Raw genomic sequence first — 123,552 nt, 5'->3', positions numbered from 1 at the left:
AAATCTTCCTTCTTGCAATCTAAAGCTGTTACTTCTTGTGCCAAACACTATGAACACTGAAGGCACACATTTGTTTTGACGTCTCAGGGACCTGCTTTGGCCCCTCCCTGAGGCCCTGGTGTGGCCATACTCATGCTGCCTCTGGTATCTGCTTCAATCCCTCTCTGGGTCACTAGAATGGCCTTCCTTGCAACACCTTGAGGACATGTGTAAGTCCCTATACAGGGCCCCAGGATGACCATTCTTGTGCCACCTCGGGTACTTGCTTACGTCCCTCTGTGGGACGCTGGCAAGGCCATTCTCATGCCACATTAGCAACTCACTTGAAACCTAGAGCCCTGACTTGACCATCCTCATGCCACCTTGGGGGAACTGCATTGGTACCCCTGTAGCGGCCTGGCATTGCCATCCACGTGCCAACTCTAATGACTGTTTTGGTCCCTTCCAGGAGCACTGCTGTGGCCATCAGTACTCTCCACAGGGACTTGCTTTGCTCTCTCTAGGGCCCAGGCGTGGCCAATCTCATGACACAACAGGGACATGCTTCAGTCCACCTCTAGGGCCCTGACGTGACCATCCTGGTGCCTCCTTAGGGAACTCACATGACGATCTTAGTTCTCCAGCATATTCCTCTTTCAGACCCTCTCTGGGGACCTGCTGCGGCCATCCTCACCCTACCTTAGGGACCTGCTTTGGTCTGTCTGGACACCATTCATGGCCAACCTCATGATGCCATCTAGACATGCTTTGGTCCCTCTTGAGCGCCCTGGTGTCACCATCCTCACAATGCCACAAAGACCTGTGTCTGTCCTCACCTGGAGCTCTATCACTGCTGTCCTCGTGCTGCATCTGATACCTGCTCAGGTCCTTTCTGTAGCCCTGGTGCGAGAATCCTTGTTCTAGCCTGGGGACTCTCTTAGGTCATTTCTAGGGCCATGCTGTAGCCGGCTTTGTGCCACTGTTGGGACCTACACTGGTTAATTACCTGAGACTCTGGTGGGGCCATGCTCCTGCCACTCCGGCGACCTGCTTCCATCCTTCTCTTGGGCCCTCTTGCAGCCAGCCTCATGCCACTGTTGGGACCTACATTGCATACTTACCCCAGACTCTGCCAGTTTCATGCTTGTGCTGCCCTGGAGTCCTGCTGCGATCCACCCCTAGAGCCCTGACTTGACCATCCTCATGTCACCATGGGGAAACTGCTCTGGTCCCCCCGCTTGGGCCCTGGCATTGCCATCCACGTGCCAACTCTGATCACTGCTTTGGTCCCTTCCAGGAGCACTGCTGTGGCCATCAACGCTCTACCACAGGGACTTGCTTTGTTCTGCCTGGGGCCCTGACGTGACCATCCTCGTGCGCCCTTAGAGACCTGCCTTGGCCCTTCCCTGGTGCCCCAGCGAGGCCATCCTCATGCCACCCCTGATACCTGCTTCTGTCTCATTCTGGAGCCCTGGCCAGGACATCCACGTGCATCTCGGCGACCTACTTCGATCTGACTCTAGGGCCCTCACGCGACCGTCCCAGTGCCACACCTGGCGGGGCCGTGCTCCTGCCACTCTGGGGACCTGCTTCCACCCTTCTCTTGGGCCCTCTTGCAGCCAGCCTCATGCCACCTTTGGGACCTACATCGCCTACTTAGCCCAGACTCTGCCAGTTTCATGCCCGTGCCACCCTGAGGACCTGCTTCCATCCCTTTCTAGGGCCCTGACATCACCATCCTCATGCTGCCATAGAGACCTGCATCTGTCCTCATCTGGGGACCTAGCTTGGCCGGCATTGTGCCTCCTCTTGTACCTGCTTTGGACCCTCCCTGGGACCCTGGCTTGGCCATCCACACTCTGCCCTGAGGAATTCCTTCAGTCCTTCTCTCGGGGCCCTGGCATGACCATCACTGTTCCGCCTCGGGTACCTGTTTACATCTCTACCTTGAACCCTGGCTTGGCTTTCTTCATGCCGTCTGAGGTACCTGCTTGGGTCCTTCCTTTGGTGGCCTGGTGCAAACATCCTCGTGCCACCTTAGGAGCTGTCTAAGGTGACTGACTAACTAACTAACCAAACTCCTTCTCAGGAGCCCTGGATTTGCCCTCCTCATGCCTCTTGGACTTGCTTCAGGCCCTATCTGGGGCCCTGATACACTCATGCTCATGCTGACTTGTGGACCTGCTGCAATTCCATCCTTGCACCCTGGCACAACCCACCAGCCTGCTGACGCTTGGAGTACCTGCTTTGGTCCCTCCTTTGGGCCCTGGTGTAGCCATCCTTGTGCCAACTCACAGACCACCTCCGGTCCTTCTCTGGGGCCCTGACGTGACCATCCTCATGCCTCCTTAGGGACCTGCCTTGGCCCTTCCCTGGTGCCCCAGCGAGGCCATCCTCATGCCACCCCTGATACCACAGCCTGGGGCAGCTGGCTGGTGCTGGCAGCAGGGGAAGATGTGCCCTGTTCTGCCCAGTCCTCCTCTGTCGTGAGCAGTTTCCCCCATTTAACGCCATCTCGTCCTGCGAACAGGAGAGATAAAAAGCTCATCACCTGCCCTGGAGACACAACCTGCAGGAAGCAGCAAAGCTGATGAAGTGAAGCACTCCACACACAAGGACAGCACTGTGGCCCTTCAGGCTGCTCCAAGCCTTAAGAGGAGTGATGCCGTGGGCGTGTCATTGTGACATCACAAAGCCTTTGGGCACCATAGCAACAAGTCACAAACCTTGGAGGGGAGGCAAAAACCCTATTTGGCAAACATAGTGTGCCCAGTGCTGGGCTCCCCGGTACAAGAGAGATGTGGACATACTGGAGACAGCTCAAGACAGGGCCACAAGGGTGCTGAAGGGACCGGAGCATCTCTCCTATGCTGAAAGGCTGAGAGTGCTGCTGATCAAGGGAGCCTACATGCTCGGAGCACACACAGGCTCCAGCCAACCTTCCGGTGGTTTTCCTGAAGTCTCTTAATTGCCAGGCAAAGAGAAGAGGACAGGAGAAGGAAAAGGGAGTGCAGCTGGAAGGAACCTAAAACAATGACCTAGTCCAGCTACCTGACCATTTCAGGGCTAACAAAAAGTTAAAGCAAATTACTCGTTCTAGCCTGGGGACTCTCTTAGGTCATTTCTAGGGCCATGCTGTAGCCGGCTTTGTGCCACTGTTGGGACCTACACTGGTTAATTACCTGAGACTCTGGTGGGGCCATGCTCCTGCCACTCCGGCGACCTGCTTCCATCCTTCTCTTGGGCCCTCTTGCAGCCAGCCTCATGCCACTGTTGGGACCTACATTGCATACTTACCCCAGACTCTGCCAGTTTCATGCTTGTGCTGCCCTGGAGTCCTGCTGCGATCCACCCCTAGAGCCCTGACTTGACCATCCTCATGTCACCATGGGGAAACTGCTCTGGTCCCCCCGCTTGGGCCCTGGCATTGCCATCCACATGCCAACTCTGATCACTGCTTTGGTCCCTTCCAGGAGCACTGCTGTGGCCATCAACGCTCTACCACAGGGACTTGCTTTGTTCTGCCTGGGGCCCTGACGTGACCATCCTCGTGCGCCCTTAGAGACCTGCCTTGGCCCTTCCCTGGTGCCCCAGCGAGGCCATCCTCATGCCACCCCTGATACCTGCTTCTGTCTCATTCTGGAGCCCTGGCCAGGACATCCACGTGCATCTCGGCGACCTACTTCGATCTGACTCTAGGGCCCTCACGCGACCGTCCCAGTGCCACACCTGGCGGGGCCGTGCTCCTGCCACTCTGGGGACCTGCTTCCACCCTTCTCTTGGGCCCTCTTGCAGCCAGCCTCATGCCACCTTTGGGACCTACATCGCCTACTTAGCCCAGACTCTGCCAGTTTCATGCCCGTGCCACCCTGAGGACCTGCTTCCATCCCTTTCTAGGGCCCTGACATCACCATCCTCATGCTGCCATAGAGACCTGCATCTGTCCTCATCTGGGGACCTAGCTTGGCCGGCATTGTGCCTCCTCTTGTACCTGCTTTGGACCCTCCCTGGGACCCTGGCTTGGCCATCCACACTCTGCCCTGAGGAATTCCTTCAGTCCTTCTCTCGGGGCCCTGGCATGACCATCACTGTTCCGCCTCGGGTACCTGTTTACATCTCTACCTTGAACCCTGGCTTGGCTTTCTTCATGCCGTCTGAGGTACCTGCTTGGGTCCTTCCTTTGGTGGCCTGGTGCAAACATCCTCGTGCCACCTTAGGAGCTGTCTAAGGTGACTGACTAACTAACTAACCAAACTCCTTCTCAGGAGCCCTGGATTTGCCCTCCTCATGCCTCTTGGACTTGCTTCAGGCCCTATCTGGGGCCCTGATACACTCATGCTCATGCTGACTTGTGGACCTGCTGCAATTCCATCCTTGCACCCTGGCACAACCCACCAGCCTGCTGACGCTTGGAGTACCTGCTTTGGTCCCTCCTTTGGGCCCTGGTGTAGCCATCCTTGTGCCAACTCACAGACCACCTCCGGTCCTTCTCTGGGGCCCTGACGTGACCATCCTCATGCCTCCTTAGGGACCTGCCTTGGCCCTTCCCTGGTGCCCCAGCGAGGCCATCCTCATGCCACCCCTGATACCACAGCCTGGGGCAGCTGGCTGGTGCTGGCAGCAGGGGAAGATGTGCCCTGTTCTGCCCAGTCCTCCTCTGTCGTGAGCAGTTTCCCCCATTTAACGCCATCTCGTCCTGCGAACAGGAGAGATAAAAAGCTCATCACCTGCCCTGGAGACACAACCTGCAGGAAGCAGCAAAGCTGATGAAGTGAAGCACTCCACACACAAGGACAGCACTGTGGCCCTTCAGGCTGCTCCAAGCCTTAAGAGGAGTGATGCCGTGGGCGTGTCATTGTGACATCACAAAGCCTTTGGGCACCATAGCAACAAGTCACAAACCTTGGAGGGGAGGCAAAAACCCTATTTGGCAAACATAGTGTGCCCAGTGCTGGGCTCCCCGGTACAAGAGAGATGTGGACATACTGGAGACAGCTCAAGACAGGGCCACAAGGGTGCTGAAGGGACCGGAGCATCTCTCCTATGCTGAAAGGCTGAGAGTGCTGCTGATCAAGGGAGCCTACATGCTCGGAGCACACACAGGCTCCAGCCAACCTTCCGGTGGTTTTCCTGAAGTCTCTTAATTGCCAGGCAAAGAGAAGAGGACAGGAGAAGGAAAAGGGAGTGCAGCTGGAAGGAACCTAAAACAATGACCTAGTCCAGCTACCTGACCATTTCAGGGCTAACAAAAAGTTAAAGCAAATTACTCGTTCTAGCCTGGGGACTCTCTTAGGTCATTTCTAGGGCCATGCTGTAGCCGGCTTTGTGCCACTGTTGGGACCTACACTGGTTAATTACCTGAGACTCTGGTGGGGCCATGCTCCTGCCACTCCGGCGACCTGCTTCCATCCTTCTCTTGGGCCCTCTTGCAGCCAGCCTCATGCCACTGTTGGGACCTACATTGCATACTTACCCCAGACTCTGCCAGTTTCATGCTTGTGCTGCCCTGGAGTCCTGCTGCGATCCACCCCTAGAGCCCTGACTTGACCATCCTCATGTCACCATGGGGAAACTGCTCTGGTCCCCCCGCTTGGGCCCTGGCATTGCCATCCACATGCCAACTCTGATCACTGCTTTGGTCCCTTCCAGGAGCACTGCTGTGGCCATCAACGCTCTACCACAGGGACTTGCTTTGTTCTGCCTGGGGCCCTGACGTGACCATCCTCGTGCGCCCTTAGAGACCTGCCTTGGCCCTTCCCTGGTGCCCCAGCGAGGCCATCCTCATGCCACCCCTGATACCTGCTTCTGTCTCATTCTGGAGCCCTGGCCAGGACATCCACGTGCATCTCGGCGACCTACTTCGATCTGACTCTAGGGCCCTCACGCGACCGTCCCAGTGCCACACCTGGCGGGGCCGTGCTCCTGCCACTCTGGGGACCTGCTTCCACCCTTCTCTTGGGCCCTCTTGCAGCCAGCCTCATGCCACCTTTGGGACCTACATCGCCTACTTAGCCCAGACTCTGCCAGTTTCATGCCCGTGCCACCCTGAGGACCTGCTTCCATCCCTTTCTAGGGCCCTGACATCACCATCCTCATGCTGCCATAGAGACCTGCATCTGTCCTCATCTGGGGACCTAGCTTGGCCGGCATTGTGCCTCCTCTTGTACCTGCTTTGGACCCTCCCTGGGACCCTGGCTTGGCCATCCACACTCTGCCCTGAGGAATTCCTTCAGTCCTTCTCTCGGGGCCCTGGCATGACCATCACTGTTCCGCCTCGGGTACCTGTTTACATCTCTACCTTGAACCCTGGCTTGGCTTTCTTCATGCCGTCTGAGGTACCTGCTTGGGTCCTTCCTTTGGTGGCCTGGTGCAAACATCCTCGTGCCACCTTAGGAGCTGTCTAAGGTGACTGACTAACTAACTAACCAAACTCCTTCTCAGGAGCCCTGGATTTGCCCTCCTCATGCCTCTTGGACTTGCTTCAGGCCCTATCTGGGGCCCTGATACACTCATGCTCATGCTGACTTGTGGACCTGCTGCAATTCCATCCTTGCACCCTGGCACAACCCACCAGCCTGCTGACGCTTGGAGTACCTGCTTTGGTCCCTCCTTTGGGCCCTGGTGTAGCCATCCTTGTGCCAACTCACAGACCACCTCCGGTCCTTCTCTGGGGCCCTGACGTGACCATCCTCATGCCTCCTTAGGGACCTGCCTTGGCCCTTCCCTGGTGCCCCAGCGAGGCCATCCTCATGCCACCCCTGATACCACAGCCTGGGGCAGCTGGCTGGTGCTGGCAGCAGGGGAAGATGTGCCCTGTTCTGCCCAGTCCTCCTCTGTCATGAGCAGTTTCCCCCATTTAACGCCATCTCGTCCTGCGAACAGGAGAGATAAAAAGCTCATCACCTGCCCTGGAGACACAACCTGCAGGAAGCAGCAAAGCTGATGAAGTGAAGCACTCCACACACAAGGACAGCACTGTGGCCCTTCAGGCTGCTCCAAGCCTTAAGAGGAGTGATGCCGTGGGCGTGTCATTGTGACATCACAAAGCCTTTGGGCACCATAGCAACAAGTCACAAACCTTGGAGGGGAGGCAAAAACCCTATTTGGCAAACATAGTGTGCCCAGTGCTGGGCTCCCCGGTACAAGAGAGATGTGGACATACTGGAGACAGCTCAAGACAGGGCCACAAGGGTGCTGAAGGGACCGGAGCATCTCTCCTATGCTGAAAGGCTGAGAGTGCTGCTGATCAAGGGAGCCTACATGCTCGGAGCACACACAGGCTCCAGCCAACCTTCCGGTGGTTTTCCTGAAGTCTCTTAATTGCCAGGCAAAGAGAAGAGGACAGGAGAAGGAAAAGGGAGTGCAGCTGGAAGGAACCTAAAACAATGACCTAGTCCAGCTACCTGACCATTTCAGGGCTAACAAAAAGTTAAAGCAAATTACTCGTTCTAGCCTGGGGACTCTCTTAGGTCATTTCTAGGGCCATGCTGTAGCCGGCTTTGTGCCACTGTTGGGACCTACACTGGTTAATTACCTGAGACTCTGGTGGGGCCATGCTCCTGCCACTCCGGCGACCTGCTTCCATCCTTCTCTTGGGCCCTCTTGCAGCCAGCCTCATGCCACTGTTGGGACCTACATTGCATACTTACCCCAGACTCTGCCAGTTTCATGCTTGTGCTGCCCTGGAGTCCTGCTGCGATCCACCCCTAGAGCCCTGACTTGACCATCCTCATGTCACCATGGGGAAACTGCTCTGGTCCCCCCGCTTGGGCCCTGGCATTGCCATCCACATGCCAACTCTGATCACTGCTTTGGTCCCTTCCAGGAGCACTGCTGTGGCCATCAACGCTCTACCACAGGGACTTGCTTTGTTCTGCCTGGGGCCCTGACGTGACCATCCTCGTGCGCCCTTAGAGACCTGCCTTGGCCCTTCCCTGGTGCCCCAGCGAGGCCATCCTCATGCCACCCCTGATACCTGCTTCTGTCTCATTCTGGAGCCCTGGCCAGGACATCCACGTGCATCTCGGCGACCTACTTCGATCTGACTCTAGGGCCCTCACGCGACCGTCCCAGTGCCACACCTGGCGGGGCCGTGCTCCTGCCACTCTGGGGACCTGCTTCCACCCTTCTCTTGGGCCCTCTTGCAGCCAGCCTCATGCCACCTTTGGGACCTACATCGCCTACTTAGCCCAGACTCTGCCAGTTTCATGCCCGTGCCACCCTGAGGACCTGCTTCCATCCCTTTCTAGGGCCCTGACATCACCATCCTCATGCTGCCATAGAGACCTGCATCTGTCCTCATCTGGGGACCTAGCTTGGCCGGCATTGTGCCTCCTCTTGTACCTGCTTTGGACCCTCCCTGGGACCCTGGCTTGGCCATCCACACTCTGCCCTGAGGAATTCCTTCAGTCCTTCTCTCGGGGCCCTGGCATGACCATCACTGTTCCGCCTCGGGTACCTGTTTACATCTCTACCTTGAACCCTGGCTTGGCTTTCTTCATGCCGTCTGAGGTACCTGCTTGGGTCCTTCCTTTGGTGGCCTGGTGCAAACATCCTCGTGCCACCTTAGGAGCTGTCTAAGGTGACTGACTAACTAACTAACCAAACTCCTTCTCAGGAGCCCTGGATTTGCCCTCCTCATGCCTCTTGGACTTGCTTCAGGCCCTATCTGGGGCCCTGATACACTCATGCTCATGCTGACTTGTGGACCTGCTGCAATTCCATCCTTGCACCCTGGCACAACCCACCAGCCTGCTGACGCTTGGAGTACCTGCTTTGGTCCCTCCTTTGGGCCCTGGTGTAGCCATCCTTGTGCCAACTCACAGACCACCTCCGGTCCTTCTCTGGGGCCCTGACGTGACCATCCTCATGCCTCCTTAGGGACCTGCCTTGGCCCTTCCCTGGTGCCCCAGCGAGGCCATCCTCATGCCACCCCTGATACCACAGCCTGGGGCAGCTGGCTGGTGCTGGCAGCAGGGGAAGATGTGCCCTGTTCTGCCCAGTCCTCCTCTGTCGTGAGCAGTTTCCCCCATTTAACGCCATCTCGTCCTGCGAACAGGAGAGATAAAAAGCTCATCACCTGCCCTGGAGACACAACCTGCAGGAAGCAGCAAAGCTGATGAAGTGAAGCACTCCACACACAAGGACAGCACTGTGGCCCTTCAGGCTGCTCCAAGCCTTAAGAGGAGTGATGCCGTGGGCGTGTCATTGTGACATCACAAAGCCTTTGGGCACCATAGCAACAAGTCACAAACCTTGGAGGGGAGGCAAAAACCCTATTTGGCAAACATAGTGTGCCCAGTGCTGGGCTCCCCGGTACAAGAGAGATGTGGACATACTGGAGACAGCTCAAGACAGGGCCACAAGGGTGCTGAAGGGACCGGAGCATCTCTCCTATGCTGAAAGGCTGAGAGTGCTGCTGATCAAGGGAGCCTACATGCTCGGAGCACACACAGGCTCCAGCCAACCTTCCGGTGGTTTTCCTGAAGTCTCTTAATTGCCAGGCAAAGAGAAGAGGACAGGAGAAGGAAAAGGGAGTGCAGCTGGAAGGAACCTAAAACAATGACCTAGTCCAGCTACCTGACCATTTCAGGGCTAACAAAAAGTTAAAGCAAATTACTCGTTCTAGCCTGGGGACTCTCTTAGGTCATTTCTAGGGCCATGCTGTAGCCGGCTTTGTGCCACTGTTGGGACCTACACTGGTTAATTACCTGAGACTCTGGTGGGGCCATGCTCCTGCCACTCCGGCGACCTGCTTCCATCCTTCTCTTGGGCCCTCTTGCAGCCAGCCTCATGCCACTGTTGGGACCTACATTGCATACTTACCCCAGACTCTGCCGGTTTCATGCTTGTGCTGCCCTGGAGTCCTGCTGCGATCCACCCCTAGAGCCCTGACTTGACCATCCTCATGTCACCATGGGGAAACTGCTCTGGTCCCCCCGCTTGGGCCCTGGCATTGCCATCCACATGCCAACTCTGATCACTGCTTTGGTCCCTTCCAGGAGCACTGCTGTGGCCATCAACGCTCTACCACAGGGACTTGCTTTGTTCTGCCTGGGGCCCTGACGTGACCATCCTCGTGCGCCCTTAGAGACCTGCCTTGGCCCTTCCCTGGTGCCCCAGCGAGGCCATCCTCATGCCACCCCTGATACCTGCTTCTGTCTCATTCTGGAGCCCTGGCCAGGACATCCACGTGCATCTCGGCGACCTACTTCGATCTGACTCTAGGGCCCTCACGCGACCGTCCCAGTGCCACACCTGGCGGGGCCGTGCTCCTGCCACTCTGGGGACCTGCTTCCACCCTTCTCTTGGGCCCTCTTGCAGCCAGCCTCATGCCACCTTTGGGACCTACATCGCCTACTTAGCCCAGACTCTGCCAGTTTCATGCCCGTGCCACCCTGAGGACCTGCTTCCATCCCTTTCTAGGGCCCTGACATCACCATCCTCATGCTGCCATAGAGACCTGCATCTGTCCTCATCTGGGGACCTAGCTTGGCCGGCATTGTGCCTCCTCTTGTACCTGCTTTGGACCCTCCCTGGGACCCTGGCTTGGCCATCCACACTCTGCCCTGAGGAATTCCTTCAGTCCTTCTCTCGGGGCCCTGGCATGACCATCACTGTTCCGCCTCGGGTACCTGTTTACATCTCTACCTTGAACCCTGGCTTGGCTTTCTTCATGCCGTCTGAGGTACCTGCTTGGGTCCTTCCTTTGGTGGCCTGGTGCAAACATCCTCGTGCCACCTTAGGAGCTGTCTAAGGTGACTGACTAACTAACTAACCAAACTCCTTCTCAGGAGCCCTGGATTTGCCCTCCTCATGCCTCTTGGACTTGCTTCAGGCCCTATCTGGGGCCCTGATACACTCATGCTCATGCTGACTTGTGGACCTGCTGCAATTCCATCCTTGCACCCTGGCACAACCCACCAGCCTGCTGACGCTTGGAGTACCTGCTTTGGTCCCTCCTTTGGGCCCTGGTGTAGCCATCCTTGTGCCAACTCACAGACCACCTCCGGTCCTTCTCTGGGGCCCTGACGTGACCATCCTCATGCCTCCTTAGGGACCTGCCTTGGCCCTTCCCTGGTGCCCCAGCGAGGCCATCCTCATGCCACCCCTGATACCACAGCCTGGGGCAGCTGGCTGGTGCTGGCAGCAGGGGAAGATGTGCCCTGTTCTGCCCAGTCCTCCTCTGTCGTGAGCAGTTTCCCCCATTTAACGCCATCTCGTCCTGCGAACAGGAGAGATAAAAAGCTCATCACCTGCCCTGGAGACACAACCTGCAGGAAGCAGCAAAGCTGATGAAGTGAAGCACTCCACACACAAGGACAGCACTGTGGCCCTTCAGGCTGCTCCAAGCCTTAAGAGGAGTGATGCCGTGGGCGTGTCATTGTGACATCACAAAGCCTTTGGGCACCATAGCAACAAGTCACAAACCTTGGAGGGGAGGCAAAAACCCTATTTGGCAAACATAGTGTGCCCAGTGCTGGGCTCCCCGGTACAAGAGAGATGTGGACATACTGGAGACAGCTCAAGACAGGGCCACAAGGGTGCTGAAGGGACCGGAGCATCTCTCCTATGCTGAAAGGCTGAGAGTGCTGCTGATCAAGGGAGCCTACATGCTCGGAGCACACACAGGCTCCAGCCAACCTTCCGGTGGTTTTCCTGAAGTCTCTTAATTGCCAGGCAAAGAGAAGAGGACAGGAGAAGGAAAAGGGAGTGCAGCTGGAAGGAACCTAAAACAATGACCTAGTCCAGCTACCTGACCATTTCAGGGCTAACAAAAAGTTAAAGCAAATTACTCGTTCTAGCCTGGGGACTCTCTTAGGTCATTTCTAGGGCCATGCTGTAGCCGGCTTTGTGCCACTGTTGGGACCTACACTGGTTAATTACCTGAGACTCTGGTGGGGCCATGCTCCTGCCACTCCGGCGACCTGCTTCCATCCTTCTCTTGGGCCCTCTTGCAGCCAGCCTCATGCCACTGTTGGGACCTACATTGCATACTTACCCCAGACTCTGCCGGTTTCATGCTTGTGCTGCCCTGGAGTCCTGCTGCGATCCACCCCTAGAGCCCTGACTTGACCATCCTCATGTCACCATGGGGAAACTGCTCTGGTCCCCCCGCTTGGGCCCTGGCATTGCCATCCACATGCCAACTCTGATCACTGCTTTGGTCCCTTCCAGGAGCACTGCTGTGGCCATCAACGCTCTACCACAGGGACTTGCTTTGTTCTGCCTGGGGCCCTGACGTGACCATCCTCGTGCGCCCTTAGAGACCTGCCTTGGCCCTTCCCTGGTGCCCCAGCGAGGCCATCCTCATGCCACCCCTGATACCTGCTTCTGTCTCATTCTGGAGCCCTGGCCAGGACATCCACGTGCATCTCGGCGACCTACTTCGATCTGACTCTAGGGCCCTCACGCGACCGTCCCAGTGCCACACCTGGCGGGGCCGTGCTCCTGCCACTCTGGGGACCTGCTTCCACCCTTCTCTTGGGCCCTCTTGCAGCCAGCCTCATGCCACCTTTGGGACCTACATCGCCTACTTAGCCCAGACTCTGCCAGTTTCATGCCCGTGCCACCCTGAGGACCTGCTTCCATCCCTTTCTAGGGCCCTGACATCACCATCCTCATGCTGCCATAGAGACCTGCATCTGTCCTCATCTGGGGACCTAGCTTGGCCGGCATTGTGCCTCCTCTTGTACCTGCTTTGGACCCTCCCTGGGACCCTGGCTTGGCCATCCACACTCTGCCCTGAGGAATTCCTTCAGTCCTTCTCTCGGGGCCCTGGCATGACCATCACTGTTCCGCCTCGGGTACCTGTTTACATCTCTACCTTGAACCCTGGCTTGGCTTTCTTCATGCCGTCTGAGGTACCTGCTTGGGTCCTTCCTTTGGTGGCCTGGTGCAAACATCCTCGTGCCACCTTAGGAGCTGTCTAAGGTGACTGACTAACTAACTAACCAAACTCCTTCTCAGGAGCCCTGGATTTGCCCTCCTCATGCCTCTTGGACTTGCTTCAGGCCCTATCTGGGGCCCTGATACACTCATGCTCATGCTGACTTGTGGACCTGCTGCAATTCCATCCTTGCACCCTGGCACAACCCACCAGCCTGCTGACGCTTGGAGTACCTGCTTTGGTCCCTCCTTTGGGCCCTGGTGTAGCCATCCTTGTGCCAACTCACAGACCACCTCCGGTCCTTCTCTGGGGCCCTGACGTGACCATCCTCATGCCTCCTTAGGGACCTGCCTTGGCCCTTCCCTGGTGCCCCAGCGAGGCCATCCTCATGCCACCCCTGATACCACAGCCTGGGGCAGCTGGCTGGTGCTGGCAGCAGGGGAAGATGTGCCCTGTTCTGCCCAGTCCTCCTCTGTCGTGAGCAGTTTCCCCCATTTAACGCCATCTCGTCCTGCGAACAGGAGAGATAAAAAGCTCATCACCTGCCCTGGAGACACAACCTGCAGGAAGCAGCAAAGCTGATGAAGTGAAGCACTCCACACACAAGGACAGCACTGTGGCCCTTCAGGCTGCTCCAAGCCTTAAGAGGAGTGATGCCGTGGGCGTGTCATTGTGACATCACAAAGCCTTTGGGCACCATAGCAACAAGTCACAAACCTTGGAGGGGAGGCAAAAACCCTATTTGGCAAACATAGTGTGCCCAGTGCTGGGCTCCCCGGTACAAGAGAGATGTGGACATACTGGAGACAGCTCAAGACAGGGCCACAAGGGTGCTGAAGGGACCGGAGCATCTCTCCTATGCTGAAAGGCTGAGAGTGCTGCTGATCAAGGGAGCCTACATGCTCGGAGCACACACAGGCTCCAGCCAACCTTCCGGTGGTTTTCCTGAAGTCTCTTAATTGCCAGGCAAAGAGAAGAGGACAGGAGAAGGAAAAGGGAGTGCAGCTGGAAGGAACCTAAAACAATGACCTAGTCCAGCTACCTGACCATTTCAGGGCTAACAAAAAGTTAAAGCAAATTACTCGTTCTAGCCTGGGGACTCTCTTAGGTCATTTCTAGGGCCATGCTGTAGCCGGCTTTGTGCCACTGTTGGGACCTACACTGGTTAATTACCTGAGACTCTGGTGGGGCCATGCTCCTGCCACTCCGGCGACCTGCTTCCATCCTTCTCTTGGGCCCTCTTGCAGCCAGCCTCATGCCACTGTTGGGACCTACATTGCATACTTACCCCAGACTCTGCCAGTTTCATGCTTGTGCTGCCCTGGAGTCCTGCTGCGATCCACCCCTAGAGCCCTGACTTGACCATCCTCATGTCACCATGGGGAAACTGCTCTGGTCCCCCCGCTTGGGCCCTGGCATTGCCATCCACATGCCAACTCTGATCACTGCTTTGGTCCCTTCCAGGAGCACTGCTGTGGCCATCAACGCTCTACCACAGGGACTTGCTTTGTTCTGCCTGGGGCCCTGACGTGACCATCCTCGTGCGCCCTTAGAGACCTGCCTTGGCCCTTCCCTGGTGCCCCAGCGAGGCCATCCTCATGCCACCCCTGATACCTGCTTCTGTCTCATTCTGGAGCCCTGGCCAGGACATCCACGTGCATCTCGGCGACCTACTTCGATCTGACTCTAGGGCCCTCACGCGACCGTCCCAGTGCCACACCTGGCGGGGCCGTGCTCCTGCCACTCTGGGGACCTGCTTCCACCCTTCTCTTGGGCCCTCTTGCAGCCAGCCTCATGCCACCTTTGGGACCTACATCGCCTACTTAGCCCAGACTCTGCCAGTTTCATGCCCGTGCCACCCTGAGGACCTGCTTCCATCCCTTTCTAGGGCCCTGACATCACCATCCTCATGCTGCCATAGAGACCTGCATCTGTCCTCATCTGGGGACCTAGCTTGGCCGGCATTGTGCCTCCTCTTGTACCTGCTTTGGACCCTCCCTGGGACCCTGGCTTGGCCATCCACACTCTGCCCTGAGGAATTCCTTCAGTCCTTCTCTCGGGGCCCTGGCATGACCATCACTGTTCCGCCTCGGGTACCTGTTTACATCTCTACCTTGAACCCTGGCTTGGCTTTCTTCATGCCGTCTGAGGTACCTGCTTGGGTCCTTCCTTTGGTGGCCTGGTGCAAACATCCTCGTGCCACCTTAGGAGCTGTCTAAGGTGACTGACTAACTAACTAACCAAACTCCTTCTCAGGAGCCCTGGATTTGCCCTCCTCATGCCTCTTGGACTTGCTTCAGGCCCTATCTGGGGCCCTGATACACTCATGCTCATGCTGACTTGTGGACCTGCTGCAATTCCATCCTTGCACCCTGGCACAACCCACCAGCCTGCTGACGCTTGGAGTACCTGCTTTGGTCCCTCCTTTGGGCCCTGGTGTAGCCATCCTTGTGCCAACTCACAGACCACCTCCGGTCCTTCTCTGGGGCCCTGACGTGACCATCCTCATGCCTCCTTAGGGACCTGCCTTGGCCCTTCCCTGGTGCCCCAGCGAGGCCATCCTCATGCCACCCCTGATACCACAGCCTGGGGCAGCTGGCTGGTGCTGGCAGCAGGGGAAGATGTGCCCTGTTCTGCCCAGTCCTCCTCTGTCGTGAGCAGTTTCCCCCATTTAACGCCATCTCGTCCTGCGAACAGGAGAGATAAAAAGCTCATCACCTGCCCTGGAGACACAACCTGCAGGAAGCAGCAAAGCTGATGAAGTGAAGCACTCCACACACAAGGACAGCACTGTGGCCCTTCAGGCTGCTCCAAGCCTTAAGAGGAGTGATGCCGTGGGCGTGTCATTGTGACATCACAAAGCCTTTGGGCACCATAGCAACAAGTCACAAACCTTGGAGGGGAGGCAAAAACCCTATTTGGCAAACATAGTGTGCCCAGTGCTGGGCTCCCCGGTACAAGAGAGATGTGGACATACTGGAGACAGCTCAAGACAGGGCCACAAGGGTGCTGAAGGGACCGGAGCATCTCTCCTATGCTGAAAGGCTGAGAGTGCTGCTGATCAAGGGAGCCTACATGCTCGGAGCACACACAGGCTCCAGCCAACCTTCCGGTGGTTTTCCTGAAGTCTCTTAATTGCCAGGCAAAGAGAAGAGGACAGGAGAAGGAAAAGGGAGTGCAGCTGGAAGGAACCTAAAACAATGACCTAGTCCAGCTACCTGACCATTTCAGGGCTAACAAAAAGTTAAAGCAAATTACTCGTTCTAGCCTGGGGACTCTCTTAGGTCATTTCTAGGGCCATGCTGTAGCCGGCTTTGTGCCACTGTTGGGACCTACACTGGTTAATTACCTGAGACTCTGGTGGGGCCATGCTCCTGCCACTCCGGCGACCTGCTTCCATCCTTCTCTTGGGCCCTCTTGCAGCCAGCCTCATGCCACTGTTGGGACCTACATTGCATACTTACCCCAGACTCTGCCAGTTTCATGCTTGTGCTGCCCTGGAGTCCTGCTGCGATCCACCCCTAGAGCCCTGACTTGACCATCCTCATGTCACCATGGGGAAACTGCTCTGGTCCCCCCGCTTGGGCCCTGGCATTGCCATCCACATGCCAACTCTGATCACTGCTTTGGTCCCTTCCAGGAGCACTGCTGTGGCCATCAACGCTCTACCACAGGGACTTGCTTTGTTCTGCCTGGGGCCCTGACGTGACCATCCTCGTGCGCCCTTAGAGACCTGCCTTGGCCCTTCCCTGGTGCCCCAGCGAGGCCATCCTCATGCCACCCCTGATACCTGCTTCTGTCTCATTCTGGAGCCCTGGCCAGGACATCCACGTGCATCTCGGCGACCTACTTCGATCTGACTCTAGGGCCCTCACGCGACCGTCCCAGTGCCACACCTGGCGGGGCCGTGCTCCTGCCACTCTGGGGACCTGCTTCCACCCTTCTCTTGGGCCCTCTTGCAGCCAGCCTCATGCCACCTTTGGGACCTACATCGCCTACTTAGCCCAGACTCTGCCAGTTTCATGCCCGTGCCACCCTGAGGACCTGCTTCCATCCCTTTCTAGGGCCCTGACATCACCATCCTCATGCTGCCATAGAGACCTGCATCTGTCCTCATCTGGGGACCTAGCTTGGCCGGCATTGTGCCTCCTCTTGTACCTGCTTTGGACCCTCCCTGGGACCCTGGCTTGGCCATCCACACTCTGCCCTGAGGAATTCCTTCAGTCCTTCTCTCGGGGCCCTGGCATGACCATCACTGTTCCGCCTCGGGTACCTGTTTACATCTCTACCTTGAACCCTGGCTTGGCTTTCTTCATGCCGTCTGAGGTACCTGCTTGGGTCCTTCCTTTGGTGGCCTGGTGCAAACATCCTCGTGCCACCTTAGGAGCTGTCTAAGGTGACTGACTAACTAACTAACCAAACTCCTTCTCAGGAGCCCTGGATTTGCCCTCCTCATGCCTCTTGGACTTGCTTCAGGCCCTATCTGGGGCCCTGATACACTCATGCTCATGCTGACTTGTGGACCTGCTGCAATTCCATCCTTGCACCCTGGCACAACCCACCAGCCTGCTGACGCTTGGAGTACCTGCTTTGGTCCCTCCTTTGGGCCCTGGTGTAGCCATCCTTGTGCCAACTCACAGACCACCTCCGGTCCTTCTCTGGGGCCCTGACGTGACCATCCTCATGCCTCCTTAGGGACCTGCCTTGGCCCTTCCCTGGTGCCCCAGCGAGGCCATCCTCATGCCACCCCTGATACCACAGCCTGGGGCAGCTGGCTGGTGCTGGCAGCAGGGGAAGATGTGCCCTGTTCTGCCCAGTCCTCCTCTGTCGTGAGCAGTTTCCCCCATTTAACGCCATCTCGTCCTGCAAACAGGAGAGATAAAAAGCTCATCACCTGCCCTGGAGACACAACCTGCAGGAAGCAGCAAAGCTGATGAAGTGAAGCACTCCACACACAAGGACAGCACTGTGGCCCTTCAGGCTGCTCCAAGCCTTAAGAGGAGTGATGCCGTGGGTGTGTCATTGTGACATCACAAAGCCTTTGGGCACCATAGCAACAAGTCACAAACCTTGGAGGGGAGGCAAAAACCCTATTTGGCAAACATAGTGTGCCCAGTGCTGGGCTCCCCGGTACAAGAGAGATGTGGACATACTGGAGACAGCTCAAGACAGGGCCACAAGGGTGCTGAAGGGACCGGAGCATCTCTCCTATGCTGAAAGGCTGAGAGTGCTGCTGATCAAGGGAGCCTACATGCTCGGAGCACACACAGGCTCCAGCCAACCTTCCGGTGGTTTTCCTGAAGTCTCTTAATTGCCAGGCAAAGAGAAGAGGACAGGAGAAGGAAAAGGGAGTGCAGCTGGAAGGAACCTAAAACAATGACCTAGTCCAGCTACCTGACCATTTCAGGGCTAACAAAAAGTTAAAGCAAATTACTTTGCACCGAAGGCTATGGGGAGACCTTACAGTGGCCTTCCAATACCAGAAAGGTGCCCACAGGAAAGCTGGGAAGGGGCTTTTTATAAGGTCATGGAGTGATAGGACAAGAGGTAATGGATTTAAACTAGAAGAGGCAAGATTTAGGTTAGACAGTAGTAAAAAATTCTTTAGTGTGGGGGTGGTGAGACACTGGAACAGGTTGTCCAGATGAGTTGTGGCTGCCCTCTCCCTGGAAGTGTTCAAGGGCAGGTTGGACGGAGCTTTGGGCAACCTGGTCTAGTGGGAGGTGTCCCTGCCCATGCAGGGAATTTGGCACTAGATGATCTTTAAGGTTCTTTCCAGCTCACACCATTCTGACTCTGTGATCTGAAATTAGAAATAGTATTTAGGTAATGCCTTATGATTAACAAAACAAAATTATTACAAATCCATTCTCAAAGATAAATAGAAGGGCTTCTTCATTCAATTCTCTGACTGAGAGAAAGCTTAGTTAATGTATGAGTCAGATAAATTGGCAACACCACAGAGATTAATAAATTCTAATAGGATGAATGTCATGATAAAAAGAGGGGTATACTAAGTCCATTTGAATGACCACACATAGGAGAAGCTTTCACATCGAACTGGTACAGGTGAAAAAGTGTGCAGTCTGCTTCCCATGTGTAATAAGTAGTGTCAAGATTACCCTTTGCATTTTTGGTGTGATACTTAAAATTTAAGCTAAGCATTAGTGATTGTCTTATATGCAAGAAAAATGAAAAGACTTTGATCTCATTCAAGGTGCAAAGGGTACTGCTGATCTGGAGAGATGAGTCAGACGTGACTCATGACCTGTTTTTTTGGCAAGATACTTAGAACATGGACAAATTACAAGGTGAGTGATAGCAATAATTTGAAACACTATGCTGTCTCACCGTTATTTAAAGCCTCTACTGGTTGAATGTTCACATTTCTATTTTTCTGAAACCTCACAGATAAACCAAAAGGTATAAAGCTTCTCCTCTCTATAAGATTTTTACTGTCTTCAGATTTCACAGATTGTAACATTCTTCCACATGATACTGCTTGCAATGTAGAACCTATCATGGACACCTGTTGCTATCACTTGTGATCTCTAAGTACAGAAAACAAAAGATGACTCACAGTGTACAGATTCCAAAAGAAATCTTCTGGTCAAATATTTATGATTGTGCTGTGCCCTTTTTAAAGGGTGTCTGTAGTGCCACACTGAACCAAATGAGTGTCAATAACTTAAATACATTAAGCATCCCAGACTCAGTATCCTGACTGTATCAAAACAGCATCTCTAGTCAATTTCTGGACAGATCTTTCACTCTCAATACCAAAGGAAAAGAGTTTTGTCTTTACTGAAACCACTTTCTATTATAAACAAACAAAGCAATTGCTAGTTACTCTATTTTTAAATACTATTGCAGATAACAGAAATGAGACTAACCAAAACCAGTATTTTAAGTCTAAGCCAGAAATATCTTAGAGAAATGAGAGTAACAAATAGACAACAAAACTGATAAGACAAATTGTTCCATTAAGAATTAGGTATCTATTAGCTGGACTCATAAGGATGTGGGGGAGCTACACTATGCCAGGAGGGTCCCTGCCAACTAGAAACTCAAGGACACTAGGAAGTTCATTCAACAGCATCTTAGTTCATAAGTTTTATTTCCTGTGTACTCTGAAATTTCAGACATTATTTTTCCTCATTCAGCAGAGGACAAAATTAGTAATTGCTTATGGCCCTGTGAAATTAAAATCAGATAGGGACCAGTTAGCAGTCGTTTCTGAGTATCTGCAGTGTGATTCTATGGCAAGTTATAGGCTTCAGAAGATAACAAAAGGAAATTTCTTCAATGCAAAAAATGGAAGTGATTCATTAGCTCAATTTGCCTTAACACACACATGAAGAACAAAGTTGTCCAGAAACACAATTCTGAAGAAAGTCAGAAGGGACAAAAAGCAAATTGAAACGGTACCTTGATCATACTTTTTGTACACCCTTTAGTCAACTTTGTATATTTATCTCCTTTCATCTAATATTTATTTCGCCATAGGAAAATCTAGTTTCTTAAACTTGCATCACAACATAAGTTATTATAATTGTATCATTATTAGTAGTACAATTTCATTTTGGTTTTTATTTCATTTCTACCAATCCAGATATTCTGACTTACCAAAGATGTCCTGTTTCCATATTCTTTTGAAGATGACAAACTGGCTTGAAGCAATAAAAAGTGTCTCTCTTCTGCATAAGGACATACATTTTTTGTGTCTGTGAATGCCATTCCTAATTGTTCTAATTCTCATCATCTAAATTTTACCCTTCTACTCCAAAACACACCTCACAGACTGAGATTCCTGATCTCACATTCACCAGCATGAGACCCTTCCAAATCTGCACCTCTCAAAACTCAATTATTTCTTGGACCAAAGGGAAAGTACTGCCCTGCAAACGTCGGTGCCACACACTAGATCACCTCAAATTCTGTGTATACTTTTAGAAGGACAAGAAGCCCAGCCTCAGCTATGCCTCCCCAAGAGGAACCACCAGAGTTAAAAGTGAGCTCTTAAATTCTCATAACTCCCTTTGTTGATTAGCCTGCCACTGTTTGTGGTTAAAATTGACCTCAAGAAGCACAGAGAAGAAATGGTTCTATGCACAGAGAAAATCAGGTCTTGCACAAACTTGGACTTACCTTAAGTAATGTTACACCAGTCCTTTCATTTTGAATCTTAGGCTCACCATCTAACTTTGTCATGAAGGGCAAACTCACAGAAAGAGTGAGTAGTTCCTGTTGACTAGTTTAGCACCACCACAACATCCAGAGGTCTCCAGAGGCATAGAGGGAATTGGATCTTTACAGGAAACTTTTTGGTCTAGTTCTGTATGCATAGGAACAGGTCATTCAACATACATTATAAAAGAAGGCAATGAGGAGATGGGAGAGTCTGGATAGGAAAGGGGCTGAAGACTTTACTTAAACCTGAGAATTTACCCATAAAAGGTGTATCTACTGTAGCAGCACAAATTTCAATGTAGTCCAACTTGGCCTACTTCTGGACCAAAAAAAAAAGTGGAAGTGTTTCTTTAGAAGCATTTTAAGCATGTTCTTCTGTGTGCTTTTCTGTGCTCCTTGGTAGCTGTCCATTGGAGTATGATCACAGATTTAAATTGGTTGTAATTTCTCCGTAGGTTGTTACCAGAATAAGAGTGATGTGCCTTATATGGAGTTACACTAATGGTGACATCAGCTTTAACACTCAAATGACCCTCCATCGCCATTTTTGAAAGACTGACACCTTCAGTTACAATTGCATCCACTTCTGCAAACATGCTCTGAACTAACCTTTGATGGCATTTGTGCATCCTTTTACCCTTGCTCTTAAAGTGTCACATATCATGTATACATAACAGACATTTTAAGCTGGATTTTTAATACATTCATAATTAACCATAGCTTTGAAGCAAGCTATTGTAACTTGAAAATGTCTAATAGGAAATACAAGTTAGCATTATAGTTTATTAAACACTGAGGTATGTTACTTGTTTCTGAATTCAAAAATTACTTCAGTATTTCTAAAGTTTAAAGGAAACCTGACATGAGAAAATTGCTGGCAATGTTTTCACCAGATATAAATGCTGTCAATGCTTTAGCAAAAGATAAAATGTTGGTTTTACCTTCTTATTCTTTCTTTGTATTAGTTTTTAATTATAGTTTTTGAAGGAAACTAAATGGAAAACTGGTATGTAAAATAACAGTAACTTTGGACAAGCTCATTTGCACCTGTTTTCAGTCAAAGCAAAAATGAAACTGAACAGTATTAAAGTGAAGTGACTTTTTTTTATGTACAAACACATAGGCTAAACACAAAAAGCTGTGACAGCATACTAAAACAAGCATAATTTCTGTAGTCTTCAAATTATCTGGTAGGAAAATATATGAACAAGAAATGTAAAATAGAAGTGAATGATCAGTAAGTGCCAGCTTCAACAGTGCAACATTTATTAATGACAGAAATATCTCACTGCTCATGTTACAAAAATTGCAGTGATAGTAATAATGGCAGCAAATTGGGATTTGGCACTGAATATATATAAAATAGCAAAAGCACTTCTCAGTGGTTATCTAAATGGATCAACAAATAGCTTCTAAGAAGGAAAATAAAAAAAAGAAATCCTCTCAGTTATTTAAACTGGCCAATCAAAGAGCAGAATAAAAATTTGTTTGTGTAAAATAGTGCAATACAATTTACACAAGGTTGTCTTAGGAATGTTACCTTTTTTCAAGTCAACTGATGTAAATGTAAACACAAATATGCTACATTTAGCAACTTGCACAAGTGTGCATTTGTTTCTATTTAATTCAACTGCACCACATAAAAATATTTAGCACTGAAAGGTGCACTTTTAAAATTGGTTTTATTTGTGGCCTGCTTAGATACCTGTGGCCTAATTTATGCTCCTTTTACTTTTTTTCTATTAGACCTACAATGGTAGTGTTCCTAAAAATACGTTTGTGTCTAATGTCTAAGCTTCTTACTTAAAAACTCAACAATCTAAAATGTGTAATAGTACAGTGATGTTTATCTTATTATTAGGCTTTACATGAAGTCTTCACTTTCTGCTTTCCATATGTATATTTCTGGATGTACATCAAACTTGAAGCCAATATGTTATGTCTACGATGGGAGAGAAGATCAGGGGCATAGTAAAATACACTAGCCGTTTTGAAACAGTATTTTGTGTCTTTTTTTTGTAAACAAACAAAAAATATTTTTAATTCTCCTAAATTTTTACATACAAAGAATAAAGGAAATACAAACTTATTTTCTTAAAATTTAATACCGGAAATTGGTGTAAGATAAAAATCTATGATGTGGTTGACTTGTTTTTAAACAGGAACCTGAGTAAGGGCAGGAAATATAGCATTATAACTAAAAGAATAAAATTCCTTAATAATTTAAGTAGCTGAACAGTTTTTTTAATGTTCTACCACAAAACAGCAAGGCAACAGATGATAATGGCCTTGTACTCAATTATTTATCATGAACACCCACTGCAAACCTGAATATTTTCTGCAAAAATAAAACATCAGATTATGCATAATAATAAAAAATAGATGCACCTGGATCTTTTTTTCTTTTTTAAACCACAAATATCAGGATTCAGCATTTATGTCACAGTCCTTGAACAGTTGCTCTGAGATGACTACATTAAGCACACTACTGCACTAAGTAGACACCCCACAACAGGCTTGCACTGCAACAGTAACGTAGTTTTCATATAGGCACAGACTTTTTCTCATTCATGTTCAAAAACAACATGAAATAAACGACTCAAGACAATATTAGGATTCATCCCATATTTCCTTGTTAGCAAAAGTTCTTGCCACTTTGGTAATTGAAGTTACTGGATGTTTTTAAAAACTGCAGGTACCTCAAAGAAAACAAGAGTCCCATATTCAGCAAGGCAGCATTGTATCAGGGTATTTTATATCAACTGAGGCATAAAGAATTTTGCATCAGGTTATACAATACTCAATCTTTGAATAAAGTTTCATATTCTGTGTGGCGAAAGTGCATAGGAGTGGGATTCCACTAGAGTAGAAAGAATCCTCTCACAGTATTAAGGCCTTTCAACTTCACGTGAACTGTGTCAGGCTAAAGTCAGCACAGTGAGAAAAAAATAGGCTATCATCACACTGGACACCACTGAAGTCTTCTTAGCATGTCTTGTCTTCTCCCAGTTGTCGTTCATCTTCTTCATCAGCTTCCTCAATAACCTGAATTTCGTCTGCTTGAGGTAAAGATGAGATTTCAGTCAGCAGTTTAGCTCCTTCAGCTTTGTTTTTTTCTTCTTCTTCAATCACTTTCTTCCATATTTTGTGATTTTCACTGAGATGGTGTATTAGCTGGCAAAATATTCGTCTACCTTTTTTTCTTTGAGCTTCTGTAAAATTACAAGCATATTTGAGTTTTTGAGATTCAAAGTAATCATATTTTACACATATAAATTCAATGGCACGTTATAGGAGATATGTAAACTCAGGAAAAAACATGAATGCTTATTCAGAATATTTAAGTAGTGACATAGCAAAGGATAACAATTAGCTTCTGTTTCAAACTGCAAGTCTCCTAGTATTAGGAAAAAATTTATTAAAATAAGAAAATTTATGAAGCAGCATAATTGCTAATTCTGTAATATTTGTACTCTGCAATCTCAACCGTTGTTGCTATGTCTGAATCTATCAAATGTCAACAATAAGCGCCAACTAAAATACAGACACTTACTTAGAATGAGATCATCTTCCATTTCTTCATCATCACTTTCTAACTGTGCTCCATCATCATCATCAGTACTTTCTGCATCCTCCTCTTCTGCATCAACCCATCGTCCTGGAAGCAACCCAGCTGCATTATAGGAATTACAAAGGGGGCCAACTATGTGAGTGATGAAAGATTCTTGCAGTTTTGCAAGCTGTGGAGAAGAACGATCCATGAAGGGGCTTATAGGTAATCCAAGACTTGCTTCTTCATCACCCTGGAAAAGCAATGCAAAAAATTATCATAACTTCTCACCAAATTAATTTTTTATTCTAAAGATTACATTTAAGGAACCAAGTGAATATCACATGGATTGTATTTTTTTACTCAAGGCAATAATAGTATAGTCTAAGTGAATTAAAATGTAAAGACCCTTTATGGCTCAGACTTGCACAGCCCATAAGCCCCACTTCAGCTTTGATGCCAGCTACCCTCATGCATGGATGGAGACCTAATTCTACTGGAGATCCTATTCCTCTGCCTTCACAGGATGGCTTGAGGGTAGACAGAGCTTTGACTTCAATTGCTGCTGCTGAACAGAGAAAATGTAATCAGGTACAGTAAGGCATTCTGGTAAGCAGTTTCCCCCATAAGCTGTAGAATCAACTGATCATCCATAATAAGGTGGTTTTGTTTTAGCTTTTTCCACTTTTAAAAACTGCAGAAGAAAAAACCGAGCAGTTGCTCATACACAACTCTCATACACACTCACCTAGCAATTCTGCAGACATAATTCTCTTATTAAAAGTTTTTCCTAAAGGAGCAATTTAGAATATTAAGGTCTTACAGTAAGTGCAAACACTTCCGATTTATATCGCTTAAATCTCCCAAGTAATTTTGTTGTTTACTTTTACCTTCCTAGTTTGAAAAATATTTTTCAATCTTTGTTTGCTTCCTCATAAATAGCTACCTCCTCAGAAAGCTGACGACAGAAAAAGAAAATATTAGAAATGTAGAATATATTTTTTGGCTCTTACAGAAGCTGTAAATGGAAAAATGAACAATAATTTTTCAGACTTTTTTCCAGTTTATCTTGATAGGATTATTTATCAAAGTTCTACTGTAAAAATTGTTATTTACATTTTCATTTATACTGTAAGATACTAATGTTTATTTTTAATATTTAATTTTGAAAGTTTGGAAATATTTTCTGTCTTTGCACTATAAGTTAGCCAAATACACATTTCCAGCCTTGTGGATTCTACAGATATTCTTTGACCTGGGAATATTCCAATGAACTTAACTTCCTAAGGTAGAAGAAGTTATTTTGGTTTATCAGCATTATGCTAAGGGGAAAAATAATTAAATAAAAAAACCTGTCTGAATAAAGGACAACATGGCAGTGAGTTTGTTTTCAAGCTTCTAATACAATTGTTAAGAACCAAAAGATAGTATCAGCATGCAGCCTATAAAATTAAGTGTTCCATGTTCAGAAAGAGAAGACAGAAATTCCTTAGCTGAAGATTTAGCACAAAGAATAATGTTTAATTTACTTATACATTTCAGAATGGAAAGAACTGATCATCTGGCTGTCATTAAAAGTGAGTAAATTATACTGTCCATACCCACCTGTTCATAAAATTCATTAACAATGCCTTCTGTCCATTTCAGATGCAGCTCTCTAACTTTTGCTGGGCCATTAATATCTGCCAGTTTGATGCATATTTGACAGGCCAGTAGGCGATCATTTTCATTGCTCCACTCTATACCATGACTGTTGATATCATTGACCTGGGTTGAGCACATACATTTTTAAAAATTATGTTAAAACTATTCATCAGTGTTATTTTTTCAGGCTCTGCACAACAGAAACTTGCATTGTTTTTTCTATGTAATTTTTTGTCTTACATAGTAAAAAAAGTCATTCACTATCTTTCAGAAGATGGAAAAATGAGATATGATCAAGGTCTCCAGTGGGTTCCTGTGTCACCTCTGTATGGCTTATTAAGCAATCTACAATTGGTTTGTACAAAGGAAATACTCTATTGCATTTTTAAGTGACTTACATTTAAACAACAGAAAACTTTAAATGCACGTTATTGATCCCAACAACTACTACACAGCAACACTAACATCAGTACATCATGACCAGCTCACTGTAGACACTTAAGTGTAACAAACCTTGGCATTGAATTCTGCAAGGAAATCAAAATGCTTCTTGAGATCTGTGGCAAGGATTGCTTCAATCACTAAGAAACGAAAACGTTTGAATTCTACATGATCAAGATTTGATAAAAAGTTGTATTCTGGTCGTGATAAGAACAGATTCCAGGCAGAGGCAGCATGATGATTTTCTAAGACTGATCTGTCATTGTAGAGAACAGCCTAAACAAAACAAAACAACAAACACCAAAAAATGAGAATCATAAATGACAGAGAAAATTTATAATTAAATATTCTGAAGCTTAAGGGCTAGTCAGAAACTAGTCTTAATTCATTAAAAAAAAAAACACAACAAAAACAAACAAATAAAAACCCCAAACCAAAGCAACTGTTGGAAACTATGCTTTGACTTCTAATTTTGGGGGTTATAAACAAAAATAGCAGATGACAAAAAAACCTCCAAAGAATAAGCAAAGCTTTTTCTTCACTTAAAAGTCCTTAACAATGTCTCAGTGATATCTGCATTCACTCTGTAGGCACATGTACACAAACCACTTAAAATACAGACTTTGTACTCTTGCCAGTATGTGTGGAGTACACACGCTGACTTAAAACACCCAAGCAAAACAAACAAAAAACCCCAAACCAGAAACCAGATCTAAGTGTATTTTTTTAATTCCTCTTAATTCCACTATTGTTTAAAAACAAAACAAAACATGAAAAGTACTCCAAAGCATCTAAGAACCATGGTTAACACAAAATGGTGTGAAGTGCCACTAATTTTCACTGATGTGCTACGCTTAATACTGATTAATACGTTTTAAATGCAAATCAGTTAATTAAAATATTAAAACAGTGGTAGATTTTACTCACAACCCCCGTTTTTATACAAAACATCCTAGAAAATAATTAATTGAACAGATTTAAAAGGACCTGAAAAAAATTATTTGGAAAACTGCAAAAAAATCATTATGCTTTGAGGAAGATATTATTAACAAAATTAATGTATTTTTGAAAACAGTGGAGATGAATGTCTTCACTCTTTGTTTTTACTCTTCCTTGTATGCTGCTTTCAGCAGAAATATCTGTCTACAGCCTAAACTTTCTTTTGCAATAAGGAATTTTTGAAAACTGATTAGGGAAGTGCACTCTTAAAGTCCCCTCCTCAAAAGTTGTATATGTTTCTGATTTACTGTTATTACTGTGGTTGCTGATTTTGTTGTTAACAATATTTAAGTTTTTTGTCTTTAGCTTATTAAGAGAGATCCAAATAGCCATCATAAATACTCTTCCCCAGATAATATTCCACTCTTCAGATAAAAATATTTTGCCATGCATTTTAGGCATCTTTTCTTCAGTGCTTTTCCTTCCAATTCTTCCCTGCTCTACTGTTTTTTTTCGTGCCTGCTACATTATTTAGCTTTACTCTCCTTGATCTATTTCATCTTAGCCTTCTAGACCCTGAGGAGCCCAGCACCTCCTTCTTTCTACTCTCTATTCTAACAACAAAGTTGAATATGGGAGATAAAAGCAAGGATTCCTTGTTGATTATTCTTATTTTACTCACCCTTCCTTAAAGGTTATGGCTATTTACCATAAAGGATTAATTTGAAATCCAGAGATTAGGTGAAGTAGTTAATTGGACTATTAGAGGGACATGTGTTTTTATGGCAATTGCAGACACAACTATGATTTCAGAGGACTCCCAAAATGAAGATTTCCATGGATTAGCTGCTTAGACAGTCCCAGGGCCAGTTCTCTTTTAAATAACCTTTTACTCTAACCTGCATTGACTTATGTAATTATTGTCAATTTTGTAAATTGAAATTATTTTTTTACACACACATACAAAGAATACATACAAAACACACCAGAATTTATCAGGGGAAAAAAGAAGCATTACACAAGTTAAGCACAATTTCCCCATTTCTTAAACTGGGCAAATGATCATAAACAGGTTGCAGTAGGAATATAGAAGAGAAATATTTTCATTATTCTGATTTCAGAGACAGAAAAATTATTTTCCGCTTAAACAATTTCTTACCTGAGGTGCATTAGTAGCCACTAGAAAAGCATTTGTCCGACCAGGATGATCATAATCATGCATGGCAGCTGCTACATACAAAGCCATCAGTTCCAAAGCAGGAATGTTTGATGCTAGACAACCATAACTGTCATCAACAATAGAACAACTCTTTGAAGAAATATAGCTGACTTGAACAGGGGCAATACCACTGGCTTCATCTAAGAAAATGGAAAATACAAATTTAAAGTATTTTAGAACCTTAATTCTTTCTTATTTTTAATATATTTTAAAAGACTCAGCCAAATACTATTACCAACATAATCTTAATGTAGCTGTCCTTGTAATCGTGGAGCTAACCAATTGGCAAAGAAAGATTTATGCTTAAAAAAACCCTCATACCCTCATTTTATAGATAAACCAGCAATTTTGAAATGCCAGTAAGCCATAAATCTGTCATGGCCACACAGGATGTCCAAAAGTGTAGATGCAGTCTGACAAATACATTAAAAAACTTCAGCTGTTTTATGACATTACACAAGGAGGGCAAAATCCTAGAGGACATTGTGGAGCCTGTAAAAAAGTGACCCAAAACTGGTAAGCATTATGTTTCTGTTCTAGAACCAACTCTTTGCCTAGTACTACTTACAGATGTAACTCAGGATTCCTTTTTTCAGACAAGATTTCCCTTTACAATGCAGAGGGATAACTACCATTCACACAAATAAAGTATACTTTCAGAAGAGCTTTGAACAGTCATAACCGGGAAAAAGAAATATTTCAAATGTGCCACAGTCAGACTTCACTCTTGCCACACAATCTTAGATGAAGAAAGGTAGATGTTATACTTTTGGCAATATGTGTGGGGCACATATCCATACTTGCTGCCCTCATCAGAAGACGAGAGGAAGGAAGAAAATATTTGCTCTGGTCCTTGAAACTGTGTGGTGCCTTAGAAGACACAAAACAGAGGAAGTGACCCTCTTTGCAGCTACAGTGCACTCAGGCTGCAGAACACTGGTTCAGAGGAATGCTTCAGCAAGCACCAAAAGCAATCTAGTGGAACAAAGGACACTGTCCATCTGGTCTGTATTTCTGGATTACAGTAGAATTGTCATTCAGATTAGAAAACAACCGTAATAATATAAATTTTTAATTATTAAAATGTACTTGTAAATATTTGTTCCATGGGAGGGAATGAGAAGGAGAAAAACTAGCACAAATTTACATCTCAGAGTCCAAACAACAGATCTCAGAAAATCCACATGGATCATAATAAGGCCAAAAAATTATCAGTGAGCATCTCCCTTAGTATTTCTATAATTCGCCCATTTCTTGAAGTTGCAGACTCCAGGAAAAGTTTGTGGGAGAGTGGAAACTGCAAAAGGAACTAACCCTCTTAGGTTAGAAATACTTGCACGATAAGGAGATTCACAGTTTTATTCTTTCCATTCCCCTAGACAAAGTCACTACTTAAAAAAAAAAAAAAAAAGCAGTAGTCACTTGATAATAAAAAAGGCTCTTTTGCCTTAAATAAAATAAACAAAGATTAAAACTCCTAGTAATGTTTATACTGAAGGAGTTCCGAAGCATTAAGACTAAAATTTCTCATTTTAATTTTACTTATTTTACTTCTTTGTAAAGGGAAACAAAAGGATTCTTCTAAGTCTTGTTTCCTCCAGTAAAGTCTCCAATCCCAACCATTTTAAACATTTAGAGAGACAAAATGCAATAGGGTGCAATCAGTGGACAAACTTGGAAAAAGGAGAGAAAGGGGAGTGCAGATGGGCTAATTAGTAAGGAAGAAATAACATATACTGTATGATGTTGTGTACAGTTAATAAATTACCTCTTAAAATTATGGCCCTTTAAAAGTGATATGATTTGCATCTTGTCTCTTTTTACTACACATATAAAATAGAGTTCTTAGAGTTGGATTTCCCCATTTTATTTTTTCTTAAATACATATGTTAGTATAAAAGTGTATATTCAGAATAATGAGAATTACAGTCTGTATGTTAGGAAAAACTACACATCTAAATTTAAATGTAAATTCTATGAAGTCACAGATAATACAAAAGCCAGCTTCTTTAGGACTAATGTAATCCAAAATTTGAACTTCAAGTCTTTGTTTCTCTTTCAGGGATGCTCTTATGCAGCTATTGTTAGGGTAGTTACTTCAATGCCTGAATATCTGCACGTGATACCTAATGCAGAAATCTGAAATACTCATTTTTACGCTAAAACCATTAAGGAGAACTTAATTGAAGTTAAACACTTTGACTTTGCTATTTTTTCTTTGGTCTATTTAATTTCCCAATAAAGTTAAGAAATAGTAGTCTAATGTATTTCAAATGCTAAAAACACACAGACTGCAGCAGTAAACAGAAGTTTCATTCTGCATAGGAGATTTATTAAGTGAACCTGTATTCTTGGCTAACAAACTAACCACTATTCATCTAATCATTTTTCTACAATTCTACTGCATGGCGTTTCTGTGTACTAACCTTATGATACTTCTATTGTGTTGCATTAAAATTTAAAAAAAATTGAAGAATCAGATTTATTCTTTTCTTCCAGAGTAATTCATTTTACTTATAGTAGTTTCACTAAAATACTCTTGCAGCAAAAGAAAATAACCCCTGTGAACACATACCCAAATCACTTTCCATGAGATGCTCATTTTGAATTTGCTGAAATCCAGGAATGGGTCGTGTTGTCAGATACCATACTGCATGAAGAACATCTGTGGCATGTATACGATTGTGATCTGAAAATGATAAAAATATAATAACACTTTTTATTTGGAATATAATCCAAGGAACAAAGAGAAGAAAAAAAATAAATACCGTGTATCAAATTTATTGTAAGGGAGATTTTTCCTAAATATACAGGAAAATGGAATTTCAGTGTCATAGATTACAGATCCCAGAAGGATTTTAGGAAACAAGTTAAACATCAAACAGCCTCTAAGCACACTTCATCCTACCTGAGAGTCAGCAAAGGATCACGTAGCCTTTTAAATCAGCATCTGGGTTGGTGCAACCATCTGTGACACAGAGGGGGGTGTGTGTGTTGGGTTGGGGGGGGGAATGGTTTTTGTTTTCGAATAAAATTGGCTGCCCTAAACAGCAAGATTAATAACGACTCTCAAAATTCCATGTTCTCCTATTCTATTACAGGCCTAAACAAAATTTTCTGTGAGATTAACAAATATTCTTCCATGGCTTCAGTACGTTTGATTCAATAACTGACTCAAATTCTTCAAGTTTATATTAAATCTACAAATTAACAAATTAAGTTTTGGAGTCCACCTTTTTTTTTTTTTTCTTTTTTTTTTCTGCAATTCATTAAATCAGTTCTAAATTCTGACAAATGTATTAATTAAACATTAAGTTTAATTAATTAAACTAAGTTTAGACATTGTCCACCTCTATATTATACATTAAAGTAATACATACACTAAAGGAGATACACTAATATACAAGAAAAACATATGTACTTGGATGGTACTTACAGGGGATATCTCGGTAGCCATTTTCTAGTGCACGGAAGTAATTCATGAATTCTTGAGTTGGGATTTTGAAGATTTCAAACAAACCAGTGTCTTGAAACAAGGTGTAAGTTACCTAAATATATAATAAAAATAATTTTAGTGTGAAGAATACACCTAAGCATATTCTGCTTTTGCAACTTTAAAAATATTCCTGAGTTTTACATTTTACTTGCTGATAGAGAGGGAAATTACTGAATTCCATGAAAGATTATCTGAAATCTATGCTCATAGGGCTATATTTGGTGAATTCTTAGCATCAAAATGTGGATTTTTATCATCCTTTTAAATACAGTATAATAAAAGCTATTTTTTCTTTACTGTTAAATTCTAAGCACAACTGATTGTTTTTAATAACATTCTCAAAAATTTTCATGTTAAAGAATTCATGCTTTATTCCACTAGTCACCTAAAAAGAAGAAATGTATATTCCTACTTATTCAAAATTAAAATGACTTAAGTATAGTATCAGAGCCATTCATATTAAAAAAAAAACCAAAAAACTACATTGTTTATTTTTGAGGCTTTGGCAAAGAAATCCTATTTCTTTTATTTATTATGATTTAGCTTGGGTATTTTTAACAAAGCTGGCTGGTAAATGAAAAAATATTTCAAAATGTACTTAGAACACCCCCACATATAGTTATGGTGCAAATATCTTTTGGTTTACAAGTGGAATTTAGTGACTACAAAGACCTAACTTCCCCAAGACTGCAAATATTAAGAAAGATTTCACAAACAAGTCATTGTCACTCATTTTTGTCACTTCTTTCCTAAACGCTTGAGAGGAAGAATCAGTTCTGAAGTGTGGGAGGTGCTCAAAGGATTATGACAGCAAAATGAGGGGACATAGCACCTTCCATCTATCCCAGCCATTCTCCTTACCCATACCCAATCTAAGATCCTTACAACGGATGATTGTGAAACACAGCTGTTAATTTAAGATGTGTACCAGATGCTTACAGCACAACAGACAAAAGGATTGGGGTGGGAGGAGAAGAAGGACAAGTAATACACATACATGCACTATCAGGAAGAAGTGATACAGACATTCTGGTAGAGTTTAGTAGAATCTTGCACACTTATGTACTTAAGAGAAAAGATCTGAAAACATCTGATCAAACTGAAGATTTAAAACAATACCCAGAGCACTGTGTGCTATGAAGGAAAAGACAGTGTCTAAAGACAAAATTGAAATAATCCCCATTGTTTTTTCCTGTCTTAAGTACAGGTGCAGGCCTATGGTTCCAACTGCACCTGAATGCTTCTAACCTGTTTCCTTCCCTCCAGCAGTTTGTTCCTGACACTACCCTTGAACAAGAGTAACATGCATGCTACTCCAGGGTAGGAAACAGGTAGTGACACTAAAAATATATTGTGGTCACATCAGAAGCAAATCCATAGTTTCTAAATCCAGTATAGAGAAAAAGACAGAAGTTCCAGATAACACTGATGAATGACAGAGGCTGAGGAAGAGCAAACATGATGATACTTTTGCACCTGCCATTAGACTGGCTTCAGCACAACATTAAACTGCACAAAAGAGCTTAGTAATAAGTCAGAAAGATAAAAGGGATACTACATGCAGAAAGCAGCATGGAAAAAAAATCCCATTGTTTGTAGGATCAAGAGGCAAAAGACTGCCTAAAAGATCACTTCTCTTCCCCCACAGGTGTAGCTCTGGCAGAAATATTTTACTGAAATAAAGAAAAAAGAAATGGTTGACAAACAAGGAAGTAATTCTGAAAGCAGGAGACAATTCTTCATAGGAAATGGCATATTACTACAAAACCTAGTAAGTGTGAAACTAACCTATTTTTACATTGAAAATAGAATGCAGAAAATCTGGAGCAAGTGTCTATAGGTAAATTACTTCGTATGGTTTACAAGGAGATGGAGTGCATGAGAAATAATATTTCTACTTTTCAAGTTAGAATTCATATGTTTGTTGACTGCAAAATTTCATGGTTTAAATAAAATATATAAGCATGACAGCTCTGCTACACCCTCTCTCATACAATAAAAGACAACAAACCTGGCTAAGGATTCTTCCAGACTGGTCTCCCATCTCTTGTACAAGGTCAAAAATTTGGAAATTCCAGTTGTTCATCTTCTCCATTAGTGAATCATGTTCTAATGACATTGCTTCTAATGTAGGACTCTGCTCCACCTGTATGAGAGTAAGATATTATATCATCTCTAAAATAATAATGAAATCTATGTTGTCATTTGTATTGGTAAAAAAACCCAAAAGAATGATAAATCTTTACTGAATTTATTGAACAGTGCTCCAACTACAGCTATGAGAAGATAATAATCAATAGGACAAATAGCACAGTTAATGGCAGATTCCAGGGTTTTCTGAGATGTTGCTGTTGTGGTTTTTTTGTTGTGTCTTTTGTTTTGTTTTGTTTTGGTTTTAGTTTTTTTCTGGTGAAATTTCTACAAGCTGGAAAAACGCAATTTTTACACGAAAATTTTAATTCCAACAATGCACCACTTCCCCTCAGAAATTACAGCTCCTAGCAATGCAAAGATCTCTTTACAGCATGTTAGAAATTATAAAGAAATACTGCATTGATAAAAGTTATTGCAAGTTTTTTTTGCAATTATATGCTTACAAGCAGATTATTTTGTGTTTGATCGACCATTTCCTTCCTTTCATCTATTTTCTTCTCTGTCTGGTGGAAAGACTCCTTTGAAACATTAGCACTTCCAATTTCACCTTAAAGAAAACACATACATAAACACTCTATCAATCATTTATTTGTAAATTACTAATGTTTAATGATTATTGAACTGATGATACATACTCTTCACAGAAATCTAAGTAATACCTTATTCCTAAACCATCTTTATTTAAGAATTTAACAACAATAAGTTGTAAAGGATAAAATTTATTAGACAAAACCTATTTGAAGATTGAGAAAAGCTAGAAGCATAACTTTTTAATTACAAAAATTGATTCACTCACTACTTTAACCGAGATGGCAGAGAACTTCTTTGTTATACTATGGAGTACAGAACTATAAAGCTATGAGTGGGAGCCTCTTATAAAATCCTTACTCTGAAGCAGGCAATATTTTACATTATCTTGATTATCCTAAGTCACAAGATAAAATAAAATATGTAAATATAGCTTACTTAAAAGTATAGGAAGAAATCATGTAGAAATATAAATATTTTAATTTAATAGGCTTAAAAAAAACCAACAACACAGAAAACAAGTTTATATAAAATATTTATCTATTTTGAAATCCCACCTGATTTTCTTTCTTTATATTCTTCCAATTCTGGTTCTGGTGTTGGAACAGGCTTGAGTATCTGACGTCCACAGCTTACAGAACACATGAAAAATATTTACAACATTCAGTAATTTTCTTCTTTGGCTACTGCTGTGTTGTACTGAAAAATATCTGCAAATTACTTTTCTTAAAAGGTATGCTTTTGAAGGTTTCTTCAGCAAATGACCTTAATATTTTCTCCTAAATTTGGCACACAGAGGTTTAGTCTGTACTTTGAAAATCATCAACCACCACCTTCACAAACCCATAAATAATTTAGGAAATACAAACTTAAATTCCCAGGTAGGAAGTCCTTCTTTTCTTAAAAACTGTCAAATGTTGTTACTCTACAATAATTGCTGCTTTCAAGGATGACCCATTTCAAATGCATGACATACATACAGCTTTCTTTAGTCTCCCTTGGATAATATGGTTACAGGATATTATGAGATTATATGCCTTTTTTCCAATACTAGCACTTATTTCATTATGTTTTCACTTTAATTGTATTCTTTTCAACACATACAAAATTACTAAAAACATAAGAGAGTTTACAGTACCTGCTACACATATAACCTAGAGATGCTTTAGCTTGTTGCTGAAAATCTGAAGGATTAAGTGTGTGTCCTGGAGGCCTATGTATATTAATGCTTGGTTTTGTAAGAAAATCAGCAGTATCAGGAAATTCTACAGGTGACCAGCTGCTGAAAGCCCCACTGGAGACAGATCCATGACTAGGTGAACCCACAGGACTGAGGCCAGAAGAAGAACCTTCCAAAACAAACATTAAGACAGGGTTCAGATTACAATAAAAACATTATTGTTTAGAAAGACTGAAATGAAACAAAAACATTTATAAATTGTGAAGAATGTTAAAGTTTTCAAAACCTGGTGTGTAGTTCATGCTGTTAAACACATCTAAAGTAGCTAGATCTATTCCAGATTTTAAGATCAACTACATAGCACAGTCTAGGCTACACACATCGGAATGGGCAAACTATGTAACATATCATAGAATCATAGCATGGTTTGGGTTGGAAGGCACCTAGAAGATCATCTACTTTCCATGCCCCTGCAAAGGCAGGGACACCTTCCACCAGACCAGGTTGCACAAAGCCCTGTCCTGCTATAATATCTGGCTTTCAAAGGTCTGGTTTTATCTTTATTTTTATCTTTAGCTTTGGCAAAATTTAATGAGTAGCTGAACCTTTCTGATTCAGCATTACTTTTTAAAATTTCTAGAAAAAAACCCACAAAACAACCAATTCAGTCTTGACAACTAATCTAGAGAAAAATCTTTTACCTCATTCTTTTTCAATAAAGAAAAGATATGCTTGTGGAATTTTTAAAAAGAAAGTAACAAACCAACATGTTGTAATAGTATTTTTGAAGCAAGGGATTAAAGTGGGCAGATACTGGCTTTTTGGACAGTGATGTACCTTTTTTGGCATGACGATCTATCCAAATCTACCTACTAAGCCACTGAGAACAAAAATAAAATCTGAAGTTTGCTCACAGGTTATTAGAGATAACAAACAAACAGCAGCAAAGAACTTCACCTTCCTTATGTCCATAAATTTCCCCATTCTTGTTCAAACAGTAAGCTAGAGTCTATTTCAGCATGCTCTCTGTGAAATCGAGAGCAAGCAAGCAGGTAAATCTGCACTTTGGCTACTTAATATCAATTTACAACACAATTTTGCATCAAGTCAAAACATTGTTTATTTCCCTTGTCAAAATACACAACAGACAGATAATCTAGAAATGCCCAAGGTAGATTATAGGCATTGTAAACATACTTCATAAAAAAGAATAATGTGCCCATAAGCAAAATAATGAGGTATTCTGTGGATTTTCCAAAGCTAAATCACTTACTCTGCTGCAAACTATGAAGCAATAACTCCATCATAAGTTTTATGATGGTACAGCGCCTGGTAACAAATTACTAAAGGAATATACAGTATTGCTTTTAAATAAGGTGCTCATGAATAATACACTTCCAACAGTGTCATCAGCTACACTGCCTTGACTCACACACCCTGAAGAGTAGTGTGTCATTACATCTTGTTCTAGTAAAAGACAAGATATTTCAAAGTTCACCTTGCTAGGTGCAGAGACAGAAGTTTTAGAATGCAAATGCCATTTCATTGCTGCAAGGAAAGATCTGGAAAGTTGAGAAGAAATTTGTAAACCAGATTAATACTTTAATCTTGGTTACATAATTTCATCCTTTTTAGGTGTACAAATTCAGCAGGTTTTAATTGTGATCGGTGTTGTCCACAAGATTCTAAGTAGAAAAGTAGAAAAGTTCAGAAGGCAGCTCAGCTTTTTATGAAGAGAGAACCATTGAGAATGTGCAATGATGTGTTTACATGTGGGTCTGGCTTGAGCTGGCATGTTTCTTAGTGTTTAGAATAATGAAAGGGAAAAACAAAACAAAAACACCAGTAAGTAACAGAGAAAACTGGTGAGTTTGGAGTGTTTGTTTCGTTTTTTACATTTAAAGTGCTTTCAACTCTCTCAAACCAACCTGCATATTTGAACTTTCATAAAACAAAATTATTAGACAGGTTGTTCTCTTTAAACCATGCTAAAACGGATAGGCAGAAATCTCAAAAGAAGTAGTTTTCACATTTTCTCTTAATATGGGCTATAATCTCTGAAATCCTGATACATTATTTCAGCACTGCTGTTACAGTGCCTACTGCTTCTTACTCTGACAATGCTGGGACTTCTACAAAGCTGATGTCAACTGTAATTTTTGAGAATTCTTAGAAGCAGATTACAAATATTTTTAATATATGCAACAAGCTGTTATATTAGTAGGACATTTACATGAAAAAAGCACATTTGTAATAACGTGATGTACTAACTACTGCCTTGACAACCTGCCACTAAAATCTACAAATTGCAAGATCTTACCTGCTCGTCTGGGACCTATATGATGAGCCAATGTTATAGAAGATGATCTTTGTTTTGGTATTGTCAGCAAGTTTGCACCAAAAGACCCATTTGAATGAGATCCTTGGCTGAAAATAAAACAGCAAGAATTTTTTTCCTTTGCTTTGTTGTCTGCCACTTCCAATAAATGAAATGCTTATAAAATGGCCAGGCTGTTCTGTTACAGATCCACTACTATTCAACAAAAAGAGAATACTAGAAAGATACTAGAAAGAAGCTGAATTCAAGATCTGCTAGGTAATATATATCAATTACATGGAACATAAACTTATGGGTACTAGGTGAAAGCAAAATAAAATTTATGCAGTCCTAAAATGACACTATAAGTCAACTGAGACCATATGCAACAAGTTTTACTTTCTAATATGGTATTTACTTTTCTTGAATGTTTTAACAAAGCAGGCTGTTTTAATTAATTTAAAAGACTGGTTACTTTGGAAAAATCATTACAATCTCATGCAGCCACAGCTTGCTTTTCAAATAAATTTTTCATATTTAATTAATAATTTTATTTATTATCATATTAGAACTAAAGCTGCCTTTGACATGAAGACATATGTACTTTGGTAGTTACATTGTTAAACTCGATAGTTGAATTATGCCACCTGCTGTTCCAGACATGAAATTGAACTCCATATATTTTGTAAACAAAAATGTAATATGAAAATCAAAATAACCATGTACATATACTTTAAAGTAAAAATACTTTATGTAAAACTAAATATTTAATTTCAGTATAGATTAAAAATATTTAGCAAAACAGATTTAATCTTATTTGATCAGATTTCAAACAAAAGTCAAACAAAATAACACTTGTTCTCCCATATTTTCTTTAAATACATAAAAATTAAAAATGAGTTTAAAATAAACACAAATTTATTCTTCTGAAGTCTGATGCTGACATTTTAGCCAACTAAAAAAAATGTTAGGGTTGACAAGGGGGATATATCTACCTTTTCATTATCTGCACACTGTTTAGCTATCATAGCTTATGCATATTCTTTTAAAGCACATAAAAATGCTGCATCAGTATTTAGTGTAGGAAAACTATATATTAAGCAAGGTCAGTTAATTTTGAACCAGCGTCTGAATGAGAAACCAAATCAAGGTAATTTGCATAAAAATAAACCAGCAGCTCTCAAGAGTTGCTTTTGAAAATTGTCTGAATGGATAGAGAAAAAAATTCAGAACATTAAATCACATTTTGTAGCAATATTCACTTATTGCACCGCTATGAAATATTTTATCTTTCTCAGCTCTGCAAGAATTCAGCTGAAAGCAGCCACTGTATGTAAGAAAATATTTTTATTTTTTATAAGCTTTCCTCCTAAGTGAACACTTTGCTGTTTCACTTGCCCTTTTTACTATTAGCCTGCTCCTCCTTGCCTCTCGTCTAACATTCATTGAGTCCTTTATTGGGCTGAATCAGCTCCCCAGGCAGGAAAAACTGCCTTTTTATTGCTGGTATTCTTCTCACAATGTAAGAGACTGACTCCAGAGCCAGAGCCAACAGCACAAAGTGCTTTAGGAATGCAGGACTGTTATGCCAGTTCAGCTGTTTCATCTAACATCTGTAAGGTAAGCACCCATGGAGGATTTTGAGATGATTACATGTTAGAAGTTAACAGGAACCTGAGAAGAACATTTACTGGAAGATGCACGAAGGCAGGGACAGTGCAAGTGTTCGCAAGAACTCTGAGGGGCAGGACACAAACCACAACAAAACCAAACACGTATTCTAGGGCTGTATGGGGGGTGGATAGGAGCAGGGCAGGGGACCGTGACTAACTACAAGTACTAGTCACCAGGGTCAAGAGCTAATTTAAAAGCAATGGACTACAAGTAAGGGTGTTTTTCATAATGTTAATGAGGCGAGTTTGAGTAGATTCTTTGGTCAGTAAAAACTGTAAAGAAATACGTTGTAAATGTACGCTGCGTGTGTACCAGAAACGCTGAGGCTCAAACTGAAGCCCCACAGTTTGTAGGTTTAAAGCATTTCCCTTGTCTCCAGTTATGGAGGTGGATTTAACCGGGGAGATTCTTTCAAACACTGATAACCAAATCAGTGTGAAAATACAATCTTTAAGCTACTACTACTAGTAGTACCTTCAATTATATTTTATGCAAAAACCACAACTAAGTTTTACTGTATAAAAACTTGGAAGAGCCACTTCTATTCAAGCAGAAAAGCAACGGACAAATTCCAAATTATTTAAATGGTTCACTTTAAAATTAAATTCAATATAGATAAAAAAATTCTTGGATGTTTGTATATAAAGTTTCATGCACTAGTAGTAAGTACTACTATTAATTATGAGTAATGTTGAGTTATTAGCATTACTAAAATTTTCTAAAAAAATTGCATATATTCTACATTCCTTACAGCTTATGTAAAACCATTAAAGTCTTACAAGATAGCAAGTATATTAAAAAAAATAAACAAAATCAAAAGGACACACATTTTTACAGATTTAAGTTGCAACACAATTTCAAATATCTGTATTACTCTTCTTACAAGATACTGAGCAAAGCCATGCACATTTACAACATGTAAATAAAAATGAATCTGAAGTTTCACTTATATAAAAAAGAAAAAAGTACATTTATTTTAATCCTATATTTGTACCATACTGACTAATAAGTAGAGAAGAGAACTTTCTTAATCTATTTTACTGCTTGCTTGATGACCACAGGAGTAATAAAATCTTCCTACCAAAGGCAAGAAAGGTATATCATCTTTTTAATTAGAAAAGAAATTTGGAGGTATGTGGAAGCTGGCAAGTGAGAAGTATTTTAAGTCAAAAGGAGGACAAAGCCAGTAAAGTTTCAGAGGTTAAACTAGTTTGTTTTGCAATTGTGTAGGTCGGACATTTTTTCATTTCCTACTAAAACTGATATGCAGGCCTACTTATGACAGAGCACGTCAGTTAACCTCAGAATGACCTGATTTCTAGTTGAGATCAAACAGAGTTACAAAAGTATAGTATATAATTAACTTGAAACGTTTTCCAGTTTCCACTGGCAGAATCTGGAGACTTACTTCTCAGGATTTTACATTAAATACTTCTGCTGCCAAGTTCCAACATTACAGACAGGAACATTTTAGAAAGGCTGCATTTATATTGCCCTTAAAGTGTGGTTAAATGCTTACCTTGATGTGTTATATTCCTGATGAGATCTCTTGCTGTTACTCCGTTCCCATCTCGAAGATGTTGATTCTACAGGTGGAATGCCAGAAACTCCTGAAGTTCGTCTCAGCTGTGGCGTTGGCAGGCTATTCCTGCTGTTTAAACCCTGTTGAGTAATTTAACTATAGTTAAAATCTACGTAATTAAAATCATGTTAACATTTTATTTATTGTTTGTGAACGCTATTTCTTGTTAATTTTTGACAGTGAAATAGTAAATATGGTATCTTACATTCACTCTTATTGCTCAAAGAAAAAAAGAAAGATACAATAAAATTATTTTGCTTACTAGGAGTAATTCTTTTTCATATCTCTTCTTTTTCTTCCCTCAAAATAAAATATGTACAAATACTCATACTCTGAAATCCATGAGGTTCAACAATTACTCTTCAGAGCTTTTAAAAATAGAGATTTTCCAGTGATAGCCAGTTGCTGTAGGATTACAGATCCTTTTTCTGCACATCCCACTGATACAACTACACATCCCACTGATGCAACCACACAGTTAGCTCTCCAGCTCTCAGGGTAGCCTGGGATTTCATTAAGTCAAAAGCCAAATACTGACAGTGTGAGCATTGTGGAACTCGTGGATAGGGTGATGCACAATGCACAGGGACAATTCTGGTCCATCAAGGCTCCCTCTCTGCTTCCATACCAGCCCCATAGCACCCAGGAAGCTTCCCAGGCACCTCACCACTTCTAGCCTGGCAGCTATGCATGTTTAGGCACACTGCAGCCCAAACATTGGGAATTACTGTGGTACTTCAACAAAGTTGCAAAGCAGGGCAACAGCAATCAAACACTCCTGTATGGAAATAACTCAGGACTTACTACCTCTGCCTTTCTAAAATACCCACAGAAAATCATATCCATGTTTAAATAGCAACTAGTAGGACCTAACTAATAGAAAGGATAGGATCACTGAACTGAAACTACAAAGCCAGCTCTGGCAGACCTGTATCCATTGCACAGATAATCTATACATAATATTTTAAACAAACATTTAAAATATTTCTCTCACTCTAAGTACATTCAGTCTACAAGCCACTACTTAACTTATCCCTAGATTTGGCCATTCAATGGAGAGTGTGGGGTAGGGGAGGAAGATTCTCCCACAAAATGCAGCTGTATATAATCAGATCTTGCAAAGTAAAAAGGATACCAGAAAAAATGCTTACAAAAATTCAAAGGGATAATTGCAGTGTTGAGTAAGGTCTGCAGGGTCATGTGTAAGGACGGGTGACCCTTGGCTACTACCACTTCAAAAATCCGGCAGAAATAATGACTTTGCAATTTTAAGCTTCATCAGGTGGTCAAAGATCATACTTAACTCACAAAGCTATGACGTATTTCAGAAAAAAAAGAGTCAGAGTACAGTCTCTTACCCTGAAAAAAATGAGACTGCTTTGAGTCCTGGATATGGGATGCACCTTCTGTTTGGTTTGCTGCAAAGTTGCAGTCACAGCCAGAAATGCGTAATTGGACAGGGAGAGCAAGACCACCACATCACCCACAAAAACATGCAGCAGTTTTTAACCAGTCCTACAGCAAAGAGAACTAGAGGAGCATATTGTGTGTACTGTCTTACAGTGGCAGTGCTCTCAGGCTAAAACAGACTTCTGTGTCAGTGGACCACATCAATCTAACCTGCGTGCTCTCTACAACATGGGGTGCACAGCTGAAAATCCCCATCACTGAGGAGAAATGTCCATTCCCCTAAACAAGTGCATGTGTAAGCATAACATGGAGAGACCTGTACTTTTTCTTCTTCCTGGCTACTTTGAGAGACTCACTGGGTACACGACAGACCTCCAGAACTTTCCCCAGCTAGGTAAAGAAGCAAAGAATAAACAAAGCACAGGTATCAAAGGATGGGGAAACTAAATCACTAAAACAAAGCGTCAAAGTTGCTCTGAAAACAAAACTTAGATTGTGCCAGCAATGAAAGTTATTATGAAAAAAAATAGACAGGACAAGGGGCAACAGGAACAAGCTGGAATATGGGAAGTTCTGTCTGAGCATGAGGAAAAACTTCTTTACTGTGAAGGTGACAGAGCACTGGAACAGGCTGCCCAGAGAGGTTGTGGAGTCTCCTCCTCTAGAGATATTTAAACACCTGCCTGGATGCGATCCTGTGCAACCTGTTCTAGGTGAACTTGCTTTAGGAGGGGGATGTGACTAGATGACCTCACAAGGTCCCCTCCAGCCCCTACCATTCTGTGATTCTGTGACAGTACATTTACACACTGGTCCCATAATGTGATGTACTGCAAAGGAAGAAGAGGTATTTTTCTTTACACATAGCTGAATTGTTGCTGGTCTGACGGCTAGTTTGATGTTCACAAGAGTAAGTATCTTTGGAAAAAAGACAGTGAAAAAGCCACACCGACAGTAATTGCTAGATCAAGAACATGGGAGCATCAAGAACAGCTCTATTTGTGCCATATCATGAGAATATAACATCTTCATTTTAAACTTGCTTTTAGTCTTTTAAAACCTGTGCTTATTTCAAGGAATCGTGCATTCAAAGTGCAGACCAGTGCTCTTACCTGTCTCTACGTCAACTACCTGAATTTACATTTTGCTACCTATCTACATTTCATTCCATGTGTTTTCACAGCTGCCCTCTTTCAACATTAAACCTATCTCACAGGTACTCAGTAAAGCTGCTATCCATACAGGACCATTCCTTCCAAATGAATTTTCCTCAATATTTTTTTTTTTAATTGCAACACACACATGAATGAAAATAGAAGTCATTTGACCTTGAGCAGCTTTCGATCTCCTTTTTCAGTAGGATCCTCTATTTCAGGACAGGGGAAGAAACCAGGAAATGGTGCAAACGGACTAGCCTTTGGCCTGCACGTGCCTGAGAAAGCACTAATCAAACTATTAATGCTTCGAAGAGAAGAAATCACTTGTGGTGGAAGGGAAGTGTCAGTCAGGAGGTCTGTTAGGATACTCCGAGCCTCATTTAGTACTGAAAGATCAACTCCATTTCCACTGCCAGCATTCTAGAATAGACAGAAATGTTGCAAACAGTTAGCATGTCAAAACGTTTCACACAGTTCTAAGTTTTAAATAAGCACTTATGCATTATCAATGCAATCTCCTCCAATAATATCAACAGATATTTTAGTGGCCAGGCTCTTATAAAACCCTTGTAGAGGTGCAATTTCCTCATTAAATTTATTAATCCTGATTCTACTAAAAAAAATCCTAACAATTCTGTCCATAAAGTGATCAGTTTTTATTTGGCACAGCAATAGTTGATTAGATGCTACTGTTGATACAAGACAGAGGGGGAGAAACAAACAATCAGGAAAAAAGGTGAGAATCTGGTTGACTTGAGTTTGGTGATATTACTGGGGAATCAACTCCCTAATCTTATGTTAATGAATATTTAAAAACAATACACAGAACAACAACAAAAAACAACCCCACAGCACTCCCATCTTAGGGACTGTTCTCATACACCACAGAAAGCAGTTCCCTGTCAGCTTTGTCAGAACTGCTAAACATCAAGTCTCTGCTACATAGAGCTAGAATGTACTAGGACAACTTAGGTAAATAAAATAGCAACAGAAAAATTAAATCAGACAGTTCACAGTGAACTCTGTACTCAATCATATTCAACAAAAGAATATTTAGATTCATAATACACTTACCTGGTAATAGGGCTTGTACCATTGCTTTAAATCCCAATCCCAAAGTATCATCTATAAAAAAAAAAGGAAAAGTAATAGGTGATATAGAATCATAGATATGTTCATGCTGAAAAAAAATGCCAATGAAATAAATCTTGATTATGTGATGTAATATAAAATCATTCTTCCTTCATGTTTTTAGATGAAACTTAGGCCATTTTCTCAGTTAATGCTACCACAGTAAAAGTCCTAAAGAATGTGAAGAAATTGCACACAACAGAGGTATCTTGATGACAAAATAATTATACGGCCTTATTTCAATATTTTTGGATTATTTATAAATAATTTAACAGGCACACTACATTAGGTGGTGACAGTGTATTCACCTCAACTGAGAAAACCAAATCTATCCTAAAACCTCCAAATTTTACTTTTTTTTTTCCTTCCAGAACCATTAGCAATTTTTTTAATACAATGCAGAAAGCCCTACATTCACATAATGTTTTTAAAAAGGCAAAAAGCTCCCAACTACATCAGGTTAAAATAAATCAGTAATTTAAAAAGTATTTTCTTGCAGGAGGTTTTGTGAGGTTTTGTTAGGTTTTGCTTGAATATGATTACAAACCTACGTGTTCTGAATAACTTCACCAAACCCACCAAACCCACAAAGAACATCAGCAACACAATCTGGAGATACTATCAGCTTCAAGTACGTCAACAGCACTCACTTCATTTTTCTTCTGTACTGATAAAAAATAAAAACACCACACAAGAAATGAAATACAGATGTCTACTATGTTTCAAGTGTGCTCAGTCTTCGTGACTTCTTGAAGGCTTCAATTATTATTTGATAAATTAATCCACATGCACAACATTCATTCACAAATTAAACACATGTAAATATAGTCTTTTTCCCCTTTCTTTTCCATAGCTAAAGAACACAAAGTGCCAATAACCCACTTGGTACTTCATATTTTACAGTCCTGTAAGTTTTTCTGTTTATTTTTACAGGTGAGAACTATATTTAGTTTTGTTCCTCTAAAATGAACAGCACTTTCATGGGGAAAACACAGTGTTCCAGATGGGCACTTTTCCAGCAGAAGATGCAGAAAGTATCAATAAGAAAAACACTGGCTGACGTGTCAGCAGTACCCAGGCAAGGGTGGCACTTAAAGGCTCTATCTTTCTTCTGTTATAGTAGTAGAGATACCATTTAACTATGCTTAAAGTTAATAGTTATGACACCCATTTGCTATGAAAAGTGAAGAAATCTATTACTAAGCATGTGCCTAAGTTATGATATATACGAAAGACATTGTCTAAAGCAAGTAGGTCTAAATCAAGAATTAAGATTTTAAGAAGTTGAGGGGTTTTTTTTATTCCTCAAGCGATTAATACAGCTACCATTCCCCCACCTTTTTTAAACTAGGCATATGAGATGACTGTTAGCTTGGCAGTTACAAGCATTAAGATAATGACCAACATCTATCCATATCCATTTTTGCATGATACATTTGGTAGTATTATGAGGAAGGGTTTTTTTCTCCATAAAAAACTCAGAATGAGTTGTCCACAAGAGCAGCTTGGGGTTTTTTGTTTTAGGTGGTGTTTTGTTTCTTTTTTTTCATTCTCCCTTTTTTTTTTTTTTCCAGATTGACATTTATTTACTCTTTCAAACACAAGCAAATCTTTTTATTTCATTTTGTCCTCCTAAGGTCAGACACAGAGACTGCATTAATTTGCTTCACTGAGTTTTGACTCAACCAGCAACAAAGATCAGATGTCCACATGAGTTTTGTTAGTTGTATTAGCAACCTTTGATACTAATGGTCTACGAAGTTGCGTCAGCTTGCTTGCAATCCTGCAACCTCCATTAGAGGACAAAAAAGAACTTTCCCTTCCCCCAGCACTTCTAATATTGTATTTTTCTTTTAAATATGTGGTATGCTAGCTAATTTTATTTATTGCAAATGAGGTGTAAATAAAAATCTCTATGTTCTTGCTAAATCCAGAACATTTCTACACCAAACCTTTAACTGGAATTATTTTTACTGATCCTACCTCCTTTAAGCCATTGGGAGCTTTTGTGTACATGTATGCATGCACATGCATGCTCACATAAGCTGTACTAATAACATTTTTGGAATCCATCTATATGACTGAACAAGTTCAAAATCTTCCTTTGGCTTTAACCCTGCTATAGTAAAGATATAGGCTCAAAGTTGCAGAGGGAGTAAAATAATCAATGGAAAGGGTTACTGCTACATCTCATGTCCCATACTCACCTAGTATACACAAGGTGAAGTAATGCACATAGCTCAAGAAAAGTCTCTTTCCAAGACAAATAAGGGTTAGATATTTTTAAAGACCAGGCACCATTTTATACGCCATTTTATTTAAATGAAAAAAATTCACAGCTTTTCATGATTGAAAATTTTCTGTTGTCATTTAAACCAGCAGATCCAAGTTTTCTCCACTGACACCAGAAATAAACAGAACTTCTGTATATTTCCAACAGATATTTTTTTTTTTGTTAATTCACTATACACCACCATTAATTGGGAGCCATATCTCCTGAGAGAAGACAGGTGTAGTATATTAACTCAGCTAGGAGGCCACTACAGTTGTCTTAGCTGTAAAATTTTCAGGGTTCATTCCACATGCCATACATTTAAGTAACTTAAAAGAGTTGATGAAAATTTTCGGCACAAAGTAGCAATCTGGTCTACTAAGTGCAATGGAAAAAATACAGATCACTATACATTGAGTATTTTTCCACTGTAAATGCAACTTGGTAGATTACTATAGTAACCAAATCCTTACAGGCTAATGCAAGGAGGGCTATTACCTTCTTTTAAGTACTTAAGACACACCGCAAGATGGCACTCAAATCCAGAAAGCGTCCCCCACACAATTTCGGGAGAAAGGAACAGAAAGCAGAAGCATGTTCCCTAACAGACATTCTACAGAATTGAAATGGTTTGAAGGACAAGGTGGGTGACAGTTTTAAACGTTAACAGCTGATAATTTCCTCTTCTTTATAAAAACTTCACTGTTTAAAGAAGAATTTACTCCTTAGCATTCCATTCCAAAACTAACTGAACAGAAACATTCTTACTACTGACGACTAGTCTCCTTAGTCTAACTCCATGCCCTGCAAGTTACATCTGGAATACTAAGAAAGCAGCAATTTTGGCATTATTTTCTTTGACAGTTTGGCAGTCAAAGCTTTAATTAATTAGCATGGGTCATCAACAAAAGTTTCAAAGTATTCCCAGAGTTGTATTAAACTTACAAGCGGAGAGAAAAGGATGCCACTTTTTTGGACTTAAAGTGAACAGCCCAACAGACTTTAAAATAGGTCTTAGGGAGAGCCTCAGCAATTTTTGATTTTGCAACCATAAGACTTGTTGCAGAAAGATCTGTATTCTGCAATACCAAGATTTTGAAATCCATTGCACTCAACATTCTTCTCCTCCTCCTCCGGCAAGAAACACCTGATCTAGGAGGGACTTGAGTCACAAAAGTTCCAAGATACAACTTAAAACTCAGCAACTCACACACTTTGACTTTTGAGCATCCACTGTCAGTGCCAACATCACAGCAATCATACAGCTGGAAGCTCCCCTGAAAATAAAATCACAGTGGGCTCTGATACTGTAGTTGACCTGCTGAAAGGTGAGAAATGCATGGCCCTCCCTCCATAACCATGTATAGCAAATTACTAGTCAGCTCAGAGAAGTTCTCCTATCAGCCTGACTCTAACCCCAGTGTCTCCTAGTCCACCCGAACAGCAATTCACGCAATTCCCTGATTTTATATAATTGCCTGTTAAGCTGAACAGGGTTTTGAATTTGTTAATAAATAAAAAGAAAACAACAAACAAACCCTCATGTATAACATAGTTCCATGCCTTGTTCTTCAGCAGACAGGAACTGTATTACATATAAGTATAATCATTGAGTCTACTTAAGCTATGAAGTAAATTTCAACACAGTTAGAAGAAGACAAGCTATCTTACAGAAACCCTTTAAGTACAAGTGACCTTTTCCAGTTTGGCTGCCATCAGTTAGTGATGGGATTGGGTCAAACTGAAACATGTATCAAAATGTAAATGTAAATGTATCAACAGAGGAATTTGCATAACTGGAAAAATATCTATGTTTTAAAAGTTAAAGCTCAACAAATTATCCCTAGAGTTGCTATTCTGAAGAATGAACTCTTTGTTCAGTACTATGGATGTTTAGTCAAATCTAAGGAGATTATAATTACATATCACTTACTGGAAATATGCAGGAAAATTTGAAGTAAGCATCACATATTACTCTTTGTTTATATTTTCTCAAACAATGAAAACAGTATTTCTATATACTCCACAGGAATTGCCATGCAATTGGAACACCTAATTTCAGAATCAACTTATCTGACACTATTTGTAATCCATCTACTCACTGGAGGAGGGGGAAAAAAAAGTCAAAGGCCCTGGTTGTTGAATATCAACTCAAGAATTATCAAAACTCAAGGATGGCACATTTGTTAAAAAAGAATGAAAGGTAACAGTAACAAAGGCCTTCCCTAATACAACTTACAGTTCAAACAGCAACTGGAACAAGCAATATTAGTTTTCACAAAGGAAAAGGAAATAGTGACCCTCTGAGAAGCTTATAGTCTAAATAAACTAAAAACAGATGAGAAATGGGATAAGACAGCTAATTAAAAATAGCAGGGCTTCAGGGTTTCTTGTTTTGTTTTATATTATTTTTTAATAGAAAAATTATCTTTATTATCAAAGGGCAGCCAGTGTTTGCAGGGCCTGCAGAAGAGTCTGTCTGTCTTCTGAACAGAAAGACAGAAGAGTCTTTCAGAAGTGATTTGATGCCATGGAGAGGGGAGTTCTTTGGGACCTTCTCTGCATGAGCGTCACAGCTCCATTTATCATGTTTGAAGAGTATTTTAAACTTCTAAAGGTTTAAGCACAATGAGTTTTACTTTTCTCAAGTTACAAACCACTATTATAAAAGTACACTATGGGTTTTTAAACAATTTTTAAACATTATTATTTGATTGCCTAAATGAGGTAACTGGGAAGTTTTAGTTTCAATGAGGATTCTATTTGGGAGAGTCAGTGTGTGCTTCAATGCTTATGAGGAAAAGAAAACTCATCCTATTTGACACCACCCATCCACATTCTATGCTCCAAAATTTTAATGGAGCAAAAAATAGTACAAAACTGAGTTTCTACTTCTGACCAAGTCTTTCATTGACCAAATATAAAAGACTCCTAGTTGCTAGTAGCATCTGTTTGACACCATTAGGCCTCAGCTCCGTAAATAAGTATTTCCATAGCAACCAAGCATAGAATTAACTAAACAATGAAACCAACACCATAGCAACTTGATTCAGAAATCATATGTGTAAAAAATCACCTCATTCAAAAGCAAAACTCTACAACCAGATGAGAAACTAATTTATTGTAAAATATTTAAAAAGTTTTATTATGTATCCGTTTCTTTTCATGACTGCCTTTCAAACAACACTGAACCTAGACTCATTGCTTTTATTTCTAAATTAGCCTTTTGTAACAGCTTACAATCAATTTGCTTTTTAAACTCATGTCATTTAATGATACATAACCAAATGGCAGTATACAACCTAGAAGTCTTGTTTTATTTGTTAGGATTTTTTCCCCTCACTGTGCAGAAAAGGTGAATTTTGAAAAACAGCATGATATTAAATAGTTAAGTTGCATTCAGGATGAGACTAAAGGTGATGCAACCAAAGAATGACTCTGTCAAGATAGAAGTAGCATTATTTAGATAACAGAGGCAGCATTCTGTTGAGAAATTTTTGCAGGCCAAATCAACAGCCACTTGAGTAGATTATGGCAATCCAGACAAAATGCAACACTTGGAAAAACATTTAATATGATACTTAAAGCATTTAGAGTCATCATCATATTTCTCCACCCACTAAATCTTCCCATGAAAATAAATGAGACCAGAAAAAACTAGGATATTTTTGGAATCCTAACACTCATCACTTCCTGACTCTACACAATTTATTTGTCCAAGGTTGTAAAATGGCTAATAGGTTGTGAAGTCTGTAGATAGCCACAATATTTGAACAGAAACTCAGTGTGCTTTCCTGGTTTTGAGGTTTGGATAAATGTACTGAAGGAAACAGTCATATTCCCTATCCTAGACTCTGTTGTTGACTCAACTCTTTTATGAAAGGAATTATCTTCACTTTTTGAAGAAGTCTAAAATCATCCTTCTACTTAATTGCTTTAGCAATTAAATAGCACCTGCAACATAACTGGCTGGACACAAAAAGAACACTGGAACATACACAGGTGTCTGGCCACCATATTCTGATCTTCCCTGCAAATACAAGCTCTTCGACAAGAGCTGCAAGTTAACTCCAGTGAGTCACTTTAGAGTTTTCATGTGTTCAGTTACTGTTTTCAGTAACTTTGTCCTCAGCACAGATACAAAAACAGAGCAAAAACGCTCCAGTTATGCTCAAGTTTCAAATAAGCCTTCAGCAGGCTTATTCTTAATGTTAATATTATTTCCTGCAAATGGAAAAATATTTTGTTTGGTTAGGTTTTTGTTTCTTTTTTATGTGTTTGTTTCATTTGTTTTTAATAGCACATGCTACTTCTGCTTTTGTAACCAGGAGTATCAGCAGGTCAGTATCTACTTTGCCTACCATAGGAACTTTTCAGTCTTCTTATTTCTTGTTATGTTTGCTCTTATCTTCCTTTTAATATTTTTTAAGATCTTCAGATGTTTCAGAAAGGTTCTAAAAGGTGTTTTGTCTATCAAGGGAAAGTAGGGGCTTTTTTTCTTCTTATGTAGGTAATGAAAAAAACTGGCTAAAACCACACTTAGGTCATTTCCTGTTCCTTCTAGGTTTTGTCAGACTTGCACATCATAGTAAAGGCCAACCAGTAATTTATGGCAAATGGGGGAGGGAGGGCAGAGGAAAAAAGCCTGCTATGTGCAGATCCTTTAATTGACCATTATAAGTATTTTTCCCTTAGAGCATGTGGTTCTAATCACTATCAAAGAAAAGAAATAGTGCTAGGTGGATTACCACTCTGATCTCGTACAGTTGCTTTGGTGTTCTGGCATTCTGTACTTCTTTTGCTGTCATCCAAAACCTAAAACCATTTTGTAAAGTCATGTTTATTTTACAAAAAGCAAAATGCAGAAATTGCTCCCACAACATCCTTTTCACATTATCTTTTGGCATTATTTTACTATTATACACAGTAAAAACCTTCACTGTTGACACACTATTACTGTATTGTGTTGGAATTGATGGTGAGGGTGACCTTAAATTTTCTTTCTGCAATAGAAGGATGTGCACAAATCTTATACTGAAGCATGTTACTGTATGCTGATATATTCTTAATGTAATAACAAAAACACTTAGTAGAGATGAACCAATTTCCCCCTCTTTTGACTCTTGATTTTTTTAATCAAGTGGGTTTTTCTACCTATTACACTAGAGATACAGGAATTAATCTCTGATGGTTTTCTTTTCAGCAAAACTATTTCATAAGACCACAAGTGTTTTTTTAGCACTCAGCTGAAGAAACGGAGCTACTTAATTTTTCACAAATATTTTTATAATACCTTTCTCTTTAAAATCTCATGAAAATATTTCAATTTCTCCTCTCTCCCCAAGTTCTCTTCTAAAACAAGCAGCATAAAAGGCAAACAGATTTTTCAACTTTGCATTTCTCTGATCATCTTTTCAGAATTCATATAAACTTCTGAGAGATCCAGTATCATACACAAAAGCATTTCACTAGTTAAGTACAGATTATGCAAAATTCCCTTTCATTCTGAGTCTGCCAATGCTAAACTGGTACAGTGAGCAAGCAAACAATCAGCAACATTTCATGCAGTCTACCCACTGAATTATTTTGTTTTTGCAAAAGCTTACAGTTGTTCTCCTGCTACCTTCAGGCAAAAGACGGGTTTGTTTTTTTTCAAACTATGAGGCTGTATTTTCAAATCCCCCAGGCTAGTTCATTCAAAGACACAACACCTTCAGAGTATCAAAACCTCTAATTCTCTAAACACCACCACTTTCTTATTTGATTGAACTAATCGTTGTCTTAAGGAATTTTATTTACAAAATTGCCTCAAAATACAAGTTTTACACAAATCAGCATTATTTTCTTTCAGTAGCTTATCCAATCAATGAAGATGATGATCTAAAAAGAAACCTTAGTTAACTGAACTTAGGGAAGTAAGCTGAAAGAAAATGCTCAAGAAGCCAAGGAAGATATTACATTATAAAGAAAGTAAATACTGCTGCAGTGCTGTAGCTGGAAGTTTTACACGGAGATTGAAATAATTAAATTCTCAGTTGCTTAAGCTAAAGAATTAAAAGCAATAATTTAAAAACAGATAAGACAGTATGAGTCTGATCACAAGAGCAATTGTGTTAGTGAAAGTTAAGTCAGTATTAAAAAAATGTCTTAATAGACAAGGTTTTGGTTCAAGTGCCAGAAAATACAAGATGAGATCTCTTCGGGGAAAAAATACCGACACTCTGAAGAATGTAATACAGATTGCTGTCAGAAATAAACAACAAGGGAATGCAAATTGATGCATTCTGCAGAAAGTGCCAATTTACTTTTCTCTAATGTATTCATGTTAAATACTTGGCAGCTTTGTAAGCATCTGAGAAAAAACTTGAATGGCAGCAGATTTGAGAAAACGGATCTTTTTTTCCAGGTATTAATGTTGTGATGCTATTCTGAATGAAAAACAAAGAACAATGATGCCTCCCCACTTGTAACATTAGATGATTACTAGATTAAATAAAACTACTTGGGGAGATCTACTTTGTCCCCTAAACGCTGAGTCTGGCATGGCTACCTCTCTATCATGCTTGTCTTGCATATGCAAAGTGAACAGAGGCATCACTGCTAGCACTGCTGGGAGAGCCACGGGCACCAACCCACCTCGTGATAAACTCATCTGACTAGGAAGAGACTACGCAGTCAGACACCTCAGGCAGTTGTTACTAGTTACTAATCTTGTTAAAGAAGTTCTCTGGGAAAAGATCAAGGGATGAATAAACTCAGATTTCAGTTAAAAGAGGGGAAAAAGATTTCCCAGCACCCTAAAATACCAGAAGTAGATGTAAAATGCTACAGTTTTTATAATGTGTAATAGTATATCCTCCTTAAATTGATTAACTTCACAAAGATGTAAGCTGAATTGCACACATTACCAACATAACTAAAGGTACACTTCCAGTAAAGAAGCATCATCCTTGTCCCACAATCAACACCTCCAAAACTACAAATTCTTTTCTTCTTCAGCCTTTTCACAATTTATGTGTCATTCTGCTGTTCAAATTATCCCACGACTCTCCCTCACTTGAAGACTTAACTGTACAACCTACTCTACGCATAGGTAATGGTAACTCGGATCCAAAAGCCTGTTTCCACTCCAGTGCTTTGCCTTACTCTGTAAGCCACTTTGCTACACTGCTCATAGAGCATAAGTTACAGTTATGTACAACATTCTTAATGCAAACATTTCTGAATACAGGCATATGAAATGTTGGCACCAAAATAAAGTGTGAAAAAGTGACATTTAGTTGTTTCTTATTTTAAGTAAACCACTGACTTTTGTTTCTCTAATAGTTTTCTCATCAATTTTGATGAGTGAAATTGATACCCTCTCCCAAAAAAATCAAACCTTGCAATATATTAGGTTGATCTCAAAAATACCCAGACTTAGCAAAATTATTTTTCTTTCATTTTGGTAGCATGACTCAGATGGAGAAACTAATAGGAAAGAAGGAGGTCAAGATGGGTCAAGTGTCTTCCAGTGACTGTAAGATAATAACAGCTCACCAACCGTTTTCTATACAAGCAGAAAAGTATTGGGATGTTCTTTTAAACTGCAAGACATTTTTAGCTAAATCGTCATACTAGTGAAAATTACAAAAATGCCTACAGACCGTAACATTGCCAGTGAGAATATCATTTGCTATTTGGGACAAGTTTTATTTACAATAAAGTTACAGAATAGCATGCTCAATAAATCCATCAAAAAATATAAATGCATGCCAAGTAACTTTTCCTTGGAGAATATCACTTATTTTTTTCATTTCTCAGCTATTTTCTAACAGCCTTTAATGTGTTTGCCATGAAGTCTCTTTCAGACTGTTTCCAAAATACCTATTAATGAAACTAACACAAGAAAGAGTCTACATTTATCTGTGACTACTTCTATGTTCTTATTAAAAATTCAACTCCAGACTAGCATCTCCTAAAAATTGCATGTTTTCATTAGTTTTCTAAGCAGAAAAGGGGAAAATAATACCTAGCATTTCAAACTAACACTAACCATAGGAAACTACAGGATGCTAAAATTCCCAGGAATATCTGACTAGAAAAATACTGCAGCAAGAAGGCAAGCAGAAAAGCTTTTACCATATCAGACCATTGCAATTGGCTGTTCCATTAAAAACACCCTCGTAATCTTTATGAAAAAGGCAAATAATTGTACAGTTATCATTTTCCTTTCTTTTTTAAACTGAAAGCTATACACTTTATGCTTTAAAAACAAAGAGTTTTTCATTGTAGGAATTATAGATTTCATTCTAATATTACCACATATAACAAGTATCTTCTACAGAATGTAATTATAACCTTTACATTGAACTGAAGCAATTGGTATTTTTTCTCTATTTGAGTATTTTTAATGCATCGGTTAACTTCTGACATTCAAAATGGGCATATTAATCAAATACCCTTGTAAAGCACCTATACATTAAACTAGGAGATAGACTGGCCAAAATAAATAATCAAATAGTTAATTATGTCTGATCCAACACAAGAAAGATACAATTTTATTCTAGTAACCTTCAAAGGAGCAAAATCTGTATGATATGGTATAACCAACCACAAGTTTTGTCTTTTAACACAGAACTAACAAACCAGATCTTAAAGAGATTCAGAAGAATGTAGAGAAACTGTCTGTGAGAATGGACAAAAACTGAGGGCAGGGGAAGAAACCTCGTGAAATGAATTTATAGATGCACCATTGAAATGAAACACTGAAAAATCAGTAGGATTTTCAGATACAGATACCATGCCCAACAAATGTACTGGACTCTGAAACAAGCTGCACACAATAAAAGTGAAGGAGTCAGTTAGTGTATTTTGATTTAAAACAAAACCAAAAAAAGCAAATAACAAAAAAACCCAAACAACCAGCAAACCACAAACAACAAAGCAAAACTGACAAGGTCTCCCTGTAGTGATCCTGAAGAAATCACATTTATATGGGAATAAAGGGATGGTTCTCTTCTGGATTAGCAAACTGTTAAAATATAGAAAGCAAAGAATAAGAGTAGACAGTTCACAAAAAAGGAAAAAAAATACAATAGAGACTTTCTCACAGATTCAAGCTGAGATCTAACTTAATCAACCCATTCAAAATGAATTGAAAAGACAATATAAGTCTGAAGTGACAACATGCAACTGATGACACAAAATTCCCAAGGACAGTCTGAAATAGATTGTGAAAAAGTATCAAAAGTTCTTAATATAGTGACTAAATAGGCAATGAGGCATTGCTGAAATTTAGTACTAATTAATGAGTAAATACTGAGAATAAGAAGAAATTTCAAACTACTTATAAAGAAAGCTGGGCTCCTATTACATAAATAGCTACCAGGAAGGAAATCTTGAAGTCATTTGCGTAAGCCCAGTTCTCTAAGATGTTAAATGAAGTATTAGAAAAGGAACATGAAACAATACAGAAAAAAAGTGTCACTGCATAAATTCATGCTACACCCACAGTCTGAGTGCTGCATGTAGATACAGAAGTATAGAAGAAATAAAAAAGGACGTGCTAGCAAGAGAAATCAAAGATATGGAGCAACTTCTGTGAGAAGCTACACAGACTGGGATCCCTTAAGTGTGAGGAAAACAGAGGGTCGTGAAAACACTCTATAGTTACTGATGTTATGGAGCAGGTAAATATGAAATGGTTAGTCAGTACGGTCCACATGCACATGAATGAGGGCCATGCAATTAGATTAATCTGGCAGCAAGCTTAAAACAAGCCAAAGGTGGTACTTCTCACACACTACATAATTAAATAATTGCAGTCATTGCTGCAGGTTTTTACAGAAACTACATGTAACCACAGATGTTTAAAAAAGTTCACAGAGATTGATCAATCCATGGCGACTCACCACAGCCCAAACATATCCTATAGCTAATGATGGCCCAAACTATCATTTTACAGAACGTGGCAGAGAACCTCAGAGGGGAAAAAAAACACTTCTGGAACAAATGCTACTACAGACTGTTATTAAAGACAGAAAGTGTGGGCTGGATGGACCAGATTGGTATCATCTCTACTAACATAAAATAAGCAATTATGAGACCCATCATAGCAATTTTCCTGGTTGCAGCAAACCTTTATATCATTGCGAAGCTTAAGACATATAAGTCATTATGTTGTGGATGCTACTAAAAATAAAATTACTTTACAGATAAAATGTTTCAAGCAAAAGAATAAAATTAAAGTCAGGCAGCCAGAAACTCAGAAATGCAAAAATACATTGAAAGAACCTTGTCTGAAATATGTGGAAAGAGGAATGATTTCTTCTCTGTTACCTTTTTTTGCCTTTCCTTCTTTTTTTTTTTTTTTTTTCTTTATAATCCTCTCTCTTCTGTCTCTGTATTCATACTAACTTCTTTGTATTTTTTTCTGCCAAGTCAGCTGGCCTATAAGGGCAATTAGATCAGCACAACATGGGCTAATTGCCATACGTATTACCAGAGATTCTGACCCAGAGATTAGTCAGTAGGAAGTAAATGGCAGGAAAAACAAACAAGCAAAGCAAGCAAGCAAACAATCTCCCTACAATTTTGAGGAAGACAGACTTTACAAAAAAAAAAGACACCACGAAACAATAAAACTCAACTCACCTGAAAATTGCCAACAACCTTTGCTATTTCTTTTTTTCCTGCTTTCACATTTCTACAAGAAAATACCAAACCAAATGGCAGCTTTCCTGTATTTCAATCACCTCTCTCCTTCACAACATAACAATTTGAATCTTTCCAGGTCTACCTATGCAGTAGTGCTTTCCTGGTCAGAGAAGAGATTTATGCAGGTATCAGTCAGAAATGGTAATGCCATTAAAGACCTATTACTAACTCCAGGTTAACACAAACAAGGAGGATACTCTTCTTACTTTGGAGCTCTGTGATGGCAGTTGTCTATGTTTCCTGTGCTTCAGTGATGCCAACAATTGCTGAAAGTATCTTTTGACACTGAAGATGTAAAGGGCAGCCAAGTTAAGCTTTAACAGCAGAAGATAAAACAGGATACGCACAGTCAAAGGTAGGAAGTATTGGGCCCAAAGGGACTATTTTTATTCTTTACTTAGATACAATAGAACAAATTGTAGCAATTTCTGCACCCATCCCATAACTACCAACTGGTTTACTCTAGAGCCTGTTTTTTATGAGAACGTCTGGGTCTTTTCAAAGAAGCTAATTTTAGTTGAAAGAAAGTATGTGTGAATGAATGTTTTAAATATTTGCTCTAGATTATGCCATATGCCGCCTAACTAGAGGACTGCTCTAAATCCCCTCATTTCTATGGACTATATGGGAACATATCCTCCCAAAAAATTGATGTTATTTTAAAAAAATATTATTTGAACACTTACAGCAAGAGATAGTTACTATCTACATTCAGAGTCCAACTTCCTTCACTCCTTGAGAAGAACATGCACGTATCTACAATATGCTTTGCATATACAAAGAGGAATTATACAGCATATTTACCAAAGCAGGAAGACAACCGTTACACTTCAGCATTTCCTCTCAGTAGTAAAATCAACATATACGGCATTTTGATAAAATTAAAAATACTGGGGGGTTGGGGAAATCAACACACACCTGTTGTAACCACAAAAGCTAAACTATTTAAAAGTTTTAACAACTACATTGCAATTTTATAAATAGCAGCATGATAAAAGATAAACAGACTTTGCCTCTGTGGCCAGTTTGTGAGCAGGCCTGCCCCTGAGTACTTCTTCACAGTAAGGCAAGGTGGCAATGAAACAGATTTAACAGTAGTGCACATACAAAGGCAACTTGGACCATTACTGTAGATCAAAAGCTCTGACACAATTCCACTTAAGAGGTCTGTTTCTATTTTCTCTGAGCTAAATTTAGTTAGAGACTAATTATTTTTCAGAGCCTATTTTCCTTCCTTTATAGCATGTCCTAAGCTGGACCTGAGTTAGATTTCCCTTCCCAACTTGCCACCAGAGCATGAAAGCTTAGGACTTCACTGGAGGAAATTATTGGTGTTCCTCTAATAATCCTCTATGTCCTGGAGTATGAAACCAAATCAAATATACCATTTCTCAGATGCATGACTTCTTGCAAAGATGTACACAGAGACATGAATTTCAGAAGCAGTCACTACAGTAAAGGTGGTTCTTAAAACCCACTGGAGATTTGCAGGCATGGTCAACAGTAGAGAAGAATCTTTGAGGCACAAACTAGAAAGGACCAAATATAATTTCCTTAACAAAATAGAGCAGTACGGGAACAAAAGAATAAACAGACAGGAAAAGTAGTAAATTGCTCTAGCATACAATTACTATTTATTTTTAAGAAACTACGGTTCTAGGATGAGATTTTTTTTCTTTATGCTGGTGTGGAGATGCATAAAAAGGCAAGGTTGGTGTGTGCATGTGAGTGTCCATGGAACCTGCCCATGCAAGAAATTTTCCAGTCTCCAAAGCAGTAATATGTGTACACCCTACAGAATGAACTTATGGATGGAGAAGCATGATAATAGAATTCTTTACTACAAGGAAATTGCACAAGTCTCATACTACTTCTTAGAAGTATTTTTCTACAAGTCTGGCTATTAAACTTCTACATGGGATCAGTGAACACAAAGTCCAGAAGAAAAATACATACAAATATGTCTAAAACACTTCAGTAGCACACTGAAGCCTTCCTGTTGAACACCACTCCATTTCCTCTCTAGCCATTGTCCTTAAAAATGTTGTTGCTTACATGATATAAGGGATATTAACACTCTTTCCTCTTTCTGATATGAATTCTTTTTCAGAACCTTCTTTCATACAGAAAATATCACCAATGTTTCTTAATATGGTTTCATACTTTCATGCTGACTACATTGTAGCATCTGTAATGCCATGAAATTATTTTTTTTAATAAGAGATGACTGTAAAATGTGCTATTTAGACACTTGCAAAGAAGTTTAGAAGGATGTACAAAAACAACTTTGAAACGTCATCTCATCAGGTTTTCTCTCACAGAATTGTCTGAAAAAAGTAGCAATGCTCTAATTTATGGGTGCTTCTCTTACAAGCCATCTGCCTCAAGCAAAACAGCTGCCAGTGATGCAAGCTGGGAAAGTAGCCAATCTGGCTCACATGCAACTATATACCCAAGAGAGCAATTAATAAGTCACAAAACAGTACCCAATTATGCAAGCATTTTTGAATCCTGGGGCTCAGAACAGGGCTGAGAGAATATGAGACAGCCTGAAGGAACTCTCTGCATTCACCTACAGATGCTGCAGCACCACCTGGTCTTTCCTTCTTACCAGATGTACGCAAGTAGGAAATTACATTTCACCTAAAAGCTAGCAAACATTTTAAAAAAATGTTTTTAAAAAATGAAACCAAACAACATGTAAATTGCAGGAAGGTATCTTAAATAATCGCTTAAGTCCCAAGAATCACCTTTCCTTCAAAAAGCACAGGGTACTTGTTCAAGAAAAGTCAGTAATTATTTACACAAGTGACCCTATTTTACCCTACATATGTGAGGGAATTAAAACATACATTCTTTGTATTGTCTTCTTTCAAATCACAGAATCCTAGGGGTTGGAAGGGACCTCAAAAGATGATCTAGTCCAACCCCCCTACCAGAGCAGGATCACCCAGAGCACATCACACAGGAACGTGTCCAGGCAGGTTTTGAATGTCTCCAGTGAAGGAGACTCCACAACCTCTCTGGGCAGCCTGTTCCAGTGCTCTGTCACTCTCACAGTAAAGAAGTTTTTCTTTGATGTTTACACGGAACCTCCTATGCTCCAGTTTGCACGCATTGCCCCTTGTCCTATCACTGGACATCACTGAAAAAAGCTTGGCTCCATCATCCTGACACTCACCCTTTACATATTTGTAAACATTGATGAGCTTCAGATATGTTTGTGGTTTTTTTTAATTTAGTAATTTAAGAAAGTAATAAAGAAATCTTCTCCAGCCACAAACTGAAAAGCAGCCACGGTTATATTTTGGCAGGTAGCAAGCAAGTTTCAAGATGAGCACATCTGAGTAAGTTTTGACAGATGTATCACATCAAATTGATTTTTTCAATGTTTACAGCAAGTTTTCACTAATTGTCAAAACATACGAAAATTAAGGTCTGCAAATGTTTCAGTCTCTGTGGGGCCTTCTTGTCAGCAGGAGAAAGTTAGACTATGTTAGAGCTAAAAACATTAGTCCACACTTCGTATTTTGACATTAACTGGAAGAATTGTGCATTAGGAGACTGTATCCAGGTTTATAAAGAGAACACACACTAATCCATGTGCATAATAGAAAAATAAAAACAGAAGCATTCTTAAACATGTAAATATGACATGGTTTCATTTCCTATCATAGCAGGAATAGTTTTTTGCCAAAATATTATTACAATATAACTTCTTGGCAACCATCACTACAGTAGCAGATACTATAAAATGAAGAATATATCTATACCTGTTACAAGCCCCATCCTAACATTACTTCCCCAAACAAGAAAATAAAAGTTACCTTTTGGTTTCAAAGCCCAAACAAGTAAATAAAAGTTACGTTTTGGTTTCAAAACTAGAAAAACTGAGATGTCTAAATCAGTCATTTCTCTGCCTTCCTTCTCTCTCTCTCTCTCCCTCCCCAAAAAAGATAAAATTATTCATAACCCCTAGTAATTTGTTTGCACTCGTAGCATAAATTTAAAATAAATTCATTGTAACTATAAGTAATAAAGTAGTATATTAGAAAACATAAGATCAACATTAGTTTGGTAAATTTTAATACCAACAATGTAAACAACTTCAAAGAGGTATGCAACAGTCATATACCTACTCAAAACAAGCTCCTTGGTTCCGTAAGACATGCTTAGAATAGACAAGGAGCAGCAGCAATAAGACAGATCCATCAAGAATTCCACTTCTTTAAAAACCTCAGAATAACAAGGCAGAAGGGAAACTCCTGCTGGATTGCCTGGTACCTGCAATGTAGTTAAAGATTTACAGAAAGGAACTCTGCTCCTCATAATTTCAGCAAAACTTTTGGAAAGGACACACTATTAAAGTGAAAAGTTAAAAATACCTGAAAATTCAATATGTATGCCCCAAAATTCATGTAATGACATATTGTATGGTAAAAAACAAAAGGGAATCATGTAATGCCATATTGTATGGTAAAAAACCAAAAGGGAACAGTCAAAAAATACACCAAAATTTACATTGAAACCAAAATTGTCATGCACTTCAAATGTTTGTGAGGTTTTTCCCCAACAGATAATCTCTATCAAGTAGAAGAGCTCACACAGAAGCTTACAATACCCACAATAACCCACAATCCTTAATACCCACAATACCAAAACTTATAGGAATTGGATCATCAGTAAATAACTACTCCTCTATTGATTTTTTTAAAGTATGTACAGGTTCAAAAGCTTGCAGGCAAGAGAAGACAGATGTGCAGACAAATACTGATGCAGTAATACTCTTCTGCACCTTTGTGCCGGCAAGGCAGAATCATGTATGCTTCGCTAAAATAAACTGAGCTAAAATATGTATCATACCTTCAATACTGTTTACTGAATAAACATACCTCTTCCTTTACAGGAATTGTTCTTTCTGCTTTATTAACTTCTAAAAAATTAAATATAACAGTTTTAATCCATCTATTGTGTGAACCTAAAATGTTAACATTGTGAATGACATGATAAAGTGTCGAGGCCTGTCAACCTCCTGAGGAACACTAAGGAACGTGAAGGAGCTGTGGTCTCTCTCCTACCCCTGCACCATCCTTCTCTTCCTGTACCACACAAAAATACTGAGGTGACACAGTTACACCTCAGATTTAGGTAAGGACAATAGCTATTTCTGACCTCAACTATGGAACAGTTTTGTTACTTGTAGCATCCTAAATTCAGATTTGTATGCCTCAAAATGTTTTGATACAAGGTGCACTGTCAATACTTGTAAATGCATTTACCATCTTTAAGTAATGAAACAAAACCAATCAAAACCTTTAAAATATATTTAGGTAGATAATAACTCTACAAACTTTTATGACACAAGATCTACCTAATTAATAACTGGCTTTAGAAAAACCTCCTGTAGGCATGCCACTACTTCATTACTTACCCAGATCGTATAAGCACTTGCCAGGAATGGCAAGTGGACCTGACAAGCCAGAAAGGCATATACTGAGGCCTGCCATTTATTTAACAAAGTGACAGCAGTAATAGAATCATTAAGTATAAGCTGAAAAGTGACCATTTTGGACCATCTAACATACAAGACACTACTTGTCAGACACTAGCAAACTGTAAGTACTTCCTGAAGGGTCATATGAACATTTTCAGTCAGCCACACCAGGGCGCAGATATGAAATTTTCCATTCCACTTCACAGTACTTCTGATTACATGGGCAGTTTAAAAAGATAAATAATCATTTTGTATAATAACTAGAGAAAGGAAAATACATTTTAATGCAATATAAATGTGGTTTACATAATCTGTGAAATGAGTAAGATTTCATTTTTTGTAATTAAGTTCTTTTAAGAAAAGATCAAGTTTAACTTGAAAAATGGAAGATACATGATTCACATGTAACAATACAACTTAAGTGTACAAAATTACTAAAGAATTCTTTCCCAACATTTTTACTCTATAATAATGACAAGCTCCTTTTTTATTATTTATTTTATTATATTTCGGGGAGACAGTGACACACCACTTAAGAGGCCACACCACTGATTTATATATATACATTGCTTGAATAGGAGCTTTTTGCCTTCTTTACTTTTCTATACCTTGCATTACATTTTTAAATAAGAAAAGCTGTACATAAATACTCACTTAAAAAAAAAAACAAACCACAAAAAAATGCCACCAATAGCTATTTCCAGTGGTATGAAAATATACAGAAAATGCCTACAGTCCACTTTCTCCATCATTGATTTCTTATTTTAATAAAAAATCCCAATAGTATCTTCCACCATTCCTCTTACACTATTTGTTGCATTGATCAAAAAAAAATTTACTTGATATCTTGTAGCTATTAGATCCACATGGTTCACCCAATGGCTTTGTAATCATTGAATGAACCTTCCTGGAAGCCAGCTAATAATGCCCTTGCCAAAAGAAGTTTCTGAGAATTTTTCTTACTTCAAAATGGTCAGAGCTTCTGATATTACTAATACAGAATATTATGCCAGTCATAAGCTTAATAAACAACTAACAAACACTAAATTCAAACAGCGTTATTATTTGAAACTTGTAAAGGTCTAAGGATGCATCCAATTTTCAATCTAGCATTCCGACAAACTGAGATAGCAGAAATCAACTCAAGAAGCTTAATGCTCTCTCTAAACTCATCAGCAAGGTGCTAAGTCTACTGCAATGGACAGATGATGTCCACAGGAAGCCAATGCTGCTCCTGCCTTCTCTCCAGCTCAGGTAACAGCACACGATGAATCATTCCTCTTTTGCAGCAGCAAAAAAAAAGATATTTAAACATATTTAAAATCTTTTACCACAACTCTGCCAGTTCAGACATCTCTCACCATGGCCATCAGGTAATTTAGAAGTACTTCAGGTTTCCCAAATCCATATATTGCTACAGTTTCACACTGAACCATAACATAAAAGGCCTTGAATTTGGAAAGTGGTGTGTCGTACAGCCGAACAGTACTTCAAGCCTGTGGGAATGTTTTGGGGGGCACAGGGACACAATGCTGAGTTTATTCATCAGCTGATGATCTCATTCTTCCAGGATATATTCAGTGATTCTTCTTTATGGCATTATTCTAGGCTGATCATGTATAATGACTGTCAAAAGTAAATAAAAATATTTGTTCAGTGGAACTACCAACCTGGTCAGTAATTACATACAAAGTTTATGTACTCCATCAGTTTGACATGTTGGTTATGGAAGAAAAATAACTGTCGTATACATAAAAAGAAGGAGACTATTTTTGCTGGTAAGTACTTTCTAGAAAGCAACCACCACCGTGTCCCTTGGCTGAGGTATTATTTGTGGCAATGATGTAAACTTTTAGTCCTCTGGATTTGCTAATTTATTTATTCTTTAAGACAACCTGTGCTCTCTTTCCCTGAAGAGCTTACATTCCCAAAACTGCTTCCTTAAAAGACAGTATTACATTGAGAAACTGCAAAGAATCACATAAGCACCACTCTTCTTGGAACTTGCTGAAGTGCCTTAATTTTTCTCTTTTTTTCCCCATTCAGAATTGCATTTTGTAATATTATTATCACAAAGACTACTTAAGTGGAGAGACTGACAGAGAAGAGAAAACAAAAATATTTTTTCTTTGAGAAGATACCAGTCTGCACTTTGACAATACCGAAAGCCACTGCCAAGCAGAAACAAGTTTAGAGGTCAGAAACAAGTGCCAGTAGTGCTATCTTGAATAATAATCACTGTATCCAAAGAATGCTTCTGTTGATGAATTAATATTTCTTCCCTGATGAAGGAAAAATGCAGACTGAACCTCACAGGATTGCCAGATGTCCTGTACAATTATGATGTTATGTTCTAACGGTCAAATCTAATGCCTTATGAAAAGCATATATGGTATGGCTTTTGCTGTATTTCTGTGGTAATACTTGTTCTTCCAAACACGCCGAGATGCAGGCTTTGGGACATCCAGGAAAAGTAGTTAATATTCAGATAAATTGTACTTTCCATGCAGAGTTAATCTATAGACGCACAGTTTAGTTCTCTGCCATTGTCCCAGATTTTGCATCTAAACTCTGGCAACCCTAAAACACTGCCAAATTTCTACAGACAAAGAAAGAGTTTGTTTCAGCTCCAGATGTGATTGTGACTAAGGGGCTACTTCTGACCTCCCTCCTCTCTCCCTCTGACCTTGGCAAAATGCTTTTAAAATGAGACTATTTATATTTATGAGTTGCTCTCTCATAGCTGGTTCATTACTGCATCACCAGTCTGTATAGAAAATTATTATTGATGGTAAAAGATGCAAATTTGACTTTTTTAATACTATCAAGATACACATGCACTCAAAGCTGTAATAAATTAAATAAAATCATTTAACATTCTCACATCTTCTGAGCAAGCAGTAGTCCAAATTTCTTTGTAGTATTCTAAAGAAAGTGCAAAGTAAACTCTTGGAAGTTACAGATAAAGAAACAAATGCACTAAAATCATAATAATCTTTTGAAGCAATCTGATAAATCCAAAGCTCTCAATATATATGCCTTTTAGCTCCAGGAAACATGAATTACCTGGTTTCTCAACTGATAGAAATAGGTTGATAATGCATGGCTCAAGATTTGAGAATCGCTGTAGTTTCATGTAGAGTTAAACATATCCTGGTGAAGTGGTAGATTTTCTAACCATTAGGCCCTCTCAGAACCATTCATTAGGCAATTAGTGTGGTGCAAGCTATTGCTTTTCAGCTGCTCCATCTGAAGCCTCTTGCTGTTTTTAAAAAACAAAATACTTCAAAGTTATCACCCCTCAGAGAAAATACACTAAGCATGTAGTACTACACTGGAAATAAAAGCAAATCCATCAGCAATTACTGCAGAACAGCTGATGTATCATAAGCCAGCCACACCACAGTAACATTCCCACCCACACATCTAAATTATTATAGGATAAAAGGTTAACTTAGATCAATTTAAGTAAGGAAACAATTCAGTATTTCTTTCTATTTCACATGTTACTATAACCTCATATGTTCTTTACTGTAAACCTTCCAAACTGTGAATAGGATACAAGTTAATTTTCTAATAAGTTTTCTATAATGTCATTAAATAAACCAAAACACTTCTCCACTTCCTCCCTGACAGATATAAACGTTATGATAAATATTTCAAAGACAGACCAAGACAGAAAGACAATTGAAATAGATTGGTTATCAGCATAACAATACTGTATCAGAGATTCTTTTGTCATTCAGCTCTTACAATCCCAAAATTATCCTTCCTTGTCATACTTTCAACCCTGAAACAAAACAACGCATAGCTCTTAAAAAGTGTTATCAACTATAGAATTTATTGCATAGCTCTAATTATCTACATAGATTATTTTCTCTGCACACATCCAGCCTATACCTGGAGAAAAGATAAATGATGGCTGGAAAAGGAAAGGCTTTATCATAAACACATACACCAGAAGTGAGGGCTATCAGTATTGCAATGTGTCAAGCAAAACTGGAAAGCATAAATGCAGGTTTCTAAAAAGCATCACAGTGCTTTACTGTATGTGGAACGCCAATATTTGAGTTGAAAGATAATAAAATCTGCTATACAGTAGTATATTCCCATATATATTTGTAAGATAATTGTATAATACATAAGCAGCACTTAGAGTGTTCTAGACATTAAAAATACTGTGGTTAATGTTTTAGGATCACAGTACCACTGCCATCTGCTGATGTATTATAAACAGTAATTTCTGTTCATCTCTGACAGAACTTGTTCCACTACAGAAAAAACAATTCATTAGGTGTCACATTCCTTTCTGGTGATGTGTGTAAGTAGTTTGTCATCACTGATTCCAGCAAATGTGGGGGGATGAACAGGAGAGGGGTATGGAATTATATAATTAGAAGTTAAAAATAAAAGGCACTTTTATTTCCAGAAGATCTGTCCCATTGGAGCAAGCAGCGGTACAAGTTAGGTTAGTGTCTTTCATTCAGATGAATATTAGAAAGCACTAAGAGCCTTTCTCAGGTGTTCGCTTGCAGCAGAGGGACGTGGCATCATTCACGTCCCCGACCACAACATTTCTCAGCAGGCACAAACTACTGTTTGTTCTCTCGAATACAAAATTTACAGCCTTAAAGCATTAAATCCTTCCAGCATTAATCCAGACCCATTCCTTACCTCCGGATTCCACTTTCACTCTTCAGCTGTCTCTAGCTGTGTTTACTTCTCATTATAACCTCCTTGTCTAGCATGTTAATCTCATTACTCCAGACTTAAAATTATCAGATTCTCATTCAAGTTCAAACTGCCATTTGAATCTTCCCTCCTTCAGCCCCAACTTCTTCCTTTCTGCCTACCAAAACATTTTATCCTATTTTCTTCCCCACACCCACATCTAAGTTTTATCCCTACTGCAATCAGATCAGGCAAGAGAAGGCAAGGGAGAAACAAATCAGGGAAGAAAACATTCTCCTGTTCAGTTCTGGGGTGCAGCCCAAGCTCAAAGCTGAAATGGGCCAAGTGCACTTCAGATAAGATCATACACATTATAGTAGAATCTTCAGGTAATGTGCTATAAAGATAAAATACTATTTAAAAAAATATAGCTGGTTTGAGAGTAGATATTCACAAAGAAACCAATACATGCATCCTTGCCATAAAAGGCCATTTCACTTCAATTTCCAGACTTGTCGTACAACAGAGGAGTTTAAGACAACAATTGTCTTATGACAAATGAAAGAAATGAAAGAAAAAGGAAAGAAAGAATAAGGTAAATTTAGTCTGTGTGACAAGTAAGTAGTTTTTGTTTTGGAAATGGGAGGCAAAGACAAGGTAGTTATTTAATTTAGACATAAATTTACCAAACAGTTTTGGATAGATAGGCTTCACAGAAGTTTGACTTTGCTCCAGAACCCTATGTCTAACCTAGGAATTTTTCTCCTATATGTAGAGCTAAAAAAACAAACCACACAGATTTCTAATGAAATATGTCTATATTTAGACCACATTAAACATTTTCATGACCTATAGCATTATATTAAAATGGTCTTTATGCACTTGTAATTTGAGTTCTTCAAGAGGGACTCCATGCATTCAATATCTGCAATCAATGCTTATTGATTGAAGGACTGTCACACACACCAACTGCCCCTGCCTTTGATATTCCAATCAGATCAGATTCTTCCAGTTTCTCAAACTCCCAACAACCAGTAATTCAGGTGACAAAGTGGAACGTGCACAAACAGTATAAATATTCAGAATCAATTTCTGAGAACTCTAACTGGAAGAAGGTAACTCTCTTTTTTTCCCATAAAAGGTCTTAATGGTTTGGGTTACGCAGAGATAGTAATGAAGATAAAAGACAAAACATGATTAAATATTGAGAGGGGGAACATTTGGCAAAATTAAATGTTAGACCTAGAATTTGGATCTACAGAATAATATCTTGTAAAAGTATTAATGGAATTCTGTAGCAAATGTACACTAACAGATAACTGTGTAGCCTACTTTGAATTCAGTTTTGCTCTGAGAGAAAAGTTAGTTATTAATCATTAAGGATACAAGCCAAAAGACTATTTATAATTATTTTAAAATAAGGTAGGTTCATACTGGCATTTTGGCTACTGTAATTTTCTTTCATGTAAGGTAAAAAATATAATTAATTTATTAACATAGAAATCTCTGACTCAATGAAAAACAGACTGAGTTTAAAACTATTATTTCCCCTGTGCTTTCTTCCCTCCTCTTCAGTGTGCATTTGCAATCAAGAATACCCACTTAAATTATAAACGAAGTAACAAACATTATTGTAGATGGTTTAAACAAGAATATAAACTAACTACACTGCATCAGACCACAAACCTACTTATCCTAGTATCCTGTCTTTGACAAATTACAGAAGATTCCTATAGAGAAATAATAAAATCTCTTCTCCTGAACCTTCCCAGTATCCAGCAATCTGCAGCTTAAGTTATTCCACAAAGTGGAACAGTATTTAATAGGTCTCAATGAATTTTCTTCCTGAAACTTCCAGCATCTGTGATGTCTTATAGAAACATGTTTCAGAGCTTAAAATAAATACCACTTCAAGAAGGCTGAAAGCTCTGATGCCCCTAAACTCTTCTGGCTTTCTCTGCCATTCATGATTGCACAGACTACTGTCACATCCTCCCTGTACTATCTTTTTCCATGCTGTAGTCACTGTCTGTTGTATTTGGTCTGGCTGGAATGGAGTTAACCTCCCCAACAGCAGAACTCCTAGTGCCTTGTATTAAAGGGTTTCCAATAGCTTCAATCAGCCCTGTCACCTCTTTCCTTTTCCAATGTTATCTTTCAGAAATCTAAGCTGAATGTATCAGATGGATCTTTATTATCTACAAATATGCTGGTTCCTTCAAAACATTCTTGGAAGCTTGTTTGAAGAAAGACTAACCAACAAAGCAGTGTTGACTCTTCCCCAAAAACAGCACCTTCCACTGAAATGAGTAATGTTAATGTCTGTTATGATTTGTACTAATTTGCCTGCAGTGAAAGTCATGATTACTGGCCAACGGTTCTTTAGAGCTCTCCTGGGAACCTTCATAAACTTGCAGTCAGCTAGGACTTAATCAATTGTAAATAGAAAGCTGAACATAACATTCAACAATTTGGTTATTTTAGCCTCAAGTTTCTCAGGAACCTCAAGCATTCATTATCTGGTCCTGACATTTTGCTGTGTTTCCTTTAACTAATTTCTCTTACAACACTTAAATTTTACTTAAACCCTCTGAAATACTGCCTGTAAACTTGCAGCACAGGAATTTTCTCCTGGTTTTCTCACAGTGAATGTTAACAAAAAGAATCTTTTCCTGCTGTGGCCTCATCTTTTTTCAAGAACGCTTACTTTATCCCATAAGCCTTTTTAAACGTCTTGTTTAACCATGGCATCTTTCTTTATATCTTGTTTCATGAATGGCATGCATTTGTCTCAAGTTTCCAGTATAACGTCTTTCAATACTTTCTATGTTGCCTGCAGGGACTCTATTTAATTTCCCCTTTCATTTTAACAAAATTTCTGACAGATACACTTGCTATGTAAACACAAGTGTTACGGAACTTTTGGTTTCCACTGCTCCAATATGAATTTTGAATGATCACTGGCATTGCAACCATCATTGCAGAGATGCTCTCTGTAGTGATGCAGATCCTAAACATTTCTCAAGAAGAAGTTAACAGTTGCTTTTCCTTTTCTGGTTTCTCTGATTGGCTGCTTCAATAAAAAAAATTGTTGATGGTATCTATAAAGATTTAATCAGAGTATTGAAACTCACGGAAAATCTAAACAAACTACATAATGATGTATTTCATTAATGTAGTTTTAGATTCCTAAGGTGCCACAAAACGCAAAATCTCTTAAGAGAGAAAAAAGTATTTTTGAAACATTCAAAAAAAATTTCTTAGCTATTTATCTGCTGACAGCAGAGGAATGGACAAGTGCCTGCAAGACTTCCATAATTATTTATATGTATACCCTGTAGAAGACATTCACATTTAACTCACACAAGCCATCTGCTTCAACATTCAGTAATAACTCTTGACAATACTGGCATTGCACAGTACAGCTTCATGAAGACATTCTAGCTTCCAAGATTTTTTAAACTGTCATTATATGCAAGTCATTCTTTATTTAGCAGTTAAAATTAATATCAACTCCAACTCATTCAGTATAAATCAACAATTTATAATTATCTGTATTCTTTAGGTTTGTTAGATTTTCACTGATTTTAATTAAACACATAGATGATAACTTGTAAAAAACAGCAATATTGTTCTCTTTTGTTCAAAATGGTTTCTAAGATAGTTTTTGCAAACTTTTCTATAGTGTTATTTCTACCCATAATACCACTATTAATTTCTAACTTTCTTGATAAAGCCTAGTATAAGCAACTACCCAATTTTTAAGGTCCTATAAAACAAATCCAGTATATCACTGATGCAATAAGAAATTACTGTAGACCTTACAGAATGTTTAGTAATGATTTCTTAGTGGTCCATTCCACCAAACAGCTGCTTCAACACTTATAACAGGAAATGAAGCTATTAATAAGCTTTAAAATCAAAGTCTCAAACAAGACTGTAATGCCTCGATCTAATGGAGGAGAGTGACATCTAGTAGGGCCTTACCAGATATTAACCAGGTAAAGCACTGAAACGTCATCTTACTCTGTAATCCAGGACCTTCCCTACTCAGGGTTCCTCTGCTGCATGGCTCTTCACTCACAAAAAAACACCAAGATTCACTAATTAATTGTGTAAACATGCATAAAAACTTTCTTTAGGAACAGGTCTGCAGAGGGATTTCAGAGTACTAGTAGCAGTTCAACTAAAGATTGGTGGGTTCAAAACCTACCTCTAATCTATGAAGACAACAAAACCATAAAGTTCACAAACGGAGAACTTTAAATTAAGTTTTGTGCTTACAGAGTAAAACAATTCAAAAATTCTAATGTTAATCATGTATGTGATTTATTCATATATATTACTTTTGCTGGTGTAATCAGCAAGAATCATATGGTATCACATCTTTCCTCAGCTGAAGAGGTACAAACATCTGATAATTCCCCCATACAGAACACTCTTCTTTAAACAAAGACACAAACTTCTGCTTTTAGCCAAAATACACTTCAAAGCTCATTCTATCATTAATTACCTCAGCAGCATTAACCAACAGGATCCAAAATCAATAAAGGTTTCATACCAGAGTGGGGACTAGAGAACTAAATTAAAAATATCAACAAGATGTTTCAGTTTTTGTAAGAGTTCAGTCACTGACATTAAAGGCAACTAATGCTGCAGTCAGAGAACATTGCAATACATCATTAAAGTACGTTAGCAGAATTTTGCAGGTTTCAATGATATTTAAAGGTATAATATAATTTGACCACACAGTTGCTATGTCTGCTGTGCTATAACAGTGAGAAAATACTACAGGCGTCTAAAATGCATATTCAAAATACTAAACATTTAGTCTGCACCCACCACCTTTTGAAATATAGATTTAATACATGCTACTAAGTTTACATTAACACAACAAGCTAACATGTTGATTGTTTGAGGTACTGGGTAAAGTAACAGGGATCTCTCTAGTTTTTTGCAAGTTTAAATCCCAAGAAAAGAAGGATAGGACGAATAAAGTTGTATGACCTATTTCCATAATGACAAGAGTTACAAGTAGTAGTCAAAGGTGCTAGTTCATTCATACAAACCAGCAAGGTTTGTATAAGCTAAAAAATGTAGGTAGTACTAGCTCAGTAGCCACAGTGGCTGGAATTCAACATGGACGCAGTACTTAAATATTTGCTCAGCTCCTTTCCCAGGATTCACAGCCTGAGAAGGACTATGTGCTACTGTGAACATGCCCTCAGCAGTACCTGAACTAGTTGGTCTACTCAAAATTTCACTTCAACAGGTACGTAATTGTTGAGGATAATTCCATTTGAAAGAAGCCTCAAGGGGTCACAGAGTCATACTCTGTCCACAGCATTTTTTTTTTATGAAAGAATAAGTGTTATCCTGTATCTCCATCTTACCTTCATACCAAGAGGAGTAGTTGCCAATTATATTTCCTATATTGTGATAATTTCCAGTTCAAGCCCCATTTCTGCTAGAGTTGTAACTCCAAATATTAACAAGCACTTAAGTTCTTACACCAGGGATGGAATTCCCCTTACAACTCCTGTAACCCGAAGTGAGACAGTAAGCCATACCAAGCAGTTTGAGGATCACTGCTGTACAACATGTAAGAGCCAATTATTTGGTGAACAAGGATGGTCAGTTTCTGAAACAAGGCAATGAGGCAAAGCTAACAAAAACAGAGAGAAAACAACTAATATTTCACAGAATATGCCATGAGTCCACTCTAGGAGCAACATGTTAAAGTGCTTGCCTTCAAAAAAGAAAAATTCAAAAAGAAATCGCAAAATAAAGCCTATGTGTCCAAATTGCTTCCAAAGACTGCATTAGGAATTACCATATTTCAGTTGAAACTAATTTTTCAGATATCATGCTTAGTTTATCTACAAACCTTTCCTTTTTTTGGCACCTGTATGTGAACTATCCCACATAGAAATGTTTATTCTGGGCCACAGAGACAAAATTTATGTACAAATATATTTGATTTGTAACTTTGAAAATGCACCTTAGCCAACTTTTCTATTAACTGCTGTATAACACATGCTAATGAAATCCATGCTGTATCCTTTGAAGTCTCCTAGCCTTTCAGGATATTTCTGAAGACACTAGCTTTATACTTGTTAAACTGTATGTCTGGAATAATAGCAAAAGTCAAATGAAAAGTAGAAAGAAGAAATTTACAGGATCTAGGTTAGAGTAAATTTAGATTTTCATACTCTTTGCATAAAAAATAAGCAAAGCAACAGAATTTTACTGTTATTCAATTATCAGTAAGAGATTATACCATTTCCAGCATCTCATACTAGGATTACACATCTTTCCAATTTATTCCATTTCCCTATTAGAACTTAATTTTCCTATGTAAATGAGCAAAATAGTCCTGAAAAGTTCTGTTGACTCTACATCGTGCTTCAGAATCTTAAAATTGTGGTTTCCAGTTGAAGATGTATTGAAAACCGATGAAAAAAAGTCTGGATGATTAAATAATGCAGCTTGAATACATTATGATACTACACTGAAAATGTAGCTTTTGGAAATGTAACATGGAACTGCTAAAACAATCAGCACATAACATCAAAAAGTTATAAAGAAATAGCATGGGTATTTCTTGCAAGTCTAGAGAGAAGTGTGTCTCAGGTTGCCTATTACCAGTTTACAGAGAGAAGTTTACAGAGAGAAGTTTTTGAATCAGAGCCGAGTTACAGTTTCACAAACTAATAAAACATACAGGATTGTAACTAAGAAACCGAGACAAGAATGGTTGCTACAGGTTGTACTGCAGTTAGGAAATGTAATAAAAGCCTGTTGCTTCTTCTCAATTTAAGATAATTACAGTTAAAAACAGGTGTTCTTAAAAATTTCATTTTAATATTTTATACCCTTAATTCAAAGAAAGACTAGAGTAACAGTTTAAACTGTTTAACAAATTAAACAGGTTAACTTTAAAAAAAATCATAATAGAAATTAAAAATGTTTTTGAATAGTATTCCAGAGCAACAGCTTTTCAAATTTAGAATATTATTTTTGAAAGGATCGTAAGTCATTAACAATGAGTTACTTAAAAAAAAAAATCTATTATTATTTTTATGGTTAACACATGATATAACATAAAAAGAGTGACCTTTTCTCTGTCTATAAAACTGTGCTACCCTCTACATCAAGAAACGGATAGGGTATGAAGAGCTGTCTCTGAAGAACAGCCACAAGCAGATTGAAAGATTATGGGTAAGAATTAGAGACCAAGGCAACAAAGAGAACCTTGCAGTTGGTATCTACTACAGGCTGCTGAATCAAGGGGAGCCTGTTGACTAAGCCTTCTTACTCCAGCTACAGGAGACATCGTGCTCACGGGTGCTCAACCTGCTGGGGGGCTTCAATGACCCTGACATCTGGAAAATTATCATGGTGAGCTCTAAGCAATCCAGAAGACTCCTAGAGTACACTGATGATAACTTCTTAAGCCAGGAAACAGATGCCCCTACAAGAGGCAATGCAACACTGGACCTGATAGTCACCACTGCAAGTAAGCTAATCAGTGATGTCAAGACTGGAGGCAGCCTGGGCTTCACCCACAGGGAGAAGAACAGAGCTGGCAGGTTTTTATGGATGCTTTCCATAGAATGCAAGAGATCTTGATCCCTAGGTGTAAGAAACCAGGCAAGGAAGGCAAGAAACCAGCATGGCTGAGACAAAATCTCTCGGCCAAACTAAAGAGCAAGAAAGAAATGCACAGGCAGTGGAATCTGGGACAGGTTTTCTGGGAATAATACAGGAACACTGTCTGGTTGTGTAGGGATGAGTTCAGGAAGACCCCAGCACAGACAGAGCTGAACCTGGCAAGAGATGCAAAGAATAATAAGATGACCTTCAACAGGTATGTCACACAGAAAAGAAAGATCAAAGAAAGCATTCCCAACCTGATGAGCAAAACTGGTAAACCGGTTGCAATGGATGAGGAGAAGGCTGAGGTACTTGACAATTTTTTCACCTCAGTCTTCACTGGCAGCCTCTCTTCCCACATCTCCTGAGTGGATGGACTGCAGGGCATGGACGGGGGATGCAAAGTCCGTCCCACTGTAAGGGATCATGTTTGTGACCACCTGAGGAACCTGAACACATCTAAGTCCACGGGGCCTCATCAGATGCAACCCAGAGTCCCAAGGAAATGGGCTGATGTACTTGCCAAGCCATTCTCCATGGTATTTGAAAAGTCCTGGCAGTCAGATTTAGTCCCTGGTGCCTGGAAAAAGGGAAACATTGCACCCATTTTTTAAATGGTAGAAAGGAGGAGACCCTGGGAACTACCAGCCTGTCAACCTCACCTCTGTGCCTGTGAAGATCATGGAACAGGTTCTTCTAGAACCTACAGTAAGGCACATGGAGGACAGGGAGGTGATTCGAGATAGTCAGCAAGGATTCACCACGGACAAGTCCTGCCTGACCAATCTGGTGGCCTTGTATGATGGAGTGACTGCATCAGTGGACAAGGGTAGAGCTATGGATGCTAACTATCTGGACTTCTGTAAGGCCTTTGACATGGTCACCCACAACACACTTTTCTTTAAATTGGAGATATATGGATTTGAAGGATGGACTGCTTGCTGGATAAGGGACTGGCTGGATGGTTGCATCCAGAGGGTAGCCATCAACGGCTTCATGTCCAGATGGATACTGGTGAACCCTCAGGGGTCTGTATTGGGACCAATGTTGTTTAACATCTTCATCAATGACAGAGACAGTGGGATTGAGTATACCCTCAGCAAGTTTGCAGATATTACTAAACCAGGTAGTGTGGCTGACATGCCTATGGGATGGGATGCCAACCAGAGGGACCTGGACAAGCTTTAGAAGTGCACCCATGTGAACTTCCTGAAGTCCAACAAGGCCAAGTGCAAGGTCCTCCATTTGGGTTAGACCAACCCCAGGTGTCAATACAGGCTGAGAGATGAAGGGATTGAGAGCAGCCCTGCAGAGAAGGACTCAGGGATACAGGCAGATGAACAGCAGGACATCCATTAGCAATGTGTACTTGCAGCCCAGAAGGCCAGCTGTATCCTGGGGTGCATCTGAAGAAGTGTGGCCAGCAGGTCAAGGGAGGTAACTGCGGGTGGTAGCAGATAAGAAGCTCAACATGAGTCGCCAGAGCACACTCGCAGTTCAGTGGGCCAACCACATCCTAGGCTGCATCAAAAGAAGTATGACCAGCAAGGCAAGGGAGGCGATTCTCCCCCTCTACTTTACTTTGGTGAGACCCCACCTGGAGACAGCTCTGGAGCCCTCAGCACAGGAAAGGCATGGATCTGTTGGAGAAGGTCCAGAGAAGGGCTACGAAGACAATCAGAGGGCTAGAGCACCTCTGCTATGAAGACAGGCTGAGAGAGTTGGGGCTAACTCTCTTCTCAGAGAAGAGAGGGCTCTGGGGAGACCTTGTAGCAGCCCTCCAGCACCTGAAGGGGGCCTACAAGAAAGCTGGGGAGGGGCTTTTCACCAGAGAGGGCAGTGACAGGCCAAGGGGCACTGGTTTTAAACTGAAAGAGGGTAGATTTAGGTTACACATCAGGAAGAAGTTCTTCACCGTAAGGATAGTAATGTGCCTAGGGAAGTTGTTGATGCCCTCTCCCTGGAGGTGTTCAAGGCCAGGTTGGATGAGTCCTTGTGCAGCCTGGTCTAGTGTGAAGTGTCCCTGCTCATAGCAGGATAAGCTGATGATCTTTAAGGTCCCTTCCAACCCTAACCATTCTATAATTCTATGATGATTGTATGATTCTGCCCCTCTACTCTGCTTTGGTAAGGCCCCATCTGGAGTACTGTGTCCAGCTCTGGAGTCCCCAGGACAGAAAAGCCATGGACCTGTTTGGAAGGGTCCGCAGGAGGGCCAAAAAAAAAAAAAACAACCTTTGGTAGGAGGACAGGCTGAGAGAGCTGGGATTCTTCAGCCTGAAGAAGAGAATTCCCCAGGAAGACCTTATTGCAGCCTTTCAGTACTTAAAGGGGGCCTATAAGAAAGATAGGGAGAAACTTCTTTGCAGAGCCCGTAGTGACAGGGCAAAGGGTAATGGTTTTAAACAGAAAGGAGAGATGCAGGCTAGATATAAGGAAGAAACACTTTACAATGAGGGTGGAGAGGCACTGGCACAGGTTGCCTGAGAAAGTGTTAGAAACCCCACCCCCGGAAACATTCAAGATCAGGTTGGATAGGGCTCTGAGCCACCTATCTAGTTGAAAATGTCCTAACCCCCTTTCAATCCAAATCATTCTATAATTCTATAGTTATTGTCACTGCCAGATGTCATATGTATTGCTACACTGAACTTATGATTGTTGCAAATATTGCCCAAGGAACTGGTCAGTGGAAAGTTAAACTCAACAGACTACCTTTTTACAGCACAAGAACCAGAAGCCATTAGAAAGGGCTAGGATGTGCCAGGTCCAAAACAGAAAGAGGCAGTTCCTCACTAACAGGTAGTACATAACCTATGTTATCAAAGGAAGTTGTGGATGCAGGAAGTTTAAGTAAATTCAAGGGGGAAACTGGTAAAAGGAGGACATGCCCATGAGCTGACTGCGAGACTGAACAGGCACTTGTAACTAAATAGCTAAACTACATTAGAATGTCCCTTGAGTTGAAAAGAGGTGGAAATTGGGAGAGTGTAGAGGTTGGGAGGGAGTGGAAGAGTATATGTTATCATATTTTTATCCTTCCATTGGCTTCTCATTATGGCTACTTTCTTTTCCTCCCATGATCTTTCATGCATTTAATTGCACATTAGCCCTTGTAATGGACGGGAAAATGATAAGCAGCAACTTACAATTACTGTTTTTATTGATTTTTTCCCTTGGTGTGCTCCTTCTGGAGACACTGCAGTAACAGGCAGATGCATAGGATAGATAGAAAAACTTCTAATCCATCGTTTGGTCCCAAAAATCTGTTAAATATGACATCTTCAAGTCAAGGATGTAAAAGATATTTAACAGCAAAGGCAGCCAACAGTATGCTGGTCTATAATCACAGAAGCACAGCCATTAGACCAAGGGAAATGAGCTTCCTCTGCACAGGTCTTGTGAGACCATACCTAGAGCAGTACATCTGGTTTGGAGCTTGTGGGAAACAGTTCTTCTTCTTCCCCACACAAGTCTAAACAAATCTAAGAAAGACATTGATAAAATGGAGCAATTTCAGCAAAGACCCACCAAGAAGACTACAGAACTGGAGAAACTACTTTGTAGGGAGAAGCTGGGGGAGTTGGGCTCATCCAGTCTGAAGAAGCTATGGCTTTTGTGGGGACCTAACAAAAGCCTGCCAGTGTCTAACAAGAGGCCATCAAGACAACCAAGCCAGCCTATACCCAGTGGTGGGTAGTGGGAAGATGAGAGGCAAAATATAAACCAGAGAAGTTCAGACTAGACATAAGAACAACTATTTCTCACTATGATGATAGACAAGCAGTGAGACAAGGTGAAGAAGAGTGCCCAGAGAGGCTGTGCAGAGTCTATCCTTAAAGGTTTTCAAGGCCAGACTGGATAGCACAATATAACAGTACAGCAAATGTAAAACATTTGACATGGACCAGTACAACCATCACAACAGCCACAAGCAGACCTTGTTTAGCATGACCTTTTTCCACCTTTAGCTTGCTAATGTCCTCCTATGTCCTGCAGGCATTTTCTTTAATTCTAATCTAATTTAAGTTTATTTGGAGTAATGTTTCTCAGCTTTTCTTTAGTTTTGAAAGTTGCTGCTTCTATTCTTCAACCTGAAAAAGAGATTGTATGCTTGTGATTTTTCTTCCTGCCTTATTAAACCATCCAGTACGAGTACTTCTACAAACTTTTTTGCTTCACTCTTTGATCTACCATGACTCCAGTCCCATTACTATTTCCTTTACTTTCATAAAAATATTTTCATACAAAAAGATTTTTTCCACAGGTAATTTTTGTTCAGTGTGGGTGTGCTGTAAGTATAATCAAGGACCAAAAAAAAAATTCACAAAGGTTATTAGACCAGCACCACTCCAACTGACACAAAGGCATGCAGTAAAATATTCCAAGAGTATCATTCCAGTTTTTCCAAATGTATAGACTCTGGCCAAAAATCTCTAAGTAAATATGTTTCACTTGAACTGGAAATTATATGCCTGCTTTCATTTCTAATAGTCCTATTTCTAACTTTGAGATCAGGTATGTGAAAGCTTTACACTACAACACATACTCCTTTTAAACTCTCATTCTAACTGTGCTATAGAAAAGAAGAAAAAAGGCTGCCCCTTTAAAGCAACAGCAAAGAGAATATATACCCTTCTTATCATCTCCTGCAAACTAGATACTGCAGCATATGCAACAGCAGATACAACTGCTAATCAAAATAAAATACAGAAAAAATAAAGTATGACATTGCAAACAGTATGTATGCCTATTTAAAGCAGCAATGTCTTTGCCCTAATCTAGTTACATACTTTCGTCTTTTCTAAGAGTCTGCCCACAGCAGATAAACACACAAACCTTCTTGTGCTGCACCAACTGACGTCAGCAGTCGCTTAGGAACAGCGTTTGGTGCAAAAACGGTAGTACCGAAACTATGTTTACAATTGAAAAAGCATGACAGTATGCAGAGCTCACCATAGCTTCTGGAAAAGAGATACACATTTATAAATAAAAACTGCAAAAGATCTTTCTGAAAACTTCATGGGATTTTCAAGGGTTTATCTGCTTAAATATCTTGCAGTGAATATGAGGAGTAATAGTTTTACTTTTCTATATTTTAAATGACACAATTTTCACTCCCTGCCCCCTTTCTCCTCCCCCCCCCAAAAAAGTCATCAGTTTTGGAATGCAAGCTTTGAGCTTCTTTCACTTCTGTTTAATCTGTAAACAAAAATTCAAATCCAGTAACAACTTCATTGGGTAACTGTTTACAGGGACAAAGCCCTGTTGTTCCCACAGCAGGAAAACAAAAGATCTCACAAAACAACCTGCAGCAGTAGAAATAATCATCCCATCACTATTTTCTGAATAGTCAAATGTTTAGAAAGTCTAGCATTTAAGGAACTTGGAAGTGCTCTACTTAAAATAACTCAATACAAAAATTATTCTGGTGATCCTCAAGAATAAACATTAAACTATACAGCTGCAAAGCTGTTTGTGACAGCTTCCCAAATAAATTTGATTTTATATTTACATAATTTTAATTTAGAAAGAATGTCTGTGAAAACTGTATGTACAGGTTTATTTATTGGTCTAGAGTAAATTACAAATAAAGCCTAAATTTTGAGTAGCCTGATACTTTCCATTCTGCAACAATACATTACACGAGGAATAAGTGGTTACACTTGTTGGAAATCTATTGAAGAATTAAAAAAATGCATAGTTTGCACAAGTTCAAAAAATTTTATTTAAAGTGAAGTGGTAGGTGTATGTATTACACCTCTAGAAGGCATTCTCCAGCTCCAGGCTATGGAAATTAAGCAGTTTTCTCATCAGAGCTGAGCCTAATCGGAATGCACTGTTATGTTAGACATGACGACAGAGAGTCTGTACCTTGTGTGCTCACATTCCTCCTGCTGGCTCTGAGAAAACATGAAGGAAAAAGTTAAAACTAGAAAGGCCAAAAAAAAAAAGGACATTACAAAGATAAAAACTGAATGAGTCAATATTAAAAAAATAAAATTGGTTATTTTCATATTATTTTTACATATTTCCAGTATGAAACTTATTCAACAGTTCCTCTGAACTGCTGAACTGTAAGAAGTTATTCAGACATGAGAAGCTGTGTATGCACGTATCACAGGTTTTTGGTCTACATACCTCCAAGCAAAAACAAAAAACAAAAACAAGCAAACAAAACCAAACAAACCACCAAAAAAACCAAAAAAAAACCTGCATGGAAAGAGAATACTATTTTCCTCTTCCTTTAAGCTAACATAAGAATTACTATAAATTTAGGAAGGCTAACTGACTGGAACATACGCTATGTCAAATGGGAGTGAGTGAAATCAGGAACATTTCCCCTTCACCCCACCAAAATAAGCCAGTAATCCGTATGCAAAGCAAGAAAACTATATAAAAGACAGCAAACAGGGATAATCCTCATGTTTTAATTATTAACTTTCTGACATGCAAACAACTTCACACAATCCCCAAATTCTCTAAAACCAAGACAAGAAAAGGAGCAAGTAACATCAATTTGACCTGATGCAGATAGAGCACAGTTTCATTCATCTCATAGTATTTTTTTGGTCTGAACCAAAAGTGGGAGAAAGCTGTTTCTATGAGTTCAATGCACCCCTAAAGAAGATTGCCCCTGGACAATGCCCAGAAGTAATTTGGGCCAAGAATAGTTATTTGATCCCCAACTGAAATATTCTAACACTAGCCAATCTAAGTGGTTTATCTGAAAGTCATGCAGAGACCTCTGAAGAAAAAATGGCTCTACTAAACTCAGCAAAGCCTTCCTCATTGATTCTGTTATAGTTCAGAAACTGTTTCAGCTCCCTTTCTTATTTATATTCTTGTACATTAACTGTAAGTGAAGTTTTCCAGGATTCTGACTTGACTTCCCGCCACACCTCCCACCATGACAGCCACGAACTGAGTTGCAAGCTTTCTAGCACCCTTGGGAAACAGCATGATTTTTCTGCTGCTGTACCTGGAAACACTCAAGGTGCTGAAGGAAACTTCAAACTGTTCTACACTTTAATTTTTGAGGGGCTAGAAAACTGTCCAACCATTCAATAGCACCAGCCGAAGGCTCTGTTCTCCAAAGCTCATTGCTGGTAAACCTCCCATGCAGAATCATTGAGAAAACACCTGGAAAATCTTTTAAATATGTGATATGAAGCAAAGACCCAGAAGCAAATACCCAGTTTTTACCAAAAATGCAGCCAATGCATTAAGCGCACACTTGCAGAATTCTAGTTAGAATTTATGTTCCTACAATGCCAGCTTTGTATCCCATGAAGAGGTAAGACTTACTGGGAGATCAATTGTGTTGATGTTGTTTTTCTAATAACTTGGGAATGGCCAAGTTTTAAGTGAGTGTCTTTTTTCCTTCTTCACCCTCTCCTTCATAAATGTTAGCTACTTAATGAAAAAAAAAAAAATAAAAAAATCAATGAAAGCCCAAAAAACCCCCTCTATGCTGAAATAAACAAGGCATACATATAAACAACACAATAAACATACAAACCCTCTTACCCACAAACAAAATATGGATTTGGAGATACAAGGAGAAACACAATACACTCACACATAAGTTACTTTTCTCAGTGGGGAAAAAAAAAAAAAGTAGTTTGGAGCACCACTAAACACTCTGAACAAAATGAGTGGGAATCAATGTAAACAAACCTTCAGGCTTTCTCATAATTCTGAGAAAATAAATTCTATGAAAAGTCATCTTTTCCCTGAGAAGCAAGCTTCTTTGCTACACCCTTCTATCTGCTGTCCATTTTACTATTCAGGGAACAGACTGTGACCTGTTCTTCCACTTCTGAGTAGGTAGAACACAGAATACCAGTGAGAAAACTTGCTTTCACTTCCCAGTGACGGCACTGAAGCATGCCTCATGCTAAGTCAAAACACCTCTTTGAGTGTTTCCTTCAAAGAATGGCCATTGCCAAAAAACAAGGTCACAGACTATGGCAAGAAAGGCAGCAGCCAATAAATGAGACAGAATTTCATTTATCTTGGAGCTGTTACCACTAGACAGCTTGTTCCTGTAACTGGTAAAGACAGAACAGTAAATTAAGCCCTATAACATGACAGGAAATACACTGTCATGTTTCACTACATAGATGACCGCCTTCCCAAAACTTGAACAAAACATCTCAACAAGGAGTATCAGACCAATAAGCACAGTTTTTCAGAAAAAGGAGTAAATTGCTCCGTGAGGAGTACAAATTATGACATCCTTGCAACTTGTCTTACTACTAGATTATCTTGCAACTTGGAGTTGCAAGCTCTAAGTGCCCCATTTTCCTGTATTTTAGTGTACTCATTCAGTCTGTCTTTTGTGGCTTCTTCAGTCTTTTTTATAATGAGCATGCTAGTAGGCTCTCTTCTCTTGTTGGCTACTCATTTTCATGAAATCTGCAGGAAACTTATTATTCAGGATGATTGTCCTCTTTCAAATTTAAACTGAAATAAACCAAGGCATGCAAAGATATTAGAGAAGAATGATCGCATGACAAAAAGGTACGTGAATTAAACTATGATGTGTGCATACCTACACATGAACATACATACATACATTTGTATACATTTGCAAAATGTCAAGATCAACATTTAATACTGGATTGTATTGCCAATAAATTACCCTAAAGAAGTACACCCAAAAAGAAGGTTAGAATAGCCACTTTAGAGATGACCTGGAAATGACTAGACATCTGGGGTAAGGGAAAAAAATTCCTCACCAAGTCCAGATATTTGACAGCAGTGTCTTTTACTAGTAATTAACAGCAAGATAAACTAAGAGACAGGAAATAATTTCTTAAATGCTTTTTGCCTTGTCACATAAACTTTAGAGATACATTTACATAGCTAAATGCTTTTGAGAAGTGGTGCAACTTCAGGACTAATGCTTTAACGATGTAAGATGTTATTTAGAGGCAATTTAAATTGGAATTCACAAAAACTGTTTCAAACTAGAAAAAGCTACTTATAAAATAAATATAGATTCATTTGCAGAAAGGAATAGTTATTTACTCTTCAAAGAAAAAAAAATCACACAGGTGCTTAAAAAAAGTGATGTGGAAACTTGTTAATACAAACACTATAGGACTGACTCACTATTATGTTTAAACAATGTTAACTCTCACTATCACACTGGAACAGTTCTAATTGATTGCCTCAGGACACAAAAAATATCTTTGCAAACTAGAAAATGCAGTTTATCAGTATGTGTAAGTGCATACTAAGAATGACTACAACTGCTTAAAAAAGCATACTGTACAGTTCACATAGATTATGAAACGAGTCAAAATACTAAGCAACATGTTTTAAATGTCAAAATGCAAAAGCTGTACTTTAATTCCAAAGGTTTTTTTTAATGATATTTTGACATTGACAATTATATTGCTAATATAAAAAAAAAAAAAGTTGTGTAGCTGCTTTGAAGTTATGAGATTTCAGTGTGAACATACAGGTAATTTAATAATATTTAGAAACATCATAGAATCATTAAGGTTGGAAGGGACCTTAAAGATCACCAAGTTCCAACCCCCCTGCCATGAGCAGGGAACCCTACCACTAGATCGGGTTGCACAAAACTTTGTCCAACTTGGCCATCATAACAAGTCAGTCATTAAATACACAGACCTGCAAATGGAGTGGTAAAAACAAGCTTTATTAATATTAGGCATTCTATTTTTTTTTCTTTGTATACAATTTTAGAATTTTGAGGTACATGGATTTGCCTTTTTTTTTTTTTAACTTTGAAGTTAGTCTGACAATCATTACTAAGTAACCAGCACAGCAGAATGCAGCAATCCTTCAATCACATAAAAATAATAGAGCTGCAAAAAGCACTTAAAAGAAGATGGAATGAAGAAAAAAAAAGAATCCACATCAATTCACTAAACTGTATTGATGATAAACTCAATATTCCTAGTTTTCATATTGAAAATTTGAAACGTTTTACTTCACTGAAATTCTCTGACAAAAATTCTATCTTCAAAAATTACTATCTTTTAAGTATTCTGGCAAAATAATAAACCTTTGCTTTTAAGTGTTCCAAGAAAAGAGAGATTAAAGCTCTATTTTATATACATGCAAATGCATTACGGCTTTTTTTAGCATTTTAACATAGCAACAAAATATGTTACTTTATTGTGAATCGAGCTGTATTGAATACCAATACATCAAGCACTTAGGAGATTCACAGATTGCTTCTGTTTGATTCATGTGTCTGACCAAGAGATAAAAGGGTCATCTTTAATTTTCCTCAATGCATACAGGACCATAAGCAAGCTAATTAATTAATGAAATCAGCACACAGTTCATTTGCATTGAGAACAAAGACTATAACATACAAGAAAGATAACGTTTTGACTGGAGGCTCCCATATAGTGTGTCACAGAAAACAAGGCAGGGAAATAGGATTAGAATTGCCTAATCTGGCCTTGGGTTATATCCCTGTCAGTGCTGACCACTTACAGAAAACATTGGTGAAATTTCACAGAACATTCAACTTTTGATAGTTCATCAGCCACAAGAAGGAGTTTTGGCAAAATATTTAAGTCTTGTGGGCTCATTTTCCAAATGTTCATTTAATCAAAAAGATTAATGGCAGAATGGAATTAATCAAAAAATGTCCATGCATGCTCACTCCAGTTTTCTGAGTAGGTCTCACAGTATGCTGCAAATTATCTCAGCTGCACTGTTAGCAGCAGTAGTTACAGCTGAGTAAGGGCATCACAGTGGTCACTGTACCCCTTTTCTAGAGTGCTGTAGAGTCATTATACCTTTCTGAAGCCATTTTAGTGGACTATATGTAGACCATATTCTGGGATTTCCAGGGACAGAGGACACTGCACATTCTTCATACTTCACACAGCATTGACTGGGACATAGTCTTGTACAATCACTAGCAAACAGGGAAGACCTGAGAATTGCTAAATCCTTATTTTGAAATAATAATAATAATAATAATAATAATAATAATAATAATAATAATAATAATAATAATAATAATAATAATAATAATAATAATAATAATGTGTTCTAACTCCATCTTCTGGCTAGGAATTACTGGTATGGAAGAGCCAAAAAATTCAGCTTGACATCAGATTGATTACTTTAACATGATACTGAAACCTCAACTAAATCAAAAGTTTAATAAACGCTTTACTTACAAACCTTGTTTTTCTATAGTCTTGTTTCTTCTTCATGTGATTAAAATTTTCTTCCCAATTTATCATTCCCTTCACTTCCCTCTCACTCCTCCTGGCTTTGAGTTTAACCTTCGCCGAGCATCAATATAATCCACATTTTTATTTAATGTTTGATTTAAAAATCAAGGGCAGATTTCTGCTTTATCTTCCTGAACATTACTTAAAAAAAAAAAAAAAAATAACTAGGTGATGAGAAAGTGTCCTTGCATTAGGAAAACATTATTAGTTGCACAATGAAAGATACTTTAGGTTCACAAAATGGCAGAGTCAACGACTCCAAGCAGCAGGACTCCAGGTGCTTTCACAAGATTTTCTCTTTGATCACAAACTTCCAGACAGAGGAAAACTCAAAGTTCGCCACAGAAACAGATATCCAAAGTCCTCTGCGTGTACTCCCCAACAGATGAATTTATTCAAAAGCTGAAAGGAGACGTGGTGCACCTGCTTCCATTTCTCCACTCCCAACCCCTTCTGCAAAAAATTATCCTCGTGGCTAATGTCTTTTACGCTGGTGATTTTACTGGGACATATAAGCAAACACCTCTCTAAAATGAACATAGCACTAAGCGTTACTACGAACAAAATAGGTGATGCAGGATTGGCTTGCACAATTATATACTATAGAAAACTGTAAACCTGATAGTACTCTGAAGCTGACCTAATTTGTGCCATGAAGTTCAGTCTGGGCTCGAAATATTAAGAGAAACTGTCATTTTTATCACATTTTCCTTTTTCTTGCTGCCACAGATGTGCATGTTTGGCAACACGGAAATTAAGAGCCAAGAAAGGTTACTGTAAAGACCTGGATTGAAGCTTCCTTCCTGTAGCGACTTATTTTATCAGAAACTTCAGTTACTCACAGAAGTGGGCAGAAATATAAAAATTCCTAGAAGTTTCAAAGATGGACAAATATAATTCCTGACTCAGCATGAATGAACTCCACTTCCATATTCTAAGGTAATAGCTTTTCTCCACTACCATTCTACATATTCAGTCCTGTAGATGGAAGTATGATGGATTTATGAGAGTCCTAGACTCATTAGGTGACTCACCATAGTCTTGTTACAGTTTACAATGTTTTCATTTTATTTCACTCTGAAAATAGTGAAGAATTTCACAGAATCACAGCATTACCTTGATTGGAAAAGACCTTCAAGATCAAGTACAAACTTTAACAAAGCTCTATTTAAATATATGCTGCTCAAGTATTAGGAACAATCTGATTCACATGTGTCCATTACCACTTCATTCTGTTCTCACACATGAATGTGGTATGATTCTGCCTGTTACCACACAATCTTAAATTGTTTTTCCAAAGAACCCTCTACCCTGATTACTGTACAAGCCTAACTTAGATTCTAAATTGCACCTCTCCTATCAAGATCTTTGTGAAAACTTTGTGTATAATATCATATGCTGCTAGTGTGGTACCACACCTGACTGCAATTGCCTACTATCGTACATTTTAAGTACCTGTTTGCCACACCTCAGCTATCCAACACTGAAGCATCCTGGTCCTTTTACTTCAAGTAAGCAAATGCAGAATATACAGTTCACTCAAGACACGGAGAAAATATAGAGGCTTTTGGGTGTGAGAGGATGCTATTTTGACTGATTCATTGGGAAGTTTTAACACATCTATTCTTTACACTGCAGTGCCATTAATTCTCCTAAATCAGCACAGCTTGGCTTTGCCACAATAAATAAACTGTCCTGCCCTCCCTCAGCTACTCATTCCCATCCCTGTGTACTCTCTCCCTTATGCAGTAAAAGCATTTGTGCAGACACGTGGCAAGGAACTACAAAAAGAACCGATTGCTTTTAACGTGGTTTTGTTCCCTGATGTGTTTCATTGTATTGTCTCATAAATGCTTGTGTCAGCACAAAGGGAGATAGTGCCAAAGCAGGAACAAGCACACAGTGCTGGGAAGGACCACTCCTTTCAGTGGAAGCACCAGTGTCCAGGGAATTGGAACATTTGAGGAGAGGTATTCGGATTAGAAAGGATATGCTCAAAGGTTAAAAAAAAAAAAAAATCCCTCCTTTTTTGTCACTACATAAAAATTAACTTAAGTTTGACAGAGTTCTTAGCATCAGAAAATTATCATGCTCTGACACCAGAACTAAAACTTTTAATCAAGACTTGCACTGAAATTGTATCTCCCACTCAACAAAAGCTGCTGTTGCACTGCACATTTTAGTTAGTTCTGCTGCCAGTATTATCAGCAAAAAAGGAGAAAAAAAAAAAAAGCCCCAAAGCAAAAAACACTAAAGTGTAAAGGAACAATGAGGAAGGGTGTGGAAAAAAAAAAAATAGAAGATATCACAGACAAATACAAGAGTTCATCATTCCAAGATAATAATAATTAATAATAATAAAGAAAAATTAAAAGAAAGGGAAAAAAAGAAAGAGGGAGGTATAGAAAAGTTAGTGATATCACTATTATCACTTAAAAGTCATTGAATTCCTGGCCTCCCAACACATGTCTTAGCAAAAACATTTTCTCTAAATAGCTACAGTAGATAGAGGGCAACATCTTAAGTCAGAAATGTTTATAAAATTACTATGAAGAAGAAAACTGTAGTGGGACTACAATCTAAGGCAATGAAAAGCTTAAATGAGCTCTCAATTCCACAAGATTTTAGGGAACTTTTACACTCCATTGATTAAGGACTCAAACTCTGAGTGGATACCAAGCACATAAAGAGAAAGCTTGACACGAAGAATCTGGAAACAAGTTACTTAGCTGGACACAGTAACTAAATGGTAAAAAGCACAAAGTAGTAAAGGAAGACTTGTCACATGCCAGGAAAGTTAGGGATGGCTAAGGCATGCCTCTCTATAATTCCCTCTAACTTCTATCCACTGAAATTCCAAAGCAAACAAAGAAGCCCAATGACAGGTTTACTGCAGACTGAAGTTGTCATGTCCTAGGGTGGAGCTGTAGAAACTTCCTATTCAGAGGAAAGGGATATTTTAGCATCAGGAGAAAGGGGCTCATGTACAGAAGAAAGTCTAACTTAATTTCCTCTATTGATCGTAATGATTACATGGAAACAGAACAAAAATTATTTGCAAAGATGGTTTGAAAATAAAGACTTGGAAAAAAGTTGTCCAAATTAGATAATGGGAATAATTATTTTTTTATTATTTTTTTTTTTTTTCCAAACCTGCCTATCTTAGATTATTCTAATGATCATTTGGGAACATAACTATGTGATAAGAAAGCAAAACAAAGAAAAAATACCTTTGTGCTGCTCAGAAAAGCATTAAAACATTTCTGATGCATAAAACTATTCACGCAAAGTGATCTGACTGTTGGCCATTTTAGGTACATACATAATTAACCAATGGACTATCAGTCACTTTCTTGGTATTTCCAGTGGATTTTTCCACAAAATACTTTATAGCGTAACAGTTGCAAAGAACATTTTACTGATTTGCTTTCCTCAGTAAAAATCCCAATCAGAAGAAGCCACCTTAATCCCTGTTCTTTCACAGCACCCACCTATCTGACTGGTTCTAAAAGTTACAGAACATACAGTATTAGGTCGACTTACAAAGTCAGGAGACTACGACAGATTGAAACAAATGTTTCCCCAAGAATTAAGAGAACTTCACAGACTTTTCAGAAAAAAATGCAGTCCTTTATTGTAATGCCTGAAAGATTAAATAGCCAAGTAGTATCCTACTACCTATTATTACAGATTAATATTTTGAAACATACATGTATACCAGTCTGGCTAAGAATGAGACATTCAGGAAACAACAAATGAATGTTGTCAGCTCATATAAGCACTTTAAAAATAGCTAACAAGTGCCAGAATGAAGACTAAATTCAGATAGTTAAAAAATATTAAAAGATACACAGAAAAATAAGTACGTGATCATGTAACTCCCATCTCCTCCATTAAAGGAAGATGGACACAGCTTACAGGGCTAAAATACTAAATGAAAATAAACCAAAACATTAAATACGTTTGATGCATAACTTGCAGGCATTGCCTTAATTAAATGGCAAAATTACTAGGCATATAGTCATGGAACCCAGTGGTGACCTGATGACACCATAGCCTCCATTTTACTGCCCAGAATTGAAGGGATAAAGAAGATTAATGACAAAATTCAAAACTAAATGACAATTCAAAATTAAGATTTCCAGACCTTGCTTTGTTAACATCTACATCAGCTGTTTACTAATCATGAAGATTTAAAGCCCAATACTAATTTACTTCAGCAGCAAAACTTCGTAGCTTGCAACTAAGCTAATATGAATACATACCAAACAAAGCACATACCAAGCAGTGGCCACATGCAACGACATGTGCTAGAGAGGTTGGATAAGTCAGTCAACAATTTTAAATTAGCAGCAAAAACAGTTGCTCTTCCTTTAGAATTGCATCCCGGTCAGTATTTTAGCCACCTCCACCCACAAACAACTTTTTTGTTTTGGTTTGGTTTTCTTTTCTTTTTTTCTTAAACATAAAATAGAATTCAAGACAATCCCATACGAAGATCCCAGGCCAGGTTACCATTTGGAATGCAACTCCAGTGACCAGCTAACCACAGATGACACTGGTCTACAGTGTGAAAAATGCCCTAAAAATGGACTGCTAGACTGTCACAGGCAAGCTAATCTATCCTAAATGTGCAGAAACAGGGATAATCAATCTTTCTGAGCCTTGTACTCAAGGTTTGGGGGGTGAGAAGTGGGGGGAGGGTTGGCTTTGGAGTTTTTTTGGGGTCTTTCTGTTGCTGGGTGGGGTTTTCTGTTTGGGTCAGGTTTTTTTCGGGGTGGGGAGGTTTGGTGGCTTGATTGATGTGGGGTTTTTTGCCCCAAAGAGCTTTGTATATAGACTTCAGATAGTAACACACCTCTAACTGATGATCCGTCAAAGTTATTCATGCAAGAAAGAAGAAAATGTGGGGATTTCATATGGAAGAATTCTTCCAAATAATTTGAAAACCTTAGTATTCTAACTTCTAAAAAATATTATCTTCTAAGCTTCAAACAAAAACAGCAACACAAGGGTATTCTATATTAACCTTGACATTTTAAGAATATTAGCCTTTAACTATGTACTATAATACCAGCTTGTTAAAAGCTAAGTTTATTCATGTGTTTGCCTACGCAACACACTCCACACAAAAAAAAAAGTGTGTGTGGGGGGAAGTAAAACCACAAATACTCTTGGTTTAACCTATTGGTCACTCACTGCATGATTTTTCCCTAAAAGAAAAAAAATAGACGCAGCTAGCTATAAGGCAATACCCATACAAACAACACACATCAATATTAAATCAGTTACTGTGAATTTGTTTACAGTTTTCAAGTGAAATGTAGAAGCCATGATGATTTTCTGAGATAAAACACACACTGCTTTCAACACTAACTGGTTTATATTAGTGGCTAGGTAACCACTGGAAGCTACTGAATTTTAATCAATGCCGGAAAAAAAGTATTTAGAAAAAGAATCCCTTGCTTTAGAGGTTAAACCTGAGGTAAAATATTTTTTAAAACTATGTTTTAATATGTAACACAAGAATACTTCAGTGTAATTGCTGGAGAAGGTGGCATTACCCAGCGTAAGGCAGTATTTAATTTTTGGTAAGTAGGGGAGATTATTCTCACACAGATCACAAAAATTTGATTGTACATCTTTCAGAATCAAACACTGCTACAATGTTTTTAGGAGAAGTAGGCTGGAGAGTTTAAATATTTTTTCAATTTATCTGAAGCAGCACTTTGCAAATTTCCATGAGTGCCATAGCCTCAGTCACAACTGAACAGTTTGAGATGATGCCAGTCTTTTCCTTTGTAACAGTCGAGTTCAGCTTGCAACACTATCAAAAATAAAAGAACTGTAAGCTAATTGCTGGCAAGTATGACGCAAGCAGTTTCCTAGGTAACAGCCCAAGTTGCTGAAGTGCCTGATCCAGCATTTCCTCATCTGTTTGCACTCACACCAGCAGTCTGACAATGTAGTCACTGCATCCTGTTTCACTCAGCAGCCAGCGAAACATACTGAGCTTAACCCTTGACTAACATCTTTAGCATTAACCTATCAGACCTATAAATTAACTCCTACAGCGAAGTTTTGTGCATGCATTTTCAGTTTTCTCCCATCTTTGCAACAGCTGCCTACATTGCATTTTCTTCGTGAATGAGAAGGAAAAGGTAATAAAGAAAACATAATTTAAAAGTAAAAAATACTTCTTAGGTATCTTTACATTTTTCTTTGCACTACAAAAAGTTTCTGCCACAAATTAAGCTTTAAAAAAGTCACCAGATTTTACATGAAACATGGAATTACCTTTACTGCCAATTTTAACTATAGTTCCAGAATTTTCCTGGTTTTATAATACACCTAAAATAAACACAAACATCAAGAGTATTTATAAAACTATTTCTCAGTTGTTTCAAATAGATGCATTCAGATATAAACGGGAAGCATGTTTCAAAAATCTATCACAAAACAGTTACTGTATATACCAAAGGGAACAAAAATCACATTTTGATATGAAAGAAATGCAGAGGGCATGGATCTTGTCAGTGGGCTTTCGGGGGAACTGCAGATGCCAGAGCAAACTTTTAAAAAAAAAATCAAACACATTAATAAAGAAATGCAAATATTGGCCTTTCTGACAATAAATTGCACAAAAAGATGTTTGGATAATTTTAGGGTCTATTTTGAAACGTGAATTTGGTCATTTCAGGACATGAATAAACATGAAACAAACTATTTCCAGCACCGAGCTTTTACGTGCTGACATCAAGTACTAATTCAGTGTAAAACGTAACAGTTTTTCTGTACTAGGGAGTAGTTGTGAGACACAAAGAAAGCAAAAAGACAATATTAAAGCAATATTTGTAGTTAAAAATTTTGTGCAATGCTTCACCAAGACAAAATACAGACAAAATATACTGCTTAAAAAAAGTATCCCACCTTCACTGACTGATCTACCCAGAACAATTTTAAGTGGGAAATCCCCTCAAGCATTCCAAAATAGATGACAGACAGAACAACCTGTCACAGCAGCTTCCTGACCACTAAAGAGAACTGGGTACTGAAAACATGAAGATGCAGGGAGGAGCAGACATTAGAGACTTTGCAACGTTTCTTTCACAAAAGCTTACTCACTCAGGAGGCCAGGTTGCTATCAAGTTATAACTGCTCTAAAAGGAGATCTAAACCAGTCCTGATTTTCGAGGAATTGGAAGTCTAATTCTTTCAAATACAATACAGACTCTCCTGGGAGGCCTTCTTGCTCAAATCTAGTATAGGAACTTTTCTACATTAAAAAAAAAAACAAAACATGAAGTGTTAGGCCAAAAAGCCCAGGGGTAGAAACAAGCGGCCTGAAACAAAACTCCAAAGAACTGTACGCAGGTATGCCCTGGCAACTATACTTATCTAGAAAACAACAACAACAACAGAAAAAGGAACCACGTAGGCAAAGTATGATCGATGCATTGGCTAAGTCAGCAGATGACTGTTAGCATCTCGATGTTTTTCTCTAAATGCAGGTATTTCCATCAGCAGGCTTTTCGACGCTATTAGTATAGTTTTCTTCTGCATCACTTCTTAGCTTCTTCCTCTACACCTGCATTCCTCTTCATTCTAATGTTGCAGTACCCACTTAGTAGGCAGGAAAATAGAAGAAAAAAAGAAGTATTTCAATATTTATTTTCCTTAATTTAATAGAAAACCAGCTCGGAAAAAAATAATTAAGGATGTATGTGATTATGGAAATTCCAGAAAGGGATCAAGAAGTTTGAGGGATGAGGAGGTAATGACAGGTAGAAAACCTGTGATTACACAAGGCATGTTGAAGAACCTGAATAACCCTGTAGGGGAGGGAAGCAAATCAGCACAGATTAGTGAGACTATTTCTGCAGGGTTTTGCTGGGATACAAAAGATTCTCACCCTAACTCTAGTTAATAACGGATCAGGAAACCCTGAGAAAAATTATGAGCCACATGACAGCTTTAGGTTTTGGAATTCAAGATTCTGCCTTACAGGTTCTCCAAAACTAAAACATAAAGTGGTTGCTGAGAACGTATTTGATAAAATTATTTTTTAGATGCTTGGATTAAAACCAAGTGGAGGAACATCCACATACATGTTCTGTCAGAGGACACTAAAAATACTCATATCTAAATATGGCTTAACCATTTTGGTTATGTAATTAACATATAACAAGACCAGTTTGCACAGAAGTTTACATAGAAGTTTAGGGCTTGGAAGTCTATCCAAAAATACTAACAATTTTATACTTTTGCAATACTCAAAATTGTTATCTGCCTTATAAAATCCACTAGCTACAGAATCTACCACCACAGTTTTTCTCCAGCTCTGTCTCCTGCTATGCTCTGACTGGGACACGAGAAGAAAAATACAGCTCTGTCCACCAGACTAGATAACCTCCCAAATTATGTTCATGACAAGACAGATGCAGGGAACTCACTGTTCTTTTTGACTCTGGCTTTTCTCGGCTTACCCCTCTTCCTGAAATCTGCAGGGGTACCACTGCAGAATATCTTAAAAAGTGAAGCAGAGATGATGGGAAGAAAAAGACAGACCTGGGACACAGCTGGGAATCTAATAGACATGCTGAGCTGAAGTATTACTTAGAAATTGAAAATGAAGTTCAAATTTCCTTAAAAAAAAAAGTTCTGCAAAGTCTAGTTAAATTTTTTTGCCTGTGGAGGCAAAGAAAATTCAAGGCATCAGGCCATAAAATATTCCTCTGTTCCTACTGACCCTGTTGTAATCTAAGCTGTAATCTGAATTAAATACCTCTAGTAAATTTGTATACAAATGCCAGTATTATAAAGATCAGGCAAAGCTTTCTTATAGCTCTCAGACATTGCAGAAAGGCACACGGACAAAAATCCTCTAATTCTTCCTTGGTTTTGAATGGAGAAGAAGTGAAGGGATTAAGATGTTCAGGTGTGTTTTTTTAAGGCACACTTTATTGCCTATTATCTATTAGACAGACAGCTACTCTTGCTACAACTACAGCAGTTGAGGTAATACTCTTATTTCCCCCTCCTCACTTGCTTACAATAGGAAAAAGTTAGGCAAAACAAACAAGATGGCTAAAGGCTGTCTTCTAAAAAACAAACCAGAGTAAAACAACCTAGAAACTTTGTCCTCTCTATCCAAGAAATACAAACAGAGGACGCTTTTCAGCTTTGAAACTACCAAAGACATATATACAGATTCTCTTTGGACGGAAAATAACTTCCTAACTACAAAAGTCTACAAATCAAGAGCTCAGATCTTATTTATAAGTTTGCAGTTATGCTTACAGAGAATAAAGCAGGTGAGTAAGCACCCTTCATCTAACTTGCAGAACTAAAAGAACAAAATGAAAAAACAAAGAACTTTGCAATATTGCATGCTATCAAGGAAAAGGATAAGGACTGTATGGCAAAACCAAACATACATGCCTTTTGAAGTGCAGTCTATTTAGGTATCATTTTTCAATAATGAACATTTATATGGTATTGAAGGGATTTTAGAAATACCTTTTGAGCTGTAAATGCAAAGAAATATTTATTTTTTTCTATAAATTATGTTACCTAATGTTCCACACATTTTTAAAACAATCATTTGATTGCAAGGTTTCTAAAAAGTAAAGTATCTTCAGTCAGAACATTTTTATGTTTTTGCTGAGAGATAATTGCAATTTTCAACTAAATTACATTACTGATCTTGTAACATGCAGAAAGAGAAAGAACACACAGGTCGAAGAGGTGTTAAAATTAAGAAGGAGGACAGGTAAAGAAAAAGAAAAATGACATTTCAAAAAAGACTGGACAAGCAAGCAAACAATTTACCGTTGAACATCAATCTCCTAGGAAATAATTTTTCTTGCACTTTCAAGGCCCAAATAATTAAAGATAAAGATGTACCTTCTAAAGACATATAAGCATTAAGAATTTATTCATTTGAGATTGTTAATGCTTGCTACTAGAGAACTAAAGGTATACATTATCTTAAACCCTGTGAATTTTTAAACAAGCAAGGACTATAATCTCAATCCTGAACAACTGTAAAACACGTGTTCTTTTCCACTTGGAAGCTTAAGTGCTGTGTTGACTCCAGGGAGCTTCCTACTAGACTAAGTGTTGAGGCAAGTACAGAGGACTTACAAGTATTTAGCGATGAGATTTTAAGTCTAGTCTCATACAATAAAATGACACAAGACTAACTGTATACATTTATAGGCCCATTATTAAAGCCGTATTGACTTCTGCAGTTAATCCCAAACCAGCGTATTTTTATTGTATGAAACAGAGTTTTAATCTCTTCTAAAGTTGCAAGACATTCTCCTGAACAAGATACCAACAGCTGTAAGACTGGTTTCTAAATGAATTTGTACTGAAATTTTATCCTCAATCATCTTAATAATGGGTTATGCAAATTCCATACACAAGCACAGTTTTATTTAGTTAAAACAAGATCATTTGAAGCTTATGGTTTTAGCTAGTTTTGGTTTTTACTCTGCATAAAATATTGCTGTCCTTCACACATAGATTGAAGTACTGTTTTACTCTTCAGAATATTCTGCAGGTGTCTCTGATATGACAGTCATTGTCTCAGAATGTTTGAAAACATAGATAACCCTTAAAAGCAGCAGCCAGCATGTGCCTCTGCTCATCTACTTCCACTTTCTTATTTTCACCTTGCCATCATAAAAAAAAAAAAATCACTTGCAAAACTATTATTTTCAAGCTTCTTTAAAAATTCCTTAGCATCTAAGAAACAGGCTGCCAGTTAGGAAAAATAAATGAATTAAAAGCAATGACAAAAAAGACTTATTAACACAAAAGCTGTTCTAAACTCTTCTTTCTTAATCAAATTTATTCAACCAGAAACTCCAAACAGAAGGAAAAATTAGATTTTCAGTATTACCACGGCATGGAAACCTTCTGCTATCGTGAATAAAAGGTACCAAGAAACTCTGATACAGATTCTAATTAATACTTTTCTATAGCAACATAAAAATAAGTTAACAGATACTTATAATAAAAAATGCTTTCTGTTGCACTTCTTCATAATAGCAGAAGGCTGTTATTTTACTTCATGGTAGTCACACATTTTAACTTCAAATAGACATACTACATTTCTTTAATAATTGGAAAGATCCAAAGTAACATCAGCATTATACTATTAGAAAAAAAAACACAAAAACACTAGAAGAAGCCTAGTTAAACATCTGCATGCATAAGCAACTGAAATTCTCTCATTGCAAATTTCCTCTGAAATTTGCTTTGTAAGCATGCTTTGATGATCCCCAAATGGATACTATGCTGCCCCAAAAACAGTTAGTTGAAACAGGAACCAAAAGAGGACACATATAAGGTGGACAGTACAAGCTTGTCATTGTTTTCTAATTAAGATATGAAATACACTGCTCTATCCTATACTAACACGTTAGGAAGAACTGAGCCCCTCTCATAATTGTTTGTGTCTTTTTACCTGAATCTATAAGCAGCAACACACAACAGGTGTTTCAGTGCACTCTTGTATGGAGAATCTCAGTGGAAACAGTATAACCAAGATCAACATTCGTCTTTCCCTGAGCAAACTAAAGCTGCTTCTCGCAGAGCCAACTGGTCAAAAACTGCTCGTGTGCCTTTACCTCTTCCAGTCCAAGCCAATTCCTTCAGAGCAGTGCCAGAGCAAATGGCATTTCGCAGGCACAGCAGGATCTAAACTTTTTCAGTCTGCTAATCAAATATTCAGGTTTCAACACAAATTTCCCTCCTCTACTGCTCACACATAACTGTTTGTACCTACAAAAATGCAGTTTAAATTAACTGAAATTTAATTTCAAACTATGTGGTGAGGATAATCGTAAGGGAGTGAGAATGTGTATGAAACTACGGAATTGCAAGAGCAGATATTAGAGCCCCTGAGTACATTTACATGCCGTCCAGGTGAAATGAAGGCTAGTGTGGACATTAATCAAAACAATATTCACTAAGACGCCTCTCAAATACATTCCTTTCTTTTTAAATTAGCATCATTAAACTACACACCTGACATTCAACTTCAAAAGTTACAAGCCCAGCTACAAGGCCATTCACTTCTCTAAAGCATACACATATCGTGAGACACTTTAGGATTAGTATCAGTCATCAAATGTTGAAAAACCGTAGGTGCATCAGCAATTTCTGTGAAAGCATAGAAACTGTTCTGGAGAGCCAAAAGTACTAGAAAAATTCACTGATACCAGTTCTTAGGAAAAGCAATACTTCTTATCCTGTATTAGTAACTTCAGAGTATCCAGAAAATTAAAATTCCTTTAAGATAATCTGCTAGACAGAAGGAACAGAACTACATTCCTGAAGTAGCAAACAGGTATCACACAACAGTGCTCAGCAGAAAATTAATATAAAAAACAAAAATCAGAAAATAAGTTATGATTGAATCTGGAATATTAAACTGACTGTAAGAATAAAAAAAAAATACCCTAAATGTAAATATAGGCCTTTAATTTTAGGTCAGACTGCATGCTAAAGATGCCAACAATGAGCCTAGTATAAAAATGCCTTGTTTGGCCTTTACATTAGCTCCCATCCTTTTAAAAGGGTTTAGTCTAATCAAAAAGAAAATGTAGTATGACCAATAATGAAGGTTAAGAGACCCTCTAATATCACAGTGCCTGTGCAGGTAGTCATAGTTAAGCTGTGATTTCAATAAAACTGATAAAGTTCTATCTGCAAACCTTACGCTTCACACAGTTCCAGAAAAGTTTATTCTATATTATGAACTTTGCTGATAAAACTGTTCTGACAACAGATAGGAACAGCCAGTGTGACACAAGCTAGCTGTATCACCAATAACAGTGGTACAGTTCCTCTGGGGTGGCGGAGCAGCACTAGCTGTTTTGGGCATACTGAAAGTACTCACTCAACATTAAACCCCTTGTAAGTTTCTCAATTACTATTACCAGCATGGATATAGCTAAACCAAAGTATCTATTGCTTATTCATAACAGAAAACCTGGAATGCTCCTCATAAGAGAGGGAAGAACTCTCAAAAACAAATCCAAAGCATCCAAGTACAGCTTCATGTGGTACATTTTCTGTGACATCTTGAATAGCTTAAAAATAGTAAGTTACATAGAAAAAACATAATATTAACATTCCAGAAAATAAACTTTTATTTATCAAATTAACAACAAATGGATCATTTGCTGTAAATATACCTTTAACTTAGTGAGGGGTTTTGGGTTTACGTAAAGGAACATTAAGGATGGCAAGCTAGTACTAGGTAACAAAACTTGTCAGTATTACCATTCAATCAGTCATTTAAATGGAAATGGACCAGCTTTTTCCACACCTCCTGTAGGAAGTAAGGTTAGCACTGGTAGTTATGAATGTTCTATATAGCAGCACTGGTCTTCATAAATATTGAACTATTAAACAGAGGGGTATAAAAATTTACTTGGATACCCATGCCCTGTGCTGTCCCTCTCCCAGTAAATCTGCACTTGTTTCAAAGGAACACATTACACACAAAAGCTATGAAAAAGAAGCAATGGTCCAGCACAACAAAACTTATTCCTGGTCACCCGCTGCCTGCATTTATATGAATTACATCCTTTCTCAAAGCTGTATGATCCATTTTCAAATATAAAACTGCTCCAGAAACTGCAATTTTATTTCAGCAGCCATTCATTGTCATGCTTTCCCTAGTTGATTGTCAAGTGTGACACTTGATTTTGTCACACTCACCAATAAGGCCATCCACTTAATGGGTCTTCCTTAAGGACAGATCTCTCCAATTGTTTTGCCATACCTGCCCTTCTCACATAAGATCATGTCAGTTTACTTGTCAACTTGTGAACTCTAATTTATTACAACCCATGATTCCTCTCTGCTTGGAAGGCTCTGGTAATCCACTTAAAGATCCTTAAAGTTATTGATCCTTTTTATGCTCCACTAACATTCACTCATATATTACACAGTCTGCCCTGATCAATCCAAGGCCGCACTTTTGCCTTAAATTTTCATTCCTGCTACCGAGTTGCAGAAAATTCCCATTTTTTCCATTAAAATTTATCCAGTTGTGTCATTCCATCTTGCTAAGCATTGTTTTCACCTACTGAAAAATTCATGTTGAAATTAAATGTTTCCTTTCTTAAACTATTCTTTCAGGTCTCTCTCCCCATAGTTATATCCTGGAAAAATGGGTGAGATTCCAACAAAACATCCTATGGCAGTAGCCTGCTGTGGTCTGCCCTCCCTTCTCATTTGTTTTCCTCCACAAGTTTTTTTATCCATGACAGAACAGGCTACATCTCCCCATTTCCCTGCCTGTAGTCCTTATATTTGCACAAAAGTACAAGATATACTCTATGTAATCTTCAGCAACTTCTGAACATCAGACCTGACTGATAGTTACAGTTGGCTTTGTTTGGTGGTTTATTTGAATTATGGTAAGCCTGCATGAAGTTCACATTTTTAGGTATCAGAAAAGCCAAAACAGGAAGAAAAAAGCTTTTTTAAAAATATAAATTTCCTATCAAATGTCAAATAAGGTACAGCCTCTAACAGAATTCCCTGCTGCCCATTCTGGTATTTAGAATACATAAGAGGCACACTCATGTGGATTCTTAAGAGTTCAGCTCACACTGCAGACTTGCCCTGTGTTGGATCATATTCTACAGGGTCTCTTCACTTCTCATCTTTTTTCATAAAACATGGTGGAATTTGATATCTTTGAAACTTCTAAGGCCATAGCATTCAATCAGTTCAGTTGGTCAAGTTCAACTACTATGATAGTACCAAAATATTGAGCACATATATGCACACACATTTTGTGTCAAACAATGAATCTTTTCCTCAGGAAAATATACCTGACTTCTTGTAATTCTCTGCCCTTTCATATTTAACCTCAGGGAATATACTGTTCACAACACACAGCATGGAGGCTGCCCTCTGCCATTCTCCAAACTTTCCTCAGAATCTTCTGTTCCTCATGTCTACAATTTTCTTTCATTAGTTTAGAGTGTCTTCCTAGTCAAAATTAGTACTTTATCCAATTTGCCTTGATCGTTTCCTTTAACACAGTCAATCATGCAGTTTTTGGAACCTTCTTTCCGAGCTTCCTCTGCTTCTTTTCGACTGGTACTCTGGTCACTCCTGTAATATGCCACCCTCACCTTCCTCCAAACTTTTCTAGCATTTCCACAGCAGTTGGCTTTAATCTCCTTCCTTTCTCCTTTCACACTCTCCTTCTAGGAAACCACACCTGCAGAAACAGTCAACCCACTTTGCTACACCAACGACATAAAGATGTTTCCCTGCTTTTAGCATGCTTTTTATATCCAGAACATGAACTGCCATCAAGTTAAGACTCAAATAAACTCAGCTAACAGAGTTCTTAACTGCACTCAGTCTCCCTAATAGTATTAAATATCATTCTCTGTGAACAACTGCATGGTCCTGGTTGTCACTTTGCCAGAGGATACTCAAACTCTGATCTCTCTACAGATCACTATGGGCAGACCACACTCAAATCATCTTTTATTTCTGGTATGATACATCAAGAATACAAGTTAAGAACAAATTAAAAAAAAAAAATCAAACAACAAACAAACCCCACAAAAAAAACCAAAACAAAACAACACAAACGAACAAACAAAAGCCCAAAACAAAGAACAACTACTACAAAAGATGCAACTCTTACCAAGAGCCTTCTCATTTCCTGTAGCTCAAAACATCTTGTCAAGGTCAAAGAGAACCAGACAGAAACAACATAACCCTACTCATCCAAAATACAGATGCAAAAAGTCTTCCAAGACAATTGCTTTTGCCATGTAATCCTTCTCTCTATATATTCCCCACACTCAGCTGCATCCCATTGAAACTGATTACATTCACAGCTCAACACACCCACATTTCTACCTTGATTTTCCTCTTAAGACAAAAAGTAAAACCCCAAGAGATACAAAGATTCAGTTAACAACAGGAAAAAATCTTGACATGTAGGTAACAGTCATTGTAATTATTACAGGAAAACTTAATTTCAGAGAGTTGGTTTGTCAAATACATAGCAAGAAGAGCTACATTTTATGTTATTGGCTGCAATTAACATGTAAAGACTCACAGATTTCCAGGCTGCAAAGAGTATCTGAATATAACAGTTTTAAGACACTGTAAAATACATATTAACAGGCAGCTGCTGCATTGGAAAGTTTATACCCTGACTACATAAGGACAAAGTATAATTTGTTTCACAAATAGGTAACAGACACAGATATAAATTGTCTGAGCAAATAAGGAATTGCATTAATTTCAAGTTACATAAATACTTTAGACTCTTGAAATTGAGTCCTGATGTTACTGAGGTAATGCATCAAAGATAGCTTGGAATGGAAACTGTGGAAAAGTGGTGATCAATCCAACAATTTAACCACAAGACAATTCTTCCTGTAATTAACAGAGCGCAACATGAATGCAGTCTTTATCCATTAAATATTCCAGCCTTCCTACGTGTTTGAACATTGTCAAGTAGCTAGAAAAGTATCAGGTCTGTTTGCAGACTGTTTTGTACACGTCTTGTATACTTAATTAAGAAGGCCTATTCTTTACCCAAGGAAAAATAGAGATATTAGAAATCACATCTTTCTGGATTCTTAGAAGGTCCTATGTATGAGTTCCTACACATTGTTACTTGCTCTCACATACATATTCACCACTGTATTAAAGAAAAAAACTATTCTAGTACAGTAATTTTCAGGATATGGAGTGCTTACAAGATCTGCAATAATGACAAGCACCTTTTAGATTCCCAATTCTGACCTGACTTTCATGGGGAAAAAAAAACAAACAACTGCTAAATGTAACAGTCAAAGAAGATAAAGCCTTTTACACCAGTAGCAGTAGGCACCGCTAGCAAATTAGCATTTGATTAACATATGCAATCAAAACATCATCTCCACGGAATGTGTAATTCCAATCAATCCTGCAGTCATACTGCTAATAAGCAATTCCCCTCTAGGTCCAAGATGAATACTGAACTAAGAATTCAAAAAGCCTGTTTACTACTAAAATCATATTAATTTCTGTGATCAGAAGTGTTACTATAGTAGAGTTCAGATAAGACATTTCATTTGCATAATTCTTAAACTTAATTTTAGTCATATTGCTTCCTTCTATGTGTATTTATATATTTTGATCATGGCTTGTAAGTATATTCACATAAAAATGTAAAGATATAATCTATTCAAGACTCTTTCCTCCCACTTCCTACTACATTACTTTCAATATGCAGCATAGAAAATCCACACACAGCACAAATTTGTAAACTTTGGTGGCTAAAGTAAGAATCCATACTCATATAAAAAGGTAAGAATGAAGGTAATCTAATTTCATGAACCTTCCAACATTATAGTTGTCAGACCTGTTCAAACACAGAAAGCAATAATCTAAATATTTGTCATAAGGATTGCTCAAATTAGAGAGCATTTACAGGATCATTCTTATAGAGCATCTTTCCAGTCCTGTCCCAGAACACAGTGCAGGCTTATAACCCATTCCAGCATGCACATGCTAGTGGTTGCACCTACGTGTTCCCCCCTACACACACTCCCCATGCACACATAACCCTCAGAATTGTTGTCTTGAGCTTATTAATTTAAAAAGTCAACTCAATGTAATTATTTTCTCATGTATTTAACTACAAAGATAGTCAGGCATAATTTCAAATCAACAGGTCAATACTAGCATTCCCCATTTTCCTCAAAGAGAACCAAGTATCTACATCTGCCTTTTTTGTTCTTAAGTGCCCCTACTTGTAGAGGTTCATACCTCTACATAGAAGAGGTTCATAACAATAACACAAAATACATGAAATAGAATCACAATAGCAACTTGGTTCTCGTTTATTAAAGTATTCCTGTCATGGTGGACCTGCAGCACATTCCTTGTACTCCACTGATATTCTTAACGATGCTCATTAAACTCACTAACTTAAAATACCAATATTAGAAAATAATCATTGTAACATTTTATAAATGTCTGCAAAACATGCAATGAGGCCTCAAAGAAAATTCACATAAATAAATGAATGCTCCCCAAAAAGCATTAAGTGCATACATTCCTTCAGTTTCAAGGAATATAAAAACCCTGTAGGGTTTATTCAAATTAAGTCACATGCTATAGGCCTATTTCTCCCCTCCTGCCTAAACAACTGGTATTTTATCAGCTCTGCAGTGTCTGATCTCTCTCCAAGTCAATCAGGAGATCAGAAGATTTTACCTGTGTTATCCTTACAAAATCCCATATAAAATATCACACATAACACATATCTATCAATCCTATTAAAACTGTGCTCAATAAAGCACACATACCTATTGTAAAGTATAATAGACTAGTAGGAAAACAAAGAACTTCAGATGTGTGTTGTTTCTGTTCACTTCTACTGATAACAAAGATATCAAATTCTGGAAGTCTACCAAACAGTTACATTTTATTACAAACACATATGATTTAAGTACTGCCAATAAATTCTACGTATTTAGTTATGGCTGACATTTATGATGTTACTTAAAGAATAATAAATGCCCTAACTTGAAATATGCACATGCTTTTAGCAATTGAGCTAAGTATCAAAGGAAGCATTTAGTAACTTGCCTAAGAACAAATATCTTCTATCATCTAGAAAGGTTAATGAAAGATGTTATCACATTTTCCCGAGTTTTTTGTACTGCAGACAAATGTGACAGAAAAAGAGAACATTTACTGCACAGAAGGGAACGGAGAAAGTAAATTACTACACAATATTCCCTACATATCTTAATTGCTACTACAATATTTTAATGTTTCTTTCATAGTTTGCATTAGATAATTTGAAACTTACTTAATTGGTTACTTCTAAAGGCTATTACAGCCCACTTGCATTTTAACCTTTTATGCAAAAACAATTACCGCTCATTGTTCTATTGTGCAAATGCAAGGAAAGAAATGCTTGAAAACTACTCCACCGTTTCAGATTCACAGCATACTTCCTTAGACCTATTTCACAGTCAATCACAAGAAGTGCATTACAGAATATATGCCAAAGCAAAATTAGAAAATTTAGCATCCATTAATTCCAACCACAACAGTAGTAGATGGGGGATTCCGCAGCAACAATCACTTCCCAGAAACTGTCCCACTTGCACGTTTACTAAATACACTTCCCTTATTCTCCCTCCTATAACGGGCTGATAATCCACTTGCAGCAGCCTCCGGCCAGTTCGACCGGCAACACAACTCAATGTTCCTGCAGTTCACGTGCAAGTTCTCAAATATAAACAAACTCCCCCCTCACACGGGGGTTTGCGCTACAAAAAACAAGATTCATTGAAAAGTTTTCCGGGAGGTAGAAACCAACAGAGTTCCATTCAAGAAAACTTAGCGCTTCGGGCATCCCTCCAGACTCTACTGAACAGCTCTCTCTTCATTAAAAAGAAGTTTCTTAAATCCCATCAACTCAAACCTAATGTTAACTTATGTGGAGCGAGGAGGAGAGGGTGAGAAGGAGAGAAACGAGAGACAGTAATCTGCAAGGCAGAAGGAATGCTGCCATTCAAACAACGCCAACGTTTGATAAATAGGATCCCTCAAAACCTGATTTTCCTTTAGCACTTGACAATAATTTTGTCGATAGAAAGCGGGAAGAGCCTGAAGTGCCGAGCAGCTAGAAAGCTGTGGTTTCTTTCTCTCGTAAAGTCTGTCAGAAGCGGGGGAGGTGGTGGGCTTTGGAAAAGAAACAATCAAAATAACAAGGCAGCTGATAGCTGAAGATGTTTGGCTTGGAGTTTTCTTTTCATCAATAAAAACTACTTTTTAATGGTTAAGATTGTATAAAAAGCGAGCGAGCTTTCTGTCTTACAGCAAATACATTATTATGATTTAGCCTCTAAAGGATTATGTGTTGATTCTGCAGAACCGAGTTGAGAAACCCGCTACGGGACTAATATCTTCCTCCATTCCTCTAACAGTGGTTTGACAGCAGACATCCAGCACAGACACATACAGCAGTCAGGAAAAGCGAGTGGCACTCACTCCTCAGAAAGTTTCTCCCTCCAGTTTCGGAGAAACCTACCTGCTCTCTGGAAATGCAAGGCAACGATGGTCTCCTAAACATTTTGCAGCTGCCATAGTAGCTGGCCGATGTTTCCCCTAAGGATACGCAGCTAGATCTCCTGGGTTTGATCACAGGCACTTTTTCCTCCACGCTGGGGAGCCGTGGGTGGTGGTGATGCTGGTGGTGCGCTTCTCGGCTCTGAGCCGAGAAGATGCCGCGCTCCCCGCCACGGAGTGCCAGAAGGCAGCCTGCCACCCCGACCGAGCTGGCCAGCAGCGGTCTGACGGCTGGGGGGAGCGAGTGAAGGCCAGTGAGGGAGACCAGCCACACCACGCTCGAGAAGACCAAGACGAGGAGCCTCCGACGCAACTTCAGGGAGCTCTGCAGCAAGGTCAGCGCTGCCACCGAGGTCAGCACTGTCAGGAGCCTGCCTAGGACCATCTGCGGCTCGGCGAGCGGCTGGGACTCCTCTTCGTGCCCCTCTGCGGGCAGCAGCCACTGCAGCGCCACAAAGTCCCCCAGGTAGCTGCAGACGGGAAGGGCCAGCAGCCACCAGCGGGTCGTGCCGCCGCCGTGCTCCCCGCGCCTGCCACCGACCAGGTAGCAGGTGAGGAAGAAGAAGGCACAGGCGATGCTGAAGAGGGGGCTGAGGCAGCGGGACAGGCACAGGAAGGCGTGCAGCAACCGGGGGCTCCGCCAGCTGCTCCCGTCCAGCTGGCTCCCGGCGCTGCCCCGGCCGTGAAAGGCCAGGAGCGAGAGGACAACGGCGGCCAGGGCGCCTAGGCTGAGCAGAGCCCGGGAGGAGTAGGAGGCAGCGGCGGTGGTAGGGAACAGCAGCAGAGAGAGGAAGCTCTTCGGGGGGTCCTGCCTCAGGGGGGTCGCGCAGCTCTTCACGTAGCCGTTCCGCAGGCTCTCCGGGCTGCCGCTGCCGGGGAGCGCCAGGGGGGCAGCCGCCCCGCCGCCGTCCGGCTGCTGGCAGAGCTGCGGGGCTTTGCCGAGTCCGTGGTGGGAGGCGGCCGCGGCTGCAGCTTCCCTCTCTTCCCTCATGGTGGTCGGGGACGCGGGAGAGGGAAGGACGGGGAAGAGGCGCGGGTCGCGCTAGCTCCGGCCCGGCCGCGCCTCCCTCATCTCCTCAGGAGAAAGGCGTCGGGCTGAGCTGCCGCTTCTCCTCCGCAGGCAGCGGCGTCCACAGCATGGTGGGTAAAGACGGGGAAAGAGAGAAAAGGTAAAAGTCTCGTTCGCTTTCCCCGAGCGGATCCAGCGCCAGGGACTCGCTGTCGCCTCCCAGCGCTCACCGGCAGCAGCAGCCGCTGGCGAAGCCCCGGCGGCGGAGGGAGGGAGGCGCGGCCCCGGCCCCGGCCCCGGCCCGCCCGCCTCCCCTCACCCCGCTGCACACGGCGCGCGCGGAAGCCCCTGCGGCGGCACGCGCCCGGGAGCGGTTGCGCGCCAACTGCCACGCGCTAACGGCCGCGCGGGCGCGGGGGCGGGGGCGGCGCGAGCCGGCGGGTCCTTCCCGCCTGGCCCGGGGTGACGGGCCGGGCTGCGGCCGCCGCGTCCCGGGAGCCCCGCGCAGCTCCCGCCGCAGCCAGCGCAGGAATCCCAGGGCACCCGGGACGCAGGGAGCCGCGCCTGCCGTGTGTATTAACTGCAGATCTTCTCAAAAATCCCTCGGTACATCCCGCGGGGCAGTCAGGCCTCCCCCGCGGGGCAGTGCGGGGCAGCGGGCCGGGTCGGGCCTGCCCTGCCAGCGGGGGGGCCGCGCAGCGCCCCGGCTGCCGGCTGCGGGCAGGGCACAGCTGGTCAGGCGATTTAGGGGCAGGAACGCTGGGCGGGTTCAGCTCCCTTTTGTGTCTTTGTTTTGAGACATCACAGAAATGTTGCCAGTACGGGCTTTGAAGTACACAAAGCGTACCCAAGTTATTTTGTTTTTAGGGACCATCCCTTCTTTGTTTTGTTTTGTTTTTGTTTTTTGTTTTTTTTAAAACACCTGAAAGGTAAGTATGGATTAGAGTCATTTCCTACGCAATTTTCCTGTCGTTTGTTAACGAAGTTACAGATTAGACCGCACTGCTCCACCAGGGTTGGTTATTTGCACAGCTCATCCCTGTGGAATGAAACAAAATCGTAATTTTGAACCGGACTGTGAAAAGTGTTCAGGCTGCTGTATGTGAAGATAGGCACCTAGTGGGGTTTCAAGGGATGCTTTTGCTCATTCATCCTGTTTGTTTCTGGAAGGTCAAAGTACTTAGCACGTTTGAAATTTACTTAAATGGGTTTAGAGATCAGATCAGGTAAATTGATGATTGCTCTTTTTGCTTGTTTATTGAAACAAGAAATTCTTAAAATTACTCGGTGCCACTGCATGTGATTTGCTGTATTTGAATAGCACTGAAGTAGCAGTTGTTTTGAGGAAGCTGTGGTGTAGCAGGAAGTGCTGCTGCAGGATATGGGCCTAAAAGTTGACAATATGCAGAAATTATCCAGCATTATTGCTGACAGAAAATACAATATGCAGTGACAAAATAACTTCTGTAGGAAATGGAAGTAAGTAATGGTTTGTTTTTCAAAAGGGAGATCAAATGGATGGAACTAATACTGTCATACACCTTCCTGTGTTAGAAAGACTCCTTCCTACACTTTCCCAGGAAAAGAAAAAGAAATTCTGCCCTGACTTAGTACACTTAGTACCAATCCTTGTTTAAGAGTTTTCAAAAGAGAAAATCTGAAGTTCCTTTGGGGATTATATGCGTACATTTACTCTGTGTGTTAATGATATCAGTTGGACAACAATCAAGTGTATATGTAAATGTTTTTGAGGCTGAGATACATCTTGCTGTTACACAGATCCTTATTTGTCAGTTCCCTCAAATTCAGCTTTAAGTAAATGCATTCCAGACCTAATTAGACAGTGTAGTCTTCATTAAAACATCACAATCAAGTATATATGTCTGTAGCAGTGGACACTAGGATGTGCCTAAGGAAGAGTACAGAGAGAGGACATCATAGGATTCCTTAATGCCCTGAATGCAACCATCTGTGGCTTTAGCACTTTCTGAATGAGAAGTGGTGTCTTATTTTTAACAGAAGTGGTGTCTTGGTAAATTTTTATTCCACCAGTTTGATCATTTTTTATAAATCTATAGGCTTTTGGCATCTGCAGTGTAAAGAGGTCCTTAATCAGTGCAACTTGACTATGCATTATGTGAAATGGTGCGTTTTTTTTAAAGTTTCCTGTCTGTCCTAGTTGATACTCTTCCATTTTGATAGAAACAACAGTTGCTCTCTAGTCACCTTCTCTCTTCAACTCATGATTTTACATCTTCTCTTAGTCTTGTATTTTCCAAGCTGAAGAGTTTTAGTCTGTTTGATTTTTTTCACGTTACTATTAATCTCTTTCCCTTTTTTGTCTCATGTTTTGAGCACCCCTGGATGCTTTTGGAGATGAAGACACCAGGAGTTACATACAGTATTCAAGATTCAAAGGCAGTTCAAGTAATGGTTTTCATGCCATTATCCAGTTCTTTCCATATAATTCTTGTCCTTCTTTTGTTTTACTTTGTTAGGGAAGTGAGAAAGCAGACAAACTGAGCATTGTTGAATGTTGCTGTGTTGAACGTTGAACAAACATTGAACATTGTTTTAATATCTTTTAACTGTGTAGGTCCCAGGATCTGTTTTCTGACTGTTAAAATACACTATCCAATAGATAGTTTTAAAGATGAGGTAGGAATTTTTCTGTGTTTATGTTATGGTTATCTACATTAAATTTTACCTGCCTATGCACTCAGGATTGTATGCAGATGCCCTAAGCCAGCTCTGTTTTTACTACAGTCATGAACTGAGTATCAACAACATGCTTCACCACCTTATTATTTGTTTGTTTTTTAGATGATGTATTATTAAATAATTAGCTTTTATTTCAGTGGAATGTCTGTGCAAAAACACCCTGAAGAAACATGTACACCATTCATTCCAACATGTAATGGGAACATAGGTGTTCTCTAGTAGTATCTATGTTTCCTAACAATACTCTTCCTAGCATATTCCAGGCCCCTTTCCTGAGGAGTTTACAATCTAATAATGAATAATTTTTAGTATAAAGAAAACTTGGTTTGAGTCATTATGAATCTATCATAAACTAGAAGAGCATTAACTATATTTCTTCTGTGACAGAATAATTTTTAGAATAAATAAATACATTTTCATGTACCATTACTTAAATTAATACAGAAAAATACAAAGCATTTCATTTAAACTGGAATAAATCAATTCATTTCAGGAGAATAATTTCTTTTTTGGTCATCTTCCAGTTTCACTGAGAAAAGAAACAGTAGTTTGATGAGTTTGGTTGATTTCTGAGGTACCGTATAATAGAATACCTTGCATCTATGTGACTGTGGCTATTGATACCACCACCTCGAAGTACAAACATCTTCAGTTGTTATTTGGTAAGCTTCTAATTGAAAATAGGACTATAATATTTCAAAATACTAAGTTATTGTTTTCATTGTCTGTTCTCCATTCTAAAAGAGAATAACTAGAAAGAAGAGAGTCTTAACTATGACTGTCTTCACTCAAGGCTGTAAACTTGGCGTCTTCTTTGGCCTCTTTCTCCCTTTGACCTACACATCCAGAATATGTCTAAATCTTAGTACATCCACTTGACTATTTCTAAGTTTTAATAATTTTCTTCTGGTTGCACTGCCTAACTTTTTTAATTATGATTATTATTTTTTTTTTCAGTACAGTGGCTATTGTGTGCCCTATAATCTTGGGATGCACAGGGATCAGTGGTGTTCACCTGTTAAGTATGTTTGTTATCTCCTGTTCTTCAGGCATACAGAATACAAACACTGGATTATTCCTCCCTAATTTGGTCCTGTGATTCTGACCAGTTTCTCACCATGTAGACTATTTTTGCATTGTTTAATAACTTGGCACACAGTTGCCCAGTTCTTCAGAAAACCATTTCCTGCTTTCTTTTGTACCAGCACAGAAAGATTCATCAAATTCTAGGAAATAATCTTTAAAATTTCTCTTCAAGCCTTCTGTACTGTATTCATCAAAGTAATAATAATATAGATCTAAATATTCTTGTATGTGATTGTCCCTTGACTGTAATTGTTTTCCCTTTTTAAATGGGGAAAGAGATAAACAATATGGTGCCTAACTTGGAAAGTTTCATGAGGTAATATTTCAGGAAATTACAAGATACATCAGTGATTTCTGGATTGTTCTTCTTGTGTATTTCTGTGACACAATCATCTCAGGTATGGTGGATAGCTTTCTCAAGGACTGAACTTTATCTTGGCCAAAATGCATCTGTTTGAGATTCATTTTTAATAATGGGTTTAGATGTAATCAAGTTCTTTAAACAAAGTAACCTTTGAAATTGGAAACAAAAGAAATGTAAACCAGCTATGTGGTTTAAATAACTTGGCTCTCTAATCATAATCTGGGATCATCTGCGTAGAAATTATTGAGTATAATTGAAGAGAGGGTAAATTGATGCCTTGTTCAGGGAACAATATTTTACTACCTGACTACTGGAGTAGTGTAGAACGTATGTAAAAAAAAAACAAACCAAGATGGGAACAGCAGATGTATCTTGTGTTGGAGCTCTGAGTTAATAAGTTACTGCATTTGCTGTCTCTTTCATTATATCCACAAAGAGGCTGATGTTTGAATACCATATTTTTCATTATTTTTTCTTTGAATATTACAGTCTGAGAAATTAATTTGTAAATTAATGTAAAGACAGTTAAGGGGATGCAGGCACTGTGTTTACCTAAACTTTGTTCTTAGTTTTACATCAGATGCTTTAATAAATAAAGAAATGGCATTATTACAGCCATAATTGGTTAGCAAAAAAACAACAAAAACAATTTAAAAAAACCCCAAACAAACAGCAAACAAAAGAAATATTACACCTCCAGGGAACCCATGCAAGTGTGGTTTACTTAGGGCAATCAAAAGTCTTAAACAAACTTGAATTAATGTTTGGATAAACAACAGCATTATGTATTATCTTTCTAAGTTTGTATTATGGCAAACACTGTGGCTTCTCTGTTTGGTAAACTGTAGAAACGTGCTGCAGCCAGCAACTGGAGCTGCTTGGATGAGCTCATTTTTATCTTTGTGTAATGTGCTACCTTTAAAAGAAGGCTATGATATCAAATGCTAAGATAGAGTCATAGAATTGTTTTGGTTGGAAAAGACCTTTAAGATCATCATGTCCAACTGTTAACCCATCACTGTCAAGTCCAACACTAAATCATGTCCATAAGCTCCACATCTACGTGTCTTTTAAATACCTCCAGGGATGGTGACTCCATCATTTCCTTGGGCAGCCTATTCCAGTGCTTGACAATCCTTTCAATGAAGAAATTTTTCCCAATATTCAGTCTAAACCTCCCTTGGCACAACTTGAGGCCATTTCCTCTTGTCGTATCGCTTGTTGCTTGGGAGAAGAGACCAAGACCCACCTTGCTACAACCTCCTTTCAGGTAGTTCTAGAGAGTGATAAGATCTCCCCTCCACCTCCTTGTCTTTAAGGTAAACACTCCCAGTTTCCTCAGCTGCTCCTCATCAGGCCCTTCACCAGCTTCATTGCTCTTCTTTGGTCAAGCTCCAGCACCTCAATGTCTTTCTTGTAGTGAGAGGCCCAAAACTGAACACGGTACTCAAGTGTGGTCTCACCAGTGCTGAGTAAAGGGGGACTGTACTTGGCCTGATCACCTTGTCCTGCATGTGCTGTGTGATGGCACTCAAGATGACCTGTTCCATACCCTTCCCTGGTACCAAGGCCAGCCTGACAGACCTTTAGTTCCCTGGATTCTCCTTCCAGCCCTTCCTGTAGATGGGCATCATATTTGCTAGCTGTCAGTCAACTGGGACCTCCCCTGTTAGGCAAGATTGCTGATGGATGATGGAAGTGGCTTGGTGAGCACTTCCACTAGCTCCCTCAGTACCCTTGGATCCCATCCAGCTCCATAGACCTGTGTGTGTCTAAGTGGTGTAGCAGGTCTCTAACCATTTAATCTTGGATTATGGGGCTTTTTCCTCCTCCTTTGTTCCCTGCATGCAATAAGGGATAGAAATTCTCCTTAGCCCTCCTTTCATGGCTCATGTATTTGTAGAAACATTTTTAATTGTACTTTATGGCAGGAGCCAGATCATATTTGGCCCTTCTGATTTTCTCCCTGCATAGCCTAACAACACTTTGTAGTCCTCCTGAGTGGCCTGCCCCTTCTTCCAAAGACCATAAATTCTCATTTTTTTCCTGAGTTCCACCCAAACCTCTCTGTTAAGCCAGACTGGTCTTCTTCCCCCTGACTCATCTTTTGGCACACAGGGACGACCTGCTCTGCACCTCTAAATTTCCTTCTTAAAGAGTGTCCAGCCTTCCTGGACCCTTTGCCCTCCAGGACTGCCTCCCAAGGGACTCTGTCAACCAGGCTCCTCAACAGGCCACAGTGTTTCCTCTGGAAGTCCAAGGTAGCATTTCTGCTGAGACCCTCCTTCTCCAAGAATCAAAAACTGTTACCATTTCATGATTGCTGTGCCCAAGAGGACCTCCAGCAGACACATCACCCACATATGTTCATGTCTTCAGCACTGTAGGCCTAAAGTGATGTGCAGTGGTTCACAGGCAACCAGACATAATGGAAGCAAATAATAGTCACACTTTGTATTACTTTATGGCAAGTTTTAATGGAATTCCCTAACTTCTAAAAATATTTAAATGCAATATATAATGTATAAAATAAAAGAATCTTGATAATTCATTCAGAAATTTCTCATTTAAATAAGTGAGAATGTCTTTGCTTGAGGTTTTCCTCAAGTTACCATGAATTTGGATGCCTGTTTCCTAATAAATATAATGGGCTATCAAGTTTAACAAATAGCTGTCAAAACTCTGGCTTTAAGATACTAGACAGCTGTGTAATTATATATGGCACTGATTTTATTTGCATGAGCTTATTTGGAGAGCAGTGGGATAGTTTAATTATTTAACAATAAAAATGCAGGTATTTGTCAAATGTGAAATTGTTTTCAGAATTCTTCAAAGCTGATCAGTCTTGTACAATTTGTCATCATTTGGTATAAGCAAAACGGAAGATTAATAATAAACCAGAAAATAGGTTACTTTCTTAATATGCAGAATCCATCTATAAAAAGTTTACTTTATGCTGAATCATGTTTAATTATAAAATCTACACCTTCAGTGAAACAGCATTAAACTTAAGAATACATGCTAATATTTCTATGTCAATTCAGTCCTTAACTTGCTAATTGAAATTTCAGTCTTGAGTTGAAATAGGGCCATTTTATGGACCCTGCTCATTAATAGTGCTAAGGATTAAATCGAGTGAGGGAGCTGGTTTGGTTTTTCAGAGGAGTCTGGCTTAACACATCAGCATCAGATGCAAAAATATATCCTGAAAAAGACCAATATCAGTCCAAATCAGGTCATTTATTGGGAGGCGGGGGTGGGGGGAAGTGAGCTGAATAATTCAGTCAACTTCTCTCATTTCCACATCTTTCAAATACCCATTTTATTGACCCTAAATCATTAAGACAAGTCCTTGTTAATTAACATTCATTTAAATTCTGCTACATTGCTAAAATCACATTAAATTGTCAGCAGCATAAAACAATCCATTAAAGAAATTGTGAGTTATACCTCTTCAGGGCCTGGCCTGTGTTTCAGCCCATGCTTGAGTATAATCTCAACTATCTTGTTTGGCTGTATTATTTCATTCAGTTATGTGTATGAAACCCTTATGGGCCTTAATGTGTTCTCAAGTTCATCATACTTAATGCTTTCTTATAGTACGTATTGTAAAAGCTTGGACCTAGAAGAAAATAGCAGTGAGATATCACTATTTGTTTTGTTTATAATTAAATAAAACTTAAACCTTTGACTTGAAGTTTCAAGCTTCAAATCTCTGAATAACTACACTTTGACAGAAAATATGTGCAACATGTTACCTCTGGAATAATAGTAAAGAAATATTATCCGTAATATTAAGCATTCAAAGATTATAATAAACTGTTATATATCATTTTCTGAACTTCTGAATTGTTTGGAGGTTCATTTGGTTTTAGCATTCAAAGTAATGATGGTCTAATAAGACCACGTTTTATGTAAGCGAATCTCCAGAGCAAAACATGTCAATGTGGTTCCACACCCCAAAAAGCAGAAATCTAACAGAATCTTGTATCTTAGTAACTATTTCTTCTGTAGATTCAACATGAGATTTTAAAAATAGCAAAATGATGGAATTAAGCTAATTAGCTCATTAATGTGGAAGTATTTTGTCATTCTAACCACAGAAGGAATTAATCTGAGTAAAAACCAGACAGCGATAAATTATGATAGGAGACAGAAATAATCTGGGTTTAAATTGTTAAATTTATATGGTTTGTGTCTGTCCTCTAAAACCTAAGCACGGCACCAGCATTTCTTAATTTTATTTTTATTAATTGTTATGTTCATCATACATAATCTTAGCTTTTTATGTTGTCCAGGAAGTCACAACATGCAGTGAAAGTGTTCAGTTTCAAAAAACTTGTCTCAGTAGTCTTTCCCATTTCAGCCTACTTGTTTGGCTAAAGTTATTTTTCCTCCTTTGATAATGCAATAGTAAGGCTGTTTAGCATTCATAATCAATACTGCATATAATTGCAGTATTTTCTCTGCCTGCTCTTAGCATCTTAGCTGAAGCTCCTGCTCTCTGACCGTTGACCATTTATTGGAAGCAGTACCCACCGCCTGCTTTGGGCTTAGGACAACTCAGAGCCTGGATTCACCACATCAGAAACTGCACAGCACACCAACTAAAGACTTGAAATGCTTTTGTGATTCTAATGAGTTTGCTGCTTTTGTTTCCTCTCTGTGGTGTAATGATACATCATTATTATTTACAAACATGGAGGGATTATATTCAGTTGTCAAAGGCAAACAAATATAGGTAAAGCAAACCGCAGTTTCACAAGATCAAGTAACAGATAAGTGGTCAGACCATTTAACTCAGCTATTTTGGTGCTCATAACTTTTTCTTATTACCCTTAGGCAAGAGGAGGATGAACAGTTGGATGTGAAAATGTATTTAAATATATCCAAGATGTTAATTTTTGTCAGGTGATACTCTGTGTGTAAGAATAAGTAGCAGCCTTTAGAAAGTATTGCAAATCTCTGTGTGTTTTACCCAAGCAGCAAAGACTAGTCCATCATAAAAAGCCTCTCTCCCCTGTGTTTTAACAACATCTCTGAATTGACTATGTAAGCAAAAACAAGAGTATGCTATGGAAATTCTACAAATTCTGAATCTAGCTAGTGCAAGTGTATTAACTTCAGTTGATTAAATTTTATGTGCTTATTTATAGCTTAAATGTGTCCAGCATACTGGGGTTCAGAGTAATGATGTAGAAACAATTAGCCAGGTGCACCTATTGAGTCTTTTCTTGCAATTAAAGAATAATAATTAACACACAAAACCAAAAGCAACACATTTAGAAGGGTTCTTTGGTTGCTTTGGAGTGTTTGCATTTGAATTAACAACAACCTGAGAACTAAACACAGAAACAGGTTTTTCCAGAGCTGATTAATGAAACCCAGAAGTTTACATTGTGGTATCTTTGCACTTATGCTCAATTAGTTATAACTAGGTAGCAATGACTGATGCTTAATATAACAAACTCAAATACTATATCACTGAAGAACTACATTTAAGTTTACATCATTAACTGATATATTATTTATCACGTACTTGCAATATAATCTATACCATTCCATAATAATCCCTGTTGTGACTGTTTAAACTGTGTAAGAATTTATGGAAGCATGGGAAAAAATTGTGAGGATTTTTTGAGACCTGAAAATCTGTCTAGTTCAACCTTGGTGGAATTTTATTTGTGTTTGGAATAAATGCTATATCAATTGCAAGTTACATGCCACACATGTATCTTATTTTATTATAACTTAGCATAACATTGACCATGAACTGAGTTACAGGGTGTTTTATTTTCTTGGCATTCAGGTATTTTTTTCAGGAGGAATAAGTATCCAGGAATAAGCATTCAGGAGGTATAAGCATAATAAATTCCACTGATTCACTAGCACTGTATTCACAACAACCTGCAGTTCTGTTTACTTGATTACTTGTATTGCTGTATTCAAAATGTCTTCTTTACTAGAATGAGAATGTCTATTAAATGTCAATATTATGCCAATATATTGCTAGAGAAAAAAGCATAGTGAACAAACAGTACAATTAGTAAATGAAGTGAACATGTACCTGTATTAGCCTTTATTATTGTTTACTTACTTGATGATTTGTAAAATTTGCTGATTTATAATATGTTTCTCTGTGATTGCTGCTAATTACAAATTTATAATTTGTAATAATTACTGTTCTAGTACTAACGTGTTCTTGATAGTGGTCTGAAAGTTTGTGAATCCTGGCCATTTTGGTTTTTAGTACTTAATTAATGTAAGGCTTATTACAATGTAGCAGTTTCTTACATGTAGGTCTCCTAGTGCATGCAACCTTTTGTATTTAATACACTACACAGTTTTTTCATTATCTAATATATACAAATTACAAAAAAGCCAAGTACTGGTGGGCTAGCCAATTACCAAAGAAGCTGAGTGACATACTTAACCTGAAGTTACTTACATCATGTATTCAAATTGCTGCCCTTAATTCTCAGGCACATTTATATTAAAAAGTGAGCATCAGATGTCAGGTACTAATGTTAAAGGTTTGATTTAAACAAGATGTTACGTTCTTCAGTTTTGGCCTTCATTACTTACTGTGAAGTTATTTAAATAGTCCTATTCTTTAAAATATTATGTACTTGGCATGTCTGCTTCTTTTAATGCTGAAAGTGAGGAATGTATCCTCATCTGTCTATATTGCTTTTATTTATTAGCATGTCCCCTTCCCACAATTAATGCATTTTTCATGCAAGTTCTGAAAGGGGTGTGAGAAAGAAGGAAAACAGCATTCCAGCTTTAAGGAAATGTGTAGTTAAACTTTCAATGCTTTCTGCTATATTAGGGAAAAATTATATAACCATTCTCCAGACTCAAATTATACATTTAGCATTTTAGGAATTGTTAAAATGTACATGGGACAGTTATGGTGTTAATTGAAATCCTTTGATGTAGCCTATTTCGTTACCTCCCCAGCCAGGTCTCCTACACAAAGAAGTCTGTACCAAATCTATTTGTGCAATTAACATATTTTGGAATAGAAAAATGTTTAATTGCTGTAAAATAAATTAATCTGGCGTGTAGTTTAAAATATCTAAGGAATTTTCAGATTTTTAGTAGAGAGGCCCAATTCTGTACACTGTCCAGCAGAATAAAAGAGCCTTAGAGAGGATAGGCAGGAATGCTGTTTTAGTATAGATATTTTTGTGCTGAGGCTTTAGGCAATAATGATCTATAAACAGTATCACTCTTCTGAGAGTTCCAGCTAAAAGCCTTTGTTTTTATAGCAGATGCAGGAATATACTGACTTGGGACATAATTGAAATGACTATGTAATAATTTATTTTGCTATACCTGAGGTAACAGGATTCCAGTTGCTGGAGCAGTGTGCACAAGTACATTTGTTTTCTATTTGTGTTAATATGAAACATTAATATGAATATTAATATGAAACTATTTTTATAAATTGATGTGACGCTTTATAAGATGTTTGTGAAGTCAGACCGTGCTTTCTCAGCTACTTGGAAAGTTAGTCTTAAATGACAACATGACTTGCAGAACTTTAATTTAGATTAACCTTAACCAATAGAACCAGGTACTTTCCATGTATTGTTAGTTGTTAATCTCAGAACATAGTTCACAAATCTAAATGTAAATTATTTAGACATGGAATGCAAACAATATGTTCCAAGCTGTTTCTTCTGATAAGAAGCCTGTCATGTTTTTCCTCCTTTTTTTCCTCTTTCCCCCCCTCCTTTTTCCTTTTTTCCATATAGAAAAGGCTATGGGACTCTCTAAGCTCCAGCTTTCTTTAAAAGCTTCCTTGATTATTAATAGTAAGCTAAGCATACTGTGTTTAAATTAGGCAAGGTTTCAATATTTTCTTCATCAGCTGATCTATGTTTACATTCATAGTGAGAGCACGTCCATACCTAGTACTATAGGTCAAATAATTTTATTGATAGCAGCAGGAGCCATCAATGCCCTGGATAATGTCTGTGTGACAATAAGCACAGTCCTCTTTCTACTCAATTGCCCTAAATCTCTTCTGAATCAAAATGAGTCCTCAGTTCATGCAGTACCTGTGGTGTGTGGGAAGCTGACTCCCGGCTTTGAAACTACTGTAGGTTTTTTTTACAGCTAGGTGAGCTTTAGCTACTGCTGGTATTTTTACTTGACTTTGTGTTCTGCTTTGGGATTTTGAGAAGTGCATTGATTTTGGCAGTTGTTTCTTAATCTCGTGTAATCATTCCCATTGCTTTGATAGTCCATATTCCTGGGCAACTTTGTCTTTTTGCCCAATGAGATCATTAGCGTTCTCCTCAGGAGTATTTGTTCATTTGGTCTGTGGGTTGTTCAGACCAGATAACAAAAAAATAGCTTATTATCCCATGAACACAACTAGAAAATTGCTTTCAGACACTCTCTTGCAGACAGGATGGGAAACAGTTGTACTCCAGACAAAGACAAAACTCTGCATCTGGGACTTTTTGATTTCTGGGCAAGACCTTAGCAGTGGGTCAGCTCCATGACCCTTGTGGCAAATGGAGAAGCGTGTCAGACCTGCAGCATCTCACTGCCTGTTTTCCTGAGAACCCTCATACAGGGTATTGTCATGTTAAGAAAAAGATCTCACTATGGTTTAGATCTTCACGTCTTCTCAGGACTTCATAAGTGCTTTCCACTTTTCTAAGAACCTCTGAGTTACTTGCACTCCAGAAAGGACTGGTCTCTTCAGACTCACTTCAGTTCCACTTTGAAACTACCTTTTGTGCTTCTTAAACTATATTCACAAGATCTTTGACCATCTGGTGACCTTTATCAGATTACTGCCCGAAGATTTTTGCCAGAAGTTTGACACTCCAGTTATTGAGGGTCATATGTCATCTAGAACAATCCTGCAAGCCTCACTTGACACAGTCGGGACAGCAATCTATGCTTTTCACCTCCTCCTTATTTCTTAGGCAATTTTCTTGGCTTTTGTGGTTCCAGGGAGAATAAAATTACAAAGAAAGAGATACTTTAGCATCCGTTCCAGAGGAGCATTACACCCCACAAAGGGTGTGAGCTGGAATGTCACACCCAAAGCAAGCAGAAGTGGTAGGAAGTAGTTTATTCTTCTACTGGGTGTTTAGTTAAGTTTTGCACATTTTTTGAAGTGCAGACTTTTCTGTGGCTGAGTCAAATCAATGTTATTATTACAATATTCTTCTAATTTTCCATTCTTCCAGGTCTTTGTAACAGACGTTTGCTTTCTTGGCTAGAAGTTGTTCTTGGATGACTTGAGATTGGAAGGAGGTATGCTGTCCTCCTGAGCAGTATAGTGTATCAGGTATCAGATGTTTCTGCTAGCAACCTTCCTGGGTTCTTGAATGAGCTGGAAAACAGATGAGGTCATTTCAAGCATGCATATCACAAGCAGGAAGTCTATGACAATGTTCTGGGGAGTTTTCTACAATAATGTGGCCAACCAAAACCTATTCTTCCCAAGGACGTGATAGGAAATGCCATCCTTTTTACTCCAGAGTGTCTTCCAGACCCTTTTGTAATCAGCTGTTAAATGAGACAGATGCATTCATCTCAACCATGCATGTGCTTTCTAATCTTCAGAGTTGTTTTGAAAAATAAACTAGGATAATGATGATAATTCTGACAGCTAAGAATAAACATAAGGCAGATCTGACGTAATGTTAACTTTTCTGTTGAACTTCTCTGTTCAACTTCATTATCAAAGTCCTTTTTTCTTGTTTTTAATGCCCAGAAACTTCTTCTTTCCCCTTCAGAGATACTCTAATTAATAGGAGAATAAATAAGAAGCAATTTTATTTGGCCAAGTAGACTTAATTTGCCATGTGATACATAGAAAAGCCGATTTTCCTTTCCTTGGCCCCATTGTCTGGAATTCTGCTCTGTTTCCTGGATGGTGCTGGGTTCCTCCATCAGCTCAGTCTATTTGACAGTTTTTTCAGCATTGCAGTTCCAAGCTGGTGACTTCTTTGTTTTTCTTGATGCAATAGTAATTGCATCTTGAAGGGCTTGTTAATGTTTTTTTTCTCTTTTATACTAGTTTTCAAGTAGGATCTGTATATCGTAGTTGTTTCCTCTGCTTCTGAACACTTTCTGAGTGGTCAGAAAGGCTACTTGAGCTTTAAAGTGCTTGTGAGTGTTCATCTTAGATCCTTCATAACTGAGGCTGATCTTGGAAAGTGATATGCATTAAGAAAGAAAAAGTATGGCACAAGAACACATGCAAAGCTATACATATTTTACAACTATTATCAACTATTTAAATAAAAGACTGTAAAATGGTGATAAGCATACATGCAGCTGTGCAGCTTAAGAAATGGCATTTGCTGAGCTGAGAAACATCCTATGAAATTCACATTCATTTCAATTTCTAGAAATTATTGTATAATGAGTTCATCCCTGGCTACAAACCAGGTCAATTTGATACCATTGCTCAAAAGTCTCTTAAAGGAGAGGTAAAGCACTCCTAAGCAATGAAGTACTGCTATCATTTTACTTGTATGCTGCAGTTGCACGATGCTGTATTATTAAATCCCTTTGTAAAATTACAAATGTGCATAATAAAGTTGTTATTCTGTCAATTCCTGGTTTGTTTGTTTGTTTGTTTTCTTTCTCTGTGGGTAATCAGATTTGGGCCAAAACCCAGACGGCCATTCACAAATATGTTGCTGCAGGTTGATGCCCAGTATCTAGATTAATCCTTTAAAT

At 39.5% G+C, this 123,552-nt stretch overlaps 1 protein-coding gene across 1 annotated transcript; it reads right to left on the bottom strand.

The window, feature by feature from the left end:
- Positions 1-19,952: 19,952 nt before the first annotated feature.
- PDE3B (phosphodiesterase 3B) lies at positions 19,953-108,888 on the bottom strand. The gene is made up of 16 exons (XM_051621224.1): positions 107,613-108,888; positions 45,424-45,474; positions 44,521-44,769; positions 41,720-41,862; positions 38,530-38,636; positions 36,168-36,378; positions 35,587-35,660; positions 34,945-35,048; positions 34,359-34,493; positions 32,288-32,399; positions 31,427-31,540; positions 28,792-28,991; positions 26,766-26,969; positions 26,214-26,375; positions 24,612-24,861; positions 19,953-24,270 (listed from the first exon to the last, which is right to left on the bottom strand). The coding sequence occupies exons 1-16, from the start codon at positions 108,639-108,641 to the stop codon at positions 24,044-24,046; spliced, it is 3,372 nt and encodes a 1,123-aa protein (XP_051477184.1). The 5' UTR covers positions 108,642-108,888; the 3' UTR covers positions 19,953-24,043.
- Between the last annotated feature and the right edge of the window lie 14,664 nt (positions 108,889-123,552).

Source organism: Apus apus, chromosome 5, assembly GCF_020740795.1.
Source record: "Apus apus isolate bApuApu2 chromosome 5, bApuApu2.pri.cur, whole genome shotgun sequence".
Classification (NCBI taxonomy): Eukaryota; Metazoa; Chordata; class Aves; order Apodiformes; family Apodidae; genus Apus; species Apus apus.
This window is presented reverse-complemented; position numbering and strand designations above follow the sequence as displayed.

Excerpts from the sequence above, each read along its gene's own strand:
- PDE3B (XM_051621224.1), bottom strand. The coding sequence starts at position 108,641 with ATGAGGGAAGAGAGGGAAGCTGCAGCCGCGGCCGCCTCCCACCACGGA. Across the intron at positions 38,637-41,719 it reads CAGGAATATAACACATCAAG|CCAAGGATCTCATTCAAATG; the intron begins GTAAGCATTTAA and ends TTTTATTTTCAG. Across the intron at positions 28,992-31,426 it reads TCTCATGGAAAGTGATTTGG|ATGAAGCCAGTGGTATTGCC; the intron begins GTATGTGTTCAC and ends CCATTTTCTTAG.